General features: G+C 38.7%; 1 protein-coding gene and 1 long non-coding RNA gene across 2 annotated transcripts; one reads left to right on the forward strand and one right to left on the reverse strand.

Annotated features, from left to right (window-relative positions):
* Positions 1-2,823: 2,823 nt before the first annotated feature.
* COL1A2 (collagen type I alpha 2 chain) lies at positions 2,824-38,634 on the reverse strand. Its single transcript, XM_055272662.2, has 52 exons — positions 38,343-38,634; positions 35,717-35,727; positions 35,080-35,094; positions 34,394-34,429; positions 33,190-33,282; positions 31,852-31,905; positions 28,906-28,950; positions 28,760-28,813; positions 28,614-28,667; positions 28,254-28,307; positions 27,781-27,834; positions 27,209-27,262; positions 25,624-25,668; positions 25,279-25,332; positions 25,134-25,178; positions 24,689-24,742; positions 24,089-24,187; positions 23,901-23,945; positions 23,688-23,786; positions 23,217-23,270; positions 22,986-23,093; positions 22,571-22,624; positions 22,361-22,459; positions 21,393-21,446; positions 20,831-20,929; positions 20,372-20,425; positions 19,764-19,817; positions 19,558-19,611; positions 19,229-19,282; positions 18,237-18,281; positions 17,001-17,099; positions 15,676-15,783; positions 14,949-15,002; positions 13,952-14,005; positions 13,223-13,276; positions 13,064-13,117; positions 12,860-12,967; positions 12,451-12,504; positions 11,550-11,603; positions 10,388-10,549; positions 9,094-9,201; positions 8,314-8,421; positions 7,874-7,927; positions 7,680-7,787; positions 7,486-7,539; positions 6,998-7,105; positions 6,463-6,516; positions 6,229-6,336; positions 5,639-5,897; positions 5,047-5,231; positions 4,104-4,346; positions 2,824-3,279 (listed from the first exon to the last, which is right to left on the reverse strand). Exons 1-52 carry the CDS (start codon positions 38,410-38,412, stop codon positions 3,133-3,135), a joined length of 4,101 nt encoding a protein of 1,366 aa, XP_055128637.1. The 5' UTR covers positions 38,413-38,634; the 3' UTR covers positions 2,824-3,132.
* Positions 38,635-41,259: 2,625 nt separating this feature from the next.
* Positions 41,260-66,416, forward strand: LOC129479489 (uncharacterized). Its single transcript, XR_008656698.1, has 6 exons — positions 41,260-41,334; positions 41,920-42,048; positions 42,696-42,814; positions 47,910-47,998; positions 53,145-53,220; positions 66,297-66,416. It is a non-coding gene; the product is annotated as an uncharacterized lncRNA (long non-coding RNA).
* Positions 66,417-144,179: the final 77,763 nt, after the last annotated feature.

Consider the following 144,179-nt stretch of genomic DNA (forward strand, 5'->3'; position numbering starts at 1 on the left):
AAATGTTGTGAGGAGTGTGCTTTGGGCCTGGTGATCAGCCTCTAAAGAGTGGGCTGGTCGTGGAATGGCCAAGTCTTCAGTCCATTGCTGTATGTCCGCATTTGAGCCTAGGCCCTGGGAACACTCACAGTGGACCTCCTGGCTTGGTAAGTACCAGGCTGTTCTAATATGTGACTTCCAGAGAAGAAGCCTTGAGCTAGACAGAGAGCTTGAAGGTGAAATGAGATCTCTATCAAAAGAGGCCAGTTCAATCCAAGTATCAGTTACTGTGTGAGAGACAAAGGTTAATTTCCCGAGACTCCCTGTAATTAATTAATAGTGTCTTCTGTTATCCTCAGAGGATATGTAATTTAAAATTCTGTTCACACATTATTTTATTCTGCCGCTGGAACTGCACTATAAGCTCCCTGAGCTCCCTGAAGATGCTGTGGCCTGGTAGAGCTTTGCACACCATCCCAAGCTCCTCTCAGGGTGGCTGGTCCATGGTGGATGATGACCCTTAGGCCAGACTTGTCCTTCTCTTCAGGAAACAGGTGGGTGGGAGGTTGACCACTCCTTCCCTGGAGATGGCTACTCCTGAACCAGATTCTTTTCACTTTTGACTGCTTATCTTCTTTCATAATATTTTAAGAGTAAATTTGTTGTAAATAATAATGTAATATAGCTACATTGTTGCAAATTTGAAAATTTTAGGCCTAAAAATCATCCTTAAACTTCTATACAAATGCGCCTACTCTCAGCATTTTTTTACATGTATGTTTAAAATATCTAATTATGACAGTGTTCTTGAATATTAGATTTTCAAGACTGAAAATTCTAAGAAGTTTTTCTTTTGTTCAATCATCCTCATAAATATTACTGGGATACCAAAATTTACTTCACTATTCATCCTATCGTTATCTATTAGATATACTGTAATTTGTTTCCTCATTGTTGTTTGCTGGATATACCATAATTTGTTTCCTCATTGTAATCCATTAGGTGTATCATTATTTATTTGACTATTTTCAGTTGTCTCACTCTGATGATGATTAAGTGATTATTAAGTGAGCATTGACTTAGGAAATCTGCTAATTCTGATTCAGTTTGACAAAGGTCATTATTATTATTTAGCATGGCTTTTGCCTCTAACAGGTACTCAATAAATGCTGTTTTATTTCTTTTGCTATAAGTCTGAGGGTATAGTTCATATTTGATCCAGAGATTTCTGTTTTATCATGTAAGTTTGCATGGTCATTTTAATTGCCAATTTATAGGGAGTACCAGCATTCAGATCCCAGGAGCTACCTTTACATGGTTTGGTCAGGTATATCTATTCCTTTGTGTCAGACACAGAATATTAGAGCTACAAAGGACTATGGCAGTAACCTCATCAGGTGGTTCTTCAATTGGTACACATCTGAATTTCACAGGATGCATAAGAATAGCAATTTCTTACTAAATCTGGATTTGGCAGACGAGGACCAGGAATCTGCATTTTGGTTAGGCGACCTTGCTAACTTTTTAGGGTTAATATTACATTTTTACCATGTTCAGTCTTTTGCCTTTAAAACTAATTGAATCTTGAGATGACTTATAACACGAGGCAAATATTACAATCACAATTATGTTCTGCAACAGGAAATAAGCTCTAAATGAATCTTAACATTTTACTTGACACATTACTATGTTTAAGTGTATTAAAGATGTCATTGAAAGGTGCAGGGGAGGAAAATGAACTTGATTTGGCAGGTAGGTGTTCGCGGTACTATTATCCACAACTGTCTATCCTGATTGACAGCACACACATTACCTCTTAACAGGCATTGTATTCAGTTGCCTCAGATTTAAGTGTATGGCATTTTTACTGAATATTTGAAACTGTTTTAGTTGATAGTATTAATTGCTCATAGACCAACTTTCAGCCACTGTTACAAGTGCTTAATATATAATAAACCAAAAGTTTCTATAGACCTTTGGTTATAGTAAAATTAGGTCAAAAATGCCATGTTGCTTAAATATCACATATTTTGAGTAGGGCAAATGCTTAGTAGTGCTGAAAAGGAATTTTTTCATATTATAGCTATGGAAACTGAAATGCAGAGGCTCAGAGTTTCAAGGTCACTCAGCCACAAGGAACAGAGCCAGAACTGGAATTCAGCTCTCCTGGGTCCTCGTTCTCTGCTCTTTCTACCACACCAAACTGCCCTTTTTGCATAATTTCTATCTAATCAGAGGCACTTGGTCTAATGGCTGGTAGAGATGCATATTTATATTGCAAAGAGCATTGAAGCAAGGAATTTTACTCAGTATGTTCTTTTGGAAAACCAAACATGCTTTATTTCATTTTTTTCACAATTTATTTAAACATCTCACATATACAAAATAGGTACAATTTAATTTTTCTGCTTGCCCAAGAAACAAAGCTTCTATGGAACCATGGAAGAAGATGAAAATGAGACTGGCAAAGAACAAATGCTAAATTTGAAGAAGAGGACAACTTTGGGCAAATAATCTGCATACTTTTAATTGGGAATAAGGTGGAAAGTATGAATGCTAAATCAAATTTTTAAAAAAATACACCACACGATACAACTCAATACAGGAGTATTTCTTCTCAAATTCTTCTAGCACCATCAACATTCTTCAAGTATCTGAAATACTATTAATTAGCACCTTTGTATTATGAACAAAACAAAACAAGGACCTCAGTTCATCTCTGTCTAGGTCAGCACCTAACAATGTGGATCACACTCATGGGAAAGTGTTTTGAGGTAGTTTAAACCTTTGGAAGTTTGGGTTTTAAACTTCCCTCTGTGGAAGATATTCAAAAGCCACAAGTGGTGCAAATGTTCACGGTTTTTATTTTTCAATTTTTATTCTGGCTTTCTTACAAAGGTTGACATTTTCCATAACAGGTGTAAGACTGTTGAAAAAAAATTTCAAATTTTTGGGGGAGCGGGGTAGGGAGTTAATGAAATTGTATTGCACAATGCTCTGATCAATCCTTCTTTTTCTCTTTTGCCCACAATTTAAGCAAGTAGATGTGCAGAAGAAATGGAAGGATTCAGCTTTCAGTTAAAAAAAGAAGAAGAAATGGCAAAGAGAAAGTTTTTTCAAATTTCTTTCTTTTTTAATTTAGATTGAGTTCATTTATTTGAAACAGACTGGGCCAATGTCCACAAAGAATTCCTGGTCAGCACCACCGATGTCCAAAGGTGCAATATCAAGGAAGGGCAGGCGAGATGGCTTATTTGTTTTGTATTCAATGATTGTCTTTCCCCATTCATTTGTCTTTTTCTGTTTAAAGAGAAGAAAATAGACACACAAAGCATCACTATTTCTGAATCTGGTAATATCTGAACCTTTGATTTAATAAGAACCACTGTTTGGCATGTGTCCTTCTAAAGATGTCAGTCCCAGATAAATAAGTTTATCTTTGAATAACAGTATCAAGGGTGTCTTTAGTGGGAGGGGCTCCCTATCAGTCTAACAAGAAACAAACAAACAAACAAACAAACCAAAAAAACCAACATTTCAACACACATTCCAAGTGACTTATCTCTACAGAGTCATTTTTAGGATTGTTGTGTGTATGTCCCTCTATGTGTGTCTTTGGGAGCAGGACCTGGGTGGGTATGTAGTCTTGCTGTTAGTGAATTTTAATTTTTCTTATATTTATAGCATATTGTAGAAAAAGCATTAAAAGTTAAATGTAGGCCATGCTAGTAAGTAAAATAAAATACACATAACTATAAATTATAGTTTAGGCCACTGAAGTCTCAAGAAAATTTAAGTTCTGGGCATACATTACCATTTAAAAGACACGCTAAAGAAAAAAATGCATGGACGTAGTATACATTTCAGTATTTCAGAAGGCACTATCTGATAAGAATACTCTGAATTTATCATCTGAATTTAAATACAAAATTAATATGTATAAATAAATAAATACAAAATACATACAAAAACTGAATTTACTTATGAAATAAAAATGAAATAAGTTAGTTCTCTCATTCTTCTGTTCATTTAACCCTCCTTTAGACCCCCCTTGGGGGTGGTCTAAGTTAGAACCTCCCCCATCCCACTTCCCAAAGCTATTCCCATATTTCACTATTACTTACAGAGCAGCCATCTACAAGAACAGTGTAAGTGAACCTGCTGTTGCCCTCAGCAACAAGTTCAACATCATTAGAGCCCTGCAGAATGACAGCCTTTTTCAGGTTGCCAGTCTCCTCATCCATGTATGCAATGCTGTTCTTGCAGTGGTAGGTGATGTTCTGAGAGGCATAGTTGGCCAGCAGGCGCATGAAGGCAAGTTGGGTAGCCATTTCCTTGGAAGTCACTCCTTCTACATTATATTCAAACTACAGAAAATAAGATGAAATTCTGGTTAAGTGGAGAAGGACTCAGATACTGAGAGTCTAACATAAAAAAAAAAAAAAAGATCTCAGGAAGAGTGGACTCAGATCCAAGCTGAGGAAAAGGGTACTTTTAAAGAAAACTTAATTCACTTGTCTTTGAAATATCAGTTACCTAGAGGAACATAAGACCTACTGCACTGAGGCAAGGTCATCTAAAAAAGTTATCTGTCTCAATTAATCCTTTTTGCATATGCTTCTTCTTTAGAATAAGAGAATGAGGAGGTAGAAATTATCACATTTTTCTTTTTCTGTAATTTTGTAATTTATGGAATTCCAGTAGGCATTCAGTAAAGTTGGTGAAAAGGTTTGATTAAAAATTCAGAAAAGCTGCTCACATTCTGAAAATGCATATGTATGAGTGTGGCATATAGCTGGCCAGTGCTCCTTCACACTAAATGACATTAGTCAGTTTTTTCAACGATTACCAATTAAGTCAAATTTGAATAATAACTTTGAATTACATGGATGTGTCCAATCAATCCATCTTCTAATGTGCAATTTAGGGCAAAATTGGAACCCAGGAAAGGAATAGGTTTTTTTTTAATAAGCCCATTTTTGTCAGAGAGTAAAATGCAGATAATTAACAAACAGTCCTACCAAAATATTATTTAGCAGAAGGAGAGGTGTTTGTGGGATTCCTCACCTGGCTGCCAGCATTGATAGTTTCTCCTAGCCAGACATGTTTCTTGTCCTTGGAGCTCCTATACCAGTTCTTGGCTGGGATGTTTTCAGGTTGGGCCCGGATACAGGTTTCGCCAGTAGAGAAATCACAGAATACTTTGATAGCATCCATAGTGCATCCTTGGTTAGGGTCAATCCAGTAGTAACCTTTTAAGAAAATAATATTCAGATCATGAAACTTCTCATTGAGCAGAACACAGATTCTAATAATAACTAATGAGAGATACTGACTCTCATTAGTAACATTTTTGATTGTCTACCCCACATTTAAGAGGAAGAGGGTGGTTATTTTTAAGATTAGACAGTTCCTTCCCTCCCCTCCTCCATGAAAAATCAAATCAGGGTACTTATTAGTATGAAAAGTGCAAAAATACATTTTAAGGGAAATGAGGTTGGGTGCTGGTTGGGAGAAGATGATGCTTCATTAATTGGGTGTGATTTCACGTAATGTAATCTTTACCCAAATGCATTTTCACTCTCAATGTCAATGGAAACTAATTTTGAAAAGCTCAACTTGTGAGAAGGGTCAGTCTGGTCTGGACATCTTGACCTACCACTGCTCCACTCTGGGTGGCTGAGTCTCAAGTCACGGCATGTGCGAGCTGGGTTCTTTCTAGAGCCTTCAGGAGTAAGAAGAGTCTCAATCTGGTTGTTGAGAGACTTCAGAGTAGCATCAACTTCATAGTCCTTGGGTCTGAGAGAAGGTGCTGAGCGAGGCTGGTCAGCCCTGTAGAAGTCTCCATCGTAACCAAAGTCATAACCACCACCGCTTACTCCTGGAGGTCCAGGAGGGCCAGGGGGCCCAGGGGGGCCCTGCAAAGGTGAAAGTGAGACAGGAGAGGCTTTATATTTTGTTACAGTGAGAGACATCCATGGCAGCAGATTTTCAGTTGAGCTTCACACGGAAGCATGTTCTAATAAGTAAAAAATAATCAAGTTCACATAAATAAATAACATGCTCCCAGGCACACTTGCAGGGATGGACTTAACAAGCCCATTGCATGTAGACAATTTCCAGATATTTTAGAGGATATATTGAAATGGGGCTAACTTTAATGGGTTGTCATAATTGTCTTGGTTTAGTCTGAAGAAAACATTCCTTAGGTCAGTGATCTTCTTTATTATTTCCCCAAATCATACTTACAGCAGGACCTTGGTGACCCTGAGGGCCTCGAATGCCAGCAGGTCCAACTGTACCAGGATGTCCAGTGCGACCATCTTTTCCAGCAGGGCCAGAAGGACCAGCAGGGCCCTAAGGAAGACAGACACCAGGTGCATGTGAGCTGGTGAATCCCACCAAGGGAGCAGCAGCCTGGGGCTCACTGCTCACTTCAGCCTCTATTTCAGAGATGAACTGTCTTCTCTTGAGTCCACCTACCCTAGGACCAGCAGGACCCACGGAGCCAGGAGCACCTTGATCACCATGGTGACCCTTTAAAGACAGAAGAGGAAAATCACACTTTCAGAGCACATGTCAAGAGGCAGATTTTTTTTTTTTTTTCCAAATTGAATGGGAAACTTTAGTTTAAATGGACTCCGGATTGAGAAAATTGAAAATGTAAAGTGGGGCTCTTTTCTCCCATTATGTCTATTATATTCAATTATGTTTTTTCACAACCTATTTCAGCAGTGCAATATTAGTCATTCCTCTAATTATGTTTATTTTAAGTGGGGTTGAAGGACATTGTTGCCAGGAGATTTTAATGTATGTATATTTCTATCTCCCTTAATCCTCACCTTTCATGTTGGGATGAAATAGCATTATCTCCAAGAATGAGATGGAGTTAGCCAGAGAATGGGAAATGGATATTATATAGGCTATACTGGAACAATACCAGTGAAAATATGAAAATCCTTCTGAGCTGAAGGCCTTTAGGATCAGTTTATGTGCGAGATGGCTACAGCTTACTTACAGCGATACCGGGCAGACCTTGCAATCCATTGTGTCCCTTTAAGCCAGGAAGACCTCTGGGCCCCTTATCACCGGGCTCTCCCTTATCACCACGAATGCCTTGTGGGCCCTATAAAGAAACAGAAGGATGGATAAGACTTACCGTTTTCAAAAAATGACACTCACTTCACCACAAATACTGCTTAATTCGTTTACAAAGTTTACAAAGGTAACTCAGGACATGTAATGGTCTAGCTAGGCTCTCACCTCTGCTGGTAATCTGCTTTAGTTGCGCTATCTGTAAAGTGGCTAGATCCTTGTAATTGTTTAATACAAACAAGCAGAAGAGATTTAAAATAGCTCAAGTTATTTGTATCAATTCTCAGCATGGACTGAAAGTTTTTTAAAATGTTAAGTCTAGCTGATATATTGTTTATTTTCTTAACAGATGTTTTGGACTGATTCTCTCTAAATGTTAGTGTTGCAAAGAAATCTTCATCATGTACATACACTAGGACCTCTTGGGCCAACAGCGCCAGCAGGACCAACAGGACCAGAAGGACCCTGTGAAGTGGAAAAGAAAAACACAACTCAGCTAGGCCCAAGATACCCCTCCCCACTCCCCCACCATCCCCAAGTGTGGGGAGGTCAGAAGTGAAGCCCACGAGAATGCTGCACTGAAGGACTGGTATTCACAAACTTACAGTTTCACCACGGTTTCCATGTTTGCCAGCAGGACCCACGGGGCCATGAGGACCAGGTGCACCTGCAGCACCAACGGGACCAATATTGCCAGGGTAACCACGCTCTCCCTACCAGAGGCAAAATGAAGCTTAGCATCAATCTGGGTTGTATTTTAATCACTTTTGAATTAGGGAAAGATGAAAAGTGTACTCACCTTGTGTCCGGGTTGACCATCGCGACCTGGGGGACCATCGTTCCCAGGGTTGCCCTGTGAAGACACCACACATATTAAGGCTGTTGGTGAGGCTCTGCTGCCTACCAGCCCCTATGTTGTGGCTACTCTGTCTTCATCACTTCCAGAGCTCAGTAACGAACCCTCTTTCAGACTTTTAAAACTAGGAATAAAAACCTGCCAACCTAGATATTTTTTAGAGATGTTTTAAATACTTGGGCCCAGTTTTGCAGTGTGCTATTGAAAAGCCCATTTTTTGGCCTAAGCAATTTTTCATATTTTCAATACTAGGTGTAGATACTATGGAGAAGCTGACCATCTTGTTCAGAAATTTGGAACAAGAGAACCTCAGCTCAGGACATAAACCTTCACACAATGAAATCCTGCTCGGTTTTATTTTACAAACCAAGTGTTGGACTCACATCACGACCAGCTTCACCAGGAGCACCATTGACTCCAGGACTACCCACAGCACCAGGAGGACCACGGGCCCCAGGAGGGCCGGCAATGCCAAGAGGACCAGGTTCACCCTAAACAGGCAGAGAAGACAAAATGACATTCCCCTCATTCGATGGAATGCTAACCTTCCCCTCCAAAACAACCCTACTCAGGAGATTCTAGTTTGAAGAAAGAAGGTAAATTGAATGTGAATGGGTCACACAATGGTAAGAAGTATCGTTAGTATCATCCCTGCCTCCTTCTCTACATGTAGATGGCCAGCTTTATGTAATCACGGGATGTTGCTCTGTAAAAAGTAAGCCTCGTGTCATTCAGTATCCCAAATGAAATGAATTCAAAAAGTTGATAGAGTTTATGGAGATGAGATGGTTTCTAGTTGTTGTCACGTATAAGGTTTAATGGAATGATTCAGAACTTCCAGAGTTTCATTCTTCCTACAGGATAAATGATGCCAGCATTTCATATTGCAGAGGAGTAAATGCAATTAGAGATTGTATCGTTCCTAAGTGCGTGGAAAGAACAAAAATCATTCTGCATAATTTTAAGCTGTGTCTTTATAGTGTGTGTCTAAGTAAGGTGGTATTAAAGCTTCTTAGATAAGTGACATGTGATCTGTATAAAGAAAATGCCATGAATAAAAATCTTAAGTGAAGTTATTCAGTGATCAATCTGTCACATTTGAAGTGGCAGCTTTTAAAATCTTTTCTTATGTTAATGGAGTCAGAATATTGTCAAGCACTCACCACAGCACCAGCAACACCTGGTAGACCACGTTCACCTCTCGAGCCAGGGAGACCCAGAATACCAGGAGCACCAAGAAGACCCTGAGGACCTGGAGTGCCAGGAGGTCCCTAAATAGAGAAAAAATACTCTAATATGGGTATTTGGGTAAGTATTATGGGTAAGACTCTAGGTGATAACACAGGTTGGCTTGAAGATTGTGAGAATAAACTGTCTTCAGCTTAGAAAAAGGCTAATGACCACCTATTACTAGGACATATCCTTGGATATCTTTTCTCTAGTGATGACAGTGAGTTTACATCTTGGCATGTATAGTTTTGTATCTGATTCATCCTTGAGACCAATGGCACAACATTTAAAAATAAGTGGTTGAGATTGATAAAGACACTTGGGGTGGTGAAACAGAGTTTTTATAGCCTCTAGGCAGGGAAACAAATAAAAAAATTTATTTTAAATTATTATGGATACATAATAGTTGTACATAGTAGGAGGGGTTCCTCAAAAAACTAAAAATAGAACTACCATAAGATCCAGCAATCACACTGCTGGGTACATACATAAAAGAAAGGAAATCAGGCTGGGTGGGGTGGCTCACATGTGTAATCCCAGCACTTTAGGAGGTCAAGGTGGGTGGATCACCTGAGGTCAGGAGATCGAGACCAGCCTGACCAATATGGTGAAACCCCGTCTTTACTAAAAATACAAAAATTAGCTAGGCATGATGGTGTGTGCCTGTAGTCCCAGCTACTCGGGAGGCTGAGACAAGAGGATTACTTGAATTCGGGAGGCGGAAATTGCATTGAACTGAGATCGTGCCACTGAACTCTAGCCTGGGCAACAGAGGGGAACTCCATCCCAAAACAAAAAAACAAAAACAAAAAGGAAATCAGTAAAATCAGTATATCAAAAGGAAGCAAATTTTGACTCTGGCCTCTAATTTTGACTTTGGCCTTTAAGAAATTGGTAGCCTACTGAGATTGATTAATATGTAGTAGGATGGCCACAGCAATGGGACTCTGTTCTAATCCTGGTACTAGTAAGGTGCCTTCAATAGCTTAAAGGGCTGTGTGATAAAACTGAGTTCCCTCATTTATTGTCTTTGCAATTTTGTGCTTTCTGAGAATCTTGGAAGCCACAGCCCCTCAGTGTGTGCTGGACAGATTTCTTGGCTCAACTGAGCTCCACTTGAGAGCCTACAATACTCATCAACAAATAGATGCCACTTGAAGATTTGTGTAGGGGCTTTATTTTAATTCAACATAAGGTATTAAGAAAGAGGAGTTGGAAATCACTTACAGCAGTACCAGCCTCTCCAGAGGGACCCTTCTCACCAGTGAAGCCAGGGGGACCAACTGCACCTACTTCTCCAGTTCGGCCAACTGGACCTTGGTCACCACGAGGACCACGAAGCCCTTCTTTCCCAGCAGGACCAGGGGGACCAGGAGGGCCAGAAATACCCTATGAGCAAATGTACAAGGTCATTTCCTTTCTGTTAATCACCAAGGGCCTGGAAGAGAGCAGCAAAGATTCTAGATCTTAAGATGCAAACAATGTGATGAAATAAAATAATACCCTGGCCATTTGGGGGAAATATTGATAGTTTTTAACATTCTTTCTTGCAGAAAGAAGCGACTCTTGTCTTCCTTTATGAGGCTGTAACAAACCGAATAATGGAGGAGAGACTATGGCAAATTTCTATGAGGAAAAACAATGTCATGCCACTGGTACCCTGGCATATTGGAATCAGAACTATGTAGAATGATAGGAGTTAATGATAAATGAATGGGACTCTGAGTTTCAAAGGACTTTGCCTTTTCTTTCTTCTTCTTCTTTTTTTTTTTAAAGAAAGCCAATATAGGCATTTTGTTCATAATTGAGGAGTCACATATGCTTCTCAACTAGGTTTAATTAAATGCCTACAGGGAATGAAGATTTTTCTGTTATGAACCTGTAAAAGGATTCCAAGAAATCAACATCTTTGCTATTTTTTTTCCCCGAAACCTTAACCAGAAGACTTAATCCTTGGTAATTAATTAAATTTTCTTGAGTCCTGACAGGAGAGTCTGAATCAGAATTAAATTAGAGGCCAAACCACCTTTAAATTCAGGAACAATTATACCTTAACAATGGAGGCAGAATGTTAGCCATAAAAGGTAATTAGATATAGAAATATCTGATATGTGGCTAAAAATGTTCGTTTTTTTTTTTTTTTTTTCTCAGAGACCATGCCCCTGAAAGGGGACTGGTGTTCACATGAATAAAAGCCTCTTAAACTGATATTATAAAATATAACGTGATGAAATACCTTAATGGTTCAGACAAGCTGATTTCAGACCAAGAGAGTAACAGCAAATATTAGTGATGTGTTTTCATGAAGAGTTTGTTACCAGTTTCCTACCAGAAGCCAGGCCTTTTGGCTAGAGGAAATGAAGACACATGTTTGGAGTGATTTACTTACAGAGGGTCCCGGGGGACCAGTCCGTCCAGCAGCACCAGGGAAACCAGTCATACCCTACGAGCCAAGCACATTAGAATTCCACAGTCAACATCAACTCCAAGAATTTGGGTAAGACGGGAATTTCTTTTTTTTCGGAAAATCAGTACATGTGACCAGGGATAGACCAAGGAGTAGGAGGTAGTCAGCTTTATATAGGGCATTATTTAGCCAGGACCCTGAAGGCCCTCCTTCTCCACACATCTTCCTTACCAGCATGCCACCAGTTGCAATGCCTATATTTTGCATTAAGGTTTGGATGGTCCTTTCTGAAATGCTGACGTATTATCTTATGGTTGCAAAGGTATGAAGATAAGACACTATGTCATTATTACATATTAATGTGTATACATTAATAACTATCTTTACCACCTGGCTGAGTGCTAAAGAAATGGACACTTAATAAGTAATGGTGTTCATGGACGAAAGAATAACAAGTGACCTAGATCATTCAGCACTGTCCAGTGAGAGAAGAAGTCAGTAAAGTTCATTTTTGGAGAGCTCTGGGTCTCTAGAGAATTGTTGTGCTAGCACTGCCTGCAAAGGGGAAGGACGTGGTCAGGCAGAAGAAGGGGCATATTAATAAACAGACGAAAGACGCCAAAGAAATATTTTTTCTGACTTTACAATTAAACTGCCTAGGGCCCACCTTGGTTATTACCTCAAGTGAGGTGATAGCAACATACACTGAGTTCCAGCTAAGTTCAAGTTAACATCAATATCGGAATTGCTCTGAATAGAATGAACTTGAATCTCAAAAGTTTCCTCATGGTAGTCCAAATTTACCAAAAATGTCAAAACTTTCAAGTGTCCTTAATAGATTCTGAAGAAAGAAAAGTGGCAAGAGTCCATTGTAAATACTCACAGGGGGGCCTCCATCACCACGACTTCCAGCAGGACCGGGGGGACCGTTTGGACCCTAAATGCAAATAAAAAAATGGGGTCAAATCACAAACAAACCCTTATAAATGCTACTCTTTTCTTCAAGGGGATCATTCCTGCATCTCTAAGAAGAAAATGTAGAAATAAAAAATGACTATCTGTGTCAGAATGTTCTTCAATATTACTACCCTTATGGGATTATCAGAGAATTAAAACAATAGTTATGAAACTTTTATACATTGTAAAACAGTGTGCAAATGTTAATCCTTCCATTATTTTCCATCTTCTATCTGGTATATTCCCTGTTGCATAGTAGGCACTTGACGGATATATATTTAATTGTAAGATCTAATGGGTAGCTGCTGTGTAGACCACCAGTGAATTCAACTTACAGCTGGGCCAGCAGCTCCAACAGGGCCTGTGGGACCAACAACACCGTTTTCACCCTTAGGCCCTTTGGCTCCTCTTTCTCCTTTAGCACCAGGTTGACCAGCAGCACCCTGTTGGAAAGAAACAGTTACAGCTCTGGTATTCCAACCCACTCTACTCCCCAACTTAGGATATTTTCAGATTAATCTTCATTATGTGATACTCACAGCAGGACCAGCAAATCCATTGGGGCCAGCAGGACCGACCTCACCACGTTCACCCTAGGTTGGGAGAAGGGATTTAAAAATGTGTTATCAATCCTAGGTTCATCAATGTCTAAACATCGTGAGGTGTGAGTATACAAAATGATCCAGGTTCTTACTTACAGGGCTTCCCCGAGGACCAGCAGGACCAGCAGGACCAGCAGCACCAGCTTCGCCCTATAATGGGACCAAAGATGAGTCTGTTAATGTGCCTGACATAGACGCTGAAAGAACTGGGAGGGAGAGAGAACAGTGGTGGACAGACAGAGTCTGTAGTTGCCTTGGAAGAGATAACTAATGCACATCTCACAGAGTAAAATGAAGTGGATTTTTACTTAATGCTGTATTCATTTTGGGGGTTAAGTGGTATGGGTTATACACTTCAGAAAACACTATAAATCAGTGCCCACAATACCACGAGGAGGACATTTTAATTTTTAGACGGACACGGGGCTGATCTATTTGTGGCAATCTTTGCAATACAATAAATAAGATCTATTTTAAGTTCAATGTGAAATGGGCACACTATGTATTTTATTGATTTTTTCTTTTATAATCGAAGGCTTTGAGAAGCCTCAGTGCATTAGGATATTGTTAATGCGCAACATGGAAAGACTTTAAAACAAATGCTAGGGATTAGAGTATAGATCAGATAGCTGGCACAACTATAGGAAGGGAAAAGTAATTTTAAACACACAGCATTTGTTTCCTGCTGCTCTATCACAATAGCTAGGTTTTTAAATAAGTAGGCTTTATACCAAGCCATAAAAATGAATTGCTGGGGCTCTTTGGGACTGGGGAAGGCGGGAAATTTTAGATATTGCTGTTGGCTCAGTGAAAATGCATGCTTACCCGGTCACCTGTGGCTCCAGCAGGACCAGGGGCACCTACAGCACCAGGAGCACCCTAGTACCAAAAAGGAAACATGTCTTATTAATAACACCCCATATCATCAAAATTGAACCTTGTCATTCTTTTTTGCCGTGCTTACACAGTGACTGAACACTTTCACTGCACTCTGGTTGGATATCAAGAAGGCTTCTGACGCATTTTGGTTCTAATTATCAAGACTATTAGAAGCCACTCTCAGAAGGAGGGTACTCCAGTAATAAAGGTTATGGAAATGTGTAAGTCAACAGCAGTCAGAAATTTGGGAGATCTGAACTTTCTGCTACTGTAAAATTCCCTGGAGAGCAGCAAATGAGTAGCCTTGTTTGAAACTGTTAAAACTATGTGATTCAAAAGAAAGACTATTACAGATGTGCTACAGTCAGTTTTCAGCTCTGAAGGAGAGGTGAATAAAGGAATCCAGGCTGACTGTGGCCTGGAAGACCCATGAGGCTGACATCCTAGATAAGGTAATTAGACTATCATGGGATTATCTTTGGCATCTTCATGGCATTAACAGCTAATCTTTGGGGCTGCTCTTTGGGTGATAAATTTCTAGGGAGTAGGTTTGAATAACTATAGAATCTTGCTAGAGGTTCCGGCTTCCTAAAGCATAAGAGAGTTATTTATTTATTTATTTTAATTTCTATTATCACTTGAAACAATCATTTAATATCCTATTAAACCTAAAGCTTTTGGTCTATAGTTTGTAGTTGGTATCATTGACACTAGGGAAGTTAGAAAATTCAAGATATTATTTTCAAAGAGGTTAAATCCCTTTTAATTTTTCCTTTGGAACATATAAATGATATTGTTAGTCATAGACGCAGGAGAGAAAGGAATATTATTTTATTAAACTTGATAAATAAAGTGTTGTGTAGTTCTAATTTGGAAAACTTCTCAATTCAAACATTAAAAAAAATCTAAGTACAAACAAACATACAAACAAAATTCTACTCACACGAGCACCATCTCTGCCAGGGTTACCAATTTCACCTCTGAGACCAGGTTCACCCTGAAAGTATAAAGCAAGAGCAACTTTTTGTTTTCTGACCAAAATTTTGAATCAAAATTAACAGAAAGTTTTTTCTTTTTTACAGAAGATGCTATGATACCTTCAATCATTTAAGATTTTTAGCAATGTCTCGATTTCTTACCATTCTGTAGAATGTTAATCGAGAAAAATAATGAGGAAAAAATAATTCAAGGCCATTTCCAGATTATTGTTAAACAGTCTTTTCTAATTTCCGTACACTCTCCTGAAGCATAATCAAGCAAGGTACAGATTCATGTGGACAGAATTGTAAGGCAACATCACAATGGGCTGCAGCGCCTGATCACTCTTATGGCATAACTAATGCAGCAGCACGGTTGACAGCTGTTCAATATAGCTTCTTCCCATTAATTAGGGCAGGATGAGGCATTATTGTTAGTGGCATTAAAATGAGCCTCATGTATTACTCAACACCATCTGTTTGTGTGAAATTCCATGGTAGCAAGGAATTTTGCCAGATTAGTGAGTTTAGAAATGTGTAGGTGCTAGGTGGCAGAGGGAGATGTATATAGATAGATATCAAAACGCTACCAGACCACCTGCCAAGAATTGTGAAAACTTGAGCATCCTTGTGCAGCCTTCTTCGCTAGAGTTCATCAACAATATGTAACAGGGTTCAACACTGGGAGGGTACCTTTTCTCCCTTGCCTCCAGGTATGCCAGCAGCACCCCTCTCTCCCGGGAGTCCACTAGGACCAGATGGACCAGCAGTGCCCACAGCACCAACCACACCAGGTTCACCCTTGAGTCAAACACATGTAAAATCAATTTTAGTGGAGAAAGAAGAAAATGAAGAATCAAACTCTTGAAGAATTCCAATTTAAACAGTTAGCTAGACAGGCTTCTCGCCTGCTTTGAAACACAAAGGCTGGGCTATTGAAAGGAGGGAGAATATAGCCGAGAGAGATGCTGTTAATGACGTGGTGACTGAAGAGATGAGGGTAGTGGGAGTGCACAGCTGCGATTCCTCTATAACCTGCTTCAATCCTCTTAAGGATGGCAGGCATGGAGAAGAAGAGGATAGGACAATGGGAAGCAGAGAGTAAAAAATGTTTACCCACAGACAGTTTTCAAGGATAAGTCTCTTAGCCCAGATAGAAAACATGGAAAGAGACCGTGTCAATTGAGGAGATGTTTGTGTTTTAATCTCCTTAAGAGTAGAAACTGTATCTTCCATTTTTATATAAAACCCTACAATTCCACATACTTAAAACCTGTTGACTAGCTTCTGAGATAAATAGATCCCTTTGAAAGTACTACCTCACAAAACCATAGTTTCTTTATTTCCTCTCTCCCTCATGTTTTTATTTTTTTCCCAAGAACATCCTTCCATACACTAAAATAGCTTTTTGCAACTAATGTTTACATTTTTTCCTCTAGAGTTAAGAATTAAAATAATATGAGTTTTCTTCTTTTTATTGTGGTTAAGGTAGTCTCTTTTTCAGGAATGTGTGTTAAATCTATTTTAAAATCTAAACCACAGATTCTATTTTGGAACACAAGTTTCCAGACAAATTTTTGGGGTGAATGTATTGCCCAGTGAATTTTCATCATCATAAACTCTTCTTATTAAAATTCAGGCTACTTTTTGAAATTTTACTCTATGGGATGAGATGTTAAGATAAAAAGTTTTTTTCTCTGAAAATAACGTCCAATATATACAATGTTTCTAGATTAAAACAAAAGCATAAACAGTGTGATGAGAAAAGAGTGACAACCCACTCTAATTCATTTATGTTTGGGGAACACTGAATTTTCCCCCACAGTTTGTTGCTATTGTTTGTTTGTTTAGAATAATTCAGGTCCACTGGAATCGGATTGCTCTTTACTGACAGGGAAGTCATCACAGAACTGGAAATAAATAAAAATCTGAAAAACAATTATCTTTCTATTGTAAAGGGTCTACTTATTCTAGGCAGACTGGGTCAAACCAGCAATATATAAAACATAAGATTTTACCTTGTTTCCATCAGGCCCTGGGGGTCCAGAAGGACCTCGGCTTCCAATAGGACCAGTAGGACCAGCAGCACCACTCTCACCTGGGGGACCGCGTTCCCCCTGAAAAAAGTGATTAGAAGAATTGTTGCGCCATTCATCACTTTCAGTGGTACTGTTTTACATGAGAGTTTACACTTGTGTAGCTTCTGAGCCCTGGTTCTGCATTTGTTAGCAAATTAAAATTTCTTTTGTTCCTAATTTCTCCACTAGTAAAATGAAGAGATTGATGAGATATTCTCTAAAGTGTCACTTAGCTCTAATGTTCCATGACTACAACTCCAGAATTTGTTGCGTCTAGAGTATAATATTCAATTTTTGCAATTCATTCCTCTTTTTTGAGGAGTCTTTTCTGTGATAAATCCATAGGTAAAAACAGACACCAGTTATGTGTAGTATTCAAAGAAAAGATTGTGTCATTTTGGTTGAATAGCAATGGCAGGTGTAGATAACATTAGATATTCTCCTATCTATGCCCCCTTTTTATAACCTTGTGTAATAATGATGTAACAGTTATAATATTCATATGTATATTTGATATATGTATTTGTATATATATATATATATATGTCTGTCTATTTAAGTATCTCCCAATTTACATCTAAATATCACTAGAACATAGCATTCTATAGCCCAAAATATTTATCACATAGGTCCACGTTGTAACTCTTTCAAAGGACCTTGTTATAAGTTGGTTCTTTGAGCTTCCTACATATGTGTTAACTAGTGACATGATGGAATACTTTCAGGGCAAATTAATCAATTCAGTGATGCTAATACCCACAGAGAAACTAAGTATTTTTTTCTTTATATGACTACTCATAAGTTCAGCTTTAGGCTTTGAACATCAACACACATTGCCAAAATTAACTTTAGATCTTAGTAAGATATTATTTTTCCTTAGCTCAAGTTGAGCCGCTGTCACAAATGTAGCATAGTTGTCTATATAAATCACTGACTATAATATATATTGATTTATTTGTTTCTTATAACTACGTAATTATTGAATAAGAAATATGAGCAATGAAACAAAAAATTCTACTATCACCTTAGAAATCTAATGCTCTCTGCAGATTACATTTGACTATAGAATAGCATCAGAGACTTGTTGCAGGGTCATCAGTGGCTTTAAGGAGAAAGTACTACTACTTTTAAAAACGCATTGCCAGAGTTTATGAAAGTTAACAAAGTGACACTTACTCTTGGACCAGCAGGACCAGGGAGCCCAAACTCACCATGGAGACCCTAGACAAAACATGAGAATAAAGCATGAAATTTGTGTGTGATCTCCAAATTCACTTATGCTTAAGATATTTGAAAAATTTGGAAAGAGTGAAATAAAGCTGGCAGTATCTACATGAGTGCAGAAGTACACAGGCTAATAAGAACAACTTTTAGTATGGAGAGATACAGAAAGAGAGAATTTTATTGGTGACAAAAATGTATCCATCCCAGAACTTGGTATCAAAAAATTTGTTTCCCATTATTTAGTTTATTGCTTTTTAAAAAGTGACAAAACAGACTATTTCCTTCAATAATAAGATAAATAATAATGAACAATATTAGACGTTGCCTATTTTTAGCTATATAACAGTCTTCTTAAGAGAAATTATCATATTCTACCTAGTTAATTGTATACCCAAGTGTTTCTCTTTTATTACTGACCAGCTGTCTCCTTAATGTGTCCTACTGTTGACAAAGGAGACCAGGCCACAGAATGTAACTAAATTGGGGCACATTCATCACAATTAGAGAGAAAATGACTCAGAACTCATGCCCTGATTGTGTATAGCAGTGTCTTGTCTGAATGCCAAGAAAAACACAAAAGGAATTTTTCAGGATCTAGTCTGATTGAAAATTGTGCATTTACTTTTTCACTATGGGGAAGGAAATAATTTGTATCTTAACGTTATCAAGAACAATACAAAAAGTAAGGCTATTAAATAAAATATTCATTGATAGATTTTACTTTCATAAGGTGATGTTTCATTAAATCTGTAAAACAAAGTAATCAGAGCTAAAGTAATTTGGCTCATTCTCTCCATCAGCACCAACGTATGTAAAACACTATCATTAACATATGAAATACGAAATTTTCTTTTACATATTATAATTGCATAGCAGTGGGGTATTAAACAGGGGGAAATTCTCAAGTTTAGTAGTTACTACTTACTATTACTTGTTTTACTCACCCTTTCTCCTGGTTTGCCAACTTCACCAGCGGGACCTGAGGGGCCAGGCAGACCCTAAAAATGAAAAGAAATACAAATCTCAATCCTATGGCTATGTTCAGGAGATTTGCTAATAATTGAGTTTGGGGGTGGTGGCTACCAAATATCAACAGGAGCATGGTCGTATGTTATTAAAGCATTACACAAAAGTTTGTTTGAAAAAAATGCACCTTTCTTTGCTTCAGTCCTGAAATCATGTTTATTGTGGTGGAGAAGAGAGGTACGGTGTGGTGATTTACAGCTGAATAGTCTGACCAAAGGCAGTATTGCGTATGTTTGAGTTGACTTACCTGGAAGCCTGGAGGACCAGCGGGACCCTGTTCGCCTTTTCCACCTTGGACACCCTGAAAGTGACAGGAAAGAGAGCATAAATAGCAACGTATGTCACCACTGTTGTCTAGCTGTATAACTTTTGGACTGAAAAATGGAAATGGTCAGTTTGAGAGACTGTATACATTCTAGTGCAGAAGAGCACAAGAGTGGCAGAAATACTCACCTGTGGTCCGGGAGGTCCCTGAGCACCATTGTTTCCATCGGGACCTGGAGCACCCTAAAAATATTTAACAGAAAGGCTGATGGTTAGCTGCAAGCCAGATAGTTTAAGATGTCTCAAAGCCTCAGGTATAACTTCCTTAAAACAAGTTTGTCATTTTAGCATGAATTAAACTCATTGTGGGTTCCCACCAAAGCCCAAATACTGCCTACTAACTTTTTAAATTTTTGATTTGTGTGGGTACATAGTAGGTATATATATTTATGGGTTTGCCTGCTAACTTTTGATATGACTCAAGTGAAGTATGCAGACACAAGGCAATTTATAAAGGCCAGAGAATGCTACTACATATTCACACCCTTTTAATTCCAAAATGAAGAAAATTAAAGCCAAGTGCTTCTGTATTTTTGACCTAATGTATGTTCTGATTTGTTTTTGCTCACTGTTTTATAAGTTTGGTTTTTAAAAAGGCATTTTATGATGGTAAAAGGACCCCTGGGGATGCCATCTTGAAAAGAAAGTGACAAAATGATATCAGATGGTGTAAAAAAAAAAGTGTGGTTCTTAGATGAAAGCTATGTGAATAGATCTGTACACAAGTTAGCACCTACCCGAGCACCAGCAAGACCAGCATGACCTTTATCACCATTTTTGCCAGGATCACCCTAGAGTAAAAATGAAAAACAAAACAAAACAAAAAACAGCCTTACACATTTAATGTCAAATTAACCACGATGATTTTGGAATGTTGACTCCTGCTTGTTTTTGTGTTCTTTTGAGATCCCTAGTCTGTGGTTTCTGTTATCTAAGGGTGATCCATCACCATGCAGCTCCATGTACAGTAAGATGTCCCTGTGTCTGTAGAAGCATGGGGATCAGGAGACGGATTTTTAGCAGGGATATAAGGATACACTAGAGGTAAACTTTTAATGTGATAAGTGGCCTGCAGTTTTCCTGTGTTGAAAGGAAACTCCCTGAGACTGGACTGATTCGCAGGAGAGAAATACCAGAGTTTGGTAAAATTTGGCTACAGAAAGTGCTGAGGGTAAGAAAGTTGTGGTGATTCTTACAGTGGGGCCTTTGGGTCCGGGGAATCCAATGTTGCCAGGCTCTCCTCTTGCTCCAGCTGGGCCAATTGGACCAGGCCTGCCGTCGATGCCAGGGAGGCCCTGAAAGCAGAGTTATTTCAGGTTTACTCAGCGTCAACATATTCTCACAACCTCAAGCTTATCATGCTGCCACGGATGAAACAGAATAATTTTCTGAATGCATAGAGCTTCTTGTATAAAGTGTTAATAAATTATGAATCCATTTTCCTTTTCTAACTAGAATGTCGGTACACATATAGCCAATTCAATCTCGTATGTATGCAATTTCCCTCATTCCCTTTTCTTGCCATCCCCTTGTCACCTGCTTCAATTTTCCCTGCCATGTTTTTCTCTCCCCTGCTCTGCTTTCAGTCCTGCATTCATTTGGACTCCATAATTACGATCTATTACTCTGCATTCCCAGATGATGTATGTGTCTGATATTTATTTTCAATGTGTTCATGTATAAATAAGCCACAAAATAGACTTGATAAGGGTGCAATAAGTGTCCTTGAAAATATAATGGAAAATAAGCAATACTTACGACAGGACCTTCTTTTCCAGCTGGGCCGATATTTCCAGGAGAACCAGGAAGACCCTATAAAATAAATGAGGATGCTTTTATATTGGCACTTTAACTTACATACTCAAGCCTCGGATTAACTGAAGTCTAACAAAGGCACCCTTTCCCTCCACTTTTTGTTTGTTGCCTAGGGTAAATCATTAGGAATATTAGCCACTAGCTGGGAAGTGTGAAAAGAGTTCTGAAATTTTTCTTCTATTTTTTTGTGGCTTTCCTTTTATTGAAATTTAGTGCAACTCATCCTTTTATAGATATCTCAAGAAACTGTTAAGCAACATGCTATATAGGCAAAATGTATCACGTTATTTGCCTCATAATAGAAAAACTAATACTTTTAGTAAGCAATTTCCAAAGTGGATTTCTTATTGCTATATTTGGTGTCCCTATTACTTGTTTATGGTACAATTACAGTTGATATTCACCCATAAGGGGTAATGGAGGCAAAAAAATTACTCTATTGCTATGGATTAGTGTGTCTATGGACCTAGAGGTTATTTCTCCATAGCTAGTGTGATGCTGAATACATTACAGCACTTTGTGATTGCTAGGAAAAAGACTTCACTTATGAATCTAATAAATGAATAATGTATAGTCCTAATATATTTCATGAACACCTTATATAAAACTCACAAATTAAGATAAAAGATTCATGCTGATAGGAGGACCAATCTAATTTGGATATATTAAAATAGATCTATTCTTCCAAAAACCTCATAGCCATTGTATCAAGTAATAAATAGAAAATTTATGAACTAATTAAATACATGAAAATATCTACTGAGCTTTGATAAAGTTAAAAATGCAACTGTCAGCAAGACTACTAACAAATTTACTTTTGATGTTTTTATTGTTATCTTCAATATTAACCAACCCTTTAAAGAAGGAAGTAATGCCAGGTGTGATTTGCTCAGAATCAGTTTGAAACTTACTCTAGGTCCCATGAGACCAGGCTCCCCAGGGCGACCAGCATCTCCACTGGGTCCTCGAACTCCAGCAGGGCCACTTGCACCACGACTACCAGGAGGGCCCTATTCAAAAAAAAAAAAAAAAAAGAGAGGAGGAGGATGTTAAAGCTAATGACACACCCACCACCAGAAGCATCAAGTTCCTTTCTAGGAAGTAAGTGATGGACAACTTACCATGACGCCAGCTCTGCCATCAGCTCCAGGAAGACCACGAGAACCAGGACTACCCTGCGAGAAAGTACATGAAATAGAGGGAATTAAAGGAATCTCTTGACTTTGATAAGGTAGAGTTTGTTAAAAATAGCATGATCTCCTTACAGGGGAGATACAGACACAAACCAAGCCAAAACACTTCACCCAACCCTTAGAGGAACTCATAGATGAGCGTCCTGCAAAAGTAGGTCAACATTGTTTCCAGGCCAATTTTATAACATATTAAATTGAGAGTCACTGATTTAATAAGGCAGATGGAAAACAGATGCTTTTTTTGCCTAAGAAAACACAGTCAGTAATTTTGACCAATTCCCAATGAAGGGGTGTCATAATCTGCCTCTGGTGTGTTTGGGTGTTGGGAGCATTTGAAACCTACTCTCAGCCCAGGAGGTCCTGGAGGGCCCGCAGATCCAGCTTCCCCATTAGGGCCTCTCTTTCCTTCTTCACCACTGGGACCAGGAGGACCTTGGGGCCCAGCAGAGCCCTGTTTAATGAAAAGAACAAAAGAAGAGGGAGTAAAAAGTAATTTTTATACTATGTCCAGCTGGAGAAACTGGAATGAGAAAAACAATTAACTTTATAAAAGTGTGATGATAGAGCTACTTACGGGCTCACCCTTGTTACCACTCTCTCCTTTGGAGCCAGCTGGACCAGGCTCACCCTAGGGTTCAATACAGAACAGTGGTCAAATGACAAACATTTGTTGAAACCCTCTTGGAGACAAATCTCTTAGAATATTTGTGGGTCAAGGTAAAGAGAAGCTCAAGTTCTCTAGGAAATGTACCCTGTTCATATTTAAATTGCATACAGGGGAATGGTATTGGTCGAAGGGACAAAACTGATATTGTAGAACTTTGCCTCATTTACCTTGAGGTAATGATTTAAGATAACAGGAGGGGCATGTCTGTGTGCATATAGCAGACGGGAGTGTACATACATATATAAGAAATATAAACTAAAAATGCTAAGGAAGAGAAAAATAGGAATAATAAAACTACGAGTGGAAGTCTAGATAGTGATGAAATGATGGCAGAGCTGGTATTTCAGGATGATGAGACCCACAGTCATGACCACTTACAACAAGTCCTCTGGCACCAGTAGCACCAGCAGCACCAACAGGGCCAGGAATACCACGGGGGCCAGGGAGGCCGGGAGCCCCAGCAACGCCGGGAAGGCCCTATGAAGGAAAATGCAGTGTGGTCCATTAGGGAGGTGATGGGCTGTAGAGGCAGCACACATTAAATGCCTTTAAAATCATAGCAGCACATTTTAGCTACACAGGTATACTCACAGCAGCACCCTTGGCACCAGTAAGGCCGTTTGCTCCAGGATTACCCTATGAGGAAAAGGAAAGGAGAAGGATATCAGTTAACTGGAATATTTCAGTTCTTCTTTGACGCCATCTTCATTCTTCTTCTTCCCCCTACCCCACCTTCGTTTTCTTCTACTCAATAAAGGTTAAAGACAATGGCTACTTACAGGAGGTCCAACGGGGCCGGAAAGGCCTGGAAGACCCACTTCACCACGGGGACCAGCGGGACCAGCAGGACCAGCGTTACCAACAGCTCCAATTTCACCCTAAAAGAGGAAATAAAACCAAGGAATTAACCAGCAAATAATGAAACATCGTATCTGTTTTTAAGATGCCAAGTTTTATGAAATGTCTTCATAAAACTTCAAAATTGCAATTATTTTTCTTATCCGTTTTATTACAACAAGATTTGAGTTTGGTTTCCTATTTTCCTTGCTTGATTCTGCCATCTTGGCTACTGTTACTACCTTCCCTCTCCTTTGTCTCTCTGTGTCTTGACTCTGGTTTTCGGTCAGTCCTAACTAACTAGTCCTAGAGTCAATTTCCATGTTGCCATCTATATGGACGGGCACAGTGCACAGTGCAGAGAAATGATCCATTTTAAATGTAGAGTGAGAAAACTGGTCATTCTATGTTCATTTTAAAGGGAAGGAGTAATTAAGGTAACTATTTCGTAATTATCTCTTTATCTGCAAACACAGTTCCAATCTTTCACATCACAGTACAAAGTTTACCAAAGTAGTGACAATGGTCACCAGTGTTTTTACCTTGGGACCAGGGGCACCTGGGAAGCCTGGAGGGCCAGCAGACCCAATGGGACCCTGAAATCAAAGCAGAAGGTGGTAAGAAATTTCCTCCAAGTAAATTAAGAAAACAATAACAATGACAGAAGATTGAAGTTGCTTACAGTGGCATGACACTATTTATATTAGTAAAGAAAAAAACCGACAGCCAGTCTGTTGTTGTTAGGATCTCATCAAAGGCAAGACATTCATGGTGTATCCAGGGTGGGGAGATTTTGCTTTATACGTCAACCAAAAGTTCAGGTACTTATAAATGGCTTATGCTACTTATAAATGGAGTCTTCAAAAGACCTCACAGAACATTTGGTAAAGTGTCTGAAATGATGCTATTTCATAAGAGATTAATGAAGAAGACAGTGCCCATCCCACATTCTCAACTCCTTTCAAATTCCCCAGTGTCAAAACTTACAGCAGGACCCACGGGACCCACACTTCCATCACTGCCACGGGCACCCTAGGAAGAAAATAATGAGGAAGATCAGATGGAAACTTAAATGACAGTCATTAGAAGATTTTTTAAAAGGATGAAAGTGAACAAAAATGGAAGCACTTACAGCTGGGCCAGGGGCACCAACACGTCCTCTCTCACCAGGAAGCCCACGGGCTCCCTAGAAGCAGAAATATTTTCAATAAAATCCAGAATGCTAATTTAAAAAAAGTCACAAGCATCATTTGCTTTGTTCAGTTTCCAACCTGTACAAGAATACACTAAAAACAAATAAGTTGCCTTCTAATTCCAACTAAATGGTAGTGGATTTCAATTAAGTATCAGAAGGCTATTAGAAAAATATCAAAGAATACAATGCTGAAGGATACAGTGATTAGCAAAAACATTAAAGAAGTTCCATCTCATAAAGAGTGTACACATTTAAATTTACAATGAAGTAGTCAATACTTACTGTTTGACCTGGAGTTCCATTTTCACCAGGGGCACCAGGTTCACCCTACATGGAGAAGGATTGAGTTTTTGTTCATTAAATATAACAATTATTTTTCCTGATAGTGCAATTTTACCCTATTTTTTTACTTTGAACCATTCATATATTTCATAACATTTCTTACACATATAGATTGTTTTTCAATTATGCCAGACACACAGATTTTAAAATGTGCTAACATGAGTTTTTATTCAGATAGTACCAAATATCCAGGTTCTAAGGAGATGTGGTTATTTGAGTGTACCTCTTCCCCAATTTCTCCCTTAGATTCAGGATATCAATTATATATTAGAAACAATATCATAAAAAGAGATGGAAAAGGATAAATTTACTTTCAATGTAACCGTATTTATCCTCTTTAAAGTTATTTTGAACACTCAGTGTTATCACTTTCATAAAATGTGCATGAAAAATTGAAGCTTCATGGTATTTTTTAGAGCCATCATATTTATTTCCAATCTATATTCTTATCCTGAGTAAAAATCAGGGTAGTAGTAGTAGTAGTAGTGGGATTTAATACTATGGCACATGTAAAATAACTTTTTTTTAAAGATAATCTGATTTAGATATAGAGGAAATATGGTTTAAGAGACCTCATAAGGACCCTTCATTTCCAGGATCCTGTGTGAAGTCTATTCTTTGGGAATAAGCATTGAAGTGGCAGGGGGGGATCATTTCTAGCCTATGACTTTCTAACCTCTAGATGTGTGACTTCGGGCAAGTCAATTGCTCTCACGAAGCCTCAGTTTCCCACCTCTGCAAAATGAGGGGGTCTCCAAAGCTCCTTGCAGCTCTAACATTTTATGATACAGTGATTAGTAGTCTGAGCTGTTATATTGGGCTCTTGGGAGAATGAGTTTGACCTTATCCATTTGTGTGGCAGCTGGAAAGTTAGAACAGATTCTCCATATTCATGTTCATTTCTGGTCCCGCTAGTATTCGTTACTCATTAATTTGTAATTACGTTGGTATTCACTTTAATATCACATTATCTCCTTAATAGGAAAGAGAACATTTTATAGTTGAAAACACTGTCAGAGAAGAGCCTAGCCAAGAGATAACACACTTCTGAGACTTTAATTACCTAATTAAAATTTTTTTGAGTGTGCACAGATAAATCACAGGAAAGAGGTTGGAAAGTGTATAGCGACATGAATGTACCTATCTAATTAGTGTGTGGCAAAGGAGAATTTACAGTTTAAAATAATACAGAGTGTCCTAATCTCTGATTATATATGTTTATTTACTCTTATTTTGGCTGCAGAGATACACTGAAATTATAGAGGGAGGAAAGGAAATGGAAGAAGAAACTATTAATATTATTTTTATCTCAATTGTTTAATAGATATTGAATTTTAATAAATATTAATAATTGACCTTTTTTCACAGACTCTCATAGTCCCCATCCTTGAGGGATTTGAAGTACAGAAAAGAAAAAAAAATGCTTTTTATAATATGGGTAGTCTTCAGTATAATATACTTTTCTGGAGGTCATGGGGAATTGCAATCAAGTGCTTAAAAACAGTGCTTCTAATTTAATATTTACCTTCACACCAGGAGCACCGGGCTGTCCCTTCAATCCATCCAGACCATTGTGTCCCTGAAAGGCAAGCCTTATTATAAAATGCTGTTCCACGATAGTGTTTGGTCAAATAAAAATTGTGTATCTTTGCCATTAATCTCTCCTGGGTAAGTCTTGTCTGCTGCAGTAGAAAGAAGTCCAGTGTTCTAGGTCCCAGCAAACTCAGTCTATTGCCCTAGATAGGTCACTTAACTTTCTTGCCATTGAGAGAGAAGGATGGAGGACTAGGTGTTCTCTCACATCTTTTCCATCCTTAATAATTTTATGATTGTCAGATGGTTGTAAATATTCAATAAGTAATACATGTTCTATATAATTTTCTCTGTAGTGAGCCTGTTTTTTGGTAGCTATGAACAGACTGAAAAAATTGCACCCCACTTTACTTTCAAGAAATCTGACTCTTTAACTCTTTCTTCCTTTTGGCAAACTCCAAGAATTTGAAAGTGAGTATATGTCACCCAAGATTTTAAACATACTTGAGTTTTTTCCAAAAATTAATAGGCATTTTCTCTCATCTGAGTAAAGAATGTGCTCACCCTAATGCCTTTGAAGCCAGGAAGTCCAGGAGTTCCAGGGAAACCACGAGCACCCTTAGAAAGAAATGCAGAAGATGGTGAATAATGTTTTACCATAAATAAAAAGACAGTGACTTCTTCCCTCCAAAGTATTTATTCTCATCAAAGTTCATGCTTTGAATCAAAGTCTAGTATACCTTTAAGCACACAGCAACAAATTAACTTGCTCTAATGTGTGTAACTAATAATACGGTATTTGTAGAAAACACAATTTAGTTGCTTATAGTATGCTTGCTGTCATTTATATTCCATTATTTGTATGAATAAAATGTATATGAATTTTTTTTTACTAGGCTTTTTTCTTTGTTAGATGCCTCCGATTCATGTTATGAGTTTGGGTGACATCGATGTTGTCATTCAGATTGATGCTAGTTTTAGCAACTCTCTTATAGGCCTATGATGTTTGTGCTATCTACCAATGTAAAAAGTCTCACCTGTGGTCCAACAACTCCTCTCTCACCAGGTCGTCCGGGTTTTCCAGGGTGACCCTAAACATGAAAACATTGTAGAGTCAACTTCTTCTTGGTAAACTATCAGACAAAATGGGGGAATCTTGGTTTTTACAAAAGGGGAGAAAGTTATCACATAAAAATATGGATCCAGATACATATTTAATCTTTCCCTTAATACAAGCAGGTTAGTTAATATTTCATTAAAATAATATTTCCCATACATTAAGAGTTCTGTCAGGCATATTCAGCTTTTGGCAGAATACTTAATTTGAATCTAGAAAATCTTGTTGAGGCAAGAGTATTTAAATAGCATTTTGAAAGTGCTTAAGAGTAAATACTTACATCTTCACCAGCCTTGCCAGGAGGGCCAGCTGGACCACGAGCACCTGCAGGACCCTAAGAAAACGGGAGACCCATCATTTCGCTAAGGTTATATTCATAAACTTCCTGGAAGAAAACTTATCACAAAGGTGGAAAAATGTACTCACAGTTTGACCAGGTTCACCAGGCTCACCAGCAGGTCCTTGGAAACCTTGAGGGCCCTAAAAGAAAAAAAGAATGTCATACTCCAAGCCTTTATTTCTTAATTCTCTGTCTTTTTACATAAGAGGCATTACAAGCTTTCAGTACTTACTGGGGCTCCAGCTGCACCAGGTGGGCCTCTAGGTCCCATTAAGCCCTGTAAAGAAAGGAGATACATCAACAGTTAGCACTGATAAGTTGTCATGGTGTTGGCTGGGGTCAGATACGACCAACTTAGCAGTGCCATTGTTGTGGTTTAATTCCATAGTTTTTATTCCTTCCAAGGAAGAATTTAAGAACTCAAACTTCCTGCACTAGTTCTCTCCCTTTGCTTTTCCTTTTCTCCCAATCCAAATCAACAGCAATCAATGAGAATTAGACGGGGCAGTCATAGGTTCCTTAAAGTTGTGCACAATTGGGCATACTGAGCTTGTTCTGATGCAATGAAGTGAATCAGTCTTTGCAGAAGTGCAGAATATACAATTGTCTTCTATGCAGCAGATGAAGCATTTCCATATGGATTTCATTGATCATATGTCATCTTCCTATGTCATATTTAGCTAAGAAATTGGTATTTTTATTGCCACAAAGGACATAAATTGAAAAGAATCAGAAGTCCTTCTTAATGATTAGAGAGAAGTTTGTTATAAGCTTATCGCTCCTCTAAGGGTTATTGGTGACTGATGAAAATGTCAAACAAAAGTGGATGTAATGAGGGGTGAAGGAAAAATAAAATATTATTGAAACAGCCTTCTGAAAGAGTCTATTATACGATATTATTGTTGAAAATATGGCCCAAATCATGGAAGATTGTTTTCCCTTTTGTTGTTTCCATAGCACAAAAGTAGGGTAAAACAGGCTGTTACTCGTTTGTAAGCTAAATACACTTTCTTGACTCCTCTTTGCAGTAATCAATGCTTGTGTAAGCTCATCGTAGGGTTTGTTCCTCATAATGCTGAAAATATTTCATGTACCAGTCTCAAGTAATTTGTTCATGACATCAGCCATCGGGACTCTGCAGTCAAACCTACCTTACTGTATTAATGCCTAGAGTGAAATAACATGGATTTTATCTAAAATATACATCATTTTAATTATAAGAATTATTCATTTGGTTTTAGAAATTGTTCTGACATTAAAAGAAACTGTCACTTTTCGATCACAATAGCTTTTTAGGCATACATTAAAAAATAATTTTCTTTGACATCATGAATTTCTAATTATATTTATTTTTTCATGTATTTGTAACAATTTCATTTACATAAAATGTAGTGTATTTCATGGAGGCTGTGAGACAGTATGATTACTCATTAATTCAGAGAAGAACCCTGTGGGGTTTTATAGTTATTGATTTTCCAACATGGAAATTATTTTAATACTTTATTGCTGCCTATCTTCCCTATTTGTGAAACAGATATCTGTTGATTACGTATGTCTGTGCATGTGTGTGGATGTGCAAGCTTAAATTATATTTCACTGATATTTCAAAGTAAAATACTCTGCTTTATGCCGCCAAGACAGATGTTCCAAAAACAGGGGAACCTAAATCCATATTAATTTTCCCAGCTTAGTGGGCTTTTTAAAAATGACATTTAGTAGCTCTTTACTTTCCACCCCTTTGCTTCTTCTTGAGATATAGGTACTGCTTTAAAACTGACTAATGTCCAGCATTAGCTGAAACAGCTAATTTCAAATATCCAATATAAACAAAGCCAAAAGAAACACTCTACTTTTTCATTTCAGATATGAACATTTTAAATTACCAGAAAAAAATTAGGGAATTAGAAGTCATCAATTAAAGGTACATTATTTCTCAAGTGAGAGTTTTAATTTACAGAAAATATTATCTCACCCTTAGAGTATATTAGCTTACTGTGGGCCATTAGCTCCAGCAGAACATCTTCTTTTGAAGATAGAGCACTAAGTGCACTGCCCAGGTAAAATTTGCATTTTAAAGACCATGTTGACTTTGGGCAGATAAATACCTTTGTTTTGAAACAATTAATTAAAATCACTAAATTGCGTGTGTGTGTATACATTAAATTCTGTAGTGCTTAATCAACCTAACACTTTGACTTCTGGCAATTTTTCCCTCTATTTCATATATGCTAGTATACATTTTGCATGCTCATATTAGCATTTTTCCCTTCAAACTTCTCTCTAATGCTTGTTAGAAGCTTCATTTGTTAATAGTCATCATCATTATTATCATCATCATATAGGGAATGTTTCTAAGCGGTGCTCCACTGATAGGGTATGGTGCTGAATATCTGTACTGAGTGACATAAATGCTAGATTTTCACTCATACTCTATGCTATATTGATTTACAATCAATAGACTAAAAAAGGATTTTTTTTTGTCAAAATGCAGAAAAAGAAACATTTTCTATATTGTTAACTCCTTGAGGAAGGATCAGAATCTGTCATATTCCTTGTAATTTTCCCAGTTCCTAATACAGTTTAGGGCCCATTGAAGGTACCTGATTAATATCTGTTGACTAAATGAGTGGTTTATTCAAGGACTAGGTACATAAACCATGATGTAATCAAATATTAGACATCTTGCCTGGCAGCTAGTTCTAGTTATGTCATTAGTTACCCGGATGACCTTGAGAAAAGGGCTTAAACTCTCCCATTTTAAAATGAATTAGCTGGACTAGAACTTGTTGATCCTTTCCAACAAGTTCAGAGAACTTAACAAATAGTTCTAGCCTCTAAGTGTTGCTTAAAATTCTAAGCAATGTGAAAGAATATTAAAAAAATTAATCAGAGTGATTACTGTTTTAAATTAAGTTGATTTGCCCAAGTTATGGTTCCTATGTCCAAAGATTATTTCTTGGACATAAGTATATGATCTATCTTAATGAGGCACTTTTGTAAAGAAAAGTGAACTCCTTAACTTATGTTTTCATAAATTGAAGACAAAAAGAGTTGTTTTTGTATAATCTAAATATTGAGTGTTAACTTAGGTAGCTAAATAAATGGAGTAGTAAAATGTGACATAAAATGAATTATTTATTTAGCAAATTTTTTGGCTAAGATAAACAGATAAGCATACCATTGGTCCAGGGCCAAGTCCAACTCCTTTTCCATCATACTGAGCAGCAAAGTTCTAGAGAAGTAAAAAAAAAAAAAAAAAATTATATACATATAAAAAATATTTTTAGTTACTAGTCATGTAGTTCATTTTCTCATTCTACTTGTAAATATTTTTCTGTTGTTATTTAAAAGAGGGCAATGTTTTTGATATAATTATTAGTTTAAAATTCTATATTGAACTAAATTCCTAAAAAGTCAGGAGAGCTGTACGTTTAAAACTTGGCCGACACCTCTTTGAAATGGAGAACTTCCCTACTTTATTTTTTGAGCCCTTCTTCTGCCCTAACTCGGTGTCTCCACTCCCACCTTTTACCTCTACTCTGAGGAAGGGAAGCTTTCTAAACTTTTAATGTTGCTAAGGGCTCCTGATAAATTAGACAGAGCTCAAGAGGACATCTTCACATTTTCACATGTTGCCCTTCCCCACTGGAGCTACACAAAGTGACTAAGAGATCTTTCTCTTGCTGGAGTTTCAGGAAGGATATAAAGAGTTTTCAAGTGTAGAGGAAAATAAAATTAAAATGCCCCTTGGAAGATAAAACTTCTAAAAACTAGTTCACAGTAATAACTTCACTGTTAAAGATCTCTCTTATAGTGGTAGCTCGATCAAAGAAGCTGCTTTTTAATGCAATTCATAGACAAGCAATCATAATAGGATCTTTGGGGGAGAAAGGTCTTATTTTACTGGCATACAGTTGGGTATTAGAATCAGGCTTCTGATTCACAGTGCTAACCAATTAAGCAAATATGTTTTCCTTCCTGCAGTGAGGCCATTTGGCACTCATACCATTGTTAAAGACATAAAGCTAAAAGAAGATATTAATGAAAAAGGGAAATATACTTTTCTCAAATTAGTTTGAAGCAAATTAAACCTAAAACTGCTTTGAATGTTGGTTCAGCAGACTTCAAGTCAAGGAGAATAAAAAGCGTAGGATGTTTGTAAAATTGCTTAAGATCAGGGATTTCACTTATGTAGTTCAATCTAATCAAAATCCTTAATAATGCAACACCTCTTATTTGTGCCTTACTGATAAAAGATATTAAATCTCCAAATTAAATAATGGTAATGATGGCCACAGCTAACTTCAGTGCACACAAAGACCAGTCCTGTAATTGACAAGGGCTCACAAAGAGAATGGGTAAAGCAGAATCTTGAGTGAAGAAACCAAATAAATGAAATAAAATATACTAATTTTCAAATGGAAGAATTATCCCTTAACTGCTAAAAATAAATTCCACAATAAGCCTTCTTTCAACTAAAGTTAGCTAAAAGTTAGCAATACTTAAGACATCTTACCCCACCGAGACCAGGGGGGCCAGGAGGACCAGGTGGACCAGGAGGGCCTGTGGGACCATCTTCACCATCTCTGCCTGGGGGGCCTGGTGGACCCTGTTATGTAAAAAGTGAGTAAGGTCAGGTTAGACAGGCCCTGTAGAAACCTAAGAATTACATGTGGTAAGATCAGTTGTTCAGACCTTTCTATGTGCAAGTAGGGTGGAAATTTAATATACTATATTTGTCATTAATTGAAATTCACTTATGAGTCTATTTTAGAAAGAGGGTTAATAACTCTCAAGATATCACAGGGAAGTTTTCCTAAAGAACTATCTCAGCCATTGAATATTAATTCATACTGAAGCTCCAGTATTCAAATATAAAAATTATAGCTAAAATGTATGGTTCCACGTGCTTCATATGTTTAACAGTGCACAAGGACTTACATTGTATTTTTATTGCCGATCTCTGACTGTGACAAACTGATTCAATTGTTTTGGTATGTTACATGTGAATGAATTAACTGATATGACAGTTAATAAGGTCACTTTATCATAGGATAGAAAATCCTGCAGATTTACCATCATTAACTACTTGTGTTGTTAAAATAATTAACTGATATAATTCTATTTCTAATAAATTGTTTGAGTAGAATACATGTGAGTCTCCACTTCCTAATAGATATAAGATATAGGTATTCATGTATTGGCAAAAGTGTTATATAATGCAAAACCACGTAGTTATAAATGTCAAATAAGCATAGCAGGGAGATTTAAGAATGCCACAAATAAAATGTAAGCCTGACTTGTACATGTATGAATTTGAGCAGAGAAACATGTTACTGACTACTAATTCACTATTATTTCCAAGCTACCTACGGGATCTTACTTCAAAAGCAAATGAAATATGTTAAAAAGAGGACTGTGGTGGTAGGTAGATATATTTTCATTATGCATGTGTTGGATGGGTCAATTACAAAGAAAGTAGACCATGCAAAGAATATGACTGTAACAGTTTTTCTTTTTTAACGGTAATTTTGACCTAAAACAAATATTGATCACATATAATAATGCTCATTCACTTCTTCTGCAGTGCATTTCCTGTTTAAAGGGGTGTACAATTATCTGGATACATAATATTCTTATAAATAGCCAGTTCCTGTAGTTTCTAATATATAGTTATTCAAATATGGGGCGAAGCTCTTTATAGTTCAAAAATTACCCACCCTTTCTCCACGTGGTCCTCTATCTCCAGCTGGGCCCTACAGGAAAGATACAAACAGGACAATAATAAATGCCTAAGAAGTAATTTCCAGTGAACAAGCAAATCGTTCTTGATAATAATTAGTTGGTAAGACTGATCTAACTACAATGTTATTAGATAGCACATAAAAAATTGAAGCAATGCAACAGATAAAAGTATATATTTTAATTATAATTATATGTAATTTTTTTTCAGTTGGGGGATTGGAAGCTGCTATAGTCTTCACTATTAGGTCAATACTATGTATAGCATTTTGAATAAGATGATAACTGTAGATGAAATGACCATTTTGTTACATTTTTAACAGCACGTTTATATAGTCAAAGCCCTTTAAAATAAACTTTTTTTACTACCTATAATTAACATAATATGCCTTCCATCTCCAGAATAAAAACAAGTCTTTTTTTTCCTTTTGTATGTAAATCACCAGTTTGCATCACATAAACGTAATTACAGATGACCCTGGAAGATAATTAAACTTTGTTATCTTAAACATCAAAGCTACTTTATTTTATGCTTTAGCTAATGCATATTCATATAAGCAAAATTTTGATAAAGTATTTTCCTTCTATAGTCTACTATCAATTTAGTTAAATTATGTTATCCCTGATAATTTTAGATATTTATAGAGAAGTAGTGTACTCTTACCTTTCTTACAGTTTCCTAGAAAAGAATAAATCAAAGATTATTATGAAGAAAATTGTATATATATATTTAAAAACAGCTTCCATTTTGGTGTAGTATACAAATATACCTTCACAATTCATTACATTATGCATTTACTATTATCTTAGTTTAATATTTCAAACTACAATTTAAAATTTTACCAACATGTCAGATAAAAATATGTACCTACAGAACAAAAAATACATAGCAATACGTACCTGTACTTACGCCTCAAATTCAATTCATGAGCTAAGAATGTGTTAACAATAAATGCTTTTGCAAATGATTCCAAAGGAGTGAAAAGATTCTCTAGCTCAGTGAAATCTTCTGCTTCATAGAAGCTGATCCTAAAACTCAAGCTTCTATTTGATTATTTACTCTATATTTCTTATGAGTATTTTATAAACCTAGTCTTATTCAGTAGCCCCGCCTATTTTGGAAAATTGGGTGGGTACTTTCTAAGGCAGCCAGAAAGGTTTTGACTATCATAATTCTTCACAATTTTCTTGGGAATCTAGGATGATCAATATTAATGTAACTTCTTCCCTTCCAAGAGAAGACATCACTGTAGCCAAGGGAATCAAAGTATTTTTAAAAATTCTAAAAAAGTTTTACTCACCTCTTGTAAAGCTGTAGAAAAAAAAAAGAAAAAGTAGGAAATAATTATTAGTATCACTTCATGGATCAATAGCAATAATTAGCAAATAGAGAAACAAGATTATAGAATTGAGTTACCTAAAGTACCAGTTATATTTTTTATTAAGAATATTTTAATGACTTGGAAATTATGCAGGTCAGAAGTATGGCAGGGATCAGCAGGGTGATTTGTTTGCAATATTAAAATGTAAATATATTTTGAATTAAATTGTTAATTATTTACTATTTTATAAATGCTGTGAAATATTAATGTGTCTGAAGGATATTTTGAATGCTTAGCAATTGAGCTGGTAAAGTGCACAGATGAATCGCTGAATGTAAGACTAGTAGATTGATGAGGAAATAATTTATGATTTAGATCATTTTTAATACCTAAATATCTAAAAAATGTAAAATTTAGGAAAGTATGTTACCTTAAAATTCTATATTGAATTTGTTTTTTATAAAATATTGAAGCTGACTTACTCTTTTATAAAACATTGAAGTTACTTAGTACTTCACTGAGTTTGTGCCATTCTTAATATCCTTTTTCAAAAGGTCTAATTTGCACATTATTAACTATGAAAATGGATTAATTCAGGCATCTGAATTTTGCTTTAAATTAGTTCACTTAAATTAGGTAAGATCATTTTACCAATATGTATCATTTTTGTCTCAGAGAAATAGTTTTGTATAAATGGAAAAACTGTGGATTAAAGATCTTGAAAAATGATAGAAAAAATAAACAAAAGTACTATCCCCCCTTTTGCCATAATTGTTATAAGTCCTTAAAGAGTGAATTCCTCTCCTATGGTATAAAAATTATAGGTTAATACAGGATACAAGTGTGGCCAAGCTTGCAATAGGATGAATCACCCCTAAAATTGCTTTAATTAGGTGGCCAAGAAGTGCGTTATCTGAAGTGAGAACATCTGTTGCAACAGTCACAATTCAGGAGGGTGGACCACATCCAGCACTGACATTTAAGGGCAATTTATGAGAATTACTGTTAAATTACAAGAATGATATGTTTACTTCATTGTGTCCATCAGTAGGAAGAATAATTATGCCTGACTTGATTAACGGAAGTCCTTATGATTTTGGAAATTTGCCTTTTAATTACTCAGACATGGATCATTTTGAAGAATGTGTGTTTGATAACATTTATTCCAGACTGTGGTTGGCTGTTGATCAGAAGGTAAGTTGCCTTTGTACCTTCAAATTTCCCTAAGTCTGCCTTCATTTTATTCTCTAGGAGCCGACTCTTTCCTCCCACTCTCAGATCTCATTAAAAATATGAACTCGGTAATGTGAATTTGTTCACTGCAATTACTCATTAGTATCCACAGTATGTATACTAAAAGTGAATGAAGGGGGAACAGACACACACACACACACGCACACAAATGCATTAGAAATTATGCGTTGGTAGACACCGTGCTATGTGGGTGGAACAACTTTTTGGAGTACTGGGTGTGGTCAGACAATACCATCCCCCATCTAGTCAATATCTTTGTCTAGTACTTTGGCAGCCATTTTCAAGATGAAAACGGACTGATCTTCTGCATTCTCTCTTGACATGAAAGTCTGGCCATAGAACCTAGAGCTGGAAAGTGGCCTTGGGGTCCTTTTAATCTCTGTCTCACATTTTAGAAAAGGCCGTTTGACTTGCCGAAAGTCACGCAGCAAATTGGTGTCAGAGTCATGGGAAAAACCCCGGTCTCCTCATCTCATGTCAATGTTGATATTTCTCAACTTGCTGAGTTCATAACGGTTGATTATCACTGGGAACATGTCAAAGGGGTAATTCTCAGGCTCAAACAAAATTTAGAGCAGATTTGAGTTAAAAAATGTTACCATTTCCATGACTAGAAAGTGAATTGAGACACTTATATTACTTTTCAGAATGTACCCATTCCAAGTAGCATCCATTCTTCTTTCCAGGGTTCACTGACTAGCCACTGGGAAAGGCTCCAACCAGAAATGCTGATCATCAATCTGTATAAACCCGTAGAAGCTTTAATTGGGATTCCATTTGCTTAAGGCCCTGTCCCCTGTACTTTCATTTTTCTTCCTCCAGAGGGCGCCTTATAGCCATCATCATATCATCATCGCCATCCTCATCCTCCTCTGGACAAGCCTTACAATGCCCACAAGATAAAAGCTCTTAGGAGGTGAGTTTTACATTACTCAATTGAAGGGCTTTCTAACGCAAGCCTCAAGTTTTACAAGGTGGACATCAGTGCGGTTATGGGGCCTGTGGGGTGGAGGCCCTTGACTTCTTCCACCACATTGGCGTTAATATCTCATCCTTAGGGAAAAGACCTTCAGCTCCCTTTGGGGGTTACTAAGCTGAGGAGCCAGATCGAGTTAACTGTCTCACTCTGAACTTAGAGGAAAAGTTCCCTAACTTTTGGCAAGGCTTTTATGTTTTCATTTTTTAAAGTAATTTCCACGTTTCTTATCAATTCCGGCGTTTTCCCACATGCCTGAAAGTCTGCCCTCCAAGTGTACCTGAATTCAGGTTACAGGTTTTCCTTTTCAGGGCAGGGTGCCCTCCCATCTAACCTCTCTACCCAGTCTCCCCCAAACAAGCTGAAGGCACTTACATTGGCATGTTGCTAGGCATGAGATTACTGCAAGCAGCAACAAAGTCCGCGTATCCACAAAGCTGAGCATGTCTAGCACTTAGACATGCAGACTCCTTGTGTCGCAGAGCCCCTGGGTCACCGGCGGAGGTATCACCTGGCGGGCGCGGGCATGCAGTCGTGGCCAGTACCTCCAACTTAGCCGAAACCTCCTGCTGCCGTGGTGCTAAAATAATAAAGCCCGGATCTGCCCTATTTATACGGCAAAAGTTTCCCTGGCCCGAGGGTGCCTCCAAAAGGGCCTCCACCAATGGGAGGGCTGGGGCTGGGGGCCCGGGCAGCCACAGCTGGGAGGAGCCTGCGGGGGCGCAGAGGAGGGAGCGAATGAGGGAAGGGACGTGGCCACGGGGCTGGCTTCTTAAATTGGTTCCATTCTTTTTGAGGACGTGGACACTTTTGAGGCTTTCAAGGGGAAACTCTGACTCGCTGTCTGCATACCTCCGCCCTCCCCATCCTCCCGCTCTCCCCCGCCCTTTCCAAGTTTGGAAACACTATGGGACACGTCGGAGTGCTCTGCAGCCCCGACATGGGCAGAATTTGCAGATCTCCGGGCGGCTGAGCAGCTAGAGAGGGATCGGGAACCCAGCGATCAAAGCAGGAGCTGTCCAGTCCTGTCTCACCTGTGCCCTGTAGGCCACCTGTAGGGTGGAGGGCTCCAGCGGGATCGGAGGGGGCAGAGAAGGAGGGAGGGAAGACTCGACAGCGTGGCGCAGCCGGATCCCGCCTCCCCGCCCCTCCACCCGTGCACCCCGCCCCCAGCCCCGTTCAGCTTTTCTCTAGCTTTAGGGCTCCTGTGCGCCCGCTGTTTCAACAGTGATGCACTCTCTTTCTCTTATGACTTCGGGAAAGGGGGGTACTGTGTGGGGAGGGCTGGGTTGCAGTCGGAGGGCGCCTTTTGTTGGCAGGTGGGCTGGGGAGCAGGCTCGAGGCTGCTTGGCACCCGGTTACAGGGAGGATAGGCTTTGCGAACTCTACACCGAGTCACCTGGGAAGTCCTTCGACCTCCTAGCTTGCCTTTGCTGAGGCTTATTCCAAAGAGTGTCTTTTGGGGGATGGTCTGGCACTCCGAAACGACTCCAACCGACCTGGAGACCGAGAACTTATTTCTCAGTCTCTCCTTTCTGAGGCTGCGGTGGGGGATCTTTCATGGTTTCCAGTCTCCCCTCCCCTTCTCCATGAGCTCCTTGTCTGGATTTACCAAGTTCTACCCTGAGCCTGGACCCTTCAACCCTCCCGTGAGTCCCCGGTCCCTCTTGACCTTGCTGCTTACTCTCTGTCCCATCTCTTACAGCCACACCCAAGCACCTCCACTAGCACATCCAGAGGGCCTTCTGATTCGAGCTTGGGGTCTTCGTAGTCTTCGCTGGTAACACCCCAGGCAGTGCGCCCACCAACGTGGATGTTAACTCTCTCCCCAGCACCCAACATCCCTCTTCTCTGGCCGCCTCCATCTAACCCTCCATTCCCTACTAGGGAGAGGAGGAGCTGGTACTTTGACCCTGAGGTGGGAGGCCAAGTGTCCTGTGCCCTTTTCTAAAGCCTCTTGGGATGGCATTCCAGGCCCTAGGTTTGAAAGGCTGTGTGCGTTTGTGTGTGTGTGTGTGTGTCTGTGTGTGTGTCAGGCCTCTCCTCTACTTGCCTAAGGCCCCCATGAGGCAGCGGGGGCCTAGTCAGAGTACTGCTCTATCCCAGAAGTCATCGCAAAGGGGGCATCTTTAGGTCAGTTCTGTCTCTAAGAAACAGAAACGAGTGGGCTGTAGTTCCCTGAGAATCTTTTTCCCTTCCTTCCCCCCACCCTCTCCCCGCTTTTTTTGCTTTGACTTAAGGAAGAATTTCTGCAGAAGTTAACTCCATCAGCAGCTTCTGTAATTAAAAGGGACTATTCTAAAGCAGGTTACTCTTTCTAAATGTAAAAGAAGAAAAAAAGGTTAATGAAAGTAAAAGTGGATAACCAAAAACTATAATAAACTCTTGTTTTATCCTAATTAAAGGCACTCACTTGGGAGACAACTTTGGATGATTTTTTGAAGTAACTGGGAGTGAAAGAATTTGAAAGGGTTACTGGTCCTTCCTAGGAGGGGGTTTACAAGGAGTAATCCACATTCAAATTTTTTTCTAACTAGGCAACAATGTTTGAAGTTTTCTAGGTTCTAGGAACAACAACAACAAAAGACCTGAGGTTGAATTGTATATTCCAAGAACATTTTTAACATTTCCCTGAAATATCACCATTACAGAACTAACAAAAAACTTTAAAGTGGAAATCATTTTTATCAGGAAAGAAAAACTTCAACACTACATCGTAATGAATTTTTTTTCTGCATATCAGAAGAATGAGCAATGATTTCTAAGAATCATTGTTACCACTCTGCCGAATTGCCTTTGCAGGGCATATGTGTGCATTTGTCCTGTGTTGCTGAGAGTCAGAGACTAATTCTGAGCAAAATGACTCAGGGTCGTAATGCAAGAGATTTATGAAAGAAACCCTCCAAATACCCTTCAGTGAGGTTATCTGATAACGCTTCTGGGGTCAAGTTGGCTCAATCATTGGATATGCAATAGATACCCCAAATTTTAAACATTTCATTGTAGGTTTTGTTGTTGTTGTCAAAATAGTTTAAAACGTAGAATGTTTTTAGAAGTGTGATTATAATTTCTCTTTTAGCCAAAAAAGAAAAATCCTCGGCAAGTTTTTGAGAATTAGAGGACTGTAAGTTCAAGCACGCATCTATAAACTTAGAGGGTAAACGTCTCTGCTAAAGGCAGCAGAGTGAACTGATAACTTGAAAAGCATTCCTGGAAACTGATGCAAATACCAAATGCCGCTGTGCTCCCTCCCTGCTGATGTGGCAGGGTTTGAAGCAGGCAGCCGTCAGCATTTGGTGGGAGGCCCTGGACCTAGAAAGAAACAATGAAAGTGGAGAAAACTAAACGAGAATCTTTCTTTCTTAAAGTGAGAATCAAGATCTAATTGCAGCTGTTTTTACACATAACTTGGGGGAAAATAGTTGATTCGGTGTTTGTTTTAAAGGAGGAATTTTTAGTGGTCAGTTAGATCTCTGTTAAATATTTTTGTGACTCCAAATAAGGAGCAGCTTTTCCTGGGGATGGGGGTGGGACTGGTAGAGCTGCAAGAGCTGACCCAGAACCTGCACTGAGTGCCCTGGTGAGGGCCCTGATGGTTCTAGTGTGGGGAGGAGGAGAGAGGGAGGGAGGAGAAAATGAGTAGAAGGAAAAACAAGTAAGGGAGTGGGGTGGGGTCAAGACTTGAGAGTAGAGGGACAGAAGAAGGGAGGCAGAGGAGACTAAAGATTCCTACAACTTTGGTGCTAGACGGTTAATACCTGGGTCCCTATTCCCAAATTATTTTCTATGAAAAAAGATAATTTCTTTAGCTTCCTATAACCCACCGATTACAAACTGGGCCACATATTTATATATGGCAAGAAAACGGTTGAGAGTCTGGCTAATACAGAAATGCAGAACAGCCTGACGAGGCCCTGATGTCTTAATCTTATATTTCTTTCTTCCATCAAAGTTAAACATCGGACTGACATCTCCTTTCAAACATTCACTGAAGATCTACTCTGTGAGAAGCAGCAATACCTTGTTATCTCATTCTAGTTCCAGTTCTAGTTGACTTGATTGTCAAACAACTGCTAAGAAGGTATTTGCTGAGAATTAATGTGGTAGCTGAAGAGTTAAGTGCTGGTTTTTTATTTTGTATTTATTTATTGAGAAGGTCTCACTTTATCACCCAGGCTGGAGTGCAGTAGCATGATCTGGGTTCACTGCAGCCTCGACTTCCTGGATTCACGTGATCCTCTTGACCCAGCCTCCCTAGTGGCTGGGACTACAGATGCATGCCACCATGCCAGGCTAATTTTTTTGTATTCTTTGTAGAGATGGGGTTTCGCCATGTTGCCCAGGCTGGTCTTAAACTCCACCTGAGCTCAAGTGACTCACCTGCCTCTGCCTCTTAAAGTGCTTGGATTACAGGCGTGAGCCACTCTGCCCAGCAAGGGCTGATTTCTTTCTGTGATATTTGTTTGAAAGGCATAGAGATTCCTGCTCTGGGTCATATCAATTAGGATATTCAGTTCCCATTGATTATTTAAATGAGTCAAGATCTATCTATATATATTTTTTTGAGACAGTTTTTGCTCTGTTGCTCAGGCTGGAGTGCAATGACACGATCTCAGTTCACTGCAACCTCTGTCTCTTGAGTTCAAGCTATTCTCCTGCCTCAGCCTCCCAAGTAGCTGGGATTACAGGTGTCCACCACCACCCCTGGCTAAGTTTTCTATTTTTCAGTAGAGAGGCGGCTTCACCATGTTTGCCAGGCTGGTCTTGAACTCTTCACCTCAGGTGATCCACCCACCTCGGCCTCCCAAAGTGCTAGGATTGCAGGCATGAGCCACCACGCTGGGCTGGTAAGATGTATGTTTACTCAAGCAATATTTAGTGTTATGCCAGGCACTTACTGGGTTGGTGGGTATATAATTATGAAACAGAATGCTAAGGTCATTACCCTCGGGGGCTTATAGTCTGTTGGAGGATAGAGAAGAGTGTGATGAATACTGTAATGCAGGAATAGAATGCTTACATGTTTATGGGAGGATTTAGGATGGACACCTTATCTAGATTCAGATAAGTGGAATCAAGGAGGGCTTCCTGGAGGATGCAACATCCTTGTTCAACCCTTAAATACAAACAGAATTTTAAAAAGAGGTGTGAGAGTGGTGTGGGCACAGAGGCATTGAAAAATTTGTCAATCTGAGGAATGGAGCATTTCAGTATGATGGGATTGTGGTGGAAAAGAGGGAGGATAGAGGAAGGAGCCAGAGATGAGATTGATGGTTTTGGGAGAGACCAGATCAAAAAGGACCTTTTAGGCTGTATTCTGGTGTTTGTGTTTTCTCAAGTGTGCTATGGGAGTGTTTAGATTATTTTAAACAGAGAAGGTAGGAAACCAGAGAGTGTTTTGAATAAGATGACTGGGGCTGCTGTGTGGAGAAACGATTGGAAGGGGAGCACAGTAGAGAATGGGAGAACAGTAAGGAGACTGCAGCAGGAATTCTGAGGGGAAATGATGGTGGCCTGAACTAGGATAGAAGTGGTGGAGCTCAAGAGAAGTTGATGAGCTTTAGAAATGTTTTATAAGTGAAGAAAAGTGCTCTGATGTTTGGTAATGGGGAGAGAGAGAGAGAGAGGAAGAACTCAAGGGGATGACTCAAGGAGCACTGCCAGTTTCTGGCTTTGGCAACTGGATGGCTGGAGGTGCCGTCCAGTGACTTGGGGAACGTTTGAGGAGGAGATAGCATGGGGTGGGGAGGGGAGGATAAAGAGGCCAGTTCATGTTCAATTTTGGGTGATTGTGGGCCATCTAAGAGGAGATGTCTCATAGATAATTAGATACTTAGGCCTCAAGTCCACAATTTCTATTTGGCCTTGACTTATGGATAAAGGAATCATCAGATGACTGATGTCATGGGAGTGATGAAATCCCCCAGATTATATGTGCTTGTGAAAGTAGAAAATAATCAAACATAGGACAAAACTCTGAAGAGCTCCAACGTTAAAGAACGAACAGAAGAGGAAAATCATCAAGGCAACTGAGAAGGAGCAGCCACTTTGGATGGGGAAAAGCCGTAATGTCCCCATCACAGAAGGAAAGAAAACAGGCTTTGCAGAGAGGAAAGAATAGTTTTTTAGGGTGCTGGAAAGTTTCATGTTTTTCTGAGAGGTCCAGAAAAGGCGAAAAAGATTACATAAATTAGCACCTTGGAGGTCACTGGTGACCTTGGTATCAGTGGTTTCAGTGGGACAAAATCCAGGTGAGCGGAAGTGGAAGAGGGAAAGATGAGGTAATAAACACATGTGGTGTGGAATTTTAGCTATAACAGGAGTCCAGAAGGAGCTGGATAGAGTTTAAGGATGATGTTAGGATTACTATGCAAGAAGATTATGCATGTTTAGAATAAGATCATTTGAAGCAGCTGCTTAATTTTAACACTCACCCCCATTTTAAAGCCTTCCACTAAAATATTCTTTAGGTTTTCTATGTTATGCCCCTCTTCCTTTGCTTTTTAGTATTGAAGCAAGGAACATTTAAGTGTGTATGGATTTTATTTTCCTAACTTGTTAGTGAATCATCAATTTTTCTCATGAGGTTCTTTTACAATGTGTAGACAGAGTCGATTTATCTCATATTTCATGAATCCCAGTTTAATCTCCAGTGCCCCATTTTTCAAGTTTAGAAATATGAAATAGGTAACCACCTCTTTACTTACACATGATTCTGAGTATTCTTTTATACAGATTGTATGGAGATAGTTGTTTTGTGGTATCTTGTTATTGACTATTCCAAGCCCCATAATTCAGAGGGATGTATTTGGGCACACAAATTTCAACTTTCAGTTAAGTCTGCCTTTTTCTTTGAGAAGATGCTGATTACACTTCTGCAGCCAGTTCCAAATCCATCCTTAAGTTGAAAAACACCAGAATGTTGATGCATTCCAAAAGTCCACCTGGTTTATTAGAACTTTGGTTGGCTTGGCTTCCAGACTCATATTTTTCAATTCTTTTCAAGTAGCTGAAAGAAATAAGGAGACATTTACTTCCAGTTGCAAGAAAGAGTCTGGGTGTTGATAATTGATTAATTCATCCATGATCTCTCTTTGGTTCATATATTACATATACAAAAACAATTATAAAGACTTAATTCTATGTGATACTATATGTGCAATTAATACAGTTTATATTTTATTTTTTAAAACTGGCAAATTAAGTTATTGGTATTACTGTTAAACTTTTTTTTTTTTTTTTTTTTTTCTGAGATGGAGTCCTGCTCTGTTGCCCAGGCTGTAGTGCAGTGGCATGAACTTGGCTTACTGCAACCTCTGTCCCCAGGGTCCAAGCAATTCTTGTGTCTCAGCCTACTGAGTAGCTGGGATTACAGGCACCCGCCACCATGCCCGGCTATTTTTTTTGTATTTTTAGTAGAGATGGGCTTTTACGATGTGGGACCAGGCTGGTTTCACACTCCTCACCTCAAGTGATCCGCCTGCCTCGACCTCCCAAAGTACTGGGATTACATGAGCCACCGTGCCTGGCCCTGATAAACTCCTTAAAATTTGATTCTGACCAGTGGAATTCTTTGTGTGAATAATCTTTCAGTTAGTTAATGTGATGTCATAACTACCTGTTATATAGTATGCTAAGTACTGTGGCGGGAATTTTAAATAAATTATCTCAAAGTGCCAACAATCATTATCTACATCTTAAGGGGTGTGTTTTATTACTTTTTTTCAATTTTACAAGACAGTTGAGGCTCAGAAAGCTGAAGTGACTTGTCTAAGGCTTCCTAGATATCCTAGAATGGGCCAAGTCCTTTTGCTGTACATTTTCAAAATGCCTTGTACTTCTAATACCTAATATCTACCACAAGACTGGTTGGTTAATTAATCAAAAGTGCTAATTATTCATTGACTAGCTTCACTTGAATGTGAGGTCTTTTATAGCAGACACAATGCCAATTTCATTTACCCTTCTATCACTAGATCCTGGCATAGTGCCTGCTGACTTGTAGATGCTCAACAAATATCTACCCAATAAACAACTGATTTGGCATGACATAGCTGGAAAATAAGGAACATAAATATAAATACTGGTTATTTACTTCACTGATGAGTTACTATTTAACCCATACATTAAAAATTTTCTTTTATTGATATAATGGCAATCAACACATGAAATGTACTTAACACATAAATGTATTTTAGGCAGTTCACCCAATAGTCACGCCTAATTGTTACCTAATAGCTTATAAACATTTAAGTCAAATTTATGAGGAACAAAATACCATAAGACTAGGAAAAAGCTGATTTTATTAATTATAAAGTCAGGAAATAACTGAGAGTTGGAAGACAATTCAAACATCATCCAAATCATAATCATAATTATAAATGTATGGAAGCAAGATTTGTTTTTCTACCATATTTCTATTGTCTGACAAGTGTCTGGTATACAAGTATTCAATAAGTGCTAGTTGCATGAAGTAATTCCTTTTACAAATGAGAAAACATGACTAAAGAGGTTATTTGACTAGTCAGCTTATGGTAGATCTGCAACTAGGGGGCTGGCCTCTTGACTGAAAGCCTCTTGCTCCTTCCTTTAAATTAAAATAAAATCTAGCATTTGTCTGGAATATTTTTCAATATTTAACACTCACAACAATCTGAAGAATTTTACAAGGGGAAAATTATTTTACAAGGAGAAAATTGAAGCTCAGAGTTAAAGACTTTCTCCAGATCACTGGTTCTCAAAGCGTGGTCCCTGGATAGTAACATTAGCATCACCTTAGAACTTGCAAGAAACACAAATTCTCATGTTTTATCTCAGACCCACTGAATCAGAAACTCTGGGTGTGGCTTCTCAGCAATCTGTGGGTTAACGAGCCCTCTAGGTGATTCTGATCATGCGGCAGATAGGGAACTACTAGTGTTGAGGAATGTGACTCTTATGGTTAAAGTCGGATTTAGATAAATTACTTTGATAGCCTCATGGAGAATAGATTAGGGCAAGATGGAAACCTGGAAGTCCAGTTATGAAGATAACTTCTTCTCTCTCTTCTCCTTCATTCCAAAAAGCCTCCTTCACATTTTTTTACTCTCTCTTTAATATGTCTGTTGACTTACTACTTTTATTCTATTTTATTTCTAGTTGACCAATAATAATTGTATATATTTATGGAGTACAATGTGATGTTTCAATACATGTATACATTTGGAATAATCAAATCAGACTAATTAACATATTTATCACCTCAAATATTTATTGTTTCTTTCTGGTGAGAATATTAACAAATCCTCTTTTTTAAGCTCCTTTGAAGTATACAATACGTTATCATTAACTGTAGTCACCATGCTGTGCAGTAGATCACAAGGACTCATTCCTTCCGTCTAACAGGAACTTCGTACCCATTGCCAACGTCTCCCCTTGCCTGTCTAGGCCCCTTCTTTTCTTGATTCTCCTTGGTACAAAGAGATTGGTAGCTGGGCATTCTGGAAGCCTATTAATTATTCTTTATTACAGTATTTTTAGCATGAAAGGAAGAATTTTAATCCTTTTTTTTTTTTTGCTCATCCTAACTCTATTTAAAGTTATTTAGTTAACATATTTACAGTGAAAAAATGTGTACTGAAGGGTATACATGAACTCTTCAAGAAAGCTGACTGTGATTTGAGTAATGGTTAAAACCTGGTGCTAATGAAGTGTGGGCTGTAGCCTCAGTTCCTCTATGGACCAATTAACTTCTCCCAGTTATAGTATCTTGGAATTCACCACTCTGTGGACTTGGGGTGCCATTCCCTTGGTAATTAAGCAGATCAGTTGAGGCAAAAAAGATGCATACTTTACTGCAAATTCATTACTCCTCCTAGAAAATGCTTCCAGAGGCCCAGGTGATGTTTTGAAACATTTTATTTACACATTGACATCAGAGACATATGCTTCTATTCCCTGTAGTTTCTGTGTCATGTTTTGATACTTGAATAAAAATGACACTTTGGAGCCTTGAAAAATGGACTTTCCTTCTGAAGTACCCAGGAGAGTAGGTAAGAGAATAGATCTTCCTATTCAGAACTTCAGAATGTGCAACATGTTGGACTAAAGCAGTCGCATAAGTCATTGTTCATGTCTGTAAGTCCCTACTGGATTTTCTGACAGGGACCTCATTTTACAACTGTGGCCATTTATGAACACTGGCAGACATACTCCTGCCCAGACTTGGAACAGGACCTGTTGTATAGGATAAATTTAAGAAGCTCAGTTCTAGCCTTTTCTAAGCATTGTTCATCGTTTTTCTCTCTGGGGCTCTGTTCTTTTATCTGGGCTTCATATTTCTGAAACCAGACTAAATTGTATGTCCATTCTTATATCATCTATCTCGTTTTCTTGCACTCGAGTTCCTCTTTTGATAATGTGCCTGGTTCCTCTATTATTGGTAAAAATCAATCAGTCTATTCACTCCTTGCTTCCTTCATTCATTCCACAAAACTACTACTGTCTGTGTAAGACACAATGTTAGAAATTCGGCCTGATGGGAGGATTGCTTGAGCCCGAGTTTGAGGTCAGACTGGGCAACGTAGAAAGACCTTGTCTCTACAAAAAATAAAAACATAAAAATTAGGCATAGTGGTGTGTGCCTGTGGTCTGAGCTACTCAGGTGGCTGATGTGGGAGGGTCAGTTGAGACAGGAGGTCAGGCTGCAGTGAGCTGAGATTGTGCCACTGCACTCCAGCCTAGGTGACAGAGCAAGATCTTGTCTCAAGAAAAGAAAAAAGGGAGAGAGAAAATAAAGAAAGAAAAAAATTGGGCCTGAGCTCTGATCTTGGCAACCAGCCATTTATTACCCCTTCCTTACACCCTGGAGGCTGGAGTTCTGCTCCTAAACTTCAGTGCCATGTCTGTATATTCATGTCAGTTACTGTTGCAGACCTAACTGCCCGGATCTCCAATAGTGCTTCCCCAGGACTCTACAGTCCTACACTTGTTGCAGCACCTGCATTCCTTCGTGCAGGACCACCCTGATGGCCATTCTGGCTTATTGCCTCCATGCTGTCTCTGCTTCTGACTTCCGTCTATTGTCTGCAGCTGAGTGCATTTCTGCTCTGCCTGTTCCCAATCTTCACTTTGCTCTCAGAATCTCCACCTGAGAGAATAGGATAGGTTTTGCCAATTCCTCCTGCCACGTCTTGTTTTGAATTATATGTTCAACAAATAATGATTAAGTTCTTATTATGTGCCCAGTGTAGATGTGGGAATAGAAAAAGGAATAAGATAGAAATTCCAGTCTCAGGAGACTGTTACAGATAGAGTAGATTCTCCCTAATTGTGAGGATAACAAGCTTTTGCAGTTTGAGGTACTTAAGATTTTAGGGGGACAATACAGTTATAGAAGGATTAAATGCAAACTTGCATGAATCTTCTTTGTATTATCTCTAAAATAGAACCATCAGAACAGCACGCTAAACAAAGAATATCGGTAACATTTTTTACATCTTAAATTACTAATAATGGTTATGGTACAACTGCTTTGCATTTATCATCTCTTGCTCAGTTGAAATTTCTCAAGGCCTTTCTCCTCTGCCATTTCAATAAAATGTCCATAAATTTGCTTTGCTTTGCCAAAATAATATACATATGAAAGATCTTTCCCCCTGAATTTGGTTCTCCATCCAAATGTGCAATGCCTTTCTGATTTCATGATTTGGAATTGTTGACTTCTGCATCCTCAATCCCAGAGATAACTCCCCAAAGTACATGCCATCAGGCCCCTCTTACACAAATACTACTTCCCTTCTTTGCAACTGTGGGAGTTCCATTTTAAGGTCCTGGTTGATGTCTCCTCAGATTCCCTAATTTCCTAAAGCCTCAAGGCAAAAACCTCTGTTACTGTCATGCCATCTGCCTTCCTTTACTTTTTATTCCCATCACCCAATTTCCTCTTTTTCTAATTATCCCCAAAAGGAGTAACTCATAATTCTTATATACTGGAACTAAAATTCTTGTGGTTGAGAAAAAGTATATAAAACTAAACTGCATATACTGAAATACGTTGTTTATTAAAATTTGATGTAAGGGCAATTCATGCATGGGTAGAGGTTACTGTAACTTACCTGAGAAAATAATGCATTAGCTCTTTAAAACAAAGATATTTTTCCTTAATGCAGTGAACAAGGTATTAACAAGGTCTAAGGGAGTTAAAAAGTAACTTGTTCTGCTTGGGGAAGTTGAGGAGGCTTCCAGGAGAAGGGAACATTGGAAGTGAATCCTGGAGAAATTCACCAAAACAGAAAGGAAAGGAAAGCCCTTCCTAGGAAAGATGATACAATATTTGTGGTGGGAGGTGACATTTATCATAATTTGTACTTACATAATTAATGTTATCATAATCTCCCTCTAGAACAGTGATTCTCAATCCAAGGTGATTTTGTCTCCCAGGGGATGTTTGGCAGTGTCTGGAGACATTTTTGACTGTCATTAACTGGGGACAGGGGTGTATGCTACTAGCATTTAGTGGATAGAGGCCAGGGGTGCTGCTAAACATTCTATTGTACATGGGACAGAGCCATAACAAAGATTTACTCACCTCCAATGTCAATATTGCCACTGCTCTATAAGGTAAGTCCCACAAGGGCCGGAATCTTGCCTGTCTTATTCACTACTGTGTCATAAAAACTAGCATGGTTACAGTCAGTGTTGGTACTCATTCAACATTTGCTAAGTGAAGAGAGGCATGAAAGAGAAGTCGTGTTTGAGAAAGAGCAATATGTATGTTGGTACTTGGGGTATAATTAACAGTGCAGGCCAATGGATTGCGAGGGCCTAACCTAAAGCTGAAGCTGTGAAGACAGACAGAAGGAGAGAGATATTTATGACCTAGAATTCAAAGGACTCGGTGATCAATTAAATATGGAAAGTGGAGGTGAGAGCTGGCTTGGGCTACTAAGTGGGTGTTGGTATCATTATTTGGGATGAGGAAGACAGGAGGAGAAGCAAGATTTGTATATGTGCATGTATGTGTACTTGCCTTTGAATATTTATTAAAACCTTAGTTTGTATTGCTATCAAGACTTTTTATGTAACCATTACCCAGGTATAGAAGATATCAAGATATATAATTCCAGTTTTCAAGAAGCTGACATGTGAATCATTTCTCATTCATTCAGCAACTATGTATTGAATCATAGGCAGTGAGGATAGAAGGATGCTTTAGATGACAATTGCCTTCAAGTTGCTCATAATTTAGTGGGCAAGTGTGAGAGATAAATAATGTGAAAAAGATTAGTGATAGAAGTATTTTCATGGGAAAACAGAAATAAGGCTTCTAGCTTTGCCTGAGAATATTAAGATGGATCACCAAGAACAGAAGATCAATCTTAATGGGTGAGAATTTGTTGGGTTGGCACTCCAGGAAGTAAAGAGGAATATGCAAAATCATGGCATCATGGTTCATTCAGATGGTTCACTCATTCATTTATTAAATATGTATTTTATGTCTACTGTGTCTCAGTCACTGTGATGGGATTTGCGAACCTAAGGCAAGAGGATTCCTGCAGAAAAGACAGGCATTAAAGAAGTCTACAGACTAAACTGTGATGAAACATCTTATGGGAAATATGTAGGGTGCTATAGGAACACATAGCAGGGGTCCTGATCTAGTTATGGGACATAGAGAAGGACTCTGAGGAAATGACAAACTCAGAACTACAATAGTGTCATAGCTCAGACTGCTGTAACTAAATAGACTGGTTGGCTTAAACAACATTTATTTCTCACAGCAATGAAGGCTAGGAAGTCCAAGATCAGGGTGCCAGCAAATTTAGTTGCCCGTGAGGACTCTCTTCCTGGCTTGCAGACACATTATGTCTTTACATGGCAGAGAAAGAGAAAGAGAGACACACAGAGAGAGAGAGAGAGAGAGAGAAAGCACTCTGGTACTCTGGTGTCTCTTCTTACAGGGACACTAATCCCATCGTGGGGTCCCTATCTTTATGACACCATGTAAACATAATTACCTTTCAAAGGCCCCACTTCCAAATAGCATCACATTGGGAGCTTCAACAAATAAATTTTGGAGGGACACAAACATTTGAGTCCATGATAAATGGGTACAAGTTAGTGGAGGGAAGGAAGATGAGTGAGATAGGGGTTGAATTAATGCAAGTACATTCCAAGTTATTCAGAGGATAATTATGGAGGGCCTTGAAAGGCATGTGAGAGATTTATTCTAACAACAATGAGAACTCTCTGAAAGTGTTAAATCCTAACCCAAATATTAACTCTAACCTCGCTGTAATTCTAATTCTGATCAGATGTGTGTTTAGAAACATAACTCCGTGGTCTGGAGAATGGATTGAAGCAGGTAAGAGGAGCTTAAGAGAATCTTCATGATGATAGATGAATTGTGGTAGGATGTGGGGGTGATAACATTGAGGATGAAGAGACTTAGGTGAATTTGGCATGTGAGAATCAGGAAAAGAAAGGAATTAAATATGACTACCAGGTTTCTGCCTTGTGGTAACATTTCTGAGACAGAATCCCGGCAGAACTTGAGGGCTTTAAACTATGGTGAATTCCCTTTTAGGCACGCTGTGTTTGAAATACCTGCACATAATTCCCTATAGCTGCAACATGGACTGCCTGTGGGAAAGAATCAGAAAAGAGGAAGTAGGCACCAGCATTCAAATCATAGAGGTAGCGGTATATATTGTTAGAAATGAGGAATCATTGAGGGATTCTCTCTAGGACACTTGTTGGTGTGATTTGTGGTTTAGAACACTTATTCTGGCAGTAGGAAGGCTGGATCATGGAGAGCTAATATTGGAGACAGTCAGCTAAGGAGCAGTTCCATCATGAAACATGGTGGTAGTAGGTTGAGCAGTAGAAGGAGGGTAAGAATTATATTTAAAAGATAGCTTCATAATATTTATTGATAGAATATCAGGGTAAAAGGAAGAATTGAGAATGGTATCTAAATTTCCTTTAAAGCATTGAATGGATGATAGTGTCATTCAAAAAGCAAGGAGGGGAAAGGCAGACTTCTGAACTTGAACTTATATTAGGACATGGAATGCTTTGCAGAACACACTCCAGGCAACAGCTGCTGGCTTCTGTGACATTGTCATGGATAGTTTTATTAATGCTGACTTATTTCAGTTTCTCTCTATAACTTCTTTCTTTCTCTTGGTTTCTAAGGATGGACTTCTTCTCTCCCTACACTACCCCTTGGAGAAAACCTTTTATCAAGAAGATACCAAATATCATCACTGATGTAAGTGCTGCAACTAAAAAAGGTTGCCTTCTGTTTTATGAACTCAATGATAGCATCATATACACAACCACCTGGATTTTTTTTTCTTTTTGAGACTGAGTCTCGCTCTGTCACCCAGGCTGGAGTGCAGTGGCGTGATCTCGGTTCGCTGCAACATCAGCCTCCTGCGTAGCTGGGACTATAGGTGCCCACCACCACACACAGCTATTTTTTTTTTTTGAGACAGAGTCTCGCTCTTTCACCCAGGCTGGAGTGCAGTGGCGCGATCTCGGCTCACTGCAAGCTCCGCTTCCCAGGTTCATGCCATTCTCCTTCCTCAGCCTCCAGAGTAGCTGGGACTACATGCGCCTGCCACCACACCCAGCTAATTTTTTTTTGCATTTTTACTACAGACAGGGTTTCACCATGTTGGCTAGGCTGGTCTCCAATTTCTGACTTCAGGTGTAGCCTTCCTTGGCCATATTTTCATTTGGATGCTTTGCTGTTTTCTCAGTTCAACATATTCATATCTCAGCTTTCCAGAGTTCTTCCATTACGTCCAGAATCCTTATTTCCACCAAGTCTCTTAGTGCACTAATGTTCTTGTACTTGCACACATCTGAAACCTCAAGATCATCTCTGATCATTCTATAGTCTTCATTCTTCAAATTCAGGAAATCATGAAGTTCTATTATTTTTCCTTTAAGATGCCTCTTATTCAGTCCTTCTTATGTTGCTACCCCTAATGTTCTAGCTAACAAATAAATAGAGAAACATTCATTAAGGCCCTACCATGTGCCAGGTAATCAAAGGTGCTCAGAGTGTAGTGCTAGTGAAGGGACAAATGCATAAACCAACAATTACTGTTTAATATGATATGGAATCCTCATAGAGTACAATGTACAGTGGAGGCACCAATGAGAGAGTGATTAATTCAAACTATGAAAATCAAGGAAAAATGTACAAGGTATGGCATTTGGAATCCACTATTCATAGTTAGTATGGCCAGAGTACAAATTGTGAATCAGAAAGTTACAAAAAATAAGGCTGTAAAGGGACCGAATAAATCATCCTAATCGAGAAATGCATCATACCACACCCAGACTGTTGTCCCAACTTTTTAGCTGCTTCTGATGCCTCTAGTTTTTCCTTCATTGGTTTAACAAGAATTTATTTTAAAGTGTATTTAGAATGAATTTTCAAAGCACTGTCGTGTATGTCACCCATTTAACCATTACAACACTTCCTTGAGGTAGTATGCTCAAGCTAGTAACTTTCTCAATATTACATAACTAAGTTTGAACTCTAGGTCTTCTAAATTAAATTGCCAAATACTTGTCATTTATCTATGCATTTTGAGTATTTCTGCCAAAATGTCTATGCATTTTGTATATTTCTGCCAAACTAGAAATGTGATGGTTACCTACTGCTCAAAAACTTTCACTGGCTTCCAATTATCCTGTATCAGCAAGAAAAGCCTCTTTGCTTGGTGTTTTCAAGACTATCCACAATGTGAAACCACTATACATATTTAATATTATTTTTTACTGTTCAATAAACTGTGACTTTGTGTTTTGGTTATCTGTTGGTGCCTGACAAACTACCTTAAAAATAAGTGGCTTTAAACAACAAGAATTTTATTATATCTCCTGATTTATAGATAGGAATTCAAGTAGGGCTTAGCTGGGCAATTATTCTATTCTAATTTGTACTGACTGAGGTCTCTTAGGATCCTGATGGCAGCTGGTCTGGTCTGAAGGATCCGAGATGGCTTTGTTCACATGTCTGTTGCCTTAACAGAAATGACTAGAAGGCCGAGCTCAGCTGGAACTTTTTGCTGAAATGCCTATATCAGGCACCTCTAGCATAGCAGGAAGATTTCTTATTTGGCTCCGAGAGAGTGTTCTAAGACAGCAAAGAGGAAGCTGCAAAACTTTTTCTGTCTTAGCCTTGGAAGTTATGCAGTGTCACTTCCACTACCTTCTGTAGAAAAAAGAGAGCCACAATGCCAACTGAAATTGAAGAGGATGGTATTGCACAAGGACATCATTACCTGGAAGCATAGTTCATTAGGGAGCAACTTTTGGAGATTGCTTTATACACACTTGGCTTTAGTCAAACAAATTATCACTATACTAGCTCATGCCATGCTTATTCCTGCATCTGAACCTTCAGCCATGTTGATCTTCCCAAGACGTTCCTTCTCTGTCCTCTTTTGACTTTCCTAGACCCTACCTGTCCTTCCAGGCTTGTTCAGTTTCAACTTGAGCATTTACTGTCTTTCTCTGAATACTCTAGTTCTTAAAAAATCTTCCCCATTTTAGAAATACAATAGCATTTATAGTCTGACATAGGAATAGAAAGGAGAAGACTGAGTTGGAGATATTTTGGTGGAAGAATTAACAGGGCAAAATGCGTATTTGGATGCTGTAGGCTAGCAACAGGAGCCGGTGAGAGATGATATTGTAGCTTTGAGCCTTGATAGCTGAGAGGATTGAGCTACCATTCACAGAATCATGAAACACCTGATGGACAGTGGGTGTAGGAGAAAATGTAAATTCCTTTTTGAAATATGTTACTTTGGAGGCATAGTGGAAGAGCCAGGTAAAGGAGTTGTGCAAGCAATAAATAAAGAGAAATGGAGTTTGGGAAAGAAGTGAGGATTAAAGAAGTAGATCTGAGAGCCTACAGGCAAGGAGATGCTACTTGAGTCTGCGACATTGAATAAGCCTGCCAGAGGAGAATTTGTGGAGATGGAACACAAAATAGCCAAAGACAGACTTGGAGCAGAAAGAATATGATGATTCAGAGGAAGAGACCTGGGGGAGTGCCGGGGAGAGCAGATCTTTATAATCCTAAAAAGAAGGGAGCTTCTAGAAGGTGAGGATGATCAAGTGTTAAATGCTGAAAATGTGTTTAAGAAGCAGAGGACTAAAGAAGATCATGATCATGAGGTCACTGACTATGGATCTAGAAATTGTTAGGAGGAAGCCTGATTGTATCCAACGTAAGTGGACCATAGGGTTAGAAGCAGGAAAAGTGAAGCCAGACTGGCCACTTTTTCAAGAAGTTTAGCAGTAAAGGAAAAATAGGATATCTTCTACAATAGAATTACAAACAAAACTTTAAATGATGACTGTTCTTATTGGATGGTAGTCATTAAAGAAAGTAATGTGTGCTTGTGTGTATATGTGTGTGTGTGTGTGTGTGTGTGTGTGTAGGTGTATACTATTCAGCAGTGTCTTCCAAGCCCAGATCTGTATTTAAACCACAGGAGGAGCCAATCACACTTTCTAAGGCCCAACTCAGACTACTGAGTGAGACTTATTTATTTATTTATTTGGAGACAGGGTCTCACTCTGTTGCCTAGGCTGGAGTGCAGTGGTGCAATCTTGGCTCACTGCAACTCCCACCCCCTGGGTTCAAGTGATTCTCTTGCCTCAGCCATCTGAGTAGCTGGAATTACAGGCATGTGTCACCATGCCTGGTTAATTTTTTTAATCTTTAGTAGAGATGGGGTTTTGCTATCTTGGCCAGGCTGGTCCCTAACTGCTGACTTCAAGAGATCCACCTGCCTCGGCCTCCCAAAGTGCTGAGATTAGACTTGAGCCGCTGTGCTGGGCCTGAATGAGAAATTTTGAGGCTGGGTCCCATGCATTTGTAGGTTGAGAAATGCTCACAGACTGACTTAAGGGTTTTGGTGTATCCAGGGACCTTGAGCTTCAGAAAATAGTTGATATCTTTATGGGGGTAGAGCTAATATGCAGTTAGGTTGTCAGAATAAAAAATTGCAAAATGAAAACTACAACAAGAATTCAAGATGTGGCTAGGTGTGGTGGTACAAATGTGTAATCCCAACACTTTGGGAGGCTGAGGCTGGAGGATTACTTGAGTCCCGGAGTTCAAGACCAGTCTGGGCAACATAGTGAGACCCCTGTCTCTACAAAAAGTGAAAAGATTAGATGGGTGTAGTGGCACATGCCTATAGACCCAGCTTCTCAGGGGGCTGAAGTGGGAGGATCACCTGAGCTCAAGGAGGTCAAGGCTGCAGTGAGCCATGATCATGCCACTGCATTCCAGCCTGGGAAATAGACCCAGGCCCTCTATCAAAAAATAAAATAAAATAAAAATTCAAGATGTAAAGAAGTAAAAATAGAAGACAAATGTCTCTAATTGAAGACCAACAGCTACAAAAGTCGTAACTTTATATAGATTTTCTTTTTTTCTTTCCTTTTTTTTTTTTTGCCTCAGGAAGCAACGTGGACAATTTTATGAAAATCTATCATCAGAATTCCAAGGCATGTTCCTTTCCTTTCCTTTCCCTTTTTTTTTTTTTTTTTTTTTTAAACTGGGCTAGGGGAGAAGGGTAAAAAGAATGTGGCTTGTGAGGCAAGCTAAACCTCAAGAATTTTTTCAAACTAAACACTTTTTCTAACCATTTGATGTCTGGAAGTCTGGATATTGGGGGCAGGGAAATTAGCAGAGCTGTGGCTGTAGGACCATTTGTCATTTCCTGGGAGGTGCCTGTGCTTAACTCTTAAGGGAAGCACATTTGAATATGCTTCTGGGCTTTAACCAAGAGGAGGTCCAACCCTCCACTTTTTCTTTTTCAGACTGGTGTTTTCTTTCCCTACTCCTCAGTGGAAAAGATTGGCTTTCCTTGAGGGAGACGCAAATAGCAGCGCCCTTTGGATGTCAACGAGACCAACACTGTTTAATGCCTCTGTTTTCACACTTTCTTGTGAAAATCCAAAACACAGAAACAATGTCACATTTTATTAATCATATTTAGATAGGAATGCATTCATACTGTTGTGCTGTGTGTATTTTCACAAGAAAATCTTTGTCAAAACTGAGTCTGGCCTTTGTTTTGAGACTGGTATGCCAAGAAAGGGTTACAAAATCCTGTTTCTTCTTGAAGTATAACAGCTGGTAAGAAAGCACAGCATCTCCCTCCCTCCCAGCCCTGGGGTTGTACTAAGTAACTCACTGCCAATACCATCCCCCATAGCCTCTCTCCGCTTAGTAAAATCCCTTGCAAAGTTGATATCCAGCAGCAAGCAAAGGAAGCAGCCTGGGCTCCTTAGCTTTAGGAAGACTGAGGAAGAGATTGTCCTAGTTAAGGAGGTTTTAAATGCAACAACTTGTATGAGGTCTCCAAGATTTGTAGTTAGAGTGTTGTTCCTGAAAAGGAACAATTCAAGATAAGGAGTGGTCTTAGCCTTATTGAGAGCCTGAGTTAGAATTTGAAGCCCCAAACCCAAAATCGCAATCAAGTCTGAAAGCTCTGCCTCTTCAATTATGTGAACACCACTTGGCAGATTTTTGCTGTATGCGACTTACAGTAGATAACAGCTTCCATTGTCCCTCTAATCAGTGTCTTACAGAACTGAGCTTGCTTGCTACAAATAAACAGGGACACAAAAATGAAGTGTCCACAAAATGGCACACCCTTGGGTCAGCATAATTACCACTTAGGTTGTGGAGAAATCCACATGATTCATGAAGTCCTTAACTAAACACATTAAGAAACTATATATTACAATCTCCTCAAGTTGGAATAAGTGCTTTAAATAGCAATCAGAAAGGAGAGGTTGAAATGTTGATCTCAGAATGGCCTCTCTCTCTCTTTCTCTCTTTCACATAAAGCATCAGTGTGTAACCCTCATCTTTTGAATAAAATTAAGTCCCTGAGGAAATAAAAGCAACTCATTTAAATCCAAGGATTACCTGGGTGGACCCAATACACTTAAATGCTCATGTGAAAGCCACCAAACTGACTTAAAAGGTAGCAGTTGGGAAAAGAGAGAGAGAGCACAAAAAAATTATAAGTGCATCATTCTACTACAGAAAGGATGGCTGGTTTCTCTGATGAGGGCTGAGGGCAAACTCCCTCTGTGAAGGCATCTCTCACCCTCACAGAGAGGGGTTGAGCCACGCTGGCTTCTCTCTGGAAGGGAGGGCGGTGGAGCCACCACCAGGCTAAGCTCCAGCTGGTCAGCTATGTGGCACTGCTGCTATTGTTGAACAAAATTCTTTCCTCATTACATATCTCTCTTCTCAATTTAATAGAAAGTACAGTTCTTGGGATTTTTCTCTTCATGAACTTGAAGGAAATCAGAAAGGAGAAGCTTATCTTCTCCTCATTTCACAAGGAACTAACTTGCTGAATGTATACCCTGACACTTGTTTATATAACATGAAGTCTAAGGACAGAGAAAAAAACCCAGAAACTTGATCAGTTCTATAGGATGAACATTCAAGCACAATCCATAATCTACCGATGAGAAACCTGCTAAGGTTGACTTGCTGTTTTTAATGGATTCTGATTGGGTGGTGCTTTGCTTTAAATTAGTTGTGTGAATTTAATGATCAGCCTAATATTGTTCTCATCGTATATGTTAAGGGCAACTTCCAGAGTTGGGACATTAATTTTTTGGGCAAATTGTTAAAAACTTGGCAGGAACAGAAATGAGAGAGGGGTGAAATGCCATTTGATCATCATTTCTTTCATCTGTAAATTGGGGGTAATATTTTCAAAGCCTATTTAATAAAATGATGAACAGAACCATTATTTGTGAATTCATCAATTGCTCTTGAAAGTCAAATGGAAGGTGAGAGATGAGGATACAGTTTCATTCTCCTACATGTGGCCAGCCAATTATCCCAGGACCACTTGTTGAGAAAGGTGTCCCTCCTTCACTTTATATTTTTGTTTGCTTTGTCAAAGATCAGTTGGCTGTAAGTATTTGGGTTTATTTCTGGGTCCTCTATTCTGTTCCATTGTTCTATGTGCCTATTTTTATATCAGTACCATGCTGTTTTGGTGACTATGGCCTTATAGTATAGTTTGAAATCAGGCAGTGTGATGCCTCTTCTCACTGATATGTGGGAGCTAAGCTATGAGGACGCAAAGGCATAAGAATGATACAATGGACTTTGGGGACTTGAGGGGAAGGGTGAGAGGGGGACAAGGGATAAAAGAGTACAAATAGGGTGTAACATATACTGCTCGGGTGATGGGTGCACTAAAGTCTCACAAATCACCACTAAAGAACTTATTTATGTAACCAAATGCCACTTGTACCCCAATAACTTGTGGAAAAATAAAAAATAAAAATATAAAAAATAAAATAATAAAAATGTTTAAAAAGAAAATCACATGTAAGGGTTTTGCAAATTATAAATCAGTGATTCCCAGCTGGAGTAGGGAGAGTGGAGGAATAGAAATGTTAGTCACCTCTTAAGACTATAGCCAGATTTGAAGGCATCAGTTCATATTTTCCCTTAATTTTAGGAGTGGAGGCTTCTAATTCCTGGCTAATATGGTGACAAAATAAGATAGAATTTGCATAATTTGCGTGATCAGTTATCATTGAGTTGGCACTGTTATGCATATAGGAATTCTGGGTCCCTACCCCAGATCTGCTGAAACAGAATCTTCAAGGGTTGGCCCAGCAATCTGTGTTTCAGCAAACCCTCCCGCTCATTCCAACGTCCACTCAAGTTTGAGAACCACAGATCTAATCTAATCCTGTTGACTGCCTGGTCATATTACCTACTTGAAAAATGACAATAATTTTTGTCTCTCAGCATCTGCTTCCTTCTCCTCATCCTCCTTTTCATGGTCACTAATCATCTCCTAAAGTACCTTTTTCATCATGCCATTCCTCTTCTCAGAATTTCTAGGAAGCCACTTATTACCTACCACATCCATTTCTACAGATATTATAGCTAAAAGGGGCCCTTATGAGGAAGTCAGGCCATAAAAAAAAATATTCTGAGGCAGGCAAGTAGGGTGGGTGAGTGTGACAAATCAGGTTATAAATCCTCTACATCAAATTGGCCTACTTATATCTAGTTTAAATATGTCTGTAGGCAGCTTTGGGGAGTGGGGGATACAGGAAAAAAGGGGAGATGCCACGAAAGGAAAACATGCAAACTGGGGTATGTCTTTAGAAGGGGCAGGGAGACTAGGATCCAAGCCACTGTACTTTGATATTTGTCATTGTCAGACCTCTTTTTTTCTTTCTTTCTTGGAACTAGCTCAGTGGGGTGTATTAGTTTGCTAGGGCTGCTGTAACAAAGTATCACAAAGTGGGTCGTGTAAACCAGCAGTCCTCAACCCTTTTGGCACCAGGGACAGGGGTGGGAGGGAGATGGTTTTGGGATAAAACTGTTCCACCCCAGATCATCAGCCACTAGTTAGATTCTCATAAGGAGCGTGCACCCCAGATCCCTCGCATACACAGTTCACAATAGGGTTCGCGCTCCTATGAGAATCTAATGCTGTGGTAATGTTCTCACCCTCGGCTTACCTCCTGCTGTGTGGCCCTATTAAAGGCCAAGGACCTTGGCCCAGGAGTTGGCAACCACTGGCATAAACAACAGAAATGTATTGTCTCACAGTTGTAGAGGTTAGAAGCCTGAGATCAAGTTGTTGGGAGGATTGCTTCCTTCTGAGGACTGTGAAGGAGAGCGCTCTTCCAGGCATCACTCCTTGGCTTATAGATGACCATTTTCTCCCTCCATCTTCACTTCATCTTTCCTCTGTGCCTGCCTCTGTGTCCAAATGTCCCCTTTTTATAAAGACAGCAATCATATTGGATTACAGCCCACCCTAATGACCTCATTTTAAATTGATTACCCTTTAAAAACTGTATCTCCAAATAAAGTCACTTTCTGAGGTACTAGGGGCTAAGATTTAACATAGGAATTTGGGGAGGGACACAGTCCAGCCCATAACATGGCATTTCCACCTTTTCCTGTATGCTTGGGTGGTCCTACAAGGGGTAGTTTATAGGAGGGTAGTGAGTGGAACAGGTGCCATGCAGAAAAAAATAAAAATAAATTTTTCACCTAGGGAACAGCTCTTGGTCAACTCTGATTTTAAAAATGAAGAATATCAACACCAAAGCTTCTTTTAGAAAACTTCTAGTCTGATCTCATCATTTTGATGAAAGAACCCCCTCAGGGAAGGAGCTTGGCCACAGTTACAACTCCTGATCGGATTTAATCAGGCTTTGATTTCAATTCCATTGCTTATACAGTAAACTGTTTCCCTAAGACGTAAAGGGACAGACCCAAGGTTCCAGCGGAGCTTGGGACCACTAGACTCAGTTCTTTTTCCAGAAGTCTGTGCTCTTTCTGGTTAATGTATCCTGCAGAGGTGCCAGATATACTTCTGAGAACCATAAGGCTTTATGTTCTTGTGCTTAACTTTCCTAGGTCATTTTGCCTCCTGAGACAACTATTTTACTATGCACTATTGGAGGTTGCAGCATTTTTTTCTCATCAAAATCTACTCTCACCATATTTTTACTGTGCAGTATTTGCTTGACTTTGTATCTCTTAACTTGTTGTTGGTTTGAACTCTTATAATAATGTTACAGCAGAAATAAAGAGAAGATTTGCCATTTCTAGTCATTTCTAGTCAAAAAGTATCCATTTCCTGCAAGTTGTCAGGAAAAAAGAAACAGATTCAAATAGCTTTTAATCTTTTAAGACACACAGCTGCAGAAAAAGAAAGAGTTGCTGATCAGTTTCTGCCCTTATAAAAAGTAGAATAAAACCTCATTAATTTAATCTTACTTGTGAGTTTTTGATTATATGAAAACATTGAATTATATAAATAAGATAATAAAGGGAAAGGTTAATTAGAGGAAAATTTTTTCCAAGTATACCAGAATAAAGCAGGTAAAGAAGTAATTCTCTCTTGTTAACCACTCTATCGCTAGCATCTAGCATACTGCCTGGAAAATAATACATGCTCAATAAGTTTGTGTTGAAAGAAAGAGTGAATAGATGAATAAAAAGCAGATTTACAATATAAGCAGATATTGGCAATACTTGGGCTGGTGCCTGATCTGTTATTCTAATTGCAAATCTCGCTTCGTTATTTATTAAATTTGAATCTCAACGAAGCAGTTCTCAGTCTTGTTTTAATTACCGTAGGTTCTTTAAAGCAATAAGCCTGAATTTCATTAAAAGAATTACATTATCCAAACTTCATTAATTCATAGTTTTCTTTTCCTTTATTTGGTATGGCATGATGAGGTCTAATTTCATTGAAATGACCCAGAGGGAAGTAAGCGATACCAAACAGGAGGCAAGAAAACTGATTAAAGAAAAGACTCCAATGTTTACAAGAATCCCTGTCTTCCTTTATGAAAGTCAACCTCACCTAAGCGAGAAAAAACTAAAATACATTTTTAGAGAATAAAGATAGATGAGTGTGGTTGTCTTTGGGGTACCTGAAAAATTGTTAGGAAGTATGGAAAATAATCACAGCTTTAAAGATAAGAATCATAAACATCTCCCCCGATACAGCAAACAGTATCACCCATGTGGTGTGTATCAATCCAGCTGGTTGAGTAAATCCTATCGAAATTGTACAATATTTCTTCCTCAACTTTACTTGACTCCAGAAGTGAAATGAATGCCTACAATGTTGTCTTTTAAATACTGTTCAAATTCTTTATTTTAAACTTCAGTGTCTTTTATGTTTATGATTGGGCTAGATGTGTGTACATAAGTCTCCTTGCTTAATTTTACTGATCGCAGGGTCAAAACAAAATCGACATTCTGAGGCAGATCCATTTGTCATCTCAAGTGGTTAACTGAGATTGGCATTGGTTTACTTAGCTGGGGCCTGGCTTTTTCCTTCAGTTAAGAGCCAATGCTGATTATAATCTAAAGAATAGAGGTGAGAGATGGAGAATAGTTTCCATTGGCTAATCTTGCTGTCTATTTTATTTAGGTCTACTATCTGGTTTTCAGTAGATAACCACTGTTTTCCCTTATTCCTGGTATCAGGACTTATTTTCACATCTACTAGTGTTGCATTTTTCTCTGAAATGTTCACTATGGTATTGGCTTTTATAGGAATTTGTTTCTTTTTCCCCAAACATAAATGTGTTGTCCTCGGACCCATTTGCCTTCGCTAAGCAAATAAAACTTCTCTGCCTCAGTAAACCTTTGCATCCATTATTATTAGTGATGACATGCTATTGGGCCTAATGAAAAACCACTACATAATAATTAAATTTCATAGAGAGGATAACCAGCAAGCTTTCAAAAAATATTGCTGAGTGTGATCAGAACGTTGCATTTTACTGCCACAAAGTATTAATAAGAGCTACTCTTCATTGATAATTCTTCCCCTTTCCCAAGCATTTAGCATGCATTTATAGTTAATCTCCACAACAACTTAAAGATGTTGAATTTTCTTTTTCATCACCTATATACAGATGAGAAAGCCTAGGATTTAGGCCAGATCGTCAATAAGTGGCAGAGCTAGGCTCAGAATTAACTCTACCTAACTCTGAAGCACACGGTTTTGCAATAAAGAGCTGCCCCTCTATGTGGTCTGTAATTCAGTGGTAAACGTAAAATTTCTAGGCATTTAGATCACTGTAAATTGTACCTTTAAAATGTCATTTTCCAGAATATTCATAAAAACCTCTATTCCATCGTGATTAATCCTGATTAAGTGAAAAATAGGAAAAAATCAAAACAGAAATACAGGCTTAATAAAAGAAAAAGTATTCTCCTCAACCAAATGCCTTCGTGGCACTTGTAAACTTAGAGCTCTTTTGACTCCTGGCCAGAAATGAATAGGGTAATAGAAATGAAAGCAGAAACAGATGTGAGCAAGTCTTGGTGACCTGCCAAGGAAACAGTATGTTCTATACAGATGCAGACACAAATACAATGGATAAGAATCTCCTTAAAGCCATTGTTGTCTCCGTTCACCAGGCACCAAACAAAGAGAAAAGTGCACATCGTTCATGGGTGACTTTTTAAAGCTTAGCTCTAAGGCTTGGCACACAGAATTCCATTTCCGTTCTGAATGATCTTCAGCTTCTTTTGCTAGGCATTATGGGACCAAAGTCTTAACTGATTGCAAATGTTTCTGTGGTAAACTTTTCCATAGGAGTCACCAGCTGGATTTAACAGTGCTTATTCTTTCGCCGTAAAACTTGGAAAGAAGGAGTGGGTAACAACAAAATCTTCCTGTGGGACATAATTGTAAGAAGTTGTTAATAAATTTGTTTTCTCTGTTTTTTTTTAAAGTGCAGGGTGCTCAAAAGGCACAGGTAAAAGAAAAAAAGTACTTGGACTCTAATTCCTTCTCAGCCAGACTACTTCCAGTGGTTTAGGAGTGCAACCCAGAAGAAGTGTGAGTGGTTTCCAGAAAAAACAGTATAAGTAGCCAAACCAAGCAATCTACTTAAAGTTGGGCACAGCAGAGCTGGAGGCCATTAGGAGTTTGAAGCAAGAGACATTGTTTCCCTTCCTTCCCTGACTGGTGGACCTAAGTATTGAATTTTAATAGAGAATCCAAACCTGACTAGATAGCTGGGGAAGAATTGAATGCTTAACAGTTAATCAGTGCTGTCTTCTGTTGTGTATCTTCATTAAGAATTGAAATTCTTTAAAATAGCCTTTCCCATCAGGATTAAAAGACAGAAAATCTATTATCACGATTTCTGGATGTTCCTTCTTATATTTCCCAGGAGTCAAAAGCCTTCATTAAAACACACAGCCATCCTCATATTGGACTTTCCTGAGAAGAGCTTTATTATTTAAGGCATTTTTTTTTTTTTTTTTTTTTTTTTTTTTTTGAGACGGAGTCTCACTCTGTCGCCCAGGCTAGAGTGCAGTGGCACGATCTCAGCTCACTGCAAGCTCCGCTCCCCGGGTTCACGCCATTTTCCTGCCTCAGTCTCCTGAGTAGCTTAGACTACAGGCACCTGCCACCACGCCTGGTGAATTTTTTTTTTTTTTTTTGTATTTTTAGTAGAGACGGGGTTTCACCATGTTAGCCAGGATGGTCTCGATCTCCTGACCTCGTGATCTGCCGGCCTTGGCCTCCCAAAGTGCTGGGATTACAGGCGTGAACCACCGTGCCTGGCCTATTTAAGGCATTTTTTAAGTAGAAAGATAGCAGGATTTTCCTGTACAAAGTAAAATTATAAACATGTAGTCAAGTAGCATATCCACCTAAAATATTTATTTGTGTTTTTTTTCTACTTTTCAGCAAAGGTGAAGAATGAAGTTATTCCTGAGATAAATCATTTTTCTTTATTTTCCAGATAATGTCAGAGGAGGCCACTCTCTATAGCCCAACCTCCAGGATTTCAGCACTTCGTGGACATGGAGGCTGGTGTGTTTATTTTTTAAATTAAACCTTGCTATTAGGGAGGAAACCTAAATGTCTGATGGTGGCAATGTGTTCTTACTTGCATTAAGGGAGCTCTCTCACTTTAGTGTTCACCACATCCATCATAGCACAGGCCAGAGATAGGCTCTGTCAAGCTGACTTGTCCTTGGTTCTTCCTGCATAATGCCACTTCTTGTTTGTGGTCTGTGGAATTCCTCTCCTATCTTGGCATTTCTCTCCAAAGGTCAAGACCTCCTGCTGGAGGCTTCTCTCTGGCAGGGACTCATGAACTGCATCTCTCTCTCCATGTATCTCTTACCTCTTAGGTAAGACTAGTAATGCTTTATGTATGAGGTCTAGGGCAAACTCAAGAAGAATACACCTTTGAATCTTTTCATATAGTACCTAGGTTGAGTTAATTTTGAGAATTAAAGAGGAACTTAAAGGGCAGAGAAGGTTTTCTTCACTGTAAAATTTTGACACCAAGTAGATACTATCTAATCTGCTCAGCTCTGAGTTTAGACCCTGTAGTGACCTATAAATTCCTGTGAGAATCAATCTCATGGAGGATTTTCTTGCAGGTACTGTGATTGTCAGGCTCAACTCAATCCATAGCTGTGGACATTGCATATTTGTGGCTTGCATTATTTGTGTGATTTTGGCATATTTTTTGGATTCTAGATTGGGGGAAAGCACACTTGAAAAGATGAAAAGGTGAATAGCAGGTTTAAAGAAAGGGAAAAATTTGGAAAACTAAAACAACTTCCTGAAGTTACCACACTTTCCAACTAGTCACCATTCAGCTTTAGACCCTGTTTAAATCAAGTTTTTGAATGCTCTGTCAGCACTTTTACATTAATGAAGCGAGATCCTCACATGTACCAGTAAATGCTCAGCTTTCCTTTCATGCTGAATTCAGTTTAACCTCTCATCTCTTATCCTCAAAAAGGTATATTCTATATCATACAGCATGATCAGGTCAGCTCAGCATCCTATCTGATGTATATGATGATGATGGTACATCTCCTCAGTGCAGCAAAAATACATTTTGCACATTGAGCTGATACTCTACAATGATGAAGAGTTGACCATACACCAGTGTGCCGCAGCCAGTTGAGAAACTGCCCCAGAAAGCCCTCACTTTCTGACTATTTCCAGCCTCAGGTTGAAGGTCTATTTCAGACATAGGCATCTGAGTGGTAAAAGTCTGTAACTTTGTGCATTTTTCTGTTGCTGATTCTTACGAAGAGCTATGAAGGGTTGGAGATTTTATCCTGCTTGCAAACTAACAAGTAAGCCGGCCACATTAAACTTTCCACAGTTTCATGAATACTAGTAGAAAACACAAGACTCCTAGGTCAGAGACAAAGGATTGTTTATTATTTACGGTAATAGTATCGGTCAGAGTAAACATTTTTTGATACTTCTCTGAGCCCCATAGAGTGATGTAAAAACGGGCCAAATGACATTTGCATATGCAGTGGGTTGGATTCTAGGAGAGAAAAACTGAATTTAGGGAACCCAAATATTTTACACTGGGCGGTAAGTTTTCCTTTGCTTGTAGGGAGGCATCATCTCTCTTTTACTGGATGAGAAGCATGCCTGTCCTTTGTTCCAGAGGGATAGACCATCTCTTTCTTCTAAGGCTTTTCACTATATTAACATTCTTGAAGATATAGCCTAGAATAAAAAAGCAATTGGTGTTTCTCTTGAAAAATGTGCAGACATGTGAGACCCACAAAGAATTGTATTGTAACAATTTTGTACCTCTAAGAGAACTAGTAATGATCATTTTTAGGGTAAAGGACAGTTGAATATTTTCCAGCAATAATCCTAATTCTATCCTAGGTCATGTTATGTTTCTGTAGGATTGTTTATACTGGTTTGGGAAATTAAGGAGGAAAAGAAAGGGATGAGAAAAGTTGTGCTTATGTGCTGAATATATTCAAGGACTAAGAACTTCTTGGTTCTTGGTAATGATAAGTAGTGGAAATAAATGATTCTAAATGGTGACCTCTCTTTTCTTTTTATTGCTCCTGAGTCCATGCCTGAATAAAGTACCAGTGGATAGTGTTAAAAGAAAAATTTCTGCTGAATTCAATTTAAAAGAGTTTAATTGAGCAAGGAACGATTCACGAATCAGGCAGCCTCCCGAGCCAGAGTAGGCTCAGAGACTCCAGTGCAGCCATGTGGTGGAAGAAGATTTATGGACAGAAAAAGGAAAGTGAGGTGCAGAAAATGGAAGTGAGGTACAGAAACAGCTGGATTGGTTACAGCTTGGCATTTGACTTATTTGAACGCGGTTTGAACAGTTGGCTACATTTGATTGGCCCAAATTCAGTGACAGGCACAAGAGCAGGCTATGGTCTGTTTACACCTCCACTTGTTATAGTTCACGATGTGTAGAGAAACCTTCAGGGCAAACCTAAAATGTGTAAGGAGGCAGCTTTAGGCTAACCTTGATTTAACAATAGTATATTTCGGCTGTCATCTTTCCAATGTTCAAACATTACCCAATCACTGTAAGATCATTAAAATTTTTATACCATCCTCACCTGCAAACTGGGGCACTAACTTTACTACTACAGGTAGATTCAAACTTTAGAAATTGGTTGCGTAATTGTCATTGGAAAAACATCCATTTATAGACTGGAAAGAAATTATCGTTTTGGCAGGTCAGAACTTATAACCTCTTTACTAATTAAAAATGATATAATGAGTTCTAAACTTCAGCAGACTAAAAATGCAAAGGAAGAGAACTTTTTATAAATGGAAACATTAAAGGGGGTTCATATGGGGGGGTAAAGAAAGAATAGCAATTAAAATAGTGTCTCCATTTCAAAGGGGCTCCCAGTCAATTTCCTCTCTGAATGAAACAACATTTTTCAGTTAATTTTAAATAATGATTTTGTATGTTCTGGGAAATGTAAATAGCAATATGAGAATTATCTCCTTCTCCTTTTTCATTATATTTTCCTCTCTCCAAGATGGATTATATTGCAAGGTTAGAATGCATACGGGGCTCTCTCTGCTAACCAAAAAAAGCTGCTTGATGAATGCTCTAGGAAAGCACAGCTTCAGCAGATAAAAAGAATGGCAGGGAAAAATGACTGCATTGCAGTCAGACAGATTATTTTCCCCCTGAGGTAAAGGACAGCTTCAACTTTCCTTTTTTTTTGTGAGCTTTCTGCCTGCCATTACTCTTCTTCTGGGTCTCCACCATGAAGTAAATAATTTCCAGGTGGTTTCACTTTGGAAAACTAAAAACACCCTGAGAGAATTTAGAGAAAACAGACATGCTCATCAGAAATGATGGTAATAGGATAAATTTTCAGATAAACAGGATTATTTTTTAGTATAAGTATATTCCTGTTTTTTCTTAAATCTCACAAGCCTGTATGTTTATTTTTACTTCTTTTAGTGTGACTACTAGAAAATTAAAAATTATATATATGACTCATATTATATTTCTATTAGATAGTATTTCTCTGTAATAAGTATTGTTAATATGACTTCCCTAGAACACAAACTTCATGAAGGCAAGGGAGGTTTTTTGGTTGTATTTGCCAGCAGAAGTGTAGCTAAGTTTTTGACTGTAAGAAGTATAACATGCATTTTCTTGAGAACCAAATTGATTGGTTTTGTAAGAATTGTTTAATGTTGGAGGTCAAAAAGCTCAGGTACCAGGGTTCTCTCCAGGATTCCCTGCATTCTCTTAACCCATTATTCCTTTCCTTTCTTAACTTCCCTGCTCAACCATGAGTCCACACACTAGTATTTCAGGAACACCATGTCCAGTATCATTAATGCATTCTCCTTTGGCTTTTCATTGTCTTCAATGAAACATGTCACATGTCTCCTTAGGTTTCATTGGAGAAATAAGTTCAGTACCAGATTAACCCAGTGATCTGCGCTTCCTGTGGTTGCATCCAACAGTGCACGGTGACATTGGATCTACTCTAAGTGTACAGTCAACAACAGCGAATGGATCTTTTACATTGCTGCATCTTTTGTTCAACTCCCACTCCCATTTTCTGAAAAGACTTTTTCAAACTCTCTGTTCTTCATAGTCCTCCAACTTTTCAACTTTTTTCATTGCTCTCAGAGATGATATTTTCAAGAGAAAATAGAAACTATTATATAAGATTGGGATATCTCATCTTCCCTTTTCCAAATATACATATCTGCCTACATCTGTATCTAATTTATTCTCCTTTCTTCTTGTTTTATAGAAGAGCTGTTTGCATCCTCCCAACACTAATATATTCAGTTGCATTTTAGATTTGTACGCCATCTCCACCTCTGTCTCCCTTCCTGCCCCACCCCCATCCCCACCATTTTATAGGGGAATTGGCTTGTACGCATCACTGAACTATAATTATTCTTGCTAGATCAACCATAGCCTCTGCGTCTCTAAATCCAGTGGGCATTTCCAGGCCTCCTCTTACTTGACCTTCCTGCGGCATTTGTCATTGTGGATCATTTCTTACTCTTCTTGACTTCCTGAACACAATCCTTTTCTCCTTTGTTCCCACCTCTCCATTGACTTATCTTTGTGGGCTTCTCCTTCTTTCTTTTGACATTAAATACCAGAATTCCTCAGTGCTTGAGGCTGTTTTTTCCTTCAGTATCATGATCGTATGCTTTCTCTTCATGTCTCTGGCTTCCGTTACTGCCTATATGCAGATGACTCACAAATGTCCAACGTTAGCACACCTCAGACCTTTATTTCTCTATGACAGTGCAAAACTGATGTCTAAAAAATACCTCAGGCTCATTGTATCAAAATGGAATTCTTTTTAGCAATCTAATTCTCCCCAAACCTGGTTCTTTTGAAGCATAATCTGTTTCCATGAACTCTGCCCTCTCACCTTCACAAAGTTCACACTTGCATTGCAGTGGGGCATCTCTCCAAGCCTCCTCTGATGTTTTCCCCAATAAATTGATTGCACATTTAATTCCATCTTAGTATCTGTTTTTTGCACTAACATACAAGGCAAACAGAAATCTTCATTGGAGGATGAAGTAACAAAGATATAGCTAATACTATAATAGATCTCATTGATCTCAGTATCTTCATTAAAAAATATTTATTTATTTATTTTTGAGACAGTCTCACTGTATTGTTCAGGCTGGAGTGCAGTGGAACAATCTCAGCTCACTGCAACCTCTGCCTCCTGGTCTCAAGCAATTCTCCTGCCTCAGCCACCCGCGTAGCTGGGATTACAGGCGCACACCATCATCACCGGCTAATTTTTTTATTTTTAGTAGAGACGGAGTTTTGCCATGTTGGCCAGGCTGGTCTCAAACTCCTGATCTCAAGTGATCCACCTGCCTCAGCCTCTCAAAGTGCTGGGATTACAGGTGAGCCACCACACCCAGCCAGTACCTTTATTTTTATAGGCAAGGATGTTGAGGCTTAGAAATCCTGAATTGGGATGGAAATGAACAAGACCTATCATCTTCAAAATCTGTTAAGATAGGCTCTGTTACACTACCTCACCTGTTTCACAGCTGGTAAATGTAATCAGTTTGTTTTTAGAGGTATTTAGTACATCTATTTCAAATATGTTTTTAGACATTTTCAAAGATTAATTTTAATATGAACTTTAATGATATGTGACATACAAAAAGAAAACTGTATGAATCATACGTGTCCAGAACAACAAATTTTCACAAAATAAACACAACTGTATTATGATCCCTTACAACAAGATGTAAACAATCAGCACTAAAAATCACCCTTGAGCTCCCCTTCAAGTCATCACCACTCCTTCCTTTCTACTGGAAACCACCATCCTGACTTCTAACATTAAAGGCTAATTTCTAATTTACTTTCATGAAGTAGCTCAAATACATTAAAAAAATGGATTCACTGTGTCCCAGAAAAATAAATAAATGTACCTACAGCAATCCGCCATGAAAACGTCAGAACCCATTTTGTTCACTATTTCGGTGCTGGAGTCAAGCAAGATCTTTTTCCTACTCTGATTTGATAATACTTTGTAAGACAGACATGACATCTTTGCCAGAAATTGGGTGTGTTCATTCTGGTGTGTCACCTTGGAAACGTTACTTAATATCTCTAAAATTCATCTTCCTCATCTCTAAAATGAGGACAATAATGTTACATACTAACATTTCCATCATCATGGAATAAATTAATGCATACAAAAGCCATATCATGGTGCATAGAGCACAGTATAACTTCAATGAATGCTAGTTTTGTGGGAATTATTTTGAGAAATAGAGTCTTGCTCTGTCACCCAGGCTGTAGTGCAGTGGCACAATCATGGCTCACCTCCTGGACTCAAGCAATTCTTCCATGTCCGCCTCCTGAGTAGCTGGGACAACAGGAATGTGCTACCACATCTGGCTAATTTTTAAAGAAGTTTTTGGTAGAGATAGGGTCTCACTATGTTGTCCAGGCTGTTCTCAAACTCCTGGCCTCAAGTGATCTTCCCTCCTTGGCCTCTCCAAATGCTGGGATTACAAGTATGAGCCACTGTGCCTGGAACAGGAGTTATCACTAGTGGTACTATATGTGGAATTTCATACCAAAACCTTCCAGAGGCAATGGACTTAGTTGGTGACTTCCTATACAGCCTTTGGCAAATGACTTAACTTTTGAGTGTTTAAGTTTTGCTTCTTTTCTAAGGATACAAGAAGTAAGAAAGAATTAATGAGTTGTTTTTGAACGTATTGAGCTCTACAGATAAGAAAATGAAAGATGCTTTTTAAGTGTGCAAAATAGCTTTTTGTTTGAAAGCACAGCAGTTTAAAGACTACTATCCTCACTATCCTCTTGAGAGATTGTCTTTTTGAAAGCGTTAATGTCATATTGGCTTTTGAAATCCTTCAAGAATATTTGGATTAGATTCTAATATAAAAATTATCTTCATTCTAGAAAGAGAGATAGTTAGAAGAAATACATAGAAAAAATTATCTAAAATTAGTTTCTTCTGAAGGAATGAGGTAATGAGGTTAATAATCACCAAGGCACAAATATACATATATGGCTAGTTATAAAAGGGAGGGCTTGGGAGGCACAGAAGAGTAAGGAATCCTGGGATCCTGTTCCTTCTTTTTTGCTATCTAGTTGCATGACCTTGGGCAAGTCGTGTTACTTTTTTAGGGCTCAATTGCCTTGTCTGTAAAATGAAGTTTTTAGCTCAATAACTATGCTTCTATTGTGCATACCACTTTTTACAGCACCTTCCAAAAAATTTACTTTATTTTATTTGGTAATTCTTTTATTTTAGATTCTGGGGATACACATGCAGGTTAGTTGTGTGGGTATATTGTGTGATTCTGAGATTTGGGATACAAATGATCCTGCCATCCAGGTAGTGAGCATAGTACCCAACAGTAAATTTTTCACCTCTCACCTCCACTTCCCCTTCTAGTGGTCTTCCCCTTCTAGTGGTCAGTGTCTGTTGTGGCCATCTTTATGTCCATGTTTTCTCGATGTTTAGTTCCTGTGTATAAGTGAGAACATGAGGTATTTGGTTTTTCTGTTTCTGTGTTAATGCACTTAGAGTAATGGCCTCCAGCTGTACCTCATGTTGCTGCAATAGGACATAATTTAATTCATTTTTATGATTATATAATATTCTATAGTGTATATGTGCTATGTTTTCTTTATCTAATCCACTGTTGATAGGCACCTAGGTTGATCTTATCTTTGCCATTGTAGATAGCATTGTGACAAAGATAAGAGTGTATGTGTTTTTTGGTAGAAGGATGTATTTTATTTTGGATATGTATACCCTGTAATGCGATTGATTTTTGGGTAAATTGGTAGTTCTGTTTTAAGTTCTTTGAGAAATCTCCAAACTACTTTCCAAGGCAGCTGAACTAATTTACATTCCCATGAACAGTGTAAGAGTTCCCTTTTCCCTGCACCCTCACCAGGATCTGTTTTTCTTGTTGTTGTTGTTGACTTTTTAATAATAGCCATGTTGACTGGTGTGAGGTGGTATCTTATTGTGGTTTTGATTTGCATTCCTCTGATGATTAGTGATGTTGATTATTTTTTCAAATGTTTGTTGGCTGCTTGTATGTGTTCTTTTGAGACGTGCCTGTTCATGTTTTTTGCCCACTTTTTAACGGGATTATTCGTTTTTTGCTTGTTGAATTGTTTAAGTTTTTATAGATGCTGGAAATTAGACCTTTGTCAGATGCATCATTTCAGAATATTTTCTTTCATTCTCTATGTTGTCAGTTTACTCTGTTGATAGTTTCTTTCACTGTGCAGAAACTCTTTAGTTTAATACTAGGTCTCACACATCAATTTTTGTTTTTGTTGCAATTGCTTTTGAGGAGTTAGTCATAAATTCTTTCCCAAGGCTGAGTTTAGAATGGTATTTCTGAGGTTTTCTTCTAGGATTCTTATAGTTTGAAGTCTTACATTTACATCTTTAATCTATCTTGAGTTAATTTTTGTATAGGTGAAAAGTAGGGGTTCAATTTCATTCTTCTGCATATGGATAGCAAGTTATCCCAGTATCATTTATTGAATAGGAAGTCCTTTCCCCATTGCTTGTTATGATTTTTAGTAGAGACAGGGTCTTGCCATGTTGCTCAGGCTGGTCTCAAACTCTGGGCTCAAGTGATCCTCTTGCCTTGGCCTCCCAAAGTGCTGGAATTACAGGTGTGAGCAACCATGCCCAGCCCTCCATTGCTTATTTTTGTTGACATTGTCAAAGATGGTGGTAGATGTGCAGCTTTATTTCCAGGCTCTCTATTCTGTTTAATTGATCCGTGTGTCTGTTTTGTACCAGTACTATGCTGTTTTGTTTCTGCAGCCCTGTATTATAGTTTGTAGTCAGGTAATACGATGCCTTTAGCTTTGTTCTTTTTGTTTAGGATTGTTTTGGCTATTTGGGCACTTTTTTGGTTCCTTGTGAATTTTAGAACAGTTTTTTCTAATTCTGAGAAAAATGACATGGGTAGTTTGATAGGTTTAGCATTGAATCTGTAGATTGTTTTGGGCAGTATGGCCATTTTAGTGATATTGATTCTTCCAATCCATGAGCATGGAATGCTTTTCCAGTAGTTCGTGTCATCTATGATTCCAGCAAAATATTTTAAACATATGTGCTAATTATTGATGGAGCAGAGATTTTTGAAGGATGCATAATCATAATCAAAACAAAGACTAAAGACCAAATCCAAAACTGTGTGTGTGTGTGTGTGTGTGTGTGTGTATGTGTGTTAGTGGTGGTAGTTCAGACACTGGAGAGAAAGGGGCTTAGACAAAGAGAAAGATGTTACAGTAGATGACAAGAGAATGAGTGTTTACAATGTTAATTCTAGATCTCTTGTTTCTGACTGTAGCTTCAATCTGAGAGTCTTCAATTTGGAATTAAGTCAAGCAATGTGACACAGTACAAATAGGCCTGAAATCACAGTGAGGAATCTAGTTTCCAATCACTGTTCTCAGTGATTAGTAATGTGATATTTGACATGTCATTTCACCTCCTGGGTGTTCTCAGAGGTAAAAAGAGGTGGTTGGGCATGATTACTCAGGTCCCTTCCAGTCCTTAAAGACTGAATTCTTAAGAGGAGAGTGACCAACTTTACTGTGGTGTGGGTATTGGGTGGAGTGGCTTCATGGCATTTTGGGATCAATCTGAAGTTTGTAATTAAAGAAGAGTTCAGGAAGAACTATGTTACTTATTTTTAAAGGACATTTGAAATATTTCTACCGCAACTTGTGTCTTAATCAGCTATATTCACAATAATGCTATACACCAGCCACTGCAAAATTCAGTGGCTTCTAACAAAAAAGTCATTTCTTTCTCACTTGTGCTTCTGCAGGTTGACTGAAGTTTGGCTCATGTAGACTAGACTTGGTTCCAGGCTGTGGTTAGCTTTGGGTGTCTCTATGGGACCTGTGAACTATCCTGGCTATGTGGACAGACTCAGGGCTATGTAGACTTGCAGAGGGCAAGTCCAATTGCTCAAGCAAATTTCAGTTTTTCCACCTAGGTTGTTTTTGCTAATGTCCAAATGACCAATGTAAATAATATGACCAACTACAAAGTTAAGGGGCTCAGTAGTACACTACACATTCATAAGACCATGGTAAGGGTACAGATGTGTAGCACTACTAGAGGAGAGTAAAGAATTTGGGCCAATAATTAAAATTTATGACAATGTGACCTATATGTATATGGATATGTAATGGAACAAGGAAAGCAAACCAGGCTTCTGGTGGGTTAGGTGAGAGAACAGCATAGGTTTGAGTGGGGAAGGATCTAGGCTCTCTAACTCCATGTCAATAATTGACTAACTTGTACAGACCTAAGTTCTATACTCAATAGTGAAGTAGTTCCTTATAGTGTGATTCAGTGATGCTCGTAATGAATTTCTATAGAAAAACTATTCTTTTCAAAGTCGATGATGACCTCCATTTTACCAAACCCCATAATCAATTCTCAATTCTCACCTTATTTGATCTATCCATGGCATCTGATACCATTGAACACTCTGTCTTCCAAGTACATTTTTTCACTTGGCTTTACTTCTGCTCGAAGACGATTGCTCAGAACTAGTGACATGGGTTCATCCAACTTCAAGGAAAGCTAGCAAATTAAGGGAACAGCAGGTATTTAGGGACCACTGACTGCTTCTAGCACATGCTCTGAAGAATTCTCTGAACCTGCTTTATTTCCCTTAGTTCCATAATTTTGGGGTGTGCCTCCTGGCATCACATCTCTACTATATATTGCTAACATTCTCTAAAGGTAAGAATTCTCTAAAGAATACATGGATAAAATGGTCCTAAAGGGAACATAGAAGGAAAAAGAAAGAAGCAGTGAACACATATATGGTACTGGCACTATTTACTAGCTGATGACCTCAGCAGATTATTTAACCCCTTTGTGCTTCAACTACCTTATCTGTAAAGATAGGAGTGATAATAATAGCACCCACCTCATAGGATTGTTTTGAGGACAAAATTAATGTACATGAGACACTTAGAACAGTGCCTGGAACATGGAGAGTACAATAAGTCCTAGCTATTATTATTTCATGAACAATTAAATTCTGAATAATAGAGAACTGAAAATAAAAGTGATTGTAAATTTATAAAATTTTAAATCATCTCCTGTATAAACCCCAGACTAATGAAGAAGGTTCTCATTTTAATGTTTTATTACAAGGATTATGGAAACACATAAAAAATAAACACAGAATGTGTTCCTTCCCTGCACATGTGGCACTTTGGCTGGAGGTAAACATTTTGTTTTTGGAAAAGCTGAAAAAGAGCGAGGCAAAAGAGCCAATGAGTAGAGGGCACTTAGGATGTGTTTTGGAATTACACACCATATTTCTTTATCGAAACTCTCGTTCCGTATCAAGTGACTGTGTGATGAGGATCTCCAGGGCGAAGGGCCCCATCAGATGCTTTCAGAGAACTCAGGCCTGCCCCTGCTGATGTGGCTCTGTGATGATGGCTTGTCTTCTAAGTTGTCAGCAGGAAGATATTCTTGCTGCCTTCTTTCCCTCTGCATTGCCAACAACGAAGAACAGCCGGGGCAAATGAGACAGAATCTTTCTCCAATTACATAGTATGCATATTTTATTTCAGCAGCCGCCTGTGAGAAACATGATCCCGAGTGATTTAGTGGTCCTGAGGCAAAGCCAGCCTATGAAAGGTTTGGAAGTACATTGGTAAATTTCCAGAAGATTATTTGGGTGAAATGGCATGGTAGGTTAATTATCAGATTGAAAGCCTTTTATTTGCTATAGAGGAGATACTACAGTCCCAGATACAGTCCCAAATTACTCTTAGAGCATACAATAGTAAAAAAAAAAAAAAAAAAAGTGAGAAATCGGTGTGGATTTTTAGACTCTAATTGTTTTGAAGGGGAGAGGGCAGAGCTTTTAGAAGACAGGTGATGTATTTGGTGGCACTTAGCTGCTAACTTTCACTTTAAGTAAGGGTATCTGTGAGTTGACTCCTCATTCTCATCTTCATATAACTCTTATTTCTTCATAAATGTTCCTCAAGGAGAAGGCCAAGTTGAAATTTTCCTTGTGCTGAACTAAGTAAAACATCAGCCAAAATTCCAGCCAACAGTTTTTGCAAAGGCATAACTTCTGAACCAGAGTCTAAACAAAGTGAGTTATGTTTTATCTTCCTATCTCTTTCTCCCTCAGGTCTTATCACCTCTGATCCTCCTTTATTTCTTTACCTTGGATAAATCATTTTTTAAAATCTTTCTTTCTCCTGTCTCCCCTTCTTGTCTCAAAAATCCTTTGATAGCTTATAATGAAGCAGAATGCCATGCTGGGCAAGAGGTGGGAGGTGGGGGGAGATGAAATGCAGAAGACCTTTTATCTCTTCCCAAGAAATATGCAGACTTCTGAGGGTGATGCAAGTATAACATACCTTTACAATTTAGGGCATCTGGATTGGGAGTTTTTGTCATGCTGAGGTCTGGAAGATCTCTCCCAGGCCTCTTGATTAGGGTTATAGGCCAGTATAAACTCCAGCTTTGCTACTTACTAATTGGGTGACCTGGAAAAAGTTACTTGAATTCTTAGAGGCTAGTTTTTCCAATCTGCGAAATGGGTATAATACCTGGTTAGTTGAGGAGCATTAGTAAGGAGGGGATTCAAGTACACAGGAAGATGAATGAGCAGCCTACTGTAATAGTAATACTGTAGTAATGCAGGCAAAATGAGGATCTGCAGTAAAGAAGGATAGACAGTACTAATGGGAATGAAGGGGAAAGTGAAGAAATATCAGATTGATAGAAATAGAGTTCTTAGGTACCAGTTGGAGATGAGAGAGAGTGGAGGAGTCAATGGTAGGGATGATTTTGAAGTTTCTGACTTTGGTTTTTGGTGATGCCATTAACTGGGAATAACAGTTCAGTGCAGGCCAGGTATGGTAGCTCATGCCTGTAATCCCAGCACTTTGGGAAGCCGAGTCAGGTGGATCACAAGGTCAGGAGTTCAAGACCAGCCTGGCCAAGATGGTGAAACCCTGTCTCTACTAAAAATAAAAAAAAATAGCCGGGCATGGTGGCGGGCACCTGTAATCCCAGCTACTTGGAAGGCTGAGGCAGACAATTGCTTGAACCCAGGAGGTGGAGGTTGCAGTGAGCTGAGATTGCGCCACTGCACTCCAGCCTGGGTGACAGAGCGAGACTCCATCTCCAAAAAAAAAACAAAAAAATTCAGTGCAAATATAATCTATTTTGGGTCTTTTGTTTCAAAACTCCTGCAGAATATTCATGTGGAGATGCCCAGAAGGTAATTTGAAATATAAGTCTAGAGAAGTCATCAAATGTCAACATGTATTTACTGAGCACGTAATATGTGCTAGATAATCTGTGAAACACTGAATATAAGATAGTTATAAAAAGACTTAATTACCACTTTACTTTCTACTGGAGGAGAAAGATGTAAAATAAATACACAGTGAAGTATATAACTAAAAATATATGCTATGGAAAGGAAAATCACAGGATGCCATGAAAATATCCAGCAGGATGTGCTAATTTAGACTGGGAAGTTTGGGGAGGTCTCTGCAGAGACTTAATCTGTGACTGAGAATGAATTAGAATTAGGTGGTCGTATTTTACTCCTAGACTGTAATTCCCATGAAGGTGGAAGCTTTACTGTTCACTGTTCTATCCCTAGTGCTCAGAGCAGTGCCAGGCATGTGGCAGTCTTTTAATCTCTATTTGTTGAATAACTTAATGAAAGAACAAGTAGAATGGGTGAATTGAGATTTCCCAGGAAGAATACATAGAAGAGGGCTGAAAATTGACCTCCGAAGAATAGACAGAAAAAAAATGTGACGTTTCTGGAGGAAATAAATATTGGACAGACAAGTAAAAGGGAAACAGGGTGTGTCAATTAGAAACGTATTTGGCTGCAAGTAATAGAAAACCTGAACACAGTGGCTTAAACAAAAGGAGTTTCTTGTTTGTTTAGTTCTTTCGCAAAGCAAGAAGTCTGAACATGGATAGTTACTAGGAGTGCTTAGATTACCACCATCGGCCCCAAGTTTTGCCGTTTTCTTGACCTGGATGCAGGTTGTCAGCTACAGCTCTAGTAATTATGTCTATGTTTTAGCAGAAAGAATGAGGAAGTAGAAGCAGTGATGCCTATATATTTGTGGAAATATTAGGGTGGATTTCACTTTACATCTAATTGGTCAAAACAATGTTACACCGAAAGCTGGAAGGTGACGAAGGAGAAGGGGTTGGAAATGCAGGTTGGAGCACTTTGCCAGTGGTGTCCGCTATATTAGGCAAGAATAATGTCTTCAAAATCAAAAGAGAAAAAGTTTTGAGAAGGCAAATTGGCAACAAAATCAAATATCACAGAGGTTGAGAAAGATGAGCTCTGAAACAAGACTATGGATGTGATATTTAGAAGGGCAGAGACCCTGCCCATTATGCTCTTTGTTGTATTCCAGGCACCTTCTCCAGAGCCAGGGACAGAGTAGGCAATTAATCACTGACTAGGGAAATTAATCTGGTTGTGGTGTATTAGATGTATTGCATGCATAAAGGTCTATATTGATCATCCAGTGTAAATTAAATTCTAATTTTCTCTAAGTAAATACTTTCTGGAAAGAGTAAGCATCTGGAGAGTTATCCTTCATATGTGCATCAGAAACCAGTTAAAAGGAATAGACCAGAACTTAAAAAATATTTCCCCAAAGCTCAATGAAACAAGAGAAGAGAACTACCTGGAAGAATTTCCTTATTTCTGTAGTTTTAGTAGCTGTTTTTGGTAGGTACAGATGGTTTGTAGTCACAAGAAAGCTCTTTCTGTATCATTATAGTCATTTATTTATGCTCTCTTATTATAGGAAAGATTTAAAGCAATTTTTCATCTCATAGGATAAGAGGGAAATTCCTATGAAAGGCATTTATGTTATTGAATGTGTTTAATTAGTATCTATATAGTGCATAACACTATAGAATTTACAAAGCACATTAACTACATCATCTCATTTGATTATTTCAATTATATAGGGAAGTGATTAAGGCAAGTATCACTAACACCCATTTTATTGTTGAAAAAAATTCAAGACCTTAAGTATTTTACTCAAAATCATATATATATGTAATAAGAGATTGAGCCAAGAACTGAACACAAATTTTAATTCCTAATTGAGTGTTTCACCAAATAAAGTTTGCTCCCAAATATGTAGAATTAGTTAGGTAGTATTATTGTGTAATGGAGAAAAATCATCGTGTGAAACCTCAAAATCAGTAGCTGCTTCTGCTTTCCGCCTTCTGTGGGTGGCAGTGCATAGTCTATATCAGTAGGTAAGTAGAGTTTTGAAATGCTTCCTTTGCAGAGACTGCTAAGAAAGGATGAAAGGGAACAGCCATTCTGTGTCGATGAGAATATTAATTGCAAGGCATGCCTTATCCAGGAACCCTGCGTTACTAAGTAGTGTTCTTCATGTAGAATAACCATGACCATAACTCACCCTTTTCCACTGGAGACTCACATAGCTCAGCCTGCCTTTCATTTACGGCATTCTCTGTACATAGTCGAGTCTTGCCTATGCATTATTTTGCTTGAAAATAAGAACAAACTTCACCAAAGAGATAAATTATGGGTGTACAAGGTAGCTTGATTTGATTTAAAGCCTGAGTAGAATTTAGCATCTCAGGATTTAGCATTTTAACTCTTCAGGGACCATGGTTTTCCTTGTGGATTATTCTGTTTTCCTTTCGATTTTACATTGCTACTTCAATTTCAAGATTGGTTTTTACCTGATTTCCGTCCTTTCTTCTGGAATCTTCAGCTTATCACCATATGCAACTATTCCATGTACTTTGAGTCTTTTGAGGGCAAGTGTTGATATATTTATTTAAATCCTTCAAACTCCGTACCTCATCTTCCTTGTGATCAATGAAATAATAATGGACACACCTTCTTAAGAAGAAAAACTAACTATAAATCTACGTGTGGAATTATAATTCCAGGGTTTTATTTTGTGAGGAAAAAAGATGACAAAGAAGAGAAATAACTCACTATTCTATAAAAGATAGTTATATAGTAAATTATTGCCCATTTGATTTGACAAAGTCTGAGTTTGTGGGCCTTGAGGCTGGGAGCAGTTCTGAGCTGCCTGAGAGATAAATGAGAGCTGCTGATCCAAGTGAGCAATGGAGCTGAGGGACTCACTTGTCACTAGGTGACTTTGGATATTATGACTCTGTGTGCTCGGAGAAGCCTTGCAGGTGGACATGTGCAATAAATCAAAAGTAAGCATATCCGAGAGAGAACAATAGCTGTGTTTACACCCTTACCAGGTTATGTTGACCCTCCCTAGTGGGCCTTCTAGAAGTGTTAGACTTGAGGACTTGCTAATAGTTGATCTGAAACAGCTTTTGAATTCATTTATAAAAGTTTTGAAGATTTATTTTATACTTTTCTTCTAGGGTTCAAGGTTCAGTGCATTCTCTCATTCACTCAACAAACCATTTTTGATGTTTCCAGTGGGCCAGATGCTGGCCAGCAGGATGCAAAAATGGACTAGGCACTGTCTTTATAACTAAGAAATTTATAATCTAATAAAGAAGGTATAAGACCCATGGACCATGAAAGAAAAAAATAGTGCAGTATAGGAATATTTATTAATAACATTTTATATATTAAATAGTTAATAGATGGCATACTGGAATAAACATGAGGAGTAGGAATTTATAAAACAAGTGGGCAAAAGAAAGGAAGGCTCAATACAGATATACTCCCATTCTGTATTATTGATTCCTTTCATTTGCATAACACTTTTTTGAAAATAAATTGATTGCTTGTGGTGACACTCTGCTGAAATTAGTCATAAGGAATCAAAAGAATAATGAATTTGTTCAAAAAGCAAGTACAATTATTGGAGTCTACAAATAGGTAAAATTCAGCCACTAAAAACTGATGAATTGGTTTATTTTTAACTGTGTTTGCCCATATTAAAATATGTACAATTTGTGGCACTAGAATTTGAGAATAATATAGAGAACTTGGAAAGATTCAGAATTAAAGCTCAAAACTATGTTAAAAATAGGTCCTTAATGCAACAGCACCAAGTGGCTTGGGAGAATTTAACTTTCCAAGCTCCCTAGATAGAGATGCAATGTAAGTAAACCAGTGCTTGACACCCACATGCAGCTTCAGGACAAAGGTTGGCATTCTTTCCCCAAAGCTTTTTTTTTTTTTTTGGAGACAGAGTCTTGCTCTGTCGCCGAGGCTGGCCTGCAGTGGTGCGATATAAGCTCACTGCAAGCTCCGCCTCCCGGGTTCATGCCATTCTCCTGCCTCAGCCTCCGAAGTAGCTGGGACTACAGGCATGTGCCACCACACCTGGCTAATTTTTTGTATTTTTAGTAGAGATAGGGTTTCACCGTGTTAGCCAGGATGGTCTTGATCTCTTCACCTTGTGATCCGCCCACCTCGGCCTCCCAAAGTGCTGGGATTACAGGCGTGAGCCACCGTGCCCAGCCTAAAGCTTTTCTAGCAGAAATTCTGGAGCCTCGGAATGTCCCTAAGTGATGGAGAATAAGATTAGCATGGAAAATCTATGGGATTTTCAGCATCCGATCTGCCCTAGGTACTCGAAAATATTTGTCAAAATGAATGAAGATAGGGATGAGAAGTGACTCAAAGACTAACTTAGCTATTATTTCCTATACTTCCTTGTACCTCTTTTGGATTTTAAATAGAAAATTATTATTCATTTTTAAATGTTTTTAAGAACTTCCCTCCACCCACCCTACCCCCCAAAAAAATTCAGTGTGCAATATATGCGATTTGGGGTAGATACATAGAGTATTTCCTTATTGACCTGTTGGACAAGAAGGAATAGGTTAACTTATAGAACTCTTTTTCAAAGGGTAGCTCTTCAGTAGTCTGGGATAGTTTTCAGGAGAATAACTTGAAGACCTACCAAAGTCCCTTTTTGTCTCACAAGTAAAAATATAGGACCTATCTTCATGTGGAAAACTTAATGATAGCTGAGGAAATTACAGATTCAAGGAATCATGAGGATAAAATAGCCTACTAATTAATCTCCTTGCAAACAGTCTTCATTTTCTTTTTACACGTATCCCCCTGTTTTATTAACATCAGTCTCTGAAAGCTTTTCTTTATTCGCTTTAACATGCCTTCATTGAACACTTTCCATATATAAGATCCTATTGCTAGGGGTTGTGGGAGAAGACAAAAATTATTAAGAGATGGTTACTCTTTTAAAGAGCATACAACCCTGTTGGAAAGCAAATTATGACCTTCAAGGGTCTTGAGGCCTCAAGCTCATGATTTTTAATAAACTTCCTTTTTCAAGTGTTAATATCTAATCTTTTATGATATTGTATATCCTTGTTTCCATTGTTCTCTGCTCCTTTCCCCATGCAGAAAAATGGATGACTTAGGGTCACAGGCTATTTGGTCAGCACAAATTTGGCTGTAAATATTTCCATACCAACTTACTACACTCTCTTTCTCTCTCCTCCTCTTAAAATTTTAACTATATTAAAATTTGGAGGTATTTATTTTATGGTAGCCTGATTCTGAGTAGTCAGTTTCTCTTCGGAGTGCAGTAGTATGTTGAAGTGAAAGCATATTTTGGCTTTCTACAAGGGTGTGGGCTTCTCCTTGGGTTTTCACATTTTCCTTTGTGTCTCTTGTGAAATGGTTTGTGGAGACTGCAAAAAGCAGAGGCAGACTCCTTGCCTCACTCTGCCGCTTTCCAGCTCATCATATTCTTATATAATCCAAGAGAAATCTGCTTTTGGTTAGAATGCAGTTGAGGGCAAAGTAAAAAAAAAATTTTGGATACGTTAAATGTTCCAAGTTTGTATGAAAGTTCTGTCAAAGCAACAGCCTAAATGGAGGCAGCTGGAAATCATTAAGGAAACTTGCAGGGGACAGTGATTAAAGCAGGATGGAATTTCCACTCTCCCCGCCCCCTCTCTATTTTTATGGTACTTTAAGCAAGTTAGTGTTCCTTTTGAAATTTGAATTAGCCCTCTGACTATGAGAGTTGGAAAATTATTTTATTCCTTTACTTCCTAGAGACCACTCCACTGATTTCCAAGGCTGTTACTGCAAATGAATAAATGAACACATTTGGAACTAACTGGTGCTCAGCAGTGGTGTGCCTCATATTTCATGATTATCCTTGCATCTTCCTGGTCTGAGTCTGATTTGAAATGATAACCACTGAGTAACATTAAGAACACTTTGTGGCTGCTTTTCTAGTCTTATATGATAACTGAAGGGTACTTTTTAAGACCCCAATTTTTCCCTTCCTCCTTTCTCCTTTAATGGTTGCACCATTTTTCATCACAAGAAATAATTGCAAATGAGTGCCTCCTAGTTCTTTTTTTCATTCCAACTTTCTATGGGTTCAACTGCAAGGCATACTGGGATCTCAGCAGCAAAGGGTGATGGGACAGGTAGAGGCTGAAGGCATAACCGGGAAGGGCTGGGATTCCTCCCTGCGGATGTGGCATGACCAGTTTTGATGTGGGCTGGTGTTGCTATGAAGAGGCCGAATCTGGTCGTTGGGGCAGAGCAGAGGAAGCACAGAGCTGGACAGAACTTCATGTCAGGTGATGTGCATTTGAGAGTCTAAGAGATGAATCTGTCAGGAAAGTGACCCTGGCTCATGGTAGGGCATGTGGGCCAAAGAATCCAGGTCTCTGTGGGAAAGCAGGTTACTATTACACCATCGGAAAACGAACTGGTCAGTTAATAGTGGGCGTGAGAAAAAAATCATGATAGGCAGGGGGTGAAGAGTGAACCCAATCCAACATCAGCTGGTACTGAACTCAGGGCAGCAAAATGAATTTACAGTATTTTTTGCCTGCCTGAATGAGTTAGTTGGGGACTGGGCTTCAGCAGGTAGGGACTGGAGAACCTGGACAGAATTTTCTTCCACTGGACTACATGGACATCAAACAATAAAGTGCAACCATTCCCTCATTGTTCATGGAATACCTACAGTAAGACTAGAAAATAGAACTTACTGGAGGTTTTTTTTTGATGTGGGAAAATAACCTCATTATAGTGAACAAGCAGGTCTCCTGGAATTAAATCACGTGACAGCTTTAATCTTTCCCCTATTTCTTTTAGCCCACTCAGTGGGACAAATTTTTTTCTCTTCTTGAATGAATTCCAGGAATGGCACAGTGGCTTTTTCCGATCACTCCACTTTCAGAGAATGAGAGATCCTTTGTGCTCTTCTAGTCACCCAGAAAGTTTAATTTTGGCTCCTAAAATGTCTACTTCTATGTAATACCTTAATAGTAGTCAAAGTTGAGGCTTCTCATCTCGTTTAATATAGGTCTGCAAGAGGTGGTGGCCTGAAGTGGGAAGGGCAGACAGGATAAGCTCTGTCTCAGGCTCTCCACCTCCTGCTTCGGTGCCTCCTCCTCCTCCTCCTCCAGCTTGCTAATTGCAGTTTCTGACCCCTTTGGGATTGGAGGGGGCTGAGAGAGAGAGGGGAGGTAAGAGAAAAGCAAAGGCATTAGTTGATCACGATTGAAATTAGTTGATGTCTCTCAACTAATGATGATGTGCTCTCTGGGCTTGGCAGGTGTTTAAAGCTGACACTTTCTCCTGGCAAACTTCAGGGCATTATTTGAAAACTTTTCACCCACCAACCCTGAATCACTAGGGTACCTAGCCTGCAGTTCTTTTGATGTTCAGGGACGTTCCTCACTATAGTTGCTCACTTACACGATAGTCTCCTAGTGGTACACTCCTGTGTTGGGGCTACTCTCTGCCTCTGGGAAGTTATTTTGGGCAATATTTAGACGACCTCAAGGTTGATTCTTTTCTGTTAAATTCATATAACTACGCATATTCTTTACATCAAGAAATTCTGTTGTAACCTTTCTTCGTGTCAGCTTTTCTTTGTCTTCCATCAGATCAGAATTACTAGTCAGCTAGAGTTTTCCCATATTCTTTTGTCCTCTGTCAGTACCTGGGGCACACCTTGAGCTCTCTACATGGTCCCATTGAAGCCACATTCCCTGGGCTTGAAATGAAGGAAAACACCCCTAATCCTTCTCCCCATGGGAGTTATGTGGGACTCAACACTCATTAAGAGCTCCCTCATAAAATCCACTTTGTAAATGTCAATTTCCCTTCCAGCCTTTATTCTTCTTCATAGGCTGGAGGTGGGTGGTCTGGTCTGGGTCAGAAAAAATTTTTTTTGCTTTGCCATCTCTTAGCAAGCCTTGTATAGATGGTATCAAACTTCTAGATGGGTTGAAGGAATGCTTAACACTCATTATTTTGAAGCCACTGCACAACTAAAGAGAAATAATCAATTTTTAAAAAAATCTTGTTAAAACCTGATTCAGATATTAAGGGTTTATTGTTTTCTTGTAGGTAGAATCACCAAGAAAGAATGAGTTTCCTTTTTCCTCCCAGCTTTATTACCTTTGAAGACTTTTTGAAAAACAATTTAACATATGTTATTTTCACAGAAGTCCAAAGTGCCAAGCTAAACCTCATATATGAATCTATTATTAAGACATAACTTTGGCTAAGACTAACAAAACAAAACACTAATTTGGCAGAGCTCTTTAAGTCTGTAGTTGAGTAGACAAACTATTAGATTGATTAAAGAGATTTTCACACAAGGCCAGTCTCCTAATTTGCTGAGCATTGTATCTCAAGGTTAAAAAATTCTGGCTACATTTTAAAGCAGGGAAGATCAATTAGAACATTCATTAGATTCCTATTTACACTTTAATTGTCAACTCTGCTCATTTGTTGGAAGCCTTTTTTAGTCATTAGTGTCTGTCAGTAAGAAATATGTCTTAATTTCGCTTATATTCATTTATTCATCCTTTCATTCAATCGACAAACATTAATAATGTGCCAAGCCCTTTGTCAGCTTTTAAAAATATACTAATAAAAAAGTCAAAGCTTACCCTCAAGGATGTATTCACCTCAAATTCTTATGTAACCAAAATTAGTAAAAAGGTGTTACATTTTACTAAAGTTAGAAAAATAATTGCCTTTCACAATAGAAATATATAAAGATGACCCTAATAAATGTACATACTGATTATTCTTTTCTGCTTGTGGTTTTATCCCATGATTCAGGTTTAAAATATTTAAGGGTGCTTCATTTTGGCTGTTGTTGGCCTTGCATTCTATTGTACATTGGGTAGCTCTTGAGAGCGAGCACTGTATGTCTTCCTTTGGGCTCTGTAGGACCACTAGAGGGTTAGTATGCCCCTCATTTTCTGTTCAGGAGAAGAAGGGGCCTACCTCACCATTGGAGTGTAGAGAGTGGAGTCAGTTAAAGTTTCCAGATTCTAAACAAAGTGGTTCCTGAGTGCAGCTGCTGGTGGGACTCTTATAGATGTGAATCTTCAGAGGGAGAATATAAGCTCTCCGAAATCCTCTACATGCTATAGGCACACTTTAACAGTTTTCAGATGGCTGATCTTAATGTCTAACACAAAGTTTTTGGTGTTTCTGGACAAGATCTGGGCCAGGAATCAGGACCACAGGACCTAGGTCCTGCTGGGTGCATGGCTCACACATTTCTGAACATTTAGCAGTCAGACTACAGCAAGAACTTTTTTCTCTTGGGGTATAATTCCAGTGATAAAATAATTTTGCATTAAAGGTTGAACGCTAATTGTTCAATTTGCTGTAGTACATCTAGTGCTTTCTTGCACCCACAATGGTACCAGTCACTGTGAAGGATACCGAAGACACATTGACCATAGTTCTGTATATTAGAAAGGCATATAACAACAGAATGTGATGGCCAGAGGGCCAGTCCAGGAGCCTACCAGCTGCTCTGCCATGAACTAAGTATGTGAAATTGGTCATGTCATTTCATTTCTTTGGGCCTCAGTTTCTTTTCTTTCAAGACATATTTATGTTATTTCATTTGAAATATCTGGAAATATTTCAAACACGTAGAAAAGTACAACAAATACTATAACAAACATTCACATATCCACCAATGAAATTTAACAGTTGTTATCCTTTTTAAAAAGGGGTGAAATGTTACAGAAAAAGTTAAAATCCACTCTATCCTATTTTCTCTCCTTCCTATCCCAGAGATAACCACTCTCTTGAAGTTGATGTGTGTTCTTGCTACCCAAATTCTTGTAATTAAAAAAACGATCTAGAGTACTATTTATGTGTTTTTACATGTAAACAAATTGTGTCATATTGTTTCTGTGTTTTTGCAACATTTTTTGTTCACTTATATTGGTAAGATGCATCCAGGTTGATACTTATGGTTTTATTTATTCTTTTTATCTATCTACTGTACCATTAAGTAAACACACCCCCAAATTTTCCCTTTCTCTATGCTTGAAAATTTAGGTTGTTGCTGCTTTTCTACTATTTCAAACTATGCTGTAATGGACATTGTTGCTTACAGGTCTTCTTGTGCACGTGTCTGAAAGTTCTTTAGCGTAGAGCTTCCTAGGTTCTCCAATGGTGTGCTCAGACTGGGTGTCACTTTGGGTCCTTGGAAGAGCAGATGGAAAGATGAGATTAGATGTATAAGAAATTTATTTTGGAAAGCACTTCTGAAGGAGAAAGAAAGAAGGATGTGGTAGCGAGACTCTTGAGATGGCAATGCGATTTTGACACCTGTGAAAGAAGAGAGGAAAGGGAGTGTTGGATTGGAAAACTCAGACCCCAGCACAGTTCTGAGACGATATACCCCAGGTTGACGGGAACTCCTCCACCAAAGGTTGTTGGTTGGAGGAGTCCAGTGTCAGGTAGGAAAGGGCTAGCTCTACTACCCTGTGCTATGCTCAGGCATGGGCTAGGGACAGCTAGGGAAAGCATGAATCCCAAAGGTGACAGCTGGAGCTAATAATCAGCTAAGTTGCCAGCACGGTTTTCTTGAAGGAAATCTTAGCAACACACCTGTATGGCCAGTGCAGATAGTGATTGCCTCAGCGCACAGCGGCTGAGAAGGGCAGAGGCAGCCAGAGATCTGACCAATTGTGAGGTCCCAAAGCTCTAGGAACTGTGGCAGGGTTACTTGGAGCTTACCACTCCTGCCAGAATAAATCCCTCTCTCCTGTTGGCTCTGGGGATTCCTCTTTGTTTCTTTGGAGGTAGACTATGTATTGAACACTTTTTTTCATCCTGTTTTATCATATATTTCTATATGGCTGAACAGGAACAGGTTCATGTTTCCTCAATTCTCCATGTTATCAGAATTGAAAGACTTCATTTTTTTCATCTATAAAATGAGAGTCTCAGACCGCAGCATGGTCTGAAATCAATGATCTCAGGCCAATTTCTGCTTTATTAATCTGATTTTAATTTTATTTTTTAAAGTACCAAAACAAGTGGGCAAAACAATGATGTTCTATGGAGTAATGTAGTCAGAGATAACATAAGGGAAATCTGGAAATACAGATCTTGATTAGAAAATGGGAACAGTATGAACTGATAGACCGTTTACATTTCACAAAGTAGAGGTATTATTTAAGTCTTTTAGTAGACATCTTTGAGGATAGGGTTCCTGGCTAATTCACCTTAGTGTGTCTGACCCTAAATACACTGCTTGGGCCATAAATTTTTTTTTAAAAAGTGTATTAATTTGAACTTACTTGAAAGAAGAACCAGCACTATTGTTCATTGGAGGAGGGGCTTAGTTCTGTATTTAGAGACTTATATTTTACATTTTAACGATATGTGTAGGTAGAAAGGGTAAAAGGGTAAAAGTAGTTTATCTTAATATACATATATTGGGTAGAGAACTAAGCTTAAGTAGTGATGGAAAAGAAGGTAGAGCTTGGACCAGGACTTTGGGGTAAGATTATCTTAATTTCATTTTAGAATAGTTGGTGCAATGGAATTCATCTGACAAAGTTATGGAAAGGTAGACAAATTACGGAGCTCTCTGAAGAAAACGATACAATGCTCAAACTGTCTATAATAGCAACAACTCACGGGTCTTTCTATATATGGCTATTCAAGTCATTTTCTGACAACAGCCAATAATATTATGGAAATGGAGGCAAATGGTCCCAGACTGACCAAGTCTTAGATACGTAATTTGCAAAATTCACCATTGTCATTGAATCAGATGCCACAGAGGCTAATTTTCCATCTTTATGACTAGAGTTGCCCCTTCCTCAACAAGTCTGTTTTAAAAACTACACTTCCTTTGTTCAGCTGAGTCACAAAGACTTTTCTTCGATAAATGTATTGTACATTAAAAAACCGATCTCTGTGAGCTCAGTTTTCTCATTTAGTAACTGTAGCATTGGTGTTAATGTTGGTATAAGTCTGGTGGTTATAACCAAAGCAAGAGGGTGTCTCTCAGTGAGTTCACATGAATTTGAGTCTGGTGATTTAGGATTCTGGGATTTCCTATTCTTTCCTAGCATTTATAAATTCAGCTTCCATTTTCAGATTTCCAAAGGCCACTTGAGGCTTTAAGTAATTCCTCTAATTATAACTTAAAGTATAGGCAATTGCATTTCATGAAGCTAACAATTATCCAGAGTATATTATTAGAGAGTGAGTTATTGAAGTCTGCATAGTTTGTGAAACACCCATCAAAATAACTGGGGAAGAAAAGAGATAAACTAGATTGGAACAATGAAGCTTGAAAACAACTCTGATTATGTCTGGAGTTTACATGGTAATGAGTCCTAATTCTCAGCCTTTAGAATTCTTTGTAAAAATCTTTATAGTCTCTCTTGCTTGCCCTTATTCAGAAATAGAGATGTTGGCAACGTTTTCATTAACTTTTAAAATATAGACGCTGAGTGCTAATGTGGCAGCTTACTATGCTTTTGCAGGCTGCCTTTTATGTAATTTTAAAAATTTCCCTGTGACATGAGCAACAATGCTCCCTTGAGAATGGATGCTAAGGGGGGATAAGCAATTTACCCAAAATCACATAGTTCAGAAGTAGCAATGCTGAATTGCAACCCAGATCTTCTGCTCTAGAATCTAAACGAAAGAGCCCATTATGCGATCATATGACTAGAATGGTAGAGCAATTTTTCAGTATTGAGAGGCATTTTTCAGATGATTTTAAAAATTTGAGTAAGCAAATACTCATAAGAACGACATTAGAAAATAAATACTTTGATTTAAGAATCAATGCCAATGTGTGTGTGTGTGTGTGTGTGTGTGTGTGTTTGTGTTTTACTGACCCGTTTTTTCCTAGTCATACTCACATGTCCCTATAACTTAAGGATGATGATGATTCTGGCATAAAGGCGAGATGTATTTGCAGTCAGACATGGTTTGAATTCGAACCTTCATTTATTAGTTACATAACCTTGGGCAAGCTCTTTGGTTTACTTACTTGTGAAATGGTAAAATAATAATAATAATAGCAACCCAAAAAGATTTTTGTAACTGCAATTCAAGATGAGATTTGAGTGGAGACACGGCCAAACCATATATAACTGAGCAGCTGGGCAGTTTTCAAGGGGGTAGTAGGCAACACGTGGCTTTTCCATCTGTAGCATTCCTTTAAAAATATAAAATAAAAAGCATAAGTTACTTCAGATATGATGCCTATTACAATGATGATTTTATAGCTAACATTAGTTAGCATTTATTGAGCACCTGCTGTGTGCCAGGCATAATGAACTTTGCATAATTTCTCAGATTTCTTATAACAACCTTGCTATGGACTGAATCATGTTCCCCTACATTTGTATGTTGAAGCCCTACTTCCCAATGTGGTTGTATTTGGAAACAAGGCTTTTATGGAAGACATTTAGGTTAAATGAGGTCCTAAGAGTAGAGCCCTGATCCAATAGGATTAGTGTTCATATAGGAAGAGACACAGAGGGCTCGCTCTCTCCATCATATGAGGACACAGTGAGAAGGTGGGCATCTGCAAGCTACGAAGAGAGCTCTTACAAGAAATTGATCCTGCCAGACCTTGATCTTGAACTTTCAGCCTCCAGAACTATGAGAAATTAATTTATTTTTCTAAAGTCACCCAGTCTTTTTGTTATGGCAGCCTGAGCTGACTAATGCAATCCTTTATAGATGAAGAACCTAAGGCTTACTTAGATCACTAAGTTAAAGAACTGACAGTATTCTAATCCTGTTTTTAACCTCTCTGTCTTTTCCAGCTCAGGGTGAGATTTGGGGGAGGGGGGCTGCTTTGTTATTTTTTCTCTAACCACAAGTTTGCTTCCATTTTCCCCTTCTATTTTTATAGCCTTTCTTAAGAATTATTCTCTCAACACTCAGCACTCTCAATTTTCTGATTTCTTCCAAAATCGTATCTCCCACCCCCATGCAAGCATTTTGTTATTGTCTTCTGTCCTCTCTCATCTCTTCAAAGTGTTTTCTGAAAACTGTTTCCTCTCTCAGCCTCTGAGGTTTTTTTCTGACTTATCAAGTGTATCTTTCCCCATCTCTATTACAGTGTTGTTTCCTCAGTGTTTCCACTTAGATAAACATCTCCTGAAAGACATTGGCTTTTTGTTGTTTTTGTTTGCAACTTTGGGAAAGTTCTTGGTGATCTGAGGTGAGAAGTAATGAGAAAAATAGGCAGATAATTTGTCATTTTCCTAAGTCAAGATTTAGTGATCTAACCTCCACTTACTATCCAGTTTTTAAATAGTTTAAAGATGATTTATTGTGTGTTATTTTTGTAAAAAAGCATTCTACCCATTTCTCTGCTAATTTAATTATGAAGCAGTTCTTTCAAATTTTGAATTCTCCACCTGTGGGGGTACAAATGTCCCCATAGCTTATAGAATTGCCAATATCAAGACACACAGTAATGAACAACAGACACTTTAAGTCTTGAATACCCAGGGCCATCCTACTGTTTACATTACTCATTTCTCTCATGTAAGAGAAAAATAAAGATACTCCCCATAGATCTTCCATTTTACCAATTTTGTGAGTCATTCTTTCTTTCCTACTCTGTTACCTAACCCTGTAATAAATCATCAGGTCTTAGAGCTACAACTTCTTAAATACTGTATCTCTTGCAATCAGTCTTGTCTCTGGTCCCTAGTCCCTTGCTGTTATCTCAGGCCTTCTTATTGCTGACTTGCTGCTCTCCTCTTGTGTTTAACACTTCCATGACTTCTGGAAGAGAGGATAACAAATGTACACAGCAGGGCACACATTGTCTTTCAGGCTTAGTTTTAATCTATAAATTCAATCTCAATCTTATCACCTGTCCTTTCTCCAGCCCCATCCTATGCCTGGAAATTTTGAACAATTGATCCATTCTGCATGCATTGCCAACAATTTGGCAGGCCATCTGCCAGACCTTGGGGATACAATGATAATCAAGGTAGATATAGTCTTGTCCTCCTGGAATGTGTAATCTACAGGTAACTATGGAGTGAATCCACAGAGGTTAGACTAGAATGTATTAAGCGCTACAGTAGAGAAGTTATGGCATGCTCTCAGGGGATGTAGAAGTAATACCTAATTTGGACTTGAAGAGGTCAAAGAAGACATGTTATATCCAAGTTAAGTCCTGAAGGTTGAGAAGTGCTATTCAGGTTTCACCAGTGCTTAGGAGTTGAGGACAAGGAGAAACTGCTTCAGGCAGAGAGAATACCATTTTCAAAGGTAAGAAAGAGCATGTAATTCATATTCAGAGAACAGTGAGTAGTTCATTGTAGTTACAGCAGAAGTGGCCGAGTGAGCTGTGTTGGAAGGTGAAGCTGGAAAGATACATTCTTTAACAGTCAGACCCTTGAGGCCATTACTTAGGCTGTTCCTTCTGTTGGAAATGTCCTTTCCACTCTTGTCCACCATGCAGCCTCCTACCACTCTTAGACTCAGCTTAAATATTATCCCCTCTGTACATTTCTCCCTCCCCTTGCTCAGGGGTACAATTTTTATCTAACTCATACTTGGGTTTACACTCATATCACAATATCTGTCTCTCTGACTACAGGGTCAGCTCGTGGAGGGCAAACTGGATAATTTGTCTTTATATCCCCCTTGTTTTAGCAAGGAAACGATTATGAAGGGGCCTTCAATCTGGAACATTTGCTAATGTCATGCCTTTTTAAAGTGTCCTGTTTTTTCCATGGGTAATAAAACTTTTTTTAACTTAAGTCTTGGGCTGGGGTTGTGTAGGTGCGTGTCACTTTAACATATCCATATCCAGTGATATATGGGGCTAGGAAACCACTCAGTGGAGTTGTTTATTTGATTCCACAGGTTTATATAATAAGCAGGCATGGCTCTCAGGAGAAATGTGATCAGGGCTCCAAACTGTTCACTTTAAAGATTGAGTTTCTTGTGAGAATTGAATGAACAAAGTTTGGGAAGAAGGGTATATGTCAGGTGTGTTCAGTACTGAGAGTCAAGGGTTGAAGCACAAAAGTTGAAGAGTTGCTACCGGTTTCTCGTGGCAATTGATACCAGAGTCCATCCTGGCCTCTCTCCTCATAGCAGCCTTAACTCCGAGAAAAGTGGCCATGAGTGAATTTGAAGAGCTGTATTAAAACTATCAAGGCCAGGCTTGGCAGGAAGCATTCTTGAGTGAGCCTAATATCAAAGGAAGATTCCAACACCTTCACACTGAGGGGAATACCATGCCTGGGGACTAATTGGCAGACCCCTGCCTCTCTGGTGTGGGTGGTTATCAGGTTGAGGGGATTTGAGCACAGAGTAGATGGCCCACCTGTGGCATTTTTTTTTTTTTTAATCAGTAAGCCTCCAAGTTAGAAATGGTAACAGCTGAGACACAGGGATCAGCAGGGGCAAATGCTTCTGTTAGAAATATATGTCAGCGGGACTATCAGGTTGTGCAGCCCCCCTGGAGTGTTGTTCAGTATTTCATTTAGTCAAGGCTCTTTATAGAGGACCGATTATATGCCAGACACTTCTTTCATTATTTGGGCTATAAAAGTAAAAAGTGAGGCAAAATGTTTGCCCACATGGAGCTTATTTTCTAGAAATAAATACGTATAAAATATCATTTTAAGTAGAGATAATTGCCATGAAGAGAGAAAGAACCAACGGAGTAGGGTAAGGAGGTAGGGTGCGAGTGAGTCTGTGAGTATGGGGGGGCTCATCTGAGAGTGGTCAGGGAAGCCTTTCTGAGGGAAGCATATTGAGCAGAAAACGAAATGAAGTCAGAGCAAGAAGCACATGGGCATGTGGGTAAGAGTGGGCCCCATGGAGAAAGCAGGGCAAAGCCTGAGGAGGGAAGGAGATTGGCATATTGAGGAGCATTGTGGGAGCAGAGAGAACAAGGAGAATGTAGTGGGAGACAGTGCTGGAGAGGTGAGTAAATGATGGATCCTGAAGAGCCATGCAAGTCTGGAAACCATCAGCAGGTGAGATTTGTCTTTCTGAATAATCATTGACACTGTAACTGATGGTAGCAGGGGTGGAGAACTTGCATTAGTTTAAGCAAGGAAAGAAAAAGGAACCATTCACGTGGACATAGGTGGTCACAGTGGAGATGGTGAGAAGTGCTGCGTTGAGGACAAATTCTGAAAGTGAAGCCCACAGAATTAGATTAGATAAAGGTTGGGAGGAAAAGAGAAGAATCAAGATAGGAGGGTGAGAGCAAAAGAGATATCTCTCTAGGGCTGTGACCTTTGTGTAGTACATCGTGATTACTGCTCATTTTTAACTGCACCTCTAAGAAAGATGCTCTTTGAGTCTCTGCCCATTAAGCCCTGAGCTGTGGATCTCTATGTAGAGGCCTGGTCCTGTCGTACTGATCTTCAGCTGCACTGGCTTTTAGCATACACAGCTTGTGTGGATTTCTAGGAGCCAGCACCAAGGTCACCTGACCCTTACTTCTGGGACTTTTATACACACCTAGGTTAGCGGAACCTTGGAGAAACAGGGACTTCCTGTCCATTTAGGAAAGCAGGAAGTTGTGGTTGCCGTACTTTGGGGTAGGGCTTTTTTGTTTCAAGGTGGTGAAATCTGGACTTACTACTTCCACAATATTGCACATAGGCACGAGAAAGTGCCCCAGATGGGTGAAGTATAAGCAGTGAGCTGAGGAAGCTTTAAAATAAACACACCCTCCCCTGCAATGACAACAAAGAATCCTTTGGCATATAGTAGCAGAATCTCTGCAGAGAATGGCCAGCCTTCTGAAAATGTTGGCCTTAATGAAAATCCCAGATGCTTTTTTTTTTCTTTTTCTTTTCCCAAAAAGTATTTAAAGGTTTTGAGTTTTCATGGTTCCTCCCAAATATGCTCTTCTTTTTCCATGGGCTGACTGCTAGCAAGCCTGATTTTTCCTCTCTCTGGACTTAGAGGCTTAACTCAAAGTGGAGGAATTAGTGTAAAGCTTCATGTCTCTACATGTCCAGACTGAATCATTGAATTGAGGTGAGATGCTTTTCACATTATCCCATCTGTCTCCTCTACCCAGTCCTGAGGAGAGAATGCTGGACACAAGCACTCAGTCATCGACTGGTTGTGAGGATAGTTGAAGCCACAGCCATTTAGCCTCTTCATCTGGGTCACAATGGACTGCGCCTGTGGATAAACTATATCTTTAATTATTTCATTAGTGAAGATTATATGTGAACCTCTCCATTCTTGTTTGCTTCTTACTTCAAGGATTGATCTTCTTTTATTTTCAAAATTTAATTGACACATTATAATTATTCGTATCTATGGGATACAATTTGATGTTTTGATACATCTATACATTGTAGGGTTCAAATCAGGTAGTTAGGATATCCATCACCTCATGCATCTACCATCTCTGCATGATGAGAACACCCAGCACCTCCCCTGCTCCAGCCACTTTGTAATACACAACACCCTACTGTTAACTGTCATCACCGTACTGTGCAACAGAACAGAACTTATTCTTCCTATCTAATCATAACTTTGTATCCACTGACCAACCTCTCCCAATCGTCCCTTCTCCGTCTCCTCCCTAGACTCTGGTAATCACTGTTCTACTCTCTACTTCTATGAGATCAACTCTTTTTTAGATTCCACATATGAGTGAGATCATGTGGTATTTGTTTTGCTGTGCCTGGCCTAGTTTACTTAATATATCTCCTTCAGGTTTGTCCATTTTGTTTCAAATAACATGATTTTATTCTTTTTTTATGGATGAATAGTATCCCATTGTGTAGATATACCACATTTTCTTTCTTTATCTGTTGTCGGGCATTTAGGTTGATTCCAAGTCTTGGCTATTGTGGATGGTGCTGCAGTAAACATCAGAATGCAGGTATCTCTTTGATGTACTGATTTCATTGCCTTTAGATATATACCCAGTAGTGGGATTGCTGGATTGTAAGCTAGCTATAGTTCTGGTTATTTGAGGAAACTTCAGACTGTCTTCCGTAATAGCTGTACTAATTTACATTCCCACTAGCAGTGTGTAAGGCTTCCCTTTTCTCCGTATCTTCATCAACACTTGTTTTCTTTCTTCTTTTTGATAATAGCCATTCTAATTTGAGTGAGGTAATAACTCATTTTGGTTTGGATTTGCATTTTCCTGACGGTTGATGATGTTGATACTTTTTTCAGGTACCTGTTGGTAATTTGTATGTCTTCTTTTGAGAAATGTCTAATAAAGTCTTTTGTCCATTTTAATTTTTTTGCTGTTGAGTTATTTAAGTTCCTTATATATTCTGGATATTAACCCATTTTCAAATATATAGTTTGCAAATATTTTCTCCCATGAGGTGGCTTGTGTCTTTACCCTGTTGTTTTGTTTGCTTTGCAAAAGATTTTTAAACTGATGCAGACATTGATCTTTTAACAGCATGAATATGGTTATGAACCAACAAAAAATTCTGACAAGTGCAGGAACAGTTTTGTGGCCCATTTTGATTGAAGGTTTATATGTGTGTAGGAGGCAGTGATAAGGAAGATTAGGAAAAGGGATTTTTTCCTCAATATTCCTTCAAGGCAAATCAATACAAGAAGCTTATACATCCTTGGATGCTACATTCCTAAATGTTTTCTGTGGAGATCCTCATTGCTTTGCAGTTATCTATTGCTGTGTAAAAACTTGTCCCAAAATTTGGAGGTTTAAAACAATAAACATTTCTAATCTCAGTTTCTGTGAGTCATAAATCTTAAGGTGGCTTATCTGGTTCCTCTGGTTCAGAGTCTCTCACAGTATAGGATTCAAAGTTTTGCCTAGGGCTCTAGTCACTTCAAGGCTTTACCTGGAGAGGATCCATTTCCAGAGTTACTCATGTGGTTGTTGGCACACTCATGATAGCTGTTGGCTGGTGACATCCGTTTCTTGCATGTGGGCTTCTCCACAGGGGTACTCACAACATAATCATTTGCTTCCCCTAGATTAAGGGCTCTGAGAAAGAGTGACTGTTGTCAAAGAAGATGGAAGTCACTTTTTTTGTAACCTAATCTTGGGAGTGATATCCCATCACTTTTCCTATATACTGTTCATTAGACTCCTGTCACTAAATCCAGCCCACAGTTGAGGAGAGGGGCTAACACAAGGGCATGAGTATCAGTAGGTGGGAAATCACTTCCACTGGGAGCTATTATAGAACCTCCTACAATACTAATTTATTAATTAATAAGCAAATATTTATTAAAGACATGCAAGAAAAGCTTTGCTCTATGAACTAAGGTTTAAATGGGTCCCAAATGCAAAAATCAAAGAGTATATAATGTGTTGTATTTCTCAAAATGTGATTTACAATCTGTCTAAGAAGAAACATTTATACTTTAAAAATATCCTACAATAACGTCAGTATATACTAAGTGTTCAGACAATTATGAAGGTGGGAAAAACTCACCGTGGAGACAATTTAAGAACTATATTCAATCTAAGGAGAGACATGCTCCCATCTGACACAGCTGCTACAGAGTGAGACATTAAAGGCTGACTATTGGAGACATACTTGGAACCAAACAGGAACAAAACCAAATAGCTTTACTCCTTTCTAAAATATTTTAGGATCCTCTCAGAGCCTCACTCCAACAATTCACCTCCATTCTATCCTCCCTCTATGCCACCCCCATACAAATTACTGGGTGCAAAGGAGAGAAAAGATGAGGGAAAGAGGATTAGTAATTCTAACGATGTGATTTTTTTCTAATTTTGTTTCTGGAACTTTCTGTGGGAATTTGCTGTGGAGCTCCTCCTATTTGTAACTGGAAAGTAAATTATGATTAGAATAATTTTTTTTTCTTTGTGCATATGTGTTTTAGAACCCTGTCCAGGGCCAGCCTTTCATTTTGTCAATGAGGAAAACAAGGTCCTGAAAAGTTCAATGACTTACTCAAGTTCACATGAACTGAGAAGAGGGCAGGGATTCGCCATCTTCCAAACCACTGCTCTTTCTGTGACATCTTACTGCCTTCTACCTAATGTGCAAACACCATAGACTCCACCTGGATTTCTTATACACCATATCAGATTTCACCACAAGTCCAGTGACAAAGATTGTCCTTACATCATACTTGAGGAGCCCAGTCAGTTTTGAAGGTGATTCTTTTATTTGCTCGTACCAAGTAGTATTAGTTCAGTTTTTTTGATAGCACTATACACACTAAATACAATGTATTTCAAGATTTAGGCCTTTCTTTCCAATGGAATACTCAATTTAAAAAATTAAATACATTTTAATAATGTATGCTTGCCACTGTGGAAGGAAGGGAGCATTAGAATTACATGAAATTGAAATGCAATTTGAATTTGAGTTTCAAAAAAGATTGGTTTACACTTAGTAATAGTAGAAGTTCACAAAAACATTCTGTTATGTAACACTTCAAGTGGTTGTTTACTTCTGATGTTGTATATACTAAAATGGCACTCTAGGCAAAAATAAAACCCCAAACTTTTTAATTGGAGATTTAAGTAATAGAGTCTTTATTAAACCTATATTTTAAGTTTATGTTTATATATGAATTTAAAACAGTAAATCTCTTATCTCAATTCTTGAACTTCTTGTGCATTTTCCAGATGTCCTCCAGACATGGAGAGGAAATGAAATCGCATCACCTCTTAACTATTCCTTTATCCTCTCTGCACTTTCTTTTTATCCTCCTTAATTTTAAGAATTTATCATGCTAGCCTGAACTTTCATAAACTGTAATATTCCTGTAGAAAGTGATAACAGCCATGTTAGATGCTGTGATTTTTTTAATAAAAGTGATACAGCATCTTTCCTTAACAGAAATCTCAAACCAAAAATTAAAATATGGTTAAGCATTACAGATGATGTTGATATCTGTGTCATTACTTTGTGAAGACTAAATCTGTTTAGAAGAATAATGGTGGGTTCTATTTTGCTGTGACAGAGTGATCTCCGGTGATACTGTCAAGTGAAACTGGTAACTTGAAATTAAATAAAGATTTGTGGCTGTAGTTGTACTGACTTATGAAACAACAAAGCCTTTCATGAGCACCTATTAAGTCCCAGGGAAGATTGTAAGCATTTCCACAACCTTTACTGTGTGGTATATTTCCAAAGGCATTATCTTATTACACATTTGGACTCTTCTGTAAGATATGATTGTCTTCTTTACAGAAAGAAGAAGAAATCAGAAAGATAACATGACTTACTCATGATCACACAGTCACAGGGATTAGATCTTAGATTTTCTAAGTACATGACTGGCACTTTGCAACTTAAATACTTTTGGGTAAGGAATGGGGTGTCTGTATGCAAGAAATGCACCAAAAGCACTCGCAGACACACAAGTGAACACAAACACAGCATGGACAAAGTGAAGTGTTCCTTCCGTGCTCCAGTTCTTCTCGGCCATTTGTTGTCTCTTCATCTCACTCTACTTTTCTATATTTGTGTGTTTTGCTATCTTTTTCTCTATAGATTGGATTCTCCTTTATTTGTTTTTCTGCCTGCTAAAATTCTAAGCATTGTTTATGTTCCATCTCAGATATAATTAATTCATTTGGTAGTCTTTTGATTTGTATTGACTGTTTCCCTCATTAGCCTTGGCCTCTCAAAACAATGCTATTTATACGTGACTTTGGATGCTTTATCATATGGATATGTGTGAGAATGACTCATGTTCATATCTGTCTCTTCTTAGGAGGGTCAGCTTTATAAGAGCAAAGAACATGGCTTGTTATTTCTGGGCTTTCCTTGGCTTGTACATAGGAAGAGATAGGTACACATGGAATGAATTTAATTAAGGATTTGTATGAGCAACTCATGGCAATAGCAAGCCACGAAATAAAAAATTTACCTTTTCCTTCTTGCGCAGGAGGATTCTGAACTCCCTTAGATGATCAAGCGGCAATTGCAGAGCAGAGGGAGAATGGCAGACACTAGCAAAAGAACCAGTTGTGACAGGTGGTGGTAGTAAGAGTCACAGAAAGCAGAGATGTCTGAGGTTTCCCTTTACAAGCACTCATCCTGCCTCACTTGCCTGCTTTATTATGCATCTTTCCTATTCAACTGAAAACTTCATGAGCTTGTTCCCCATTGTATTCTCAATGCCTAGCATGGTGCAGGGTTAGAGGAGGAGCTTATAAATATTTTTTGACTGAATGACATGACAGTTGAGTCTTTTACAGTAAAAGTAGAAAAGGGGAACACATGTCATGTACAGATTGTTTATTCACTGATCATGGTCTCTGCATAAAGTGTTTTGATTGTTAGTGGGTGTTTTTGTTCATTTGAATGGCTTATGCCTTTGTAAATTTTGTTTTTTTCCCACTTCCGTATGTCTTTCTGTTTTTAGTTACCCTTCTATGCTGCCAAAACAAAATAAAGCCAACAGCTGCCTCCACTTGTGTTGCCTTTAGTATTGTTTTACAATCTCCCATCTCTTTAACTATATCCTAAGTACGTTTTGTTGGGGAGGAAGGAATTTGCAGAGAAAGCCAAGTCAGTCAATCCTGTTTTAGCACAATAATTTACTCTTAGATGTCTAGCGGTGGAACTAACTTAACTTCAGTTCTTTCCCAAAGATTCTTTGCATGCTAAGTATCTTCTTCAACACCATCCTACTTATTCATTATTTTCTCTGTTTAAAATAAAATCATCACAGGGATGTTCCTTCCAGGAATATATATTAATTGGACCCACTTCTTTTTCTTTTCTTTTTTTTTTAAAGTGGAGAATTCGTAAACCTAAGTGGGAACTTTTATTTAAAATATTCTAGATGTAAGAGATTCAAATATACTTAAAGGGGGCTAATTAAATTTGATATGTACTCTCTCAAGGGAAATGAAACAGCAGCATATGTGACTTTCATTAGCGACTTTACCATAGAGATATAACCCAAAGTACCTAATAGGGAAAATTTGATGATTAATTTGATTGACTTTTAAATTGTTTGTTAGTGGGTATTATATACTTACAAAATACATCTTTTGTGCGTTTTCTGAATAGCTGTCTTGGGAAAAAGGCAAGATGTTACTTATAGTAAATCAAACCTTGTCAACTGTCGGTAAGGCAGTCAGGGTCTCATGTCTCTCTGCATATCCCAGACTGGGTCTCTTGATTTTCTCAGATCATGAGATGTGAAGAAAACTGTAATTAGTTGTCAAATTAAAACATCATTTCATGTAAGAATTCAGAATGGGGTCATCTTTGATACAATGACTATAATAGTAAAAGCCAATCTAATGTATATTCACAAAGAAATTGTTTAAAGAATGAGGAGGGAACCCTATGATATCTTGTAGACTGATTGTTATTTTCATCCAGAAAAAAATATTTACTAACATTTAGAATCCCAAAGAAACCCACCACAAAGTGAACCTAAAATTTAATAAGGTTTGATTTATTATTTCATGATATTTTTGTTAACTATTTTCTTAAGTGGACGTTGAAGTACAGTTAAATATAATTCACGTATTGCATGTTGCTTTTGTATTTCTTTAGCTTAAGAAAAGGGATTCAAATGCCACTTGTGCTGAATATATATGGACAATTCCCAAATTTGCATGTCTGGCCTGGACTTTCTTCTGTACTCCAGACTTGCACACTTGTCTTGTCTACTTTATGTATAGTAATTGATAAAGTTTGTATATTTGTCCCTGCCCAGATCTCCTGTGGAATTGTAATCTCCAGTATTGTAGGAGGGGCCTGGTGGGAGGTGGTTGAATCATGAGGGTGGATTTCTCATGAATGGTTTAGCACCATCCGCTTGGTGCCATTCTTGTGATAGTGAGTGAGTTCTCGAGAGATCTGGTGGTTTAAAAGTATGTGGCACCTCCCCCCCCACCTTGCTCCTGATTTTGCCATCTGATGTGCCAACTCTCCCTTTACCTTTCGCCATGATTATAAGCTTCCTAAGTCCTCATCAGAAGCTGAGCAGGTGCCTGGTGCCATGCTTCCGGTACAGCCTGTGGAACTGTGATCAAATCAAACCTCTTTTCTTCATAAATTATCCAGCCTCAGGTATTTCTTTATAGCAATGCAAGAAAAGCATAATACAGTAATAGCCAGCTCAAACTTCAGACATCCTAAACCGAGTGCCTGGCCTTCCTCACCTCTATTCTTTTTTTTTTTTTTTTCATCTATGTCCCTGCAAAAGACATGATCTCGTTCTTTATTATTATTATTATTATTATTATTATACTTTAAGTTCTGGGACACATGTGCAGAACATGCAGGTTTGTTACATAGGTATACACATGCCATGGTGGTCTGCTGCACTCATCAACCCGTCATCTACATTGGGTATTTCTCCTAATGCTATCCCTCCCTTAGCCCCCATCCCCTGACAGGCCCTAGTGGGTGATGTTCCCCTTCCTTAGTTCATGTGTTCTCATTGTTCAACTCTCACTTATGAGTGAGAATATGCAGTGTTTGGTTTTCCCTTCCTGTGTTAGTTTGCTGAGAATAATGGTTTCCAGCTTCATCCATGTACCTGCAAAGGACATGAACTCATCCTTTTTTATGGCTGCATAGTATTCCATGGTGTATATGTGCCACATTTTCTTTTTACTTATTTATTTATTATCGTTTTTAATTATACTTTAAGTTCTAGGGTACATGTGCACAACGTGCAGGTTTGTTACATGTGTATACATGTGCCATGTTGGTGTGCTGCATCTATTAACTCGTCATTTACATTAGCTATTTCTCCTAATGCTATCCCTCCCCCCTCCCCCCACCCCACAACAGGCTCCAGTGTGTGATCTTGCCCATCCTGTGTCCAAGTGTTCTCATTGTTCAATTCCCACCTATGAGTGAGAACATGCAGTGTTTGGTTTTCTGTCCTTGTGATAGTTTGCTCAGAATTATGGCTTCTAGCTTCATCCATGTTGCTACAAAGGACATGAACTCATCCTTTTTTATGGCTGCATAGTATTCCATTGTGTATATGTGCCACATTTTCTTAATCCAGTCTATCATTGATGGACATTTGGATTGGTTCCAAGTCTTTGCTATTGTGAATAGTCGCAATAAACATACATGTGCATGTGTCTTTATAGTAGCATGATTTATAATCCTTTGGGTATATACCCAGTAGTGGGATTGCTGGGTCAAATGGTATTTCTAGTTCTGGGTCCATTCTTATTCCCCTCACAGCCTTCGTTACCTCAGTTAATGACAACATCACCCTTCTACTTGCCCAGGTCAAAACCCTGGAAGTTACTCTTGACTCTTCCCTTCCCCTAGCCTCAATCCATGGAGTTTCAGAATGCACACAGAATCTGACCACTTTTTACCACTTCATTCTACTGGTTGAGTCTGAGCCTCCATTATTCCTTGCCTGGGTTTACTACAAGAGCCTCCGAGTACTCTCTGCTTCAAAATTTGCCCTCCTGCAGTCTATTCTGAGCATAGCAACCAGACTGTTCCTTTAAAAATAAAGGTATATTATACCACTCCTCTGATCCAAAACATCAAGTAGTTCTCCATTTCAGTCAGAGTAAATGCCACGATCCTTACAATGGCTACCAAGGCTCTACATGATCTGGCCTTCCAGTACCTCTCTGACTTTCTCTCCAACTACTCTCTACCTGGTTCATGAAGCTCTAGCCATACTGGCCTCATTTCTGTTCCTGGAAAATGACTCTGCCTGGAAAACTCTTTCCTCGATACCCACGTGGTTCACTCTCTTTTCTCCTTCAAGTCTTTCTTCAAATGTCGTCATCTTAATGAGGGCTTCCCTGATGCCCTTTTGAAAAATTACCATCTATGCCTCTAGAGTGGAAACAGCATATCTTACGTTCACATTCATGAGTTCTATTCGTGTTTTGGATAGTTTGTTTATTCTCTCTAGGTTTCAGCTTCCTCATTATAAATTTAGGGATATAAACAAAATTTTCCATAAAGCCCTTTGGGCTCTAATATTTTAAAAATTCTATGAGCCCAATTTGAACCTGCCAAACTGAGTAGTTAGATTTGATCTTGAAAGTCTATTGTCAGTGAAGGAGATACAGGTCCCATTTTCCCCAAACTCAGCTCCTGTACGAAGTATTAAATACAGCATGAGATGTTTACTAAGGCAAATGCTGCATTTCTGAAATAAGTCTAATTTAAAAGTGTGTTTGTTTTTGCTTGTCCCAGGTCACTTCGACTAACTGAACAGTTGGGAAGCCTTAAAAAAAGAAATAGAATTCTCTGGGTCTTGGTTTCCTCATCCATAAAATGAAGATACTGTGGTAGATGATCTCCAAGTTCCTTTCTAGATTTAGAATTCTTCCTTTAGAGGAGGAAAATCAGACATTTTCCCTCATAGTCATGATTAACTCTTCAACTGGTCTTATAAAATATTCATATGTAAGTTGATGACTAGAGACAAACTCCCTTGGCTTTGGGTAGCATGGCACCATTCCCACTGAGTATGATTGTAGATATTTCTTATTATAGTTATTTTCATATGCTTTCATACCACAGAGACCTCAGAGTTTAGAATGAGTGTGACTCTAAGAAATATACTTGTGCATTTATTTTCAGTGTTAGATGGTTATGCAAAAAGACAAAGTAGAATGAATACACTCAGCAGCTGCTTCATTCCCATGTGTTTGAAAGCTTCCTGTTAGAATTGAGAGTTTTATTATGTGTGACTATAATGATCAGAAAATCATAGATATCTGAATATTTTAATGTAAATACTCAAAAGGTTTTTGGAGGGAAGGCTCTTTTCCAGTCTAATGTGCTTAATACTTTTAATTCTGACAAAGATCAGTTTTCTGTTTTCCTTTACAAAGAATACGGTGAATAACAGCCAACTTAAATTATCAAGTTAACAAATCATTTTTTCTTTATGAACTCTACTTAAACATAATTATTAAACTATAATTTTTAGTCAGTACTTAAAGACTATTTCTGTATAGAATTGAAGCAAATAGTATTTTGTAAGCAGTAACTTCTAGATACATAACTACTTATGGATTCTAGGGTGTGATTATATAATTAACCAGAATGATTGTATAAAAAAGACATTTTCTGGTTTTATTCCTCATGGAAGTGGCAGCCGAAAGGCATAAAAGTAACTTCTGATTTAATTTTGTTATTTGGAGTCATGGTGCTTTGAAATGTATGTTTCTGTTGTTTTCAAATGTTTTTGAGGTGTTATCTGACAAATTTACACCAAATTCCTTTGAGAATACAAAGCAAATAAGATTGAGATGACCAGTCTTCACAGGACAAAGCCTGGGAACCTAGAAAATGAAAGCACAGATTCTCCAGAATACAACCATTCAACATCTGATTTCCTTTTGGGTCATGTGACTAATGTTATTCATTCGTTCATTCATTCATTCATTCATTCATTCATCAGTCAGTATTTTTCCAAGTTAGGCCTTGTTGAGACTTTGGGGATGTGATTATCTTGTTACTGGGAGTCTATAAGGAACAATGCACTAAAATGCCCAAGGATAAACCAAAGGATCTTTAGTGACATTGGTACTTATTCTAGTTCTTTTTCCATTTTGTAGAGAGCGTATTTTTGTGGAACTGTGAACCTAATTGAAATCATATGTCATCACTCTTGGTTCCAGACAGGCAGACCAGCATCAGCTGTGCTAGAGAAACTCGACACTCATAAATGTTTTTCTCTTTATTACTAGGGAGGTTTTTAAGAAGACTAAAAGCTCATGAGTAGTTGTAGAGTCTGATAAACACTTTCAGTTATAAATCCTGTGATTTTGTATGCTTTTTCCTTTAGCTAGAATTTAACTTTATTTCTTTTTAAATTTCTTTATCCTTATAAAAGTTATTTTTCTTCAATACACACAAACACATAATCTTGAAATGATAGAGTTCCTTCTTATTTCTGGCCAATCATTCCAGGCCATATTCTTGACCTCTTCCTCCAATCTGGGATGGGGTTCCATCCAGAAGCTTGAGGAATTTGATCTCAGTTGGCTATAGAAAGCTGCCTTGTTCTTGGCAGTTCATGTTCCCCAGGAGCTGGATACTGCCTCTCTACCCCATGTCTCCTGGTTATTACTGCAAAGGGCAGACTTTCTAGACTAGTAGCAACAGCCCAACTAAGAGGATTTATTTACTTCCATCTTAACTGCACCAAAGCTAGTCGATTGGGAGGAAAAAGCCCAATTCTTGAATGTCTTCAATAAAATCAAAATATAAAATCAAACCTTCAATAAGGTTTGGTTGCTCTCATTAAAAAAAAAAAAAAAAAAAAGAGTTTTCCAAGAACAAGCTATGGGAACTAAGAATAATAGAGGAAATTGGAAATTCACTTACTTGGAAGGAAGGAAGGGGAAAGAAAGGAATAAGCAAGAGAAGAAAGAGAAAAATAAAGAGAAAAAGAGAAAGAGGAAGGGAGCGAGAAAAGGTGACGTGGCTGTTAACATTAGTTTCTGAAACCAGCTGGAATATTGTGTGTCTCTTAGCTTCTGCATAATGAATAAAGGTTTTCCAAATGATATAGGTTTGGTTCCAAGAGGGAGGAGGCCACGTTAGCACTCATTCCTTCAGAACCACAGTATTGCATGCTACACCATCTCACTGCCTATTTTCCTCGTCTGCCAAAGGGGATGGGGGTGGAGTTGCCTTTAATTATTAACCTTTAAAATATACTCTTTATTATTTGTGGTCATTGCAAAAGGAAAACTTATATTCGTCATCTCAGTCCTTATTTTAGTCCTTTCCTTCAGCCTTTCCCTGCTAAAACTTTTGCCTGAACAGAACCCCAAATTTAACAGATGTATAGCAATTGGACCAAAGAGAGAAAACCAAAGAAGTCAGGTCCTGTGTGATACCCCACCCCTGCCCAGTGAATCACAGAAAGAAATCCCTGAGAATGCCCTAAACCTACCTCTTGGGGACCTCTTCTTGGCTGTATCAGAGGATAATATCCTAAATGGCTGCTTTTTATTTTAATAGTTCCAAGGAGGCAAAATAAAGTTTATTCCTCTATTATATTCCTCAATCATCTCTGAGCATTTTCTATACAATTAATTAAGGTTTCCGTAATCAAATAAAAAATGCCTATTAAGGAATTAGGAATAACAAATGAGAATGCAGACAAATTGATCTGAACTTTTATTTGGCTCCCTCGTGCTTAATTTTTGATGGATTATTGTTTGAATCTGTATGTCTTAGAATTTTCATGTGTGAGATTTACTGTGTGAATCTGAGTCACGATGACACTGATGTGTGTTATGTTCCTCAGAATAGCTATAGGAAAGGTAAGTGTAGCTCTATCACCAAACTCAGTGAAGAAAATTTCTCTTGGCATTTCGTTTTTACTGGTGAAATAGCATATTGGGTTTTAGGGTTCAAGATCTGCTATTTGAATATGAAAACTGTTGTTTAGCATTGTCCTTATATGTATTAGGCATCTGGTGTTTGCTTCATGGATGAATGCCAATTGGCATGATAGAAAATATAAAATCAAATGAATGTATGAGACACAGTTTTCCTGCTAGTTCTCAGATGTTTGTCTTCAAAAACAATAAGAGAAGTGAGGTGTCTTATTACTTGTCTTGGAAATTCAAATTGATAGGTGACTGAAATGATCGTTATTTTGACACATAAGGGATAAGCAGTCTTCTATTCCCAGTGATTAGTTTAGTAGCTACTTTTTGCTTTCTTTGACACATGTATATGCCCAGAGAATGGAGGACTTGGTCAACATTCACGTTTTGGAACTATTTAGCTTCTTTGATTTTAGGAAGATACAACTAGGGATGGTATGTTTAATGGTATAACCACAAACAATAAGCCAGACATTTAATGAGCATATTGTGGGAATTATATTAAGGCTATAATTTAAAGCTAGTGCTATATCTTCAGGAGACTAAAGAAATTAGCTTGATAAAACACTATGTAGTAAGTTTGATAAAACACTATATAGTAAGTCATTTAGGCTTTTTCTTTGCTGGGACAAGGGAGTGTTCCACATGACTATGAGTTTTTATAAGGGTGCTTTAGGATAAAATGGCACTATGGGGAAACCAATAGGCATGATGAAATGGTGCTGAATATTTTATTCTTTCTATGTGGTGAATTTCTAGTGCTAGATTACATAATGGAAGGAATTAATGTATCTGACAAATTTTCTGGAAAATTATCATTTATCCTAATTGGAGTGAGTACACAGAAAAATAGACCACGATGGAAAGGACCAGACAGACCTATCGGTTGAAACAAGGTTTGTGTCCAGGAGTTACTCAGCTGTGAGCAGTGAACACTGAAAAAAAATCACTTCAGGGGAAAGGATCCAACTGAACTGGGCTACAGTGAAGTGAGTTGGTCCAGGTTTCTGAATCTTCCATTTTGATCCAGCTAGGAATGGAACAGACAATGAAGGGAAGTCCAACAAACATGAACCTATCTAAAGTCCAATGATCAAAGGAATTTGTAGGAAGCTAAAAAGTGATGCTACCACTTAGATCCAAATGTGAAAGAAAACACAGCCAGAGCTAGAGCAACTGGGGTCACAGTGCAGTTGTACAGGGGCTCAGGTGAGACAAAAGACAGGTCACAAGAATACCTCAATACCTCAATTCTGAGATAGGGAATGATATGGTTTGGCTGTGCCCCCACCCAGATCTCAACTTGAATTGTAGCTCCCAGAATTCCCACATGTTGTGGGAGGGACCCAGGGGGAGGCAATTGAATCATGGGGGATGGTCTTTCCTGTGCTACTCTGTTGATTGTGAATAAGTCTCACAAGATCTGATGGGTTTATCAGGGGTTTCCACTTTTGCTTCTTTCTCATTTTCACTTGCAGCTGCTGTGTAAGAAGTGCATTTCAGGCCAGCACGGTGGCTTACACCTGTAATCCCAGCACTTTGGGAAGCCAAGGCGGGAGGATCGCCTGAGGTCTGGGGTTTGAGACCAGCCTGACCAACATGGAGAAACCCCATCCCTACTAAAAATATAAAAGTAGCCGGGTGTGGTGGTGCATGCCTGTAATCTCAGCTATGCGGGAGGCTGTGGCAGGAGAATCACTTGAACCTGAGAGGTGGAGGTTGTGGTGCGCCGAGATTGTGCCATTGCACTCCAGCCTGGGCAACAAGAGCAACACTCCATCTCAAAAAAAAAAAAAAAAAAAAAAAAAAAAAGAAAAAAAAAAAAAAAAGAAGTGCCTTTCACCTACCACCACGATTCTGAGGCCTCCCAAGCCATGTGGAACTGTAAGTCCAATTAAACCTCTTTTTCTTCCCAGTCTCAGGTATGTCTTTATCAGCAGCATAAAAATGAACTAATACATTAAATTGGTACCAGAAGTGGGGTACCTGAAAAGATACCTGAAAATGTGGAAGCAACTTTGGAACTAGGTAACGGGTAGAGATTGGAACAGTTTGAAGGGATCAGAAGAAGACAGGAAAATGTGGGAAATTTTGAAAATTCCTAGAAATTTGTTGAATGGCTTTGCCCAAAATACTGCTAGCAATATGGATGATAAAATCCAGGCTGAGGTGGTCTCAGATAGACATAAGGAACTTGTTGGGAACTGGAGCAAAGGTGACTCTTGTTATGTTTTAGCACAGAGACTGGCAGTATTTTGCCCCTCCCCTGGGGATTTGTGGAACTTTGAACTTGATAGAGATGATTTAGGGTATCTGGCAGAAGAAATTTCTAAGCAGCAAAGCATTCAAAAAGTGACTTGGGTGCTGTTAAAAGCATTCCATTTTAAGAGGGAAACAAAGCATAAAAGTTCAGAAAATTTGCACCCTGACGATGCAGTAGAAAAGAAAACCTTGTTTTTTGAGGAAAAATTCAAGCCAGCTGCAGAAGATTGCATAAGTAGCAAGGAGCCTAATGTTAATCCCCAAGACCATGGGGAAAATGTCTCCAGGCCATGTAAGAGACCTTCATGGCAGCCCCTCCCATCATAGGCCTGGGTTCCCAGGGGCAAAAAGTGGTTTCATGGGCCAGGCCCAGTGTCCCCAGGCTGTGTGCAGCCCAGGACTTGGTGCCCTGTGTCTCAGCTGCTCCAGCCATGGCTGAAAGGAGCCAATGCAGAGCTTGGGCTGTGGCTTCAGAGGGTGGAAGCTCCAAGCCTTGACAGCTCCCATGTGGTGTTGAGCCTGTGAATGCACAGAAGTCAAGAATCAAGGTTTGGGAACCTCCACCTAGATTTCAGAAGATGTATGGAAACACCTGGATGCCAGGCAAAAGTTTGCTGCAGGGGTGGGGCCCTCATGGAGAATCTCTGCTAGGGCAGTGCAAAAGGGAAATATGGGGTCAGAGCCCCCATACAGAGCTCCTACTGGGGCACTGCCTAGTGAAGCTGTGAGAAGAGGGCCACTCTCCTCCAGACCCTGGAATGTTAGATCCACCGACAGCTTACACTCTGTGCCTGGAAAAGCCGCAGACACTCAATGCCAGCCCGTAAAAGCAGCCAGGAGGGAGGCTGTAACTTGCAAAGTCTCAGGGGTGGAGCTACCCAAGACCATAGGTACCCACCTCTTGTATTAGTGTGACCTGGATATGAGACCTGGAGTCAAAGGAGATCATTTTGGAGCTTTAAAATTTGACCATCCAGCTGGATTCTGGACTTCCATTGGCCCTGTATTCCCTTGGCCAGTTTCTCCCATTTGGAATGGCTGTATTTACCCAATGCCTATAACCACACTGTAACTCGGAAATAACTAGCTTGCTTTTGATTTTACAGGCTCATGGTCAGAAGGGACTTGCCTTGTCTCAGATGAGACTTTGGACTGTGGACTTTTGGCTTAATGCTGAAATGAGTTAAGACTTTGGGGGACTGTTGGGAAGGCACGATTGGTTTTGAAATGTAAGGACATGAGATTTGGAGAGGTCAGGGGCAGAATGATATGGTTTAGCTGTGCCCCGCCCCCCCAAATCTCAACTTGAATCGTAGCTCCCAGCATTCCCACATGTTGTGGGAGGGACATAGGGGGAAGTAATTGAATCATGGGGACAAGTCTTTCGCGTCCTATTCTTGTGATAGTGAATAAGTCTCACGAGATCTGATGGGTTTATCAGGGGTTTCCACATTTGCTTCTTTCTCATTTTCTCTTGCTGACACCATGTAAGAAGTGCGTTTTGCCTCCTGCCTTGATTCTGAGGCCTCCCCAGCCATGTGGAACTGTAAGTCCAATTAAACCTCTTTTTTTCCCCAGTCATGGGTATGTCTTTATCAGCAGTGTGAAAATGAACTAATACAGGGACCCATACAAATGAGATGTATAAGTGGCCCCTGCTTAGAATATAGATTGGCCTCAGTTAAAAGATAGACCTAAGCTCTAAGATGAGAGTTTGACAGGACAGGCATATCTGTTAGTCAGGCTTATTTGAGACTAGGAATAGGGAGCCAGTCATGACATTATATAATTATCAATTATATAATTAATCATTACACAATCTTCAATCAAATATATTGATCTTTCAGTGGACATTCTGTGACACGATTTTAAGTATATTGCATTTGCAATCTTTACTAAGCATAGGATTAGCTTTTCGGCCATGAAAACACGTTGTTCTCTTTTACTTGCTATAAGAAATAGCTATGTTTCTTTTCATCCTCACTCATGTGTTCCAGTACCCCAAATATTAATACAGGGAATACATTGGCCTCAAAGTGCATTTCCTAAGTTCATTCATTCACTAAGTATTTATTGACCAACAATCACATGACAGATTTAATGGTACGGTCTGAGAATAAAATGTTACTCTGGTGTGGGTGGATTTTATTGTTTGTTCGCACAGCATTACTTCCCCTCTCTTCTAGTGACAGTACCCTTTTCATTTGAGGAAAACCTCCCTCCTCAATTCCAATTCTGGTAGGGCTGCCTATCACATGGCCCCACTGGTCCAGGCCAGATGGCTGGGAGTATGCTACATGACTGATTAGCCCCAGGGGTTCCTACCTCTGGCTATAGCTATAGGTCCAAGCACTGGACCAATCTCAGAGCATTAGTCTAAACTCAGCTTGGATTTTGTACTTGGATGCTAGGAGACAGAGGATTTTTTTTTTTTTGATTATTGAATTGTGATGATGTAATCTAAAGCTGTTTATAGCCAAACCAGCCCCCTTCCTAGGTTCTCTCCTAACATTTGCAGGAAGTTATCGATAGTGAGAAAGAAGATCACTAACATATCAAGAGAAGGACAGGTGAAAGTTGGTGAGCTAGAGATGAAGAGAAGATAAGAGATATAGAGACCATAGATGATGAAGGGAGCTAGAAATAGAAGAAAAGGAGCATAGAGAGAGAAGTGCAGGTGAGAGATGGAGATGGACAAAGAGAAAGAGAAGATTAACAATTTCAAATAAGTATCTGGAATGCCTGAATATATAGGCAATATATCCACTTTTTATCGTACGTGAATTTCAGTAGGCTTTCTGTCACTTGCAACAAAAGGAGACCTTGTTAATATTAAACAGACAAGATTCTGTTTAATATTAACAGATTCTCAAGGGACAGAGAATCTACTGGGAAGGCCCAGAGTTAGGTAGGCAATGCCAAGGAGGTGGGGTAAGATCGGGGACAGATAACTGCAGGCGGTAGGAATGCATAGGAAGAGAAGCTGACCATGTGAGGAAAGACTTCTCACTGGAAGTGTCATTTGAGGTAAGACTGAAGCATCTCCAGGGGGTGGGTGAAGAGTGAGGGGAGTGCTGCAGGTAGAGGGAACAGAATGCTTGAAATTTCCAAGGCGAAAGAATGCAAAACAAGTTTGAGAAAATGGAAGAAGTCCTGATTATCTCTGGGGGTAGTCAGCAAGGGAGGAATATCGAGAGATGACTCTAGAGAGGTAATCAAAGGGCAGATCCTGTGAGGCCTCCTGAACTGGTTAAGAATGTTATGGGTGTATCACTTATTTGCTTTATATTAAGCACTAGCTATACTCCAGACATTGGGCCAGAAATTCGAGACAGAAGACAATAGTTGGTCTCTGAAGATTACAGTCCAGTGACTTTTCTTGGATTTAAGTATTTAAAATTTGTAATAATTCAGTTTATTTTCTTAGGTCCTTCATATTTTCTCTTCCAAATGAACATTACTTCATCAAGAGAGTCAAGAGGAAAAACAAAAATGATTGTCAGATTACTCAAATATATTATGGCTTTGACTCCTCGGTGCCTCAGTTTTCTCATCTAACATGGGTTAAAATGGGTAGAGGTGGCTCCTTCAGGGAATATGGAAATTAAGAAGCAGTACTTTATATGAATGACTGATGCTTTTCTGCAATTTTAGTTTTTGTTGAATATTCCAGTTTACAAACTCAAGAGTAAGCTGTCAAGTCTCATAGTTTGGCCATACAGGAAAGTAATAGAAACTGCCATACACAAAGGCCCCTAGTTCATCTTGAAGGGTATATCAAATCCTTTATGTTATGCTCAAAGGTGTCCACTGAATTGATCAATGCCATTATTCCGACTGTGAAAGAAATTGCAGATTAATCAGTAGTATTGACAGAGGTGATTGTTAAGAATGGCATGTCCTGAATTATTTTTGTCAGATGAACATAGTAAAATATTTGCACAGAAATTCACCTGGCTACCATGAGACTTCAACTTTTTTGTTTTAAATCTGTTTACCCTGGAGTAAAGATTGTGAGGTTGGTAAATTAATCAGTGGCAAGGGTAAAATTGCATATGCTACAGAATTCTACTTCACAAAAATCTCCTTATTGCCTCTTTTATCTAGTGGCATTAATGTGGAGAGTGGAATGGTTGTCCTCACACCTCAAGATAAGTGCTGTTCAGGGCTTGATTAGATGAGGCCAGTCCTTCTAGTCACCTGCATCTCAGGCGCTCATCTACTGAAGTGGTGAAATAATGACGGCAATGCTGTTATTAATTTAAAACTTGTGTTGGCAGTTTTGATTAAAAAATAAAGGAATTGTGGGACTAGAAGGGACCTGGAAAAGACAGTTAGTTCATCTTAGATATATAACCATTGACCCTGCTTTTTAGGGATTTCAGAAAAAGGAATTCAGAATTCAGTACTCTGTACTGGTAGGAGATGTATTCATTCTTCATTCATTCACTTACTCTATTATTCAGCAATTACCTATACAGGGAATGATATGAATTGGGCAATAAGGCAGACATAATAATTTTTCAGCTTTCATGGAATTCATAATCCAGTAAGGAAGAAGGGCAATAAAACAAGAAAGTATGATAGATGATGACATATGTTATACGAAGCAAAGTATAGGGGGCCACAGGGGCCTATAATGGGGGCTTCTCTCACTTGGTCTAGGGGATTGGGGAAGGCTTGATGGAGGAAGTGAGTTTCAAGTTGAGTCTGAAGCAAAAATAAGAGTTTTCAAGTGAAGTCAGGGTTTGGGTGGGGCAAGGAAAGGGGGAAAAAAGATAATATTCTAGGGAGAGGAACAGCATGTGTGAAGGCCAGAAGATAAAAGTTTCCGGCAATATTCCAGAATCTCTGTTGTCTCGGACATCAGACTAAGGATGGCCTTTTCCATGAGAGGTAGTCTTCCTGTGTTTGTTTTCCAAATCATGCCTCATCCACATCATAAATGTTTGCAAGCTACTTGCACTCCTTTCCATGCTCGTTGCTTGGTAAAACTCCATCAGAGGCCTAGGCCTGGGCTAGGTGTAGCTTGGAAGGAGGACTGTGGGCAGAGTTCTACCTGGGGTCTGGTGGCCCTGCGGTGAAAAAGTTAGTGATTAAGAGCGCAGGCTCTGACCTAACAAAATCTTGGCTTGGAGTCTCAATTATTCTATTTCCTAAACTTATATAAATTTAACATGGAAACATTAACAAAAAAATATTTTTCCTATAGATTTGTTGTGACAAATTAATGAAAGAGATCCCTTGGTACAATTAAAGAAATCCCAGCCAGGAGCAGTGGCTCACGCTTGTAATCCCAGCACTTTGGGAGGCCGAGGCGAGTGGATCACGAGGTCAGGAGATCGAGACCATCCTAACACGGCGAAACCCTGTCTCTACTAAAAATACAAAAAATTAGCCAGGCGTCATGGTGGGCGCCTGTAGTCCCAGCTACTCGGGAGGCTGAGGCAGGAGAATGGCGTAAACCCGGGAGGTGGAGCTTGCAGTGAGCCGAGATCGCGCCACTGCACTCCAGCCTGGGTGACAGAGCAAGTCTCCGTCTCAAAAAAAAAAAAAGAAAGAAAAAAGGAAAAAAAAAGAAAGAAAGAAAGAAAGAAATCCCTTGGTGCATTCTCAATAGGTATTGTTATTCTTTTTGTTATAATTTCTTTTTCATCTGATCTGAAGAAGCAGAAGAAGTGAGTTTAATCACAGTTACTGAAGAAAACTATCATTTCTTACTTTCTATTCTTTAGATTGATTTCAAAATCATGACATCTTGTTCCCAGCCATTAACTTTACTATTTCAGCCACAGGTGGTCCATAAGTTGCCCAATGTGTAGTTCTGAGTTAAAATCCCTGAGTGTGTGTTTATCACTAATTTTGGGGAATATCGGAATATTGGAAGCCCAAATCTAATTAACATCTGGTAAGGTGTGTATGTTTCCAACAGTATAAGGCTGGTAATGGCATACCCCTCAAATGTGAGAGAAGATGGAAAGCATGTCATTGAAGTTCTGTTAGTGATTGTCACAATGACATCTGCTTTTTAGACCTGGACGCCATTTTCCTGGAACTGGGATTTAATACATTGTATATTTTTCTCTTCCTGGGGGAGAATAGTGAAAGCAGACCTAAAATAAGCATAATCATGAAGTGCTGATTGTTTAAAAGGCAGAAAGGTCATGAAGATACAGGAAGGGAGAACCACAGGCTAGAATTACTAATTCTAAGCCCCAGTGGAAGATGAAGAGGCTCTTATTTACACATACTGGTCTCAAGTCTGAGACTACCTAAGATAAGAGGCATAAAGGTCCCCATTTCAAATTACCAGGCATCTGTAGCTAATGACTGTATTCAGTTATAGTGCATATGGCAGGTGAATGTTCTCCTCTCCGACTTGTTCCTGCTATTATCCAGATAGCTACTCTTGTTTTTTCATTTTTGCTTTTTTTTCTTGCTAAAATCACAGAGCTGAGCAAAGTAGTAGCAAGCCATCGGGACCTGCTAATCAAATCTAAGAGACCAGGGCTCCAATCTGAGCTCATCATATGACTTAAGAGGCCCTCATTTAGACAGGATCTGAAAAGTCCCTTCTAAAGCCTTTACAAAGTGAGAATAATCTTCATTAAGTGCTACAGATTTCACAGAACAAAAATGGATTAGGGGCTTGTCACAGGAAAGATAATTAATGTGCTGGAGAGAAGTATGGGCAATGGAAAGAAAAATTTCTCCATAAGAAAAGAAAAAAAATTACAACAGCCAGGGCAGATAATGATTAACGGTTAAGAAGCAGTTCCTGCTGGCTTCATTTTTACAGTATAATTAAGAGAGTGAGAGAGGTTGGGTGAGAAGAGACACATACACATGCACAAAAGGAAATAACTCACATACGCAAATACAATCTCAGAATTAAAAGGCATATCAATAGTTTTTGTTGTTATGTTAATGTTTATTCATCTCTTCTTAACGTAAAAATTCACCTTTTCTTGTGTTAAAGTCCTTGAAAACATCTTGCCAAATTGCCCTTCGATATATTCTTGGTGAAAATATTGTTGTGTATTGGGAAATTATTTTGAAATTATTTTCTGTTATTTTGTAGCTGAAGAAGTCTTAGACAGCAATTTTTCTCTACTGTTTAATTCTACTATCTTGCTGCTCATAGTTCTTGCTGAAATTGGTGTTATTTTAGGCCCTGAAGCAAATGGTTCTTTCCCCCTTTTCTAATTTCCTCCTTTCCAGACAGTGGGGCTTGGCTTTTTATCAAGGAATCAAATGCCCACCCTATGGGCCTTCTGGGACTTTTTCCAACCTAAATACATTTCTTTCCTGTGAATGTGTAATCATTTGCAAGTGAGTACACAGCTGAAAACCTGTTGATAGGAAATGCTAGAAGAGCCAGTTCTTTTTCTGTGGTGCTAAATGTATCTTGGATAAAAATAATTAATAATTATGACTTGCTATTTACTTATAACTGCAATCAAAATTCAAGAGGAAAAAGGAGGTTGTCCTTTCTTAGGTAGGGTGTCATATGATATCTGCACTTCAGTGGAATTGTACTGAATTCAGAATAGAGTCCTAGGCTTTGCATTTCAGTTAGATTCCATCCACTTGAAATATGGTTCCATGTTAAGCACAAACAAAAAAATCTAAAAATGAATATGATGGTCTTGCTTCATGGCTTACTGGGAGACAGAACCCAAAAGACATCATTGAAATGAAATGATCATTATACAGGATGTGTTAAAGTGCGACAGTGTACAGAGAAGAAGCTCTTAATTCTGCCTGGGATTGATTGCATGTGGGTTTGGATTTCTTGGAGGAGGTATAATTGAAGTTAGTGCTTGAGGAATTGAGTAGGGTGTCGCCTGGCAGAAAAGTGGGGAAAGGGCATTTCACTGCCATCAGAATTATCTTGTGAGACACAAATGTGATAATGGCATTCTATTGCTCCAAAGCTTCCAATAAACTCACTTTACTTACACAAAAAAAGCCCCAAATACTTAGAACTCATTATTTTAATACTCTTTCATAAATGCGTGCTTAACAGCATAATGTTTTTCTGGTGTTTTGAGGGCAGGCTTTATGTGCAGAAAAGACTACTTGTGATTCTTTTAGGTTTTCAAATTAATATTTGACTTATTACAGATATATTTTTTCCTTTGTCATTTACATTCAACTTAGAAAAGCATATCTCAGCAATCACGTTCAAGTAGGTCTTCAAAACCTAATTAATTAACATTGTTTAAATATTTCTAACTGAATTTTTAAATTTAAAATACTTGATTTTTGAAGACCCTAAACTAAATAACAAATAAAATCTTTTAATTACTTAAGTGAATTTTAAGAAATACAATAAATTAAATTTTCAAGTATGATGACTTTTTTTTTTTAATGCCTTGATACTATTTCTAAACTTAGGAAAATTCTCTTATGCCTTTGAAATTAAAGTGCAAAGTTTGATAAATTAATTATACAATTTAAATGGGAATTGCAGAACTAATTTATCTGATGCTCCAATGTGCCAAATTCTCTTATGCATTAAAAATATTAAAATACCAAATATATACATATGCTCCTATTTATAATGTGGTTTTAGTTTACTTTATTATCTACTTATTTATTTCTAAATTCCCCAGGGTTATATGACATCCATTGTAGCAGAGACTGCTGGCTGCTATGTAGTTTCTAATCTCTTATTCTTTCTTAGTAACAAGATCTTGGTTTTGTTTAGAGTAACAGCAGGCCAGATAAATTACATTTCCCAAATTGTTTTGCATTTTGGGGTGCATATGAGACCAACATCTGGCCAGTGAAGTGGAAATGTTGTGTGTGATTTCTAGGAGAGCTGTTTAAAGGGCAATGACTTATTTGGTTATCAGACTTTTTTTTTTCCCTTACCTTTTTGGTATCTCCTCTTTCTACCAGTTGCCATCTTGAATCACAAAGTGATTTTGAGGATCCAAGCCATAATCCTGGATGGTGAAGTAGAAAATAGAAGGAACTTGAGTTCTTGATAACCATAGACCTTCTATGATATCTCTAAACTATTTGGAGTTTTCTTTCAAGAAAAAAAAAAAGTGTCATTTCTGTTTATTTGTTACATATAATCAAATCCAATCTGAGCCTCGTCAATCTACCAAATGGGTAGTTCTATCATTCCAAGCAATGTGCCTTTTCTATTTCAGTGTGCTGATGTTACTTATACATCAACTGTAGTAATTACTTATATTATTGATAAATTTTATATGGAATATCTATTAAATGCTTGATCTTGAATGTATGACTTGACTCTTGCTCCTGACACTGAGGGGGCACACTGAATCCTATTTACACTCATTTTAAAATGGGCTCCCTAATCTACAAAGAAGCCCGAAATTAAATGTACTGTATTAGTCCGTTTTCATGCTGCTGTAAAGACATACCCAAGACTGGGTAATTTATAAAGAAAAGAGGTTTAATTGACTCACAGTTCAGCATGATTGGGGAGGCCTCAGGAAACTCATAATCATGGCGGAAGGGGAAGCAAATAATTCCTTCTTCAGATGATGGCAGCAAGGAGAAGTGCAGAATGAATGGGGAAAGCCCCTTTTAATAACATCAGATCTCGTGAGAACTCACTCACTATCATGAGAACAGCATGAGGAAACTGTCCCCGTGATTCAATTACCTCCTATTGGGTCCCTCCCATGACACATGGGGATTATGAGCACTACAGTTCAAGATGAGATTTGGGTGTGGACACAGCCAAACCATATCAGTTACCAGGTTACTTAATTCTGAAATGTGATTTAAATCTTCAGTGTCCTGTCCAAGTTGCTTCACTGCCTGATGTGATTCGAATAATATATTTACTGACAGATTCCATTAACTGTTCTTCCTGTCTAGTGGGATCATATTTCTTTAAAATATTTAAATGATATGTTATCACAGTCTGACTATTTCTTATGGATTCTTGGACCTATTATCAAATAGCAACCTATTCTTCTGGATGATCTTTTACCACCCTCCTTCTAATACACTGTGCTTTGACCTCGTGTTTCCCAAAGAGTATAAAACAGACTAGTAGTCTTATAAAGGTACACTATGTAAAGAAAAAGGGCATTAAACAAATATCGCATTCTTCTTTTGAAAACTCACATGCACATTAGCATACTAAATGCTCAGAAAAGTCCTGTAATGAAGATACCTATTTAATTTTAGTCTGTCATTAACTACATTTGAGCTTAACCCCCTTTAGCTTCAAGAACTCTTACATCATAACCTGCAGAACTTAATGGGAAGTGCAGTTCTAGTGATTAAAAAACTCCTTGTTAGTTTCCAAACATCAAAGCTTTGCTTCTCCATTCCCTACTGCCTGAATTTCCTTTTACTCTTCTCGGTTCTTTCTTCTCACTCTTCTTTCAAGACCTAGACCCTGGCTCATCTGCTCAAATGAAACCTCTCACTCTTCAGTGTTGTTTGTTCCTGAATTTGGGCTCCAGATTAAGTATGTATGTGTCACTACCTGGGAAATAGCCCTTTCTGCTTTAGTTTTTTTGTTTGCTTTTTGACTTCTCAACTTGATTGGGAACTCTTTGAAGACAAGGACCATCCACCACAGGGCTTGGTATTTCATGGGTGCCAAATTAAAAAAAAAAAGTTTAATAAATGAAAGAGAAACTTAGTTCAATTAAATAAATCTGTATTCATTTATTTTTTCATTCATTTCTTCACTCATTTTTTTTCCAAGAAATATACCTGTAATTGAATTCCTGCTTTATGACAATCACTCTGTTGTGTACCTGGAATAAAATGGTGAATAAGAATAGGAATAATCCTTGCCTTCATGGAACTTATACAAGAGGTGCAGGGGGTTGGGGGGGTGGGGGGGGAAGACAGAGAAACAGAGAGAGAGAGGGGCATTAATTTGTTAAAAATAAAGCAAATAAAAGATAAAATGAACTCTCTGGCAAGTGAATTGGAGGGAGACAGGTACAGAGTAATAAATCGTAGTAGTCATCTATGGCTGCCACAACAAAGTGCTGCAGACTGGATAACTTAAACAACAGGACTTTATTTTCTTACAATTCTGGAAGGTCGAAGTCCAAGATTAAGGTGCTGGCAGGATTTGTTTCTTCCGAGGCCTCTGTCTTTGGCTTGTAGATGGCCACCTTCTCGCTGCGTCTTCACAGACCACCTCTCAGTCTGTGCATTGTCTGTGTCTTCATTTTCTGTTCTTTTAAGGACACCAGTCATATTGGATTAGAGCCCACCCATACGATCTCATTTAATCTTAATTACCTCTTTAAAGGTCCTGTCTCCAAATACAATCACATTCTGTGGTACTGAGAATTAGGACCTCAGTGTATGAATTTGGAGGGATGCAATTCAGCTTATAATAGCGCTATAGGAACTTGTTGAATTTTACCAAACTGTGGAGGTCAAGGATTGCTTCACAGAAGTGTTGAATAAACACAGATGTGAAGGATAGAAATGAACAATTAAGACATGGGGTAGAGTAAGTTATAGTTCAGGAGGAGAAAGTGGTGAGAACAAAGGCACATAAAGATTTTGGCAGGACTGGAAGATCAAAAGGTGAGAACTGAAACGGCTGAAGAATTATAAAGGGAAGGGTGGATTCCCCGTGATTGGAAGGTGCTCATGCCCATAAACCAGCCCTTGCTATTATACTATGCTGCTGAGGAAACTATCATAGCCAGTCCTGGACCCATCTCTGCCAGGGCTAGAACCGCTAACAATGTGCTGCCCTGGATGGGCTGCTGGAGTCCAGAATTCCCTGACTCTTGCTTTCACTACAATTGCCTACAACCAGAAGCAGGAAACTGACCCCTCTCTCTCACCTTCTGATCTCCTACCATTGTCTTCTGTTGGCAGAAGGAAGCCAGTTGATAGGGGTTCTGAGAAAAGATGTTTGCAATTTTACAGTCCCAGCAATGTAGATCCCAGGGGAGAAAGCTAGGTGTGGGCTGAAAGAAAATGCTGAGTAACTGGTAGGGGGAGGGCTTGCTGATTATGGAGAAGCTATTCCAGAGGGCACAGGGAAGGGTTTGGACTATTATGTAGAGGTATTCACTGGGCCAGGGGCAATGTGTGAAGAATAATGGGAAGCATCTCCTATCTAACTCTCAGTTGAAGATCTGAGAAAATATAAAGAAATGAAATAAAATTCCCCCAAGCTACCACCAACACCTCTACTAATAGTGCACCCATGGGTCTACCTTCCCTCCTGTTACCATAGATGAGCTCACCATGCTTGTCAAGCAAGACCGGTCCCATGCCCTCTCCCCTACTCAAGGACATCATGCTAGCAGTTGTTTCCTCATTCTTTAGCATCATATATTTTTTCTTTCTCAATTGTGTCATCCCCATCAGCATTCAGTCACAGTTTAGTTTTCTCTCATTTAAAAAAGAGGTAGAAAGAAGGAAAGAAACCCCTTTCTTGATTCTGTTTTATTGTCTTCTGACTCCGTGATAACAAATAGTAACTCTATCTTTCCTGTTGTTCACACCACAAACTTTGGAATCATTTTTGTTTCTTTCTTTCTCTCACTACTGCTTCTGCCCTTTCCATTCTCTGCATCACTCTATTGATTGAATCCTGGCAGCTCTGTCTTGAAGGTACATCATCGACAATCTCACTACTTCTTACCAGTTTTTTTTTTTTTTTTTTGAGACAGGGTCTCGCTTTGTTGTCCAGGCTGGAGTGCAGTGACATGATCATGGCTGGCTGTAGCCTTGACCTCCCAGGCTCAAGCCATCCTCCCACTTTAGCCTCCCCCATAGCTGGGACTACAGGCAGGTGCCACCATGCCCAGCTAATTTTTGTAATTTTTGTAGAGACAGGGTTTCACCACATTGCCCAGGCGGGCCTTGACTCCTGAGCTCAAGTGATCCTCCTGCCTCAGCCTCCCAGAGTGTTAGGATTACAGCCGTCAGTCACTGCTCCTGACCTGCTTACCACTTTTGCCACCACTGTTTTAGTCTACCTTATACACAGCAGCCAGATGATCCTTTGAAAATGTTTTTTGGTCATGTCACTTCTTTGCTCAAAGCCATCCAAAACTTTCCTATGTCACGTAGATTGAAGTCCAAAGTCAGTTCAATCACTCGTAGGCCTCTGCAAGATGTGGAGTCTTCCCTTTGGCTTTTCTGACCTTATGCTACTCCTCCCCTCACTCATTCTGCGCTAATCTCATTGGTGCCTTGCTATTTCTGAAACATGCTAGACACACCTCAGGGCCTTTGCATTTGCTGTTTCCTTCTCCTGAGATAGTCCTCCCAGTTACCCACATGACTCACTCACTTATTCCTTTTAGGTCTCTGCTCAAATGTCATCTCTGAGAGGTCTCTTTGAGTAATCTACACAGAGGAGCAACTGCTTGCAACCTCTTAATATTGATCAACATCTGCTAGACCATCTATCTACTTGTTTATTTTTCCCTTGTTTTTCTTCTCCCACTAGAAGGTAAGGTTAAGGAGGGCAGGGCCTTCATTTTCATTTTGTTCTTTGCCATGTCTTGAGAAAGTGCCTAAAAGGTAAATATTGAGTTGAATGAGTACATAAAAGCATGGAAGATAGATGGATAAATAGATGGATTGCATTTTATGAAGAAGACACCAGACTAGTTTCCTGGCTCTGTTCTTCAGCTTTGGATACCAGCTCTGTGATTCCCTTGCTACTTGTGGGAACTAGTGAGACCTACAAACTCTCAGGGGAGGCCATCGTCACTTCATTCTGGGCCCAGGCCTTTCTACTTTGATCCAAAGGGACTCACTTATATTTCTAGATTAAGCATTTTATTTTTTCACTTTTGAAAGGTTGAGGATTGTCTTTGTTTTCTTAGTTTTCTCCTGAGAAAGAACACAAACATGTTAATACTGATGAGGAAGAATCTCTTAATTCATGAAATGTTCTGATTTTTAGTACATTTCTCTTGGACTTGATGGCTGTTTTGGTTAGGAATGTGGCATTGAACTCCAAATTCTGAATATTATGCAGAAAAATCTACACTTCTGAATACATTGATTTATGTCTGGTAGGAGCTTCTGAGGAGTGTGTACTTTTTTTTTTAATCTCATAGAGGGCAGGATAATTTGCATTGCCATTTTAAGTTATTTGGAAAATATGTTTATCTCTCTCTCTCTGTCTCTCTTTCTCTCTCTCTCTTTTAACACTTTGGTTGCTTTTGAGTATTAGTGAATTCTTCCCATGTCCATTAAGGATATGAGTGTGTGCCAGAGTGACTGTGCTCCCCATTGCATGCCTGCCTCCTCCTCTTGGACACATGAATGAGGAGCTGGGAGGGAAAGGGTTCAGGCAGAGAGGAAACAAGAAAGCAATAACCAAGACGGAAAGTATGCCTAAAGGCGGGGAGAGAGGCTGGAAGAAAGACGCTAGAAGAAATCTGAGAGGCCAGCTTCAGGGGTAGAGAGCAGCTGTACTGCATATTGCTTTCTGACAAATCAGTTGAAATGTTTCATAACAGTCCTCAACCCTTTCATCAAATGCAGGGTTTTTGTTTTGTTTTGTCTTCTTTCTTCTGAAAAGCATATAAAGGAGTTGAGAATGCAATGTTTAATTAAGGGAAAAACGGTTCAGTTCCTGTGAGTAAATTAATTTCCACCTTTAGGCAACTTAGTGGAGTGTTTCCTAAGCCCAATGGAAGACTCTGGAAAATAAAGACCCCCAGTAGCTGATCCGATGAAAATAGATTAAGGTCTAGGATTTTTAGAGGAATGGACAGAAACATTTTTGGTCTTTGTAGTAAACCTATTTTATATTGACTAAGCAAACCAAATCAGACAAATGGGCATACTTGGTCAATTCAATTTTCCAAGGCACGTCACCAGAGTTGCAAGGTGACTTGCAAGTGGTGGTGATCTAGAGACCCAGGGTGAAGAGGATTTCTAGGAATCTGGCTTGATATAATTATTGAAGTTGCTCCTTTTACTTGACGGCTCTGTGTATTTCAGGCCTGACATTTTGCTTTGTTTACACTGTATATTTATATACGCTAAGGGAAACTTCATCTGCTAAATGATGTTAGCAGATGATTGAGAATAAACATTTAAAATATTTGCTCCGGTGCTTTCTGTCTTGCTTATTTTGGAGGTGGGGGGTGGTGCATTTTAAAACATGGGGCCATACTAGATATAGTTGGGGGATATGGTAATGAAAAGGACAGGAAACTGTCCCCACTGAGGGACATAAGAAATACAAGCAGTCACAATGGAGGTCAAACATTGGCAAGGCCATCTATATAAGAAAATTCAGATGAAGGAACTTATGCAGATATCATTATTTGCTAGCTTTTATAGGATGAGTAGGGTGGGGGAGTAGGGAGTCATTTCAGAAAGAGGAACATAGCATGAGAGAAGTTATGGGAAGTAAATAGATGGATTTAGCTGGCTCCAAGTTCATAAGAACGTTTAAGTATGAGAAAAAAACAAACACAAACAAGAAAGGTTATAACCGGATCACTAAAGGCTGACTTCCAGGTTAAAGAGTTGGTTGGAGAAAGCAAACCCTTGGAAATATCTTCAGGAGGGAAAGGAAATCAATAGCACATTTCAATGACTTCTGAATCTTTTCATATAATCGAATACTTTCATCTGTGGGTAAATTTGTTGCAAAGTTCACAAGATTAACTGAAGAAGTTTACACTGTTATAAAAAAAAACTAGAAAGTTGTTAAAAGTTACTTCTTAGATTGCATCTTTTAATTAAGAGTAAATTATTAGCAGATCTTTGTTGTCTTAGTGTTTCAACCTTAAAATAGGTAACAGAACATGAACCAAGGAAATATTGATGTCAATTTACAAGTTTGTATTGCACTAAACTGTTATGAAGCAAAACAACTAAACTTTAATTTCTGCTTTCAGGAAAACTTTTTACTTATGTAACTAATCTATCAATTCATCTCATACTAGATTTGGGGTATAAATTAAGGTTATGCTTCACTTAGTTTTCATTAACACCATTTCTTTGTATTTAAACGGGCTACTCCTTTTTTTCATTTCTTTCTGATACATTATGCATATTTAAACAAACAGGACAGAAACATTTAGAAATAAAAGTATGTGATGGTTTTCCCACACCAGTGTAAGCATAGGATGGTGGATTCCATTGAAAAGTCTGCGTTTTTGGGCTTGAGTGGATGAGAGATTGGGAAAAAGGATCAACTCCTCAGAGCTAGAGTTCTTTTCAAGTGTGGCAGTCAGGGACACAGACTCCTCCTTCTCCTCCTCCTTTTCAATGGCCCAGTTATAGAGTTGGGTTGCTACTGCTCTCTGTAACTGTTATCTAAGTAGTTTCAAATGTATCTACATTCAGTTTTGTTGGCTTTTTGAACATTTCTTTAAAACTTGTCCTTGGGAATGTTAGCAAGGTTGGAAGCTGCCCAAAAATCTGGAACTGGGGGAGGGAGAAGGAATTTTGTTTTGATTGTTCTTTTACTGCATTGTATGGCTCTCCCTCCACACCCCCCATCTCTGTCCCTCTTCCCCATTCCTCCCTCTCTTCCTCTGCTTCCTCCTCCTCCTTCTCCTTCTCTTCCTCTCTCTCTCTCTCACACACACACACACACACACACACACACACACATTTTTGGAGGAGAGCTGCAGTTCCTCACACAATTTCCCTTCTCATCCGTCTTGAAACATTTCTTTTTCCCCAAACCTGAGACAACCATACGATGATGTATAGTATGGATGTGTGTGCATGCACGCGTGTATGTGTGTGTGTGTTCGGTCTGTGCTGTGGAAGAACTGAAGAGTTGACTGGGGCTTCTCCTCCAGGCCTCAATCTGGCATTAGCCTGTATCTCTCTTTTCCCCAGGTGGTCTTAGATGATGGGGGGAAGAAAAAGTTTTGCTTGTGGCATGAATTACGCTTTTAATTTCCACAGGCTTTTAGAACATTCTGGCCCTCTCAGTAAAAAACACTTGTGGCCTCAGAGCTCGGAGGTTGGAAGTGGGGGAAATAATCCCTTCAGGCACTCTGATGACTTTTCACAGTGGAAGGCTGCGGGGCTCTCACAGGGGGAGATTCCATTTGTCTGAGCCTGCTGCGTGTGAGTCACTGCCCCGGAGGGCAGAGTTCAGCCTGAGGAGCTAGTGAGCCCCTGCTGCCTTAAAGGCACAACGCAGGGATAAAGCTGAAGGGAGGGGAAGGTGCTAGCCACCAAGCGACTGGGCTAGTCCTCAGTAATTTCTAGCTGCATTATTTATGTGGGGGTCATTAGGAAACCTAAATTTCAGTGAAAAGTCAATCGTTTACTCAAATTTCCCTGTACAGAACAGAGAAACACATACTGGATTTTACAAGCCTTTGTGAAATTGAGGTCACCTGCATCATCCACATGGAGAACAAGAATATTTATTGTGTGATTAAAGTTCTGATCCATAGGGGGAGGAAAATCATTTGCATGTCACAATTTTTTCCGCCTCCTTAATTTTCAACCCACTCACCTCATAAATTAACAACAGGTAGCATCAATCTCTCTTCAAAATATGTAAGACACTTGTAACCTTGATGGGAGGGGGGCTCTTCGGGTTTCACCAGCTGGTGAGAACAGGTGTTGTCATTAACTTGAACACCCACATCTTGAAGTCCAAGACTGCTTGCCTGGCTGCAGGAAGTCCAATGTGTTAGAGAATCCTACTCTAGATGCATTTCCAGGGAGTGTGTACTTATATTCATAAATCCTTTCTTGTCCTTTCTTGCTGAGATGACCCCTAAGTTACCCAGCAGCCTAGGGCCTTGACAGACCCAGAAATGCCTTTTGCACTTGCTATTCTGACTGCATGCAAGCTGGGCATTGCTACTAGGATTTGGACCTACTGCCACTGCCGTGATTAGCGTTGGAGGAGCTAGAACTCAAGGACACTCCCACACAGGAACTATTATACTGTCACTAACCTGCGGCCACTCCTCGGAAGCGGAAAGATGCCAGTTATTTCTGTGATCTGTTCAGTTTATGGGTAGGGGTGGGACAGATTATTTTCCCCTGTACTTGACAGGTTTTAGATATGTATGAAGAAGTAACTTATATTTAACATTTTTATTGGAGAAATTTTGATGTGTACTTCAATTTACTAGCTATCACCTTTAAAACTCTTTGACATGCAGAAATTTTCTGGTTGATTTATCATTGTCTTTTGAAGGTTGACTCATTTAGAAATGACGTGACATTTGCATTTGAAATCAGTACTGTATTTATTTCATTGTTCCGAGCCTTTCCAAATAAATCTGTGTGTTTTTTTGGTAGGATAATTGTGAGAAAAATAATAATGTAACAACTATTTAGGACTCTGTGGGTTATTCATAGTTCACAACTCTTCCAACTTCAATCTTCACAAACTTTGTTTGGAATAGCAAAATGACCATGTTCCACCAAAGGGAATATTGTACTCCAGTACCATGGCCGGAACAAGATTAATAATAGTAACAGTAAAAAAATTAAGAACAAGCAATATAATTTTGCCAATGTTTCTTCATTCCTAATATCTTTAATAAAGAAAAATAATAAAACTGATCTTAAATGTAGAGAAATTAAAAGCTTCATCATGAAGATAAATGCATGGAGGGCAGGAAGGGCTGAGACTGGTTGAAGTTCTTTAAGTTGTGGTTTAAGATTAACATAAGGACACATACTACAATACAATTTTTAAAAAGCTGCTATGAGTAATAATATTCTTGACATATAGCATGGACACTGTATCCAAGATATTTTCTATTATCCTTATACTTGATACCCACTTAGATTGCTATATGTAGAATTTAGACTACCATTGATCAAAGAGAGAAAAGTTTGAAATAAAAACTGCAATGCCATTCAAAGTCCCAAATGGCAGCCACTGTAATTTATCTAAACTCAAAATATAGGAAGGAAAGACTGTCATATAGTGAACTTTTATTGACTGCCTACTGTTTGTCACATGCTTTTCTGTTTCTTTACCTGAATTTAGTCACTTATATATCCCAACAGCTCCTTGAGGTAATGGACAGTGAAACAGGCCCAGCAAGTTTAAGAAGTTTGCCCCAAACCTGGAGCTAGATGGTGGAGGGCTGGGATACAGATCACAGCTATCTGGTTTGGGAGCTTGTATTCTGAATCACCATGGGTGCCTTTTGGATGTGAAATGTGCCTGAAATGATGAAAGTTGAGCAGAGAAAAGAACTGAAGGTCATAATAATCTCCTAACAGAGAAAGCATGTCTCAGAGAACCAAAGACTTTGTACTGCAAACATCTTGTTTTACAGGTGGAGAAACTGTAGCCAAAGCAGCTCAGATGAGTTTGTGAAGGTTACTTACAGCTTGATAATGGCAGAAGGAAGACTGGAGATAAAGTGGGTTTTCCTGACATTCATTAATTCCACCATTTATTGTCCCAAGCACTTTTTTAGGTCTTAAAGAGAAAGAACAAGACAGATCAGGTCCCTGCTGGTAGGAAGATTACACCATGACCAGACAGTGATTTGACATTTGAATAGACAACTAAGTGGAACACCCACATTAAAGTATTAGAAAGTGGGATGGGCTATGGGCAGCAGAAGGGGAGAGGCTTTGTATACATTCTACTCCATTTTATAGATGAATTCACTAATGTTCAGTGGTGTTAAATAACATGTCTAATTCATAAATGTTAGACACAAGATTCAAACCTTCACAGTAGAAAGAGAGAGAGAGACAGAGAGAGAGAGAGAGAGAGGAGTAAGAGAGTAAGAAGGACATCACAACCTCCTGGTTAGGGAGTAGCTCTTAACATGAATCAATAAATCTGGTTGAAGCAAGGTGTCTAGTTAGATTGTCAGATTTCCTGGAACCAGAGATACCTGTTTTTTTGCAGAACCTAGACAGCCAGAAGAAGTCTACTACATTTTTCTTCATGCTTAATTTCTTTAGAAAGTCAAACTCATGGATGAGCATTTGGTTCAAGTTCTTCAGCTCTAGGTCAGGGAATCTGTGACGTTAGGGAATATCTACCACTCTGGTAGCTGCAGAGGAGATGCAGAAACACTGGAGCTGGGGACAAGCATGCCACCTCCAAAAATTAAAAAGAAAAGAGTTTATCATATAGGTGTGTGAAGATTCACTTTACTGAGAAAGGTCAATTCAGCTGTGCCCCTTCTATATAGCTCCTTGGAGACAATTAGCAAAGGCAGTCCCTTTAGGTGGAATTATTAGAATAAAGTATTCGTCTCTGAAGGAGATTTGTAAAAGCATCCCTCCAAAAGTCTCCCCATTTGACTGTCAAATTGGAAAAGGAGCCCCATCAGGCAGCCCTGGATCAGGTTTCTTGGATGGGTGGGCTGCACCCCTGCTTAGGTTCCTGGTCCCTAATACTTTAAGGAGCCAGATGGGAGTGAGATCTGAACAACTCACTCTCACTTTTTACAATTCTGTAAGGGTAGGGAGTAGGAACTAGAATGGGGGTGCTTTTTTTCCCTGTGAGAATTGCTATCGATCCTGTGGAGGGTTTCTCAGCCAGGAGACTCCATCACTCTGGCCTCTCTGAACTCAGAGCTCACTCAACTCCCTTTCGAAGCTAACGTGGCAGAGCTGGCTGGGAGGTGGTTACTGGCTCAGGGCCCTGAAACACTGAGTAATTCCTATGATGGCTGGGACTGGAGGCACCATTCCAGACACTTCCACGTTGTCTAAAAGCAAAAAAAAAAAAAAAAAAAAAGTCTCCACGACCCAGCCCAAACTGTTAGAGGCAGATTCCTTGGCGCTGAAACAAGACCTATGCCTTTTATGGAAGGCCATTGCTGGAAAGTTCCACCATAGAGGAAAGCCAGGGTTCTTCTTCTATTTTTTACAGAACAGGGAGGGAACAAGTCAGGGGTGAGAGATGAAAGGGGATGGCTGAAGGGAACTGCACCTCTTTTTCTGAAGTTTTTCACTCTTAGCTTATAAAGATGAACATTCGAGCTTCCTCGCTGATCTCCTCCAGTGTCGACCACTTTTATGGAGCCCCCAGTGCTATACTAGAGCTATGGACTAATCAAGGCATCAAAAAGCATGAAGTTTATGATTTCAGAAGAAACAGGACAAGACATATTGCATATCAAACCCTATAAACGACAATCCAGCATGGCCAACAAAAATAGGCCATTGCAGCTGTGCTCTGGCTGAGTGTTTATTTATTGGAGAAGAGAAAGGTACAATCAAGAAAAGGGGGAATCATGTCAGGATGTTATTGGAGTCAAGCAGATTGAAAGCCTGAAGTGAAAGCCCTGGCCATGCAGAGTAAAGGCCAGCGATTGGGTCAGAGACAGGAGAACATTGGAGGCATGGACTTAGAGCCCCAGTATTGATTTTAAATTGAATTCCAGGTTTTGCTGCAATTAAAAGCTACTGCAAGGTTTTGAGAAGAGAAATGGTATGATCAAATAATTACAGCAATGTGGTTTTCATTTTAATTAGGAAAGACCACAGGGATGAGAGAGATGAGAGGATCAGCTAGTGAGGTAATTCACTAACCAAATAAGTTTAGGAGCCAAAGAGGTCTTTCTGAAATCGATGAATTAAAGCTACAGTGTTGTCTGACATTTTAACAAGTGGTTTTTATTGTTATTATTATTAATTTTATCTGATTCAGTTACCTTGTTAGTTCTGACAGACTTGGATTGCTAGCTTGATTAGTTCCCTCTTATTTGTCCAGAAACACCAAAACATCAAAATTATACCATTTTATCAATGTATGCCTTTATATATGGCTATGGTTTAGGCAAAGTGAAGAGAAAAATGTCGAGACTGAAGGTGACTGAATTCTTTCTCTATCTTATTTTGAAAAGAAGGAATTCATGTTTTTCTTTCTCATCATCAGCCCTAGTCTTTTTGGGGCATTTTAGTCTGAAATCTGAATGTGCTTACCAGCTGGGAAAACATTTGACATTTACTTGATTTTGTCCCTTGGAAGTAAAAAAAAAAAAAAAAAAAAAAAGGCAGCTTTATTAAACAACAAGGCTGCTTATTTATTTCTTCAATCCCTCCCTAGGTTGCAGGCTCTTTTTAAAGCTCTGATAGACCTCTAACCAGTTTTCTAAAGGTAATTTCCCAAAGTGCTGCCTCTAGCCATAGAAAATGCCACGTAGGTTTCTGGATTTATAAAGGCTGAGAAAGCCATTTTGGTTACATTTGCAGCTTTTTCTGTGGTTCTGGGTGGTAACGCCCTATTGCCAACATTATTCTTTCCTTCTTCTGGGAAGAGCCATAATTGTACTTGGCTTGGTTGACACAAAGGCCTCTGAAAAATATGAAGCTGATCCCTCTAGTGTTCTTTTGTGAAGACTACAGTACAGAATGCTGAAGGGAGGGAAACAGCAGCACAGTGCCACAAACAACAGCTCCGAAAGTTAATTTGTTTTTTAAATGACATTAATAAAATGATTTGCAATGACAATTTTGTGTGCTGCACAGAGTATTGACAAAAGAAAATGTTGGCACTTTTAAACAATTCATATATGTATTGCAGGCATGCAATTGGCTACCTTTATGGGAGAATGTGTGGCATTGAGAATTATCTGAACAGATAATAAACAATTTAAATAACATTGGCCAGAGTTATCAGAGGTACAGAGGCAATGTAAACTTGCCTCGTTTTCAGAAATGAATTTACTCCACTGGTTAGGATTGTCTGACTATATTCATAGGCTTTTTCTGGTCATAAACAGAGAAGAAGAGATTTTATATATTTCTACATTCTGTTTCTGATGTTCCTTGATGTTCAATAAAAAGAGTATGCTACCTTCTTTATGTTTTTCTTTGACATTTTCTTCTACATTCAGACATTTATTAAACAGCTATTCTATTCCAGGCACCGAAGATACAAAAATGATAAGAGAGACTCACTTCTCTCAATAAACTACATAATCTCACTGGGAGATAACTTCTAACTACAATAGAGATGTATGCAAAGAACTTGGGACAGGGAAATGATATTAATTATTGATAATATTTAGTAAGGGGGATGAGATATTTAAACTGGGTTTTGAAGAATGACTGAGAGTTAGAATTCTCAGATTGGAGACGATTGATGATTTGGCATCTCTAACTAACAGCTTGATTGGGTCCAGTTCTTAGACAGAGCTGTGGCATAGTGGGCAGCTGTGCAGCCTTAGCTCCTCCTGAAAACCACCTCAGAATTAGTCCAGTGTCTCTTCTAGTAGCTTCTACATTTCACATTAAGTAAAAAGAGCTATACCACAGAAATGTCACTGTACAGTTTAATGAACATAAAATGTGGAAGCATCATAGGGATCGATATTTGGACTGCTGCTATAATTTGGAGCAGAAAGAGGAACTGAGAAAGCAAAACTCAGTGAAACAGTGAGAGTAGAACCAAATTCATTGTGCAGCTAAAAGCAGGTCCTGATTGAGGGAGTCAGCCTCTGTTTGATGATTTCTAAGAGCCCTTCCAGTTCTAAGAGTCCATGAGTCAATTTGCAGAATTATTATTCAAAGGATTGGTTGCCCCAGAGAGTCTAGATAACCACACAGCCACTTGAGATGCTACCACACTGATATTTCCACTAGGCGTTGCCTAACAAGTCTTGTATAAAAAAAAGACCCCCAACTGACAAGATAATATGAACAGTGACACTGATATGAAAGTTCACTGGCTGGAAGACATTGAGGCAGTTTTCAAAGGCTTTTAACTCTGACTCTCTTGGGCTATAGTTTCGCACATTCAGATCATTTGGTTCATAAGTAAGATTAATATCATCTGCAGTTATTATATTTACAGTTTACATGTACCATCAAAACCAATTCATAGTCATAAAAGTTAAAAGCATATTAAAGGTCTTTAAAATGTAGAAGGCAAAAATTGTGTTGTAATTCACCATGAATGTCAATATAGTAAAAAAAAGATCTTGTAGGCAGTTAAAGTATTATTATTATTGCTTTATTGAGACTTAACTTTAGTATTTCAATAGCTCCCTAATCTTACAACAAAACATGTTTTAATGGCGAAGGCACCGGAGTATCCATCTAATGAAATTACTCAAGTGTAAAATGCCATAAGAGGCGTGCTGAAAGACATATTAAATAGGAGAATTGAGAACTACAGATTTAAATTGATCATGCTCATTTCTGGTTCTCACAGTTCTTTGGACATCAGAGTTTCTCTTGTACAACCTTTCTTCTAGGCTGTGAGTTCCCATCGGTATCTTGAGATTGCCCTTCTGTCTTTAGCCTCTTCACTCCTGCATTCATCACAGTGAAGATTGCTGCATCCATCCTTCCAGTGTAAGATAATTTTTATACATGCTTTCAGAACAAATGGATCCTAAATGAATCTGGGAATCAAAATTGACATATTTAAAAGGAGATCTGCATTTTTTGGTGGGGATATATACTAATTATAGAAGGGGTACGGAGAACGAGAGAGTATACATTGTGAGACAGGGCACAAGTTCATTATGCTCTTGAAATCTAAGGATGGCTTACACTTGAATTTCCCAGGGATCTACATCCTTTGCAGGTAAATGAGTTCATGGCCCAAATTTCATTGGCTGATTTTATTTTCACGAATGATGTTGGACTTGAGAACTTCCAAAATGCCCATCTTCTACCAGACATTTTAAAAACTGTCTCCAGGGGATGTCTCCCATGTGTGAAGGAATAAGCAACTTCCCTTGACCTGCAGCTGTATTCCTGCACACTGCAGGGTCTCTTTCTCTCTGCTTTTCCCTGCATTTTAGCTCCCCATCCAGTGATGCTAATGCTTTCCCAGGTATATTAGCTACTGTGCCTGACACTGCTGATTTTTACCGGATATTGACACAGGTTCTTTAGAATCCTTGAGACGCCAAATCTGGGAAGAGAAAGAAGGAAGGGAGGGAGACAGGGAGGAAGGAAGGAAAGATTTTTCTCCCTGATTTTGTTTCATGGTTGACAGTGATGTTTATGCCTTGGCGTGTTACGTAGTAAAACATTCTTTGAAGGTTTTACAAACAGCTCTTTCTCACTGAGACTCAACATTGTCTATATGCATAGAAAAAAATATCGAAAGGTAAATTTGGGATTCAAAGTTATTTTTACTTTCTTCTCAATACTTAAAATTTTCATTAAAAAATTTGAGTAGGTATTAAATTTTACTTGAAAGGAAAACATCTACAACTTAGGGTTCTGAGCAAGATGTCCCCAAACTAAAATTTAACAGGGAAAACCAGAGTCAGTTTGCCATTCTGAGTTAACAATTTTATCAATTATTGATTTGTACCCCATTTATACATAAAAGGGTTTGATGGCATCTATGGTAATTAGAGAAAAGCCAAGGTTAGAAATGAAAGATAAAGCCCAAATAAAAGGAGAGTAGAAAGAGTGTTCAAGGAAGAAATAAAAGTAATTTACTCTGATAAAAAAGAATGTAAAAAGACTAATGGAAAAAGACCTTGTCACTGAGGAAAATGAGAAAGAAGGAGGCACTGCTTACATCAATAGGTAGTTCTCTGTCTTTATTTTCTGTGGCGCTATATTGCGAAATCCTGCTAGCTCTTTGATAGCTGACCTCGAGGGCTAAACTAAGAAATCCAATTACTTTTCTAGAAGCTGTAGTGATGACCAACTAAACTGTGGCCCTTGGGAACAGTATTTGTATCCTTTGACAGCAATTAATGAAACCAATAAATCAATTAGTTAAATTAAATTAAGGTCCACCCAGCTGTTTCCACAGCCTACCCATGTGTAACTAAATGTGATTATAAGGGTGCCCTTGATGTGAAACGGATACAATTCAAGTGATCTTTGCTGTCTTTATGTCCTAACTGTACCCCCATTTTATAGAATTATAGTTATTCCACTTTTGTCTTGGCTCTATATTGGAAGAACTTTGCTTGGGGGAGAGTTCTTGATAAAGGCAGCAGAAATACTCTTTGTTTGTACCACTGAGTGATAAGCGACAACACCAGGGACCAGTTCGTTCTATTTGTCTTTTTCTTGGAGTTAATATATCTCATTTTTCTTCCAAAATAATCACTGTATCAATACCCGTTTTCAGTTTCAAGGAAGTCTTTTCTTCCTTGACAGTGCTGACTCCTCCAACTTCTGCCTTTTTCTCTAGGATCTTTCTGATTGCTCTCCTTCCCACACTGGATTATGCTGTTCCTCTGGTTAGCTTCATTTTATTTCCCTGCTTCCCAAAGAAGTAAACTGTTTCCCCTGATTCTGCTTCTTCCCCATCTCCTCCACACATCAGCATTCTCACATCTCCACTCTTCTCTATGTTGTCAATATATCTTCTCTACATTATCAATTGCCTACCCATCAGGTAGGCAATTGTTCTCCACTGATCATGACAGAGTTTAGCCTGTCCCTACCCAAGATCCTCCCCTTGACTTCTCTCTAGACTTGGACACTCTTGACCAATCCTTCCTTCCCAAACTGCTTTGAGATTAGCCATGATACATAATCACATCCTCTCTTTACCTCTTTGAATATGTATTCTTTATCACCTTCATTAATTCTTACATCCATCAATTCCCTCTGCATGTCCATTAAATATATATCAAGTACCCACTTGGAAGGCATTGCTTTAGGTCCCAAATATAAAGATAAATAAGACATGCCCTTGAGCAGCTCATAGGATAGTAGAGGAGGCAGAGGTGCCCAGAGTGCTATAATGTGGCCGAATTGTAATAAAATCTGCTACAAGGATATACAGGAAGAAGAGGATAATTTTGCCTGGTTGTAACAGAAAAGGACAAGATAGTGATATCTATGTTGAGTGACCAGGATAGGAAGAGATAAGCTATTTCAAACATGGAGAGTGGGATGTATAGAGACCTGGAGTTATAAAATCTGATATGGAGTTTGGTGACTTTGAGAGTATTGTCTGTGCAAGACAATGTTGAAAATGTAGACTGTGGCCAGACTCTGAAGAACTTTGAATGCTCGACTATAGTTTAGACTTTTTCACTAGAAATGTGTGGGTTAAGAATTTTGAGAAGATTCACATAATCTTACATGAGTTGCAAAAGACACTTGTCAGCAGTGTGGGGAATGGATTGGAGTTGGGGGACCATTTAGAAGCTCATTTCAATGGTCTAGGAGAGAAATGATTAGGACCTGAACCAGGATAGTTGTGGTGGGAAAGAGTACTAGACAGCTTCTGCAGGAAAAATGGATAAAAGATAGTGTCGATCTGATGTTGAGAATTGGGGATAGAGAAAAACAATTTAAATATAACTCCCACATTTCTGAAATAATTTTTAGGAGCTGTCATGCCCCTGTGCAAATGTTTTAATACTTTCTCACTGTGTCTTTGCAGTGTTTAAAATAGAGTTTCTGTATCAGTCAACATTCTTTTGGTTATAAGCAAAAGAAATTGACTCTGCCTAATCAGTCCGAGAAAAAAAAAGAATATTTAGATGGATACTGTGGTTTCTCACAAAGGTCAAGAAAGGCTTGAACAATCCAGCATCATGAAGGGCAGAAATCAAAGTAGTGACAGGTATCTCAGAATAAGGAATTCGTGAATATTTTCTCTAGAATTCTATTATTGAAGTAAATGAATTCCCACTACCCTAGGCTTTCAGTTCAAATCTGTACACGTTTGGGGTCTGACTGGGCCTAAGTAAGCCAGTTGTTTGCTCAGCTTCATTCAGCTGAGACTGTAGGAGCAAGGTCAGACTGTACAACTCTGGTCACTAGAAGCCATATCCTTGTGTTCAAGGTCAGCCTCTAAATAAAGAGGGGTCTTTGGGAGTTGGACAGATACCCCATGGGAAGGGTGTTCTATATGCCCTGAATTGTTTTGTGTCATGGATCTTTGCCAGAAAAAATACTCAATCACAAAAAATACATAAGGAGTTTCATGAATCCTTTGAAAATTATGCACAAATCCATATTAAGAACCCCTTTTCTTAAGAAATAAAGTTCACACTTCTTAGCCTGACTTGCAAGGACCTTTATGATTGGATTTCGGAGAGCCTCTCACTGGTCTTGTATCTCATTCTTCTTTCTTCAAACACTCACAGTTAAAGAACAAATTACTTTCCAAACTCTGAACCTTTAATCATGTCATTTCTTTTCTTTATAAGGAATGTCCAAATCCTCTTATTGAAAAATCCTACTCATCCTTTAATGGTCGAACTGAAAACCTGTTTCTTTTATGAAGTCTTCCTTGACTCATCCATCAACACAGGGGTGACGCCCCCTCTCTTCTTATCAGTCATAATACTTTATACCTATTTTTCTCATGACATTTATTACTTTCTTCTTTCCATTATAGTTTCTATATAGCTTATCTTTGCTTTTAGATCCCAAGATGATCATAAACAGAAACTGGGTATCATTCAGCTTTATGCCTTGCACCTCTAGTGTTCTCTGCGTGTGTGGGGCACTCAAGACATGCTTGAAAAATGAGTGAAAGGCTACTTGCTGGGGAAGAAAGGGACCCTGTCTAATTTTATCCTGCTTGTATTTTTACAAGCTCTTCTTTTCAGAGGAATGAGTTTTTTATTTCTTATTTTTCTTTTTATTATACTCATTTTCTTGGGCTTTGTGTTTTATCTCTGCTTATTTCCTGGCAAATCCTATCTTCTTCTCCTTTTTATTTTTCATTTTCCCATTGTGATAAAAATTTCCCCCTTTAGTTTTCTAAAATTATTATTAATTTGAATGACTTTCTTGTTTTCATTTGTCCTAAAAACCACAGCCTTTACTTTGGCTTCATTATTCACAGGCGGGAAAAATCTGATCATTTAGATAAGCACTTTCTCCTAATTGAAAAGCATTGTTTTCAGATGCACTAAAGGGGAGCTATAAAATCACAGAAAACAGTGACTGATATTTATATTTTAAACAGCAGCGTTTTGCTCATTCCCACTCCACTCCAATATTTTTACTTTCTTAAAAATGATTGATTTAGAAATCACCACTAAAATATTTAAATTAACTTGAGCTGAAAGAAAGAGTCCCTTCTCTTTGTTTCAAGTGCAAAACCACACTTGCAAAATGGCCCAATAGGAATCTTTTCTCTGTGTGAACTGCTTCCTGGTGAAACTGGGATTGGAGGTGGTTGGGGGTTGTTATGCCATGCATGGAAAAACAGCGTCCTCTGCTGGTGGGAAGGCCTCCGAGGCTTGAGAAGCCTGAGTGTGGAGAGTCAACAAAGCTTTGGAAAATTCTTAGCTAGCGTATCCACTACAGATTGGAAATCAATTCAAGATTTCTAATGATTATCGCTCATGATATAACTGAAACTTAGTTAACTTCACAACATTGAAAATCAGTAATAAATATTCCTATCCTTCGTTTTTCTCCTCCCCCAGGACTTTCCTAACAGTTAAGAATTGCTCTTATTCTTAAATCCCTCGGAAATTCTCATGATGCAAAATTTTTATTATGGTTCCATAACAGTATATGTTGGTTCAATGAGAGCAACTTGATGTCATCACTATCATTAAATATTTCATTAGAAACCAGCTATGGCGGTGTTCTTGGGTTCTCTATGTAGCTGCTTTATTAGGGAGCCCATCTCATAAATTGATGTCTTCTTGGTATTTATACACCCTTGGCTGGGGTCCACAACCAGCCATCATTAAATGAAATTTCCATCTGTAGCAAGTATGTGTGAAAATGAATGTATCTTGTATTTATTAGAAAAATATGGTACTTGACATTTTCTTCTGTCTCATACAGACCACGTTGGCTCAGCTTGGCTTCTCCTACTTCGGATTTCTGTCAGTTAGCTAACACCCCAAATTATTGGCTTTACCATTGCTACTCACGAAATCTTGCAAAGTGGCATCTCTCTGAGACAGGAGGAGAAGTAAGGTGGGGTAGAGTTAAGGACAAATAATCACTGGGCAAATATAGTGACTTTTATAAGATGTATGAATTGCAAAATTTCATCCATCCATCTCTGTAATTGTTAGGCACACATAGTTTGTTGTTGTCATGACTGACATATTTCCCAGAGTAACCATCTGCTGTATGAAGGAATATGAAGAAAGGAGAACATTCCACAGGCTTTTTCAATAGGAAAGTCCCCAGGAAGTTCCATTTGTAGGTATTTTCATATGAACTTGATGGGTTGGCAGTTTCTTTCATTAGTGTGCTTCAAGGACTGTGTCCATGCTATTACTCTTTATCTCTAGCTCATTTGGCATTAAAGAAGTTCCCAGTATCATATCAGCACATTTTCTAAATTTCAAATTAGTTTCAATTTAAGGCATTTTGTTTTAAGACTGATACCCATTTTTTCTCAGGGGGCCTGACGCAGATCTGAACCAAGTCTGGGTTTATCAAAATTTTTTCTTTGGTCTGGTTTCATGGAGAAGGTTAATAACTAGTAACTAATTCTGCATACATTCTTTTGCCTTATAATCACAACCACATCCACTTACAGTTCTATATTCTAATTTCTTTATGATGAAGCAATTAGCATTAAACCATCCTGAGCTTATTATGATTACAAAGGCTGCTATAATCATAGTTAGTCATAACTATAATTATCATCACAAATATAGTGGCTATTAAACTAAATTTTAATAACTCACTCTATCATTAATATAATTGTTATTGTTAACTTCATGCCTTCTTATAAGCTGCATAATAATGAATAATTGACAAAGAAGTGGAAATATGAATCACAAAGCACAGAATAAGAAATCCCGTTCCCCGTGCTAATGGAGTAAGTACCAAAATTTACTTACAGCGTTTGAAACTCAACACATTCTTCTCAATACTAATAGTTTTATGAATAATGTTGAGTCTTCAAAGTGAGCTTCTGCTTCAAAATCTATTTAAACTATAATACAGATTAATATAAAACTAATAGGACAAGCAAGAATTGGATTGGGCACCTAGGTCAGCATCAAGCCATACAGAGAAGGAGGGAGAAAGAGAAAGAAATTTTCTTTTCTTTCTTGGAAGCAAGGCTGATGATAGGCAATAAGGCAAAGTTTAATAATAGTGCAATTTTCTCTCACCTCCAGTTCTAGTTCACTACAGTGGAATCTCACCTAAGTTATGCCAGGATGGTGGGAAAATGGCTATTTTATTTCCACTTAGGATCACTGACAGAGGAAATGAACGCAAACCTTGGAAAGAGGCTTCCACCCACATGTCGGGGGCTTGTCCTTACCTGTAGCTGTTTTCTTCCTTACCTGGCTCTCAGCATTTGAGAGTGCCAAGAGTTTGGGATACACTTCCGCTGTAAAAGAGTTTGGGGTGTCAGGGAAGAAATCTGGAGGTTAGCAGATTTTGAGCCTCTATTCTTCACTTTTGTTTTTTTTTTTTTTTTTGAGACGGAGTCTTGCCCTGTCGCCCAGACTGGAGTGCAGTGACACGATCATGGCTCACTGCAACCTCCACCTCCCAGGTTCAAGCGATTCTTCTGCCTCAGCTTCCTGAGTAGACGGAACCACAGGCGCATGCCACCACGCCCGGCTAATTTTTGTAGTTTTTAGTAGAGACGGGGTTTCACCATGTTGGCCAGGCTTCTCTTGAACTCCTGACCTTGTGATCCACCCGCCTCTGCCTCCCAAAGTGCTGGGATTACAGGCGTGAGCCACCGTGCCTGGCCTCTTCTTCACCCTTAACTTACAGTCTGCAGTTCTGTTTCCGCAGTCTCTCCTACAGCTGCCTTCTACTGGTCATTCTTAGTAACTCAATTTAGTGCAGGCTTTTCCATCTCTTGCTACAGCTACTGTTGGAGATTTCATACTTCCATACTCTCCTTCCCCTATCTCCAGTTTTTCACCTATGCTGCTCTTGATTTTTTTCTGCTCCGGCAGAACATTAATTAATAATATATTCTGTCTTCAATATTGTGCTATGTGGTGTTATTCCCTTGCTTAAAAATCTTTACAGCTTTCTTTTGCCTATATAATAAAGTCCAAATAGACCCCGTAAGCTACTCTCCTAGAATATCTCCTAGTATGCTGCATCTTATATGCTATGCCTCAGTAACATGGTTCTCTGAATGTAGCACACGTTTCCACATCATTTTATGTTTTTCCAAGC

This window comes from Symphalangus syndactylus, chromosome 3 (assembly GCF_028878055.3).
Source record: "Symphalangus syndactylus isolate Jambi chromosome 3, NHGRI_mSymSyn1-v2.1_pri, whole genome shotgun sequence".
In the NCBI taxonomy this organism is placed as follows: Eukaryota; Metazoa; Chordata; class Mammalia; order Primates; family Hylobatidae; genus Symphalangus; species Symphalangus syndactylus.

Coding starts and splice junctions, on each gene's coding strand:
- COL1A2 (XM_055272662.2), bottom strand. CDS start 38,412: ATGCTCAGCTTTGTGGATACGCGGACTTTGTTGCTGCTTGCAGTAATC. Junction 25,179..25,278: donor TTGGTGCCCCTGGCCCAGCT/GTAAGTGCTTCC, acceptor TTTTCTTCCTAG/GGTGCCCGTGGCAGTGATGG. Junction 19,818..20,371: donor CTGGTCTTGCTGGTGCTCGG/GTAGGTGCTAAC, acceptor AAATATTTTTAG/GGTGCTCCAGGTCCCGATGG.